General features: G+C 41.2%; 3 protein-coding genes and 2 long non-coding RNA genes across 32 annotated transcripts; 2 read left to right on the top strand and 3 right to left on the bottom strand.

The window, feature by feature from the left end:
* Positions 1-1692: 1692 nt before the first annotated feature.
* RBM22 (RNA binding motif protein 22) lies at positions 1693-11343 on the bottom strand. Of its 2 annotated transcripts, XM_077895870.1 has the most exons (11): positions 11149-11343; positions 10652-10705; positions 9680-9709; positions 8950-9082; positions 7603-7703; positions 7331-7503; positions 6290-6490; positions 4952-5116; positions 4133-4221; positions 3792-3923; positions 1693-2804 (listed from the first exon to the last, which is right to left on the bottom strand). In XM_077895870.1, exons 1-11 carry the CDS (start codon positions 11200-11202, stop codon positions 2674-2676), a joined length of 1263 nt encoding a protein of 420 aa, XP_077751996.1. In that variant the 5' UTR covers positions 11203-11343; the 3' UTR covers positions 1693-2673. The 2 variants fall into 2 exon arrangements, with proteins under 2 accessions (XP_077751996.1, XP_077751997.1); XM_077895871.1 differs by lacking the exon at positions 10652-10705 and having other exon boundaries at positions 11149-11341.
* Positions 11065-23387, top strand: LOC144312806 (uncharacterized). The gene is made up of 2 exons (XR_013378436.1): positions 11065-11491; positions 23183-23387. It is a non-coding gene; the product is annotated as an uncharacterized LOC144312806 (long non-coding RNA).
* On the bottom strand, positions 19075-48560 carry DCTN4 (dynactin subunit 4). Of its 3 annotated transcripts, none has more exons than XM_077895867.1 (14): positions 48382-48560; positions 45586-45656; positions 43091-43269; positions 37389-37432; positions 36289-36396; positions 35148-35168; positions 34676-34749; positions 34343-34455; positions 33937-34046; positions 28947-29020; positions 26558-26612; positions 25423-25530; positions 23862-23959; positions 19075-21692 (listed from the first exon to the last, which is right to left on the bottom strand). In XM_077895867.1, exons 1-14 carry the CDS (start codon positions 48514-48516, stop codon positions 21479-21481), a joined length of 1404 nt encoding a protein of 467 aa, XP_077751993.1. In that variant the 5' UTR covers positions 48517-48560; the 3' UTR covers positions 19075-21478. The 3 variants fall into 3 exon arrangements, with proteins under 3 accessions (XP_077751993.1, XP_077751995.1, XP_077751994.1); XM_077895869.1 differs by lacking the exon at positions 48382-48560 and adding an exon at positions 47832-47995; XM_077895868.1 differs by lacking the exon at positions 35148-35168 and having other exon boundaries at positions 48382-48559.
* Positions 48560-94566, top strand: SMIM3 (small integral membrane protein 3). 25 transcript variants are annotated; one of them, XR_013378422.1, is made up of 10 exons: positions 48583-49881; positions 50180-50331; positions 52101-52225; positions 53419-53560; positions 61360-61603; positions 61988-62119; positions 62954-62985; positions 69051-69092; positions 71950-75681; positions 76764-76862. XR_013378422.1 is itself a non-coding variant. In XM_077895880.1 (8 exons), the coding sequence occupies exon 8, from the start codon at positions 93249-93251 to the stop codon at positions 93429-93431; it is 183 nt and encodes a 60-aa protein (XP_077752006.1). In that variant the 5' UTR covers positions 48650-50331; positions 52101-52225; positions 53419-53560; positions 61360-61603; positions 61988-62072; positions 62954-62985; positions 69051-69092; positions 93238-93248; the 3' UTR covers positions 93432-94566. The 25 variants fall into 25 exon arrangements, 7 of the variants coding, with proteins under 7 accessions (XP_077752006.1, XP_077752007.1, XP_077752008.1 ...); XR_013378424.1 differs by having other exon boundaries at positions 48584-49114; XR_013378430.1 differs by having other exon boundaries at positions 48560-50331; positions 58561-61603.
* Positions 62761-63656, bottom strand: LOC144312805 (uncharacterized). The gene is made up of 2 exons (XR_013378435.1): positions 63360-63656; positions 62761-62983 (listed from the first exon to the last, which is right to left on the bottom strand). It is a non-coding gene; the product is annotated as an uncharacterized LOC144312805 (long non-coding RNA).
* Positions 94567-103208: the final 8642 nt, after the last annotated feature.

Genomic DNA, 103208 nt, shown 5'->3' with positions numbered 1-103208 from the left:
TATCCTTACTTCCCAATCTCACTCTCTTCCCCTACCCATCTTTCTGTCAGGAAAAGGCATCCTTCCACCATTTGACCAAACAAGAGACTGGGGGGTCATCCTAGACTCCTCTTTCACTTCCATTTATTTCAGGATACAGTCGTTCACTGACTTGGCTTCTAAAACATGTTACATCACTCTTTGTCCTATGAGCAGTCACTGTCATGAGCAGTTCAGTTGTCATGATGTTGTACTTTCTGGGCCTTCTCCATAAGAGGACCTCAAAATACTATAGGCAGTAAGAAGGGTTAGGAGGTGAGGCAATAGGACAAGTAAACAGAGGTTAAGTAATGTGCCCAAGGGCACAACACTGGGAGGTGCTGAAGGGAGGACTGAACACAGTAACCTGGCTCCAGAGTCTGTTTAAACCATGACTCGGTATAAATAAAACTGGGGTTTCTCTTTTTTGTGTGACGAGAGTCAACGACATCTCTGTTATAAGTAACACTAGCTGCTGTAACAGATAAACCCCCAGGTCTCAGTAGCTTACTCCAACAAAAATTCCTCCCATCACAGTGCTCTCTTCAGAGCAGTGAAGAGAACCCAGGCTCCTTCCATCTTCCTCCCTCCATGGGAGGGATATTAGCGAGATGGGGAAAGAACTCAGAGGATTAAGCAAGAGGTTTTTACAGACCTGGTCTGGGAATGCAAAGGTTACTTTTCACCAAGTGTGCCCCCAGCTGTGTACCCTGGAGGAAAAGGAAATGGAGTTGGTTAAGTACCAAAGAGTTTTTGTCAGAATCTAATTGCTCTTAATTTTGATTCACTCAAGAAAGATTGAGCAGTTTTTATACTTCAATTTATGCTGGCATATTATGCTTTTCAAAAAAATAAATATCCATAGCCAGGCAGTGCACAAAATTTAGAATCTCCTCCTTCTCAAAAAGGCAAGAATATACAATTGGAGTCATATTTACATATGTATATGTATACATGTACAGGTAAAATCAAACTTGGCAATTATTAAAACATTACATGTTATCCACATCTTATTCACAAATTGGCTAAAAATCTTTTACATATTCAAAAGTATGCCAAAAACAAACCCAACCCTACCCAAAATGGTGTCATAACACTTGGAAATAACCTCATTAGTTCACATTTGGTACTACAGAAATTAAATCAAAATTTCTAAGTCCTTCTAAATTAACTCTTAGATCTTAAAAAAAAAACAAACTCTCAAAAAACAAAACAAAAAGATGCTCAAGATGAAGTGCTCTAGAGGAAAAAAAAGTTCTCCAGAGAGGCTAAAAATGGTTATATGAGTTATGTCCATCCCATAAATATATAGACATTTTAGGTACATGACACGGAATTGGCTTCAGGAAAAGTTGATTTTTAGATAACTTTTGCTTGTTTCCCTTTAAAATGACTTGTATAGTATGGCAATGACTTTTTAAAGTTACCACTTATCAACCACCACATGGCAGGCTCTGCATTGAGTGCCCTCTGTGCATTATCTTATTTCAGCCTCACAACCATAAGTACTTAATAAAAAGGCCTGGGCTTTCTTCCCATTGTAGAATGGATACAGAGATAAAAATCAAAACAGCCTAAAGCCAAAAATGTACTGGTTTCTAACTTCTACTGACCTCCAGGTGAGCTACCAAAGGATACAGAAAACAAAAATCTAGAAATAAGCCTATGACAAGGTTTGGAAAATTGACCCGTTTTAATTTTTTAAGAACAAAAAACACAACACAACATCAAATTATTTTTACCAACTACAATTCAGTTATATCCAAACATTCTAAGACCAAACAGAGTCCCCTGCCCAGAAGCGGGGGCTGAAGACACATGAAGGTGAATGCTGGAGGTGACAGTCCCAGCTGCAGGTCACAAGTCTTCCAAAACGCGCCCATGCCTTTTGTCTCACAGTTTGTTCACGTGTTTTACAGGAAGCTCTTTAAAAAGAATTTCATCCCAGACACCAGATTCCTTCAATGATACACAGCTCCATGACATTTGTGTTTCCATCCAATTGACAGGAATAAAAAGCATTTTTTGTTTTTGCCTTGTTTTGGTAGCGCAGAGAGAGAAAACTATCCGCCAGATTCCTTTAGTAATAAATGAGGAAAGGAGAGGTAAGAAAAGATCTGGGCTGTGCTGGGTGCTGGCTTCTACTTGTCTCTTTTTGAGAATGTGACTTCTGAAGTGTTAAATCACACTCATGCCACTACAATGATTAGTACTAGTAATCTTTTTTCAGATGATAAAAAGGAAAAATACCCACTGGACATAAAAATGGTCAAAAAGATTTTACTGCAGGTCAGTTCCCCCCCCCCCCCCAAAAAAAAAGATACAAAATGAACATATAATTGGGATGGTAACTCAGTTAGACATTCCAATTCACCCGGTTGCTTGTTCACCAGAGAAATAAGGAGAACAGGCGATAAGTTTTATTAGTATGTTAGAGTAGTAACCAGATGTGTTAATGGCAGCTTATTTGAGGTCCATCAATCCTTGGAATACGTGTAGGAAAGCATGGCTATCCTTCTCCGACTGCCCACATCTGAACACATTCAGCTACCATGGAAACTACAAAGGAAGGAAAAATATATTTATTCCAAGATTCATGTACTGGGATTCTGAAGCGCCCTTTCTTCTGTAAAGCCCCGGAGTGGTGATAATGTGCTAGGGACTGCTGTGTTTCCCAGCATGAGCTCCCATCCTCTGAGGGTCCTGAGAAGGATAGTGGATTGGTCCTGGAGCCCTCATGAAAGGAGGGGGTGGTCCCATTGGGTGGAACATGTGTGGCCCAAAACCTGCAGATGGGAGAGGACAAATTTGTTAGGCTTGCACTTTCCTTGACAACCTTTCAAACCTCTGAATCTTTCTATGGTTAAAAGCACCTACACATGAATCAAAATGAGAAGGGACTTCAAAAAAACATCAGTTCCCAGACTTGCTTAGGAACATCTACCTGTAGTACTTCCTTGGTTTGAGAAACCTGTCCCCTCACACCAGACTACAAGTCCTCACACAGGACTCAAGCAAGGTATCCAATACTGTGTCATCTGAGCCTTTGGTGTTTATGGAACACACAATGCCTACTGGACAGGATTCAATCAGGATTTGGGAGGGGGAAGAAATCACTCTGAGGCAAGACCCTGTCACCACCAATATCAATGCTTTATACTAGAATGGAGGGTGTTCAGAAACCAGGACTTGGTTAGAGAGGATGAGGACTCTGCCACAGGAGAACTAGCTATTTGTCATTTACCTACACTCTTCACATTGTCACGGACAGCTTCTAGAGCAGCATGATACACTGTGCTGATCCCTGAACTGTTTATTACTGCCCCCTACTTGCCCCCAAAGATAAAGCCAAATGTAACTTGAGCCAAAATTTAACTTAATTACGAAACCAAGCACACTGTTTAGTTCATGTGATACATTTTTGGAACAAGATTTTCTTAGTAAATTTACATCCTGGCACAAACCCTGTATCTTATATCCTAGAGCAATGACACTTTAAGACATCATTTAGGATTCAGTTCAGAACAGGGAACAAACTGATGATATAGATCACTATAATATAGTAACTCCCATATCTGAGTATACATAACCTTGGCAGGCCAGGAAAAAAAAATCACAGATCAGGGATCCTAACAAATCAGGTTTACTTGCATACCTCTATGGGGCAAACTCAAAGGATTTAGACACGATAATGAGGTGTGAAGACAGGACTCTCACAAGGATTTTTCTGGGCTAAGTTAGACCTATTTACTGAGAAGAAAGATGCACGTTACCTGGGGGTGGGGGTGGGGCAATACCAGGGGGAGGTGGCAGTGCAATGTTCACCACAGCTGGAGGACCACTCGGGGGCAGGTTGAAGTAGTTGGCAGAGGCTTCTTCTTCTGCTGCAGGAGGAGGAGGAAGAGCTGGAGAACAGAAAACAGCCAACAGTTAGAGGGGAGACAACTGTGCAACACTGTTTCTACCTCCTGTTAGTCCTGGGCTCCTGCTGGGAGAGAAAGGCTGTTGCAGGAACCAGAGACCTAGCTGGTCTCCCTTCATACTGAGGAACATCAGGGCAGTGTGAGCATCCCATGTCAGCAGGCTACTGGGTAGGCAGAAAGTCTGCACTCACCTCCTGGCAGTCCCGGAACGGGCTCTAGCTTGATCCCAGAGTCTGTGGTCCCATCCTTCTCTTTTTCTTTTCCTCTGGCTGCTTGGGACCTAGAAGACACAGACACATACGACATCAACACTTGGTCCCACCTTCTCTCATACCTCTGCTTCTCATATTTCTTAGGGAAGCGGAGATCCTTTGCTCCTTGCCTCCTCTTTGGCAAACACTCTTTCCCCATAAATGCCACAGTGCAGAGTGGATAAAAGCAAATGTTTTGAAGCCATAAAGACCTAGATCCAAAATCTGCTGGAAATGTTGTACAGATGAGAAGCTACCTCTGTGTTGTTTGGCATAGCGCTAATTACTTGGCACACTAGAAGCATGGTCAGGGGCACTGCTGTTCTCAGTGATTTCCTTCCTGCTGGAAACATGTTCTCCCTTTGAACCTTCAGGGCATTTCAACCTGAGTCTCTTACGCAATCATCACTTTCAAACTTAAATAACCTATTCTTCTCCATTGGACAACCTCTAGAGGGCCGAATCTAGGTCTAAGGCATCACATCCACTTTTATACCCCGGTATCACACTTGGCCTACAATACCTAGTCACAAAAAACACAAACCTTCAAAGGAGTAGATTACCACATCAAAATCCTGAATAAACTTTCCAAGTAGGATCTTCCCAATGTCCACAGGACTGAAGTGTTAGAAAATGAAATACTCTTCTTAATGGTCCTACTGGCTTAAACCTGTTCACCAAAAACATACTAGTCCCCAGATAATGGAACACATTCTTAAAAACCTCAGTAAAGCTATTTTAAAATAGTCTAATTCTCACCTTCCCCATTTCACGTTGAGTCTACGGCCATTGACAATCAACTTATTAAAGGACTTCTCCGCAGCCACCTCTGCAGCCTGCCTCGTGGCAAACTGGATGAACGCACACTGCTGTCTTTGCACAACAGTGATCGTCCGGATTTCTCCAAACTGGTAGAAGTGATTTCTGAAGGGGTAAAAAGGCAGAGAAACAGGAGAGTTAGGGATACTCTCCCAGGAGGTTGCAATGGATGATTAATCACTTTTCCACTGATTTACAAGGCAGGGGGCCCCATGGTTATGTGTCTAATCATCTGCAGGTTAGTCCCTCCAATATCCTGCTGTATCGTGGGTGCTACTTACGGAGATTAAGAAAAATGAGTAAATAATGGTTTACAAACATGTCAGAGGTTTTCCTCATGGAGAAAAGGGAGCTCCAGGAGGTTCCTTTGGGACCCTAAACCCTATATAAGGATCTGGCAAACCACAGCCCCCCATGGCCCATGAGCCAAGAACATTAAAAAAAAAAAAAAAATTTAAGGTTGCAAAACGACAATGACAATGATGGCAAAAGGGAGGAGGAGGAGGAGCAGAGAAACATCTGCCAGTCTAGCTCACTTAGACCAGATTTAACGGAGAAGGCTACCAAGGACGTGTTATACACGTATAGGAGATTCTTCATTTTATCTCTTTGCAAGAGGTAATTCCTATCACTATCTGTCCAGATGTCTCATCTAGCCAAGCAAAATACAAGCCAAGGATAATACAAATAACACCAAATACAAATCTCTTTAAAAAGACAACAATTTAAAACATGTTTTATAATTGCCAAGTTCTCTCTCTCTGACATAATCATACTGAGATATATGCCTTATTTTAAAAATTCTAATTAGCTACTAGATCAAATAGAATTTCACACAAGGGATACCTGGGATGCCCACTTAAGCATCCGACTCTTGATTTAGGCTCAGGTCACGATCTCAGGGTTATGAGATTAAGCCATATGTTGGCTCCATGCTCAGCATGGAGCCTGTTTAAGATTTTCTCTCTCCCTCTCTGCCTTGCATTTGCATCTCCTTGCTCCCCGCTGTGTACTCTCTCACTTAAAAAAAAAAAAAAAAAGAAGAAGAATCTCATGTAATTATTATCATATGCAAGGACCAAGCAACCACTGTCGATGAACATTACTCTGGCATTGGAAAGGACAATTTTATAAAAATTCTAGTCAGCATGATACTAACTTCAGAGTGGCTAAAGAAAAATTTTTTTTTACACAGAATTATCATGCTTGTCTGTGTTTTTGCCAAGAAAGTATTCCCGGACAGTTAAAAGCAGAAAGAGCTCATAAAATTTTACAAACCTTAGATCGGTCTCAGTAATAGTATCACCCAGACCACCAACATATAGTGTGGTGATAGTCTTGTCCTCTGGCGGGTCCAGACGAGGCATTGTGGAAGCTCGCTTTAGAAGCTTATCTGCCACAGGGTCATTGATACCATAATATCGGTCTTTAATGTTCTGATCAGCAAGGGGGTCATCTGGATCTGTTGGTTTTTCATGTCTATGGTTCAAGAAAGAACAGCACATGAAGGTGCAACAAAGGAAGATAATTTACAGGTATCACCCAACAGTAGCTATATATACAGGCTCAGAAATGCCTTTTGAACTAGAAATCACCACCCTACCAAAACATATTATCATGACAGAGCTAATACTAAAGGATTCACTATAATCACACAAAGACTTGCCAGCCTCCTAAAAGCCATTTAAATAATGGCCATCCAGAGTAACAGTGTTTCCCTACCAGAGTATACTTTTTGCACAATCCGCTCTAAAACAAAAAGTAACCAAAAACATGGGTACCCTTCTCTAGGTCAATGGTTCTTAATGTATCTGAGGTCTTGCATTACACTGAGAGTCTTATTAAAGCTAGAAACCAGCCCCAGAAAAAAAGCCCCCCGCCCCCTGTGGGTGTGGAGTCAACCAACCCCAAGTCAAGAACTCCTAATCCAGATGCTTGGCAGTCTTGACTAAAACATGCTCATACACCCTTTAGCGGTCTGGCCTTTACTGGACTTCAACTATGCACTGAGATTCAAGCCAGTTATACTATGATAGTGATGACTTACCTCTCAGGTGGAAACTTCTAGAGTCAATATCTATATTATATGGCATAACAAACTTAGTTTCCCAAAGCCTGGTTACAATTAAAAGTCCCGTTACAAGTAAGAACAACAATTTAAACAAGGTCTTCTAAATGTAATAGCCCTAAGACATGAAATCTACCTCACTAGTTGTATAAACTTGTAGATTTTGAAGCAGAAATAGTTTAAGCTAGCTTCCATTTCTTAGATGACTAATTATCTGAAAGCTAATAATGAAAATGTAATTCAGCTCTTGCCTGTATGGACATTCCTCTCCTCTCTTACATTCTCCTTTTACCCAGAAGGAGCAAATGTGGGGTCGATTCCTCTTGTAGTAGGGTGTGGTCCGGGCCAGCTTGAGCAGCATGTCACTGGTGGATGTAGCTTTCCCCAACATGCCAACTGGTCGCGTTCCATCAGAGTTAGAAATCTATAGAGGGATGACAAGTTCAAAAGATAAATTATGTAGACTGTCAATCCACTAGGATTCTACCAAAAATAAAATTACATCAAGAAAGTGGCAGCATACTTCTCTCTCCATATTCTGTGTGTAGTACTCTTTGTTGACATCTGACTTTGGCATGTCATCCTTAAAAGACAATCCTGCATCACGAACCTGGATGGGCAGGCCTAGTCCAAAAGAAAAGAGGAAAAAACCCTCAAACAAACATTAAAACAAATCCATACTGAACCTGCACATGGAATACAACATCATTATTCCCTTCTCTAGCTTCCTAAGTATTGGAGGCTTTATTTTGCTTCAAAATTTTCATTACCATCAGATCAAAATTACCATAGAGAGTTCTATGAAACTGTCCAAATTCTTGAGCTGTCATGAAATTTGAAATCAGTGTTTTAGAACATATTTTAGATGAACAACATTTGCTTACAGTCAGACTCGACCTGTAATTAATAAAGTACCTAGGTTTTATTAGAACAGATTTAAAATAAATGTAAAAAGTGAGTTATTTTTAGGGGTCTTACAGATCCTCTGGATAGTCACAGGCATGTATGAATCACTGTATTCCAGAACCAGAACACTTCTTTTAACAAACATATAAATAATATTACACAATATGTGATCAGGACTCCAATCAGCAATCTTTCTGACCTTAACATATATATAAATTTATATTTTCCCTTTTATTGTATAGTAGAAACTCTTGTTGAAAAAGTATTTTTCTCGGGATCCCTGGGTGGCGCAGCGGTTTAGCGCCTGCCTTTGGCCCAGGGCGCGATCCTGGAGACCCAGGATCGAATCCCACGTTGGGCTCCCGGTGCATGGAGCCTGCTTCTCCCTCTGCCTATGTCTCTGCCTCTCTCTCTCTCTCTCTCTCTGTGGGACTATCATAAAAAAAAAAAAAAAAAAAAAAGTATTTTTCTCATGAACAAAATGTCACCTGTAGTTAAAAAAACAAAAAAGATCACCCTCAAAAGGAGTTACTCTTAAGTAGTAGCAGTTATAGTATATCAGTCCTAAAAACACAGTTGAGACAAAAACCTAACACAATTGGCTATGCTTCTGGTAGGGACTGTGGGAAAGAGCTTTGGATCTTGAAAGAAGCCCAAGGAAAAGAAATTACCTATTATATGAACAGTGCCTTTACCTCACTTTGGCTATAGGCATGTAAACGAGAGAGGTTTGGGCCAGTTCTGATGAATTCCCAACTTTTCCTTAAGCTCCTCCTGTTGTTCAGAAGGGCTCTAGAATGGCCTAGTATGATTCTCCTCTTCTAGGAAAAGGAGAGCAGAGTGGACACTCCAAAGTGGGGTCAGAGCAGAGATGGGGTGAGAAATAGGAAACAAAAAGACTGATCTGTCATCCACGGCACCTGCATCTGCATGCTTTCAGATCTGTGAGACAGGGCAAACATACCGTACTCAAGGTCCAAAAGGCAGGTCTGGCAGACATTCTTCAATTTACTACAGGTTTGGCACACTTCAGTTTTCTTGAAACGCATGCGGACCCCGGGGCACCAGCGAAACACTGTGAACGGCCTGGCACAGATCTGGAAAACAAAGTAAGAGCCACACAGTGTTAATGGTGCTGACCTGGACAAGAGATTTTATAACAATGAGAGGCTGAAAGAAAAGATCCTTGAATGTAGGGTTTAAAAAAGATCTTAGTGATCAAGTAGTCTAAACACCATCTGGTGTTTCAATCCCATTTATAACACCCTTCCCCAAGAGTTAAAAAAATTCACTAGTACAGAAATGAAATATTCAAAGTCCTCCCCACACTAGAGGTAACCACCACTAATACGACCATTCATCTTTTTGGGGGGCAATGAGGAGTTACCATATACTCCTTTAAGAATCTTGTGACAGATATGACCTTCTTCCTCTGCTAAAATCCTTATGTGCATTGTCAGACAACACTCAGTATATCATCTCAAGAGGGTTCAAAGTCCATCCACAGACACTAGGTTAAGAATCTTTATATTACCGAGCTCACTTCCCTATCTCTCACACTAAACAGTTAACAGTCAATGAGTATATAAATGACATATGATAGTCTGTGTAGCGCTGATTTTTATTGGAGAACCTCAAAGCCCAGCAAGTTGGAAAATGAAATTACATCATTACTCTTTAACAGACACACTTACTTTACATTCTTTCCCATACTTTTCTTTGGTCTGAAACAGAAAAAACAGAAAAGAGCAAGTTACAGAAAGATAAAAACTAGACGTCTGCTCCTTCGTCAAAGATAACCGCCAAGAAATGTGTCCGGAGATCCCTGGCATCCTAACGAGGTGGGGGGACCGCCAACTGGAGGTGGCAGAGAGGAGATATACTGTAACCAGCTACTGTGAATTATAATCTCCTAAGAATATTACAGACCTAATACCAGGTAAATGTGTATCTTTCCACTGCCACAATTATTAGGCTCATTTCTGGCTCCCAAGTTCTCTCCCGAAGAATTTAAATTCCTAACAGTTTCCACAGTCCCCAAATCACGGAGGACGTAGCTATGGCCATCCCGTTGTACAACGGTTAGTCAGAGGTAACTACTATAGACTCATCCTGTGCAGATACTCTGTATAGGGTCAATTAAGACCTCTGGGATCCATCACAACACAGCCCTATTCTAATCATTAGATGTTAATTACTGATTATTTTCCCCTCATCTATAAAGATGTGGTTACCTTACACTATAGAGACTAAAGACACCTGGTTAGGAGTCAGGACACCTACTATCTAGTCCTGGTTCTCCTCCTACCTTGCTAAGGTTCCTGGAGTCAGCATATCTGAATTTAAATCCAAGGTCTACTCCTTACTTGCCATATTGAGGAGACAGAGCTGTCTCTGCCTCTGGTTAACAGACCTAACTGCTAGGTAATGCTCAACAAATATTCGCTGTTCTAGTAGGACTCCTACATCTCAGGGCTGCTGCTGAGTTCCAGGGACAGAATAGTAAGCACGACAGTCCTTTGCAAACCGTCCTACGCTTTGGGCTAGGTCAGTACAGGAGCAACGCATTGTTCTGGCGTAGCTACGAGAAGCATTTCACTGGACAGCGAGCCAATACATAACACTGACAGAACCTGAGAACTCCCGTTTCACGCGCGATCACTCACCATTCGGATATATGGGTTTTCTCCTAGACACGTCTGGCACAGAATGGGGAAGTCCTGGTGAAAATGGGAAATGTGGTTGAGAGCCAGGCCCCGAAGACCCTGCCGTCTCAGCCACACTCGTGGGCACGGGGGGAGGGGAGGCGAGGAGCGGGGCGGGGGTCAGGGCAGGGCAGGAACCCGAGGTCCAGCGCGGGCCCCGCCGCAGGAGGGGGCGCGGCCTGCACTTCCGGCAGGCGGCGCGAGAAGAGACCAGCTCGAAATGAGTGGAGAGGGCGAGGATGGGGAGCGAGCCGGTCCCGGTCCCGGACCCGCGAAGCCCCGTCCCTCCCGGCCGGCGGAGGAGGGCCGCCCTCCAGCCGCCCGCTCCGTGCGAGCTAGGCCGCAGCGCTGGCTCCGTCCCCGCATTCCCTCGGCCGCTCGCCAGCCGCGGCCCAGCCTGCCCGAAGGAGGCCTGGCTCCGCCGCCTCTCTCTGTCCTCCTCGGGCGAGCGTACTCACCGCATCCTCCCAGTTCTGCCTGTTGTAGGTGTTGGAACCCAGAGAGGTCGCCATCTTGAGAGCGTCTGGAGGCAGCGGCGGCTTCCGAGTGGGGAGAGGGGACCGCCACAATCCCGGCAGGCCCCGAGGCTGGCTCCCGGCCCGCTGACGTCTTATTTACGCGTCTCGGGCGCCCTTGGGGGGCGGCGCTTGTGCGTCATGACGTCACCCGGAATTTCTTACCGGTTGGGAGTGCGGGTGGGTGGTACCCTGATGCTTGCTTCGAGTTGGTCGCTGCCTGGGGAGAAGAGCCGCCAGTACAATTGGTTTATTTTAAAGTTGAGCGAAAAAAATAAAGGAACAAGTAAGGAATGAGGGGCTGGGATTAAAACAGACACTTAACTCTGGGAAACGAACAAGGGGTGGTGGAAGGGGAGGTGGGCGGGGGGTGGGGGTGACTGGGGGGGGCGCACTGGGCGGGATGAGCACTGGGTGTTATGCTGTATGTTGGCAAATTGAACTCCAATAAAACATTTCAAAAATAATAGAACAGCGTTAGCTCCCACGGAGCGCTTACCATGCCCAGCCCTGGGCCCCCGGCTTGCTGTGCCATCTCTTAATTGTCACAAGAACTTCTCGGTGAGGTTGCCAGCTTCACCAAGCAGAAGCACAAACGTCCAGTTGAAGTTGAAGTTCAGATAAACAGCCAACAAATATGTTTGGGACACATTCATACTAAAAACGACTCGGGCATCTGAAAGTCCAGTCTAACTTAACTGGATGTCCTGCATTTTATCTGGCAACCGCTACCCTCTAGGCAAGTATGATTGTTCCTCTTTTATAGAAAAGGAAACCTGGAGTTTAGAGAGATTAAGTAACTAGCGCTTCTGGTGGTGTAGCTAAGGGTGGAACCACAGACCCAAAGACAACAGTACTCTTTTCTGACCTTATGAAATTAAAAAGGGCCTTCTGGATCAACACGTCCGTTGTCACACCATTTTTTGAACGACTCATTACTGCATTGCCAATATTTTTATGAATTCAAGCATTCTGTACCATGTCCATAATTTTAACACGCTGTTATCAAACTACCTAATATGTTTAAGTCATCACATTTTTTAAAAAATCAGTTTTAAGGTATAATTTATGAACAGTAAGTTTACCTTGGTATATAGTTATGAATTTTTACATACATTCACTACAAATCGTGAATGGTTCCATCACCCCCAAAAGTTCCTTTGTGACCAAGTAAATTCCTCTCTCCCCACAACGCAGTCCCGGCAACCACTGATTTGTCCTGTTCCTGTAGTTTTGCTGTTTCCAGAATATCATGAGTGGAATCCTATATAGCTTTTTGAGTCTGGCGTCTTTTCTTCCAATATTGTATTTGAGATTCGTCCATATTGTTACATGTATCAGTAACTTGTTCCTTCCTATTGCTGAGAATTTTTATTTTTAAATTTAAACTCAGTTAATTAACATATAATGTTATTAGTTTCGAGGTAGCAGTGATTCATCAGTCCTATATAACACCCAGTGCTCATTACATCACGTGCCCTCCTTAATGCCCATCACCCAGTTACCCCATTCCTCCCCCAGACCCCTGCACCCCTCACTTTGTTTCCTATGATTAAGAGTCTCTTATGGTTCATCTCCCTGATTTCGTCATGTCTGATTTTTTTTCTCCCTTTCCCTATGATCCTGTTTTCTTAACTTCCACATGATATCGTATAATTCTTTCTCCAATTCTTATTTCACTTAGCATAACATCTTCTCGTTCCATCCATATGGTTGCAAATGGCAATATTTTATTTTTTGATGGCTGAGTAGTATTCCATTGCGTATGTATACCACACCTTATCTTTTCATCTGTCAATGGACATCTGGGCTCTCTCCATAGTTTGGTTGCTGTGGACTTTGCTGCTATAAACATCGGGATGCAGGTGCCCCTTTGGATCACTACATTTGTGTCTTTGGGGTAAATACCTAGTAGTGCAATTACTGGGTTGTAGGGTAGCTCTATTTTCAACTTTTTGAGGAACTTCCAAACTGTTTTCCAGAGTGGCTGCACCAGACTGTATTCCCACCAAAAATGTACGAGTGTTCCCCTTTCTCCACATCCTCGCCAACATTGGTTTCCTGACATGTTAATTTTATATTGCTGAAAATTTTAATGTTTGGTTGTACCAGGGAGGTTAAAAAATCCATATGCCAGTTGACAAACATTTGAGTTGTTCCAGATTTCAATGATTATAAATAAAGCCATTATAAACATTCACATTCATGCTGTTGTATGGCCATACGTTTCATTTGTAAATACCAAGGAGTGGGATTACTTGATCATATGGTAAGTATATGTTTCCTGTATGAGAAAGTTCTTGGATTTATGTTGCCTTCTTGAATCTATGTTATCTTTTTTAAAACGATTTATTTTTTTCTTAGTAGGAGGACGGGTAGAGGGAGAGAGAATCTTAAGCAGGCTTCATGCCCAGTGGATCCTGATGCAGAGCGCAGTCTCACAACCCTGAGATCAAGACCTGAGCAGAAGAGTCAGATGCTTCAACTGAGCCATCTAGGCACCCCTTTTTCATTTTTTATTTTCAAGTAAACTTTATGCCCAGCCTGGAGTTTGAACCCAGGACCCCAAGATCAAGAGTTGCAGGCGCTGCTGACTGAGCCAGCCAGGTGCCCCTATGGTTTGTTATCTTTTGTTAGGTTTTGCAAATTCTTTTAAGTTTTTAAAATCTTTGAGTAATTTCTGCACCCAACCTGGGGCTCAATTCACGACTCCAAGATCAGGAGTTGCATGCTTTTCTGACTTGAGACACCCAGGAGCCCCTGTTTTGCAAACTTAGACATCATTTCTTTAAATACTCTTCTGTCTAGTTTCTTCTCCATCTGGGACTCCAATTATACATATCAGATATTGTTCCATAGATCTTGAATATGGTGTTGTTTCACTATTTTTGCAGGGTGTTCAGTTTGGATCATTTCTATTGACCTTTCTCTAAGTTTCCTGATTATTTCCTCAGCTATGACAAGCCTACTCATGAGCTCATAGAGGATAGTCTTCATCTCTGATCCTGTTTTTTTTTTTTTCAATTTGTCCCTTTTTTATAGTTTCTGCCTCTCTGCTGAAATGTTCATATATATTATCCCTATTTTCAAGTAGATTTTTCAACATGTTAATAGTTTAAGTCCCTGTCTGATAGTTCCAACATCTAGGTCATATCTGTATATGGTCTTATTGTCTATGAAAAATGAGTTTTTCTGGCTTGTCCGTAACTCAAATTTTTTATTAAATACCAGTCATTGCTTGTGTAACAGTAGACTGAAGCAGATAGTATTAATGCTTGGAAATGCAGAGATCTGTTAGGCTATTTAGGATTTGGTCAATCCAGTTAGAAATTGAGCTGGGTTTGGGTTTTATTGTTGCTAAGGTTGCCTTCAGTGCATTACAGATTTCATTTCCTCTAGCCTTATTTTGTGCTTTAGGATGGGGCTAAAAAACTTTTCTCAAGTGTTCATATTTCATCCTTAGCTTTTAGCTGCCTGGCACACCTGTACCATAGTGGTAAGTCTCTATGGCCTTGCATATCCCCCAGCTGCTGTTGTTATTAGCTCCTTGCTAGGCTGGTAGTTGGGAATAGGTTGGGGGTTCTTTGTTCTGGTTCAACTTCATTCTTTAGTAGGTCCTTTGTGGCCAGGCCTTGGGAATGGTTTTTTTCCCTCAACATTCTTGCCCTCCTGTCTGTGGTAGCCAAACCATGACTTGTGTTTGTGGCTGGCCTTGTAGGGGAGAGTTTCCAGTCCTTCCTGCAGTGGTACAACTTTAATGGTTTTGGTTGGTATAAAATCCTGGAGCTCAGGACTAAATCTTGTTCCTTTCCCCCAAGAGTAGAGGATTTTTCTTACCAGGCCCCTGTGCCCTTGGAAGACTCAACTTTCTGTTCCTCCCCTAGTAGTTTAGGCCTTTTTCCTCCTTATGAGGGAAGAGCCTAGGCAGGAGGAGGCAAGCTCCCTGCCTTTGCTTTTTTTTTTTTTTTTTTTTAGAAATTTATTTTTTAATTTTTAGAAATTTAAATTCAATTTGCCAATATATAGTGTAACACCCAGTGCTCATCCCATCAGGTGCCCTCCTCAGTGCCCGTCACCCAGTTACCCCATCTCCCCACCCTCTCCTGGCTTTCCTATAGTAGCAGCAGACCTCTCCTGCATGCCTCCAAACCAAGGACACTCTGAGGAGCTCCAGGATCCTCCCCTCCTTGTAGGTCTTTCTCATGAATACCCGCTGGAGGTTTTGAAAAGAGCTTATGAGTGCATGCAAGCTCCTAATGTCTTAGGCTCCCAGGGATTTTATGCTGTCATGTTAGCCTAAATTTGGCCTTTTTAACCATTCTTTAAGATTTTCGTTGATTTTCTCTTACCTATTCGTATCATGGTCCACACTTCTTCCCGTGCTGTGCTGCTCTGCTACAGGAGAGCGCAGTCTGTGTTTCTGTCTCTCCTTGAAATTCAGGCTACTTTGTTGCTTTGCAATATCAGCTCTCTGATCCAATAAAATTTGTGATTTTATCATCTATCCACCTTTTCTTTTTGAGCAGGGGGTGACACTCTTTCCAGATACCTACATCACAGGCAGGAGTCTTGGAACTCCTGAGTGACCTCATTTTGAAATACAGCTTAAGAGGAAAATTTTTGTCACTTCTATAAATGGGAAATTAGTATCACATGTTTAGATGTAGCCTTAAAAACAAGTACAGTGAAAATGAACAGTATTTTTTTTAGCAAGTAGCTACTTTGTCTGCCAAAAGCTCTGAACTAGAAACTTAGGTTTCAAAAAGAGTGTTAGATGTTACAAACATGGGTATTGATACTTTTTTTTTTTTTTAACAAAGGGGCCATTTTTTATTTTTTCAATAATATGGTATATTCCAGGACGCCTGGGTGGCTCAGCGGTTAAGCATCTGCCTTCGGCTCAGGGCGTGATCCCATGGTCCCTGGATCGAGTCCCACATGGGGCTCCCTGCATGGAGCCTGCTTCTCCTTCTGCCTGTGCCTCTGCCTGCCTCTCTGTGTCTCTTGTGAATGAATAAATAAAATCTTTAAAAAAAATATGGTAGATTCCATATTATTTAATGTTACTTGCATTTCATACTTAAAGTCATTATATATTTCTCTATAAATGTCCCTGATTGCCAGAAAATGAGGATAAAGTATTGCCATTGAGCATCAAGCGACTCAGCTGAGTTTTTTTTAGTTTGTGCTGGCTGCTTTCTCTTTTTTAATATTTTTTATAATTTTTAAAATATTTTATTTATTCATGAGAGACACAGAGACACAGAGAAAGAGGCAGAGGCAGAGACACAGGCAGAGGGAGAAGCAGGCTCCACACAGGGAGCCCGATGTGGGACTCCATCCCGGGACTTCAGGATCAAGCCCTGGTCCAAAGGCAGGCGCTAAACTGCTGAGCCACCCAGGGATTCCCCATGGCTGCTTTTTCAATGGAATAAAGGGGAGGCACATGATAAAGGGGCTCAAATTTATCTCTGAATGAGTCTGCAATCCAGTAACTGGGCTGCACACATACAAAACCCCATAAAGGAAAAGGGAAATGCCCTGGAGAGATAACAGTGCTGTAGATCAAGATCATTTCTAGATGAGAGTAAGGGAAAAATGGGAAGACAGCAGAGAAATAGTTCTGGAGAAGGTGCAGAGAGAAGGAAGAGTATTCTGGGTAGAAAAAAACAGTAGAACAAGAAAGCTCAAGGCAAGTGAGATATTTCGCTTATGACAAGAGGCTTATGTGTACTAAAAAAATAAAGCTAAAAGATCAAGAGACATATACATAAGGGAAAGGGTGGCATTATTCAACAAACATTAGGTGCCTACTATTTGTCAGGTATTCTATTCTCTGCAGCTATAGAAGCTAAAAAACAACAAAGACAAAATCCCTGCACTATAGAGTTTGTGTTCTAGTGTGATGTGTCAAAAAGTAAAGAATATATTATGCTGGTGTTTAGTGCTATGCAAAAAAAGAATGCAGCCAAGGGGAATAGGGAATGTGCTTAGGGAAGACAGTTTTCACACCATTAAACAAGGTGGTCAGGGAAAGCCTAAGAAGGAAATCTTTCAGCATAAGCCTGATTGTGATGAGGGAGTGAGTTATACAGGTATCTGGGAGAAGAGCTTTCTAAGCAGATGGAACATCCAGTGCAAAGGCCTTGAGAAGATGCCTGCCAAGGAGACTCAGGAACAGCAGAGACTTGTATGGCTGGAGTGGACAAAGCATGGGGAAATAACAGATGAATTCAGGGAGGCAGCGATGGTAGGGGGTGGGTTCATTTCATGTAGGACCTCATTAGCCATTAAAAGGAGTCTGTATTTGTTTTGCTCTTGGGCAAGCTAAAAAGCCTAAGAGTTTGAAGTGGAAAAATGCCTTATTCATTCTGGCTGCTGTGTTGAACACGGAGTAAAGGGTGGGGTTAGGTCAGACCAGTCTGGATGCTACTGCAATAACCTCAAGGTCTACAGAGCCTATGGTGATCTGGTCCAGGATAGTAATGGTGGAGTGTGTGAAGTGGTCATAGTTTGAAGATGGAGCTGATACGATTTGCTGACTTACTGCATGTGGCATGTAAAGAGTCAAGGTTGATGCCAAGGTTTTTGTTGTGAGCAACTGAAAGGATACAGTTCCATTTAGTTAGGGATGAATGCAGGAGAAGCAGATGTAGTAAGAGAAAATCCACTGTGGTTTTGAACTTTCAGAGACTATTCTAAAGTTGGTAGATGATAGATAGATAGATAGATAGATAGATAGATAGATAGATGATAGATAGATGAGAGAAAGAGAGCGAGCACGCTCACGGGGAATGGCAGGGGGAGAGGGAGAATCTTAAATAGGCTCTGTGCTAGGCATGACCTCACATGGGGCTTGATCTCAATGATCCTGAGATCATGACCTTAGCTGAAATCAAGAGTCAGATGCTTAACCCACTGAGCCACCCAGGTGCCCCAGTATGTAAATTTAATAGATAGTCTGAAAACAGATCACTAAGAGTGAGCAGAGAGAAAAGAGTAAGAAATACTTGGCACATTCCTTATGGAAGAAAAGCTTGCCAGTAAGGTAGAAGCAAAACCAGGAGGCTTTGTGTTCTGAAACCAAGTCAAGAAAGATTTTCAAGGTGGGTGAGAGATCAGCTGCCAGATGCTACTGAAAGATTAAGCAGATATGGATTGTGAATCAGCCATGCATTTAACAGTGTGGATTGTTGGAGAACTTGACATAAGCAATTTTGGTGATGTGCTGGGGTGGCAGCCTAAGTGGAAGCAGTTCGGGTAAGAACAGGAGGAGAGGTACTCAAGGTTTTTGAAGGAGTTTTGCTGTAAAGGGAGTAGAGAAATGGAGTAGCAGCTGAAGAGGGGTACGAGGTGAGTTTCTAAGATAAAAGAAATCCTAGCATGGTGATGGAAACAATGCAGGAGAGTGGAGGAAGAATTGCTGAAGTAACATCCTTGAACAGGTGACAGGATGAGACCGACTGCACTAAGTGGTGGGTCTGGCTTTAGACAGGGGCATGAACAGTTCATCTACGATAAGAGGGAAAGAAGAGTTACAGGAGTACAGGTGAAGGTGGAGGAGTGGCTACCTATCAGAGGTGGGCCACTATAGATACCTGAAAATATATCTTTGGGAGCAATGTCGCAGGATAAAAGCTGATAGAAACCTAACAGAACATTTATATACTAGTTCTGAGAATATAAGGAGCCCAAGTATCATCTCTGTTATATTGAACTAACTATATGAGGTTTCAGCTTAGTTCATTTAAGAAATGGAAGAGGGAGCATGCCCCACTGACATACTAATTCTCTTCACTCCAAGCCAGTCTTCTGACTCTGAGCCATGCTGTTCCAATCAGCCCTCCTGAATGCAAATGAAAGACACACTCAAGCTTTGTCTGCTTTATTTCACTACATTAAGTTAAGCTATAAGGCAAAACAGGAACCTGTAATTCATAAAGATCAAGGAAGTGCCTCTCATTCTCAAAAGGGACCAAAAAGGATGTTTCTTCACAAATATGCATGACATTTACTTGGCTCATTATACCTATAAGCACTTTGAACAAAACCTTAATGGGCTAATCAAACCACAAATACAAGTTAACTTAGCTTTATGTTTCCAAAACTGTAGTTTCTAGTGCTAATGACATCTCATTCGTCTGCAGTGGTGGGCACTGTCTATGCACTGACAATCTTGCACCTGATCTAATATAAAAAAGCAACAAATAAAATTCCGAATTCACCAGCTGCAGGTGTTGAACCATAATTTATGTATACTAATACACAGAATACTGGTTGCACTGAAAACTATCTTGAGGAAACATTAAAACAATGGCTCTGTTATACTTCAAATTAATTTGGCTTCTGAAGAAAAAAACTTCTATGATCAAAAGTATTTTTGTGTTTCTGTGTCACATGGGGGTGATGAGACTGATTACTTCAACATTATTATTTCTGGGAATGAGTACTAGCTACATGCCATAAATGCACAATATACAACTGTGTGTAGTACGCAAATGTGTAAACACAGGAAGCCATTCTATTCTCTACTTTGACGTTTGAGTCCTCCACCGGCAAATCTGGAGGAATGGCTTCCGAGTAGGCTCTAGCAGGTAGTGAAATAAAAACTGACACTCTGTGGGGTCACAAAAAGTTAAACTATTTCTATAGACTGCAAATTTGTCATTACAGTCTCCTACCCCAACTCCTAACAGGCTAAACCTTACTTATTATTGTCATAATATTAGAAATACGTGTATTTTTTTCTTATATTGCAGCATATATATTACTCTGTGGAACATTGTTTCATAAAGTTAGCTTGACCTTTTGAATACAATTTAGTGTCTTTCAAAGGCTTCCTAAATATTTTTACTTTCCAGAGGGAGCTAATGTATTCTAGATTACTATATATCTTAATTTTTTTTTAAATTAAAAGCTTGAACTTAAAAAAAAAAAAAAAACAAAAACAGGATAAACAGGAAATTTCTCTTTTCCCCAAAAATGTGTTGGCTGCTTGCTAACAATACATTTACGGAAAATGTGGTGCAGCTGGTGGTCTGCTTGGTCAAGTCTCATTTTAGAAAATATCACAGAAATTAAGGTTACAAGCCAACTGCCGGATACCAAAAGGAAACAGCATATGTGCTGTCAGGCAAGTATTCTGGGGGACTAGCGGAACTACTTTATGGTTTACAATCAAAATGGCCTTATTCAACATATCATATGATATAAGTCTTAAACTCAGTAAGGGGAAAGTTTCTTTATCTTAATATCCAATTTGGGATTCAAGACATTGTAATTGCTATTTTCCCCTTCAAATCAATGGAAAGACATTAGTTCGGATCATGCTAAAAATCTAACCTTTAAAATGTTTTTTGCATTCCAGAAGTGAACTTGTCTACCAAGTTTTCTTTGGGCTCTTTCCAGGTGTCAAGTATTTAGAACAACTTATTGAATTAAAGAGGCAGAGCAAAGGGGAGGAGGAGGGAGTAAGACACAAAAGGGCTGCCTCCGGATGTCAGCGTTAACCCCTGGATATTGTGGTAACATTTAAAATGAATGGAATTTTCCACCCCTTTGACATGACATGTGATTGCTTGAATAAGTTCCATACTCTAAAGAGAAAGAAATTTTAAGAGCACCTGATACATAAGCATCCTGTATTCTCTCAGAAGAAAGCAAATGAAAGTGCCTTAAGAATCTCACAGGTTTTTCCAAACACCACAAAATTAAGACAGTATGACAATTCTATTCTGTCAAATGGAAACCTCAGCAAGATGGGAGGCATGGCAGCGAGTGAAGGGATACATTAGGACTGTGAGATTATAACTAAATGGAATGCAGATAGCGGTTGGTACACTGGGACCAATGCTGGCTCATTAAGAGAAGGTCTACCTTTCAGTTATTATTTAACATTTTATCTGTGAGATTGTGATCCTTTTTGAGATCAGACTGGGAGACATGGTCAGAATTTTTCAGGTGGTAAATCCAATGCCACTCCAAAGAACAGCCATCTCCCTTTTTGGGGAGGGAACAATGCTGTTGTTATTTGACGTGCAGGGTTCAGTGAGGGAGACAGATTTACTGGTATTAACAGAAGTCAGAGCAAGAGGAACAGCAGTTAGCTTGTGTTCCCCATGCCTTGCCTATGTCCCCACCCTCCTAGGAATAGGATTCAGTAGTGCATGGGTACATTGTTACAAACAAGGCTTAATGAAGCAGCGGCTTCCACATTTTAACGTGGGCTCGTGGTGATAATGTCCTTTGGGATCTGCCCCACCAGTGGCACCTTTTAAGGAAGAAGCGGACCCAAGCTGAGTTCCACATGCTGGGTGAGCCAGATGACTTCTGTGCCCTGGTCACTTTCTTCAATGGGGCGGATGGGGGCTGCCAGGTTTTTAAAATCATGCTTCATCTTAAAGCACACGGTCACTTCACCCTCCTCACGTTGTGGGGTCACTTTGATGAAAATACCCACTTTGTTGGCCTTTCTGAAGGCTATAATGCTATGGAAAAAAAAACATATAGTATTAGGCAGGTCACAAGTCAGCCAAGCCACCAGGATTTACATTTTATCTGATGACAAGTTAAGGCCACCATCCCATTTTATAGCAAAGAATTCTTTCAGCAAAATGTCAATCTATCTTTTTAATATTACAAAAGTAAAATATAGTCCTAAAAAATTCAAATGGGAAAAAGTAAGTCTTCCCTTATTTTCCCCTTTAGCACATAGAGAAAAACTACAAATACTTTGGTTCTTAACCTACCAGATATTTTTCTATGAGCTTTTACACTTTTCTGCTTTTTTAACCAACTTAAAAGGGACACACTATTCTATTAACTTGTTTTTTTTCCACTCAGTTTATCACAAACACCTTTTCATACTGGTATATATAGATTGTCTCCATTCTACTTAATGGCCACATAGTACTCTATTATAGATTTACTGTAATTGGTATATACTGATGTTATTGCCAATTTTCCTGTTATAAACAATGGTGCTGTGAATATCCCTTTACGTTTATGTTTGTGTGCATGTGGTAATATTTCTAACGGATACAGACTGATATTAACTCAGAGCTTTAAAGGAATTTCTGGAACACCATAAAATTAGTGTTTTTATAAATAAGCTCTGTAAATTAGAAATTTTTAGAATAGGGATGCTTGAGTGGCTCAGTGGTTGAGCATCTGCCTTTGGCTCAGGGCGTGATCCTGGGGTCTGGGATCAAGTCCCACATTGGGCTCCTTGCAGGAAGCCTGCTTCTCTGCCTATGTCTCTGTGCTCTGCCCTCCGCCCTGCCCCCCGTGTCTCTCATGAATACATAAATAAAAAAACTTAAAAAAAAAAAAGAAATTTTTAGAATAGAATAATAATCTCTTTATTTAAGATTTCCAATCTGATTATCTCTGGCATGCACTTGAAGTTTGTGCTTTAATAACTTCAAACAAAAAGTCAAAGGGCAATGAAACATAATTTGATCTACTATTCAATGATACTCTAAGTTACTGGATTTAAACATTTACAAAGTATTATATAGTATTAATTTCCAAATATCTGAAAGTCCTAAAAGTGCAATATGAAGTATAATTCAATTTTTTATTAATCTGTCATGTAATCTGACTAGAATTTGATATCTCAGATGATCTTTCCAACAGCTGACTTTGGTTTAACAAATTTATATACTGAATTAATGTCATTTAAGGACACACATAAAGCAAAGATTACAGAGAATGCACTTTGTATTATATTAACTCAATGCATTTTGTGCTCTGGTAAATAAATAAACCCCTAATTTGTCCGATTCATTTAAAAAATAAAAAACTCAGTTAAAAAGAGTGAAAAGGAAAAAATTAGTGTCTTTCTTGCATAATTTCCTAATCACTGTATCTGGGAAGCTTTTTTAAAGAAAAAAATGCAGATTTTGGTGCCCCCCTACCTACATCTGCTAAAAACAATCTTGCTTTGTGACACAGGACTCTGCTGTTCATCTTTCAGCTTTGCAGGCTGGCTCCCTGTCAAATGGAGGGCTCTGAAGGAGACTAGAAACCTGGAGGGGAAAGAGCTTGCTCCTGCCTACAAGCTTCCTATTTGTGTGTGGTTCTCTGGCAGGCATCACTCCAGCAATGCTTCCTCACCCAGGAAGGGGCAGTACCTGCTGCAGTTTTAGACTGGATCCTGACTGATGTACTCCTCATCCCAGGAATGGTTTGGTTTTTTACTTCTCAGTTACTAAGTATGAGAGAGTAAAATCTATTCTTGAAGGGCAGGTGGGGAGGGATAAATAGACAAATCCAATGATAAAACTATAGGGAGGGAATACTGTATCCTGTTCGCAACTATTAAAAGTCATGCACTTGAAAATGTTTATTAACAGGGGAAAATATATTTAAATAGGAACAGAGATCAGAAACTGCTTACAGAATGATCCCAATGATGGAAGAAATATATGGAAGGGCAAACAACCAAAATGTTAATGTGCTTATCTCTGGTGGTGGTATTTTATTTTCTTCTTTACTATTTTAGGGGTATTCTGCAAATTTGTCATAATTATTTTTATAAACAGGAAGAAAAAAATCACCTTAAACAATCAAGATAAGAAAATTGGGATCGTTAGGTGAGCCTCCTCTATTAGCCAACTGCAGGTGTGTTGGGGAGTCACTAAGAGAGAACTCACTCAGGATCATCCTGAAAGTCCTGCGGTTCCGCCAACTCGTCATACTCCGCTGCTGCATCCTTGCCAGCTAGAATGAGCTCTTTGGGAGGCACTACCACCTGGAGCAAAAAACAGACAGGGTCACCTCAGAAAGAATCAATGTGTTTTAGGACATTCATTCAACATACAACACAGTAGGACACTGACTTAAACATAGAGAAGTAAGCTTCAAGTTTCAAAAAAAACATATGGTATTACTTCATTCATACAGAGTTTAATAACATACTGTTTAGGAACATAGACATTTCTAGTAAAAGTACAAGAATAAAGAACAGGTCAGCATTCTTCAGACTAAGCCTTATGTCGTGACTAGGCTTCAATTTTGCTACGTTAGAGGTTAGCTGATTGAACAATGTCAACCACGGTTGTAATTATGGATATACAAATGAGGCTGGGGAGGCATAAAGAGAGAGAAAGATAGGAAGTCTGTAAGCTGGGTGTATACTTCTGTCATTTATTTCTGTCTCATGGGAACAAGTTATTAGTGTTACTAAAAAGAACAAGGACAGATGAGTTTCATCTCTCTTTGAAAGTGATGCTAATAAGTGAAATAATTAAAAAGCAGAAAGAAAAAAGAAAAAGGGGATCGAGAAAATTCTCTAGTAAGTATTCTTTGAGTAACAGCTAAGTAAAACACAGGCACCATTTCTATCAATTCTTGCTGTATCATGCAGAATTATAAGTCAGTAACAGATTGCCCATTGAGTAAAGTTCTTGATCTACAATTCCAAGTATTACATGAATCACCAAGTAGCAAAATGAAGAAAGGCTACATTTTACTCATTCAACTGACATTTACTGAAAATCAAAATCACCTATTTTAATAGTTGGTGCCATGTATACTGCATGTAAGCAGAGGGCAGCTAGAAGAGGCATACCAGCTTTTAAAAGGACATGCTGAAAATTTTCTATGGGTCTTGAAAACTGAGTATGGTAAGACTGAGAGGTGTGGGCCTGTATGTCAGAGAATGGCACTCTAGGTAGAGAGAGTAGCATCTGTAATTCTCCAGCATGAAAGTGCATAACCATTGCATCTGCTCGGATAATACGCATTAATATGTTTGATTTGGAGAATGCTAGATTTGGAGATCTGGGGAAAGGGCATCCTGGAACAACAGAGGGGAGACCGTGGAGGACCTCTCTAGCTATGCCAAAGAATGTGGATTTCCTCCCTAAGTCAGAGGAATGCCAAATGACCAGCATGCCATGATCAGAGATAGATTTTACAAAGGTTGCTCTTGTGGCAAAACAGACAACAGGCTGGAAAGGAAGTAAGGGTGGATTCCAAACAGGTCATCCCGAATGTTACTGGCACAGTCCAGGTAAGAAAGAACAAGATCTGCAGAAGGCAGCGGCAGTGTGATTGCGCATACAGCAAAAAAAACCCTCAAGGGGTGAAATCCAAAGAATTTGATTAGTGCTTGGATGTGGGAACAGAAGACAGTGTGGAGTCCTTTAAGCAGGTCAAAAAGTCCCTCCAGGGAAAGTCAAGGTCCCTCAGGATAAGGCAAAATGCTCCTACCTTAGCAGTGCTATTGACATTATCGGGGTCTCCCTCCTCGCACTCCAGCAGCGTCACATGGGTGAGGTTCTCCACTGGATTTGTAAGTGTCAGGAGGACCTGGCTCTCCTGGGGAATAGGAAAAGCCTGTCTCAGACATGTTCCACTGCTGCCACCTAGGTCCACCTTCTTATTGCTACACCAAGCATTTCAGAAAACCATTACAACCCCAGCCCCCCTTACTCCTAAGCAATAACACCCACCTATACCTCTAAGTCACTACATCATTCTCAGAGGGCTGGCGGATTCCTATTTTATTATTTATATATTGGGCTATGTGTGCTCTGGAGCTACTTAAATTACATGAGGAAATAGGACAGATCCCACAGAAAGAGCCAGGTACTAGATTCAGAAATTCTGAGGAATGTACATTATCTAAGTGATTAAAGTTTATAACTCTTGCTCCAACCAGTCCTCCATGTAAGGACTCCTGAGCATAACTTAGTCTGCTTAGTCTGAAAGTTCTCATAAATAAAATATGGGAGCTGCAGGGTAGCCAGATATTGAAAAAAATCATTCATTAGGACTCTAAAAGACTTTTAACATTTCTTGACCCATAATTTGCTCGTTTTGTACTTTCTTGAGATTGCCAAAATCTTTCAGATGAACATGGATTACATAAATGTCTTCATAAGCAGCACAAAAGTAAAGAACTAAAGGGGCTGCTGGAGAATATTCTACAACCCCCGGGGGGGGGGGGGCAGGAGGGGGCACAGATAAGGAACTCAAAAGAAGAAGAGCTGTAGTAAAGAAGAAATCTGGTTGATTCCTGGTATCTGGCACACAGAAATGGGATGTGGAGAGTCTTCTGGCTGGAGAAGAGCTAAAGGTGTCTGTGGGGTAAAACATTTTCTCTCCTCACCCATCATTCCATCTTTATATAACGTGCACACTGCTCCTTCAAAATTTATGTTAAAGATGCTGCTGCCAAGAATCTCAGAATAAAGAAATTAAAAATCTCAAAACTTTTATGATTTCAAATTTTTTTATCCCTTGCTCCTGAATTTCATGCTAAATATACCGCCACCCACATACACATACACACACACATCTCTGATCAACCCTTAGTCTTCCTGTTAATAAGCAAAGTACTAACCTTCATGTAGCGAAGGTTGGGAATCGACATGATTCTCACTTCTGGGATATAATTGCTATGCGTGAATAAAAAATACATTAATGTTCATTGAAGTCTCTTAAAATTATCACTTTTTTAAAGCAATTGCAGCAAAGATTTCTTCCAGTTAACTAGAACATGTCACACAAAAAGAATCTTAAAGAATCATACCATCATAGTGAGATCTTAAGACATGAAACCAACTGGTAATGAGTTGTCCTGAAATCTTAGGGACTCTATCATTTATTTTTTTTAAAGATTTTATTTATTTATTCATGAGAGACACACAGAGAGGGGCACAGACATAGGAAGAGGGAGGAGAAGCAGGCCCATGCAGAGAGCCCAAAGCGGGACTCGATCCCGGCACTCCCAGGATCACACCCTGAGCCAAAGGCAGACGCTCAACCACTGAGCCACCCAGCCATCCCAGGGACACTTCTATTTAGAGCCTATGTATCTCTGTGCATTATAGTAAATATCTTCCTTATACATTTGCTAGATAATTTTTGAGATTTTATTAATTCATTTCTGTAAATCGAAAAGGCAACTAGTTATAGGGCCCATGACTGACTGGGTCAAAGTACTACTTACCACCTACTTACCACTGTTATATAGCACTATGTGCAAGGTAATGTTTTAAATGCTTTAAATTTAACTTATATAATCTTCACTGTGACTGCATGAGACAGGTGTTATTATTATCACTGCCATTACCGAGATGAAGAAACTAGGCTTGGGAGAAGTAACTTGCTGGTGAGTGGTCAAGTAGCTCTAGGGTCTTTCCCCTTAACCACTTCATGTTTTGCTGCCTCCCTAAGTAAGACAACACAATACCATACTCACATGTGTTTAGTCTGAACTCAAAACCACCCAGAGTCAAATCCCAGTTTAGTGTTTATATACCTATTCTTTCCTCCAAAGTCAACAGATCAGTGTTTCTCAACATTCCTGACTACTGTAAGGACTTATTTTTAATTACTGCGTAATATTCTACAACCTGAGTGTACCTCAATTTAATCAACTATTGTTAATGGCTAACCAGACACTGGAATTTCTAGATTTTTGCCTTTTTAAAATGTTACGATACACATCCTTACATATATATCTTTAGATATTGGTGGTTTTGCTTCAACAGAATAGATTCCTAAGATAGTACTGCGGTTTAGTCTATGTAGTTTTGTCTTGATATTCCAGGCCACTCTCCAAAAAGACTAGCAATCCACAAGCCTACCAACAATGTATGCAAATGTTTCCCCACATTCTCAGGAGTACTAAATGCTATTTATTATAGCATATATTTATAGCATATATTTATAAACTTTTCCTATCAAGTACCAGCATCTATCCCTGTATTCACTAACCATTTGAAATTCCTCTTCTTTTTTTTTTAAGATTTTATTTACCTATGCATGAGAGAGAGAGATTGGCAGAGACACAGGCAGAGGGAGAAGCAGGCTCCATGGGGACTCAGGGAGCCTGACATGGGACTCGATCCCAGGTCTCCAGGATCACGCCCTGGGCCTAAGGCAGGTGCTAAACTGCTGGGCCACCAGGGCTGCCCTGAAATTCCTCTTCTATAAGCTGCCAGTTCAAATCCTTTTGTCCCATTTCCACTTTTATCTTTCCAATTTGTGGGAATTGTCTAGGGACATTAAATTTTTATCTGTCATGGAGTAGGAAATATTCTTTCTTGCTCTATTGTCTGTCTCATGATTCTGTTGTCAATTTTTTTTTTTTAACAATTCACATATGTTAGGTTTTTCTGCTAAAGGCCAAGCTATTTTCTTCCTTAGTGGTTTCTGGGTTTGCTGCCTTACTTAGTTTCCTCTAAGCATTTCTTGCCCTGAAGTCAAGACAATATTTTCCTAATTTTTCAAAATATTTTTCTTGTTTGATTGATGGTTTTTGCAGCAAAATTCCCTTCTACTGACAAGTCCCAGTAAAATTAATACTAATGATCACTTTAATCTAATTTGATGACTGTTATTAGAACATAAGTAAGATGAGCATTGTTCCAGGATACTCTTTGATTTGCTATACTTGGTTATTTTTTACTTCAATATTTAGGATCATTACCAAAATTAGGTACTTTATAATTTGTAATCAATGAACAGTTACTCTCTGTCCAATAATCAACATAACAATCACTGTCTCACACCACACTATCAGTGTGTTTCTGATGGAAACACTCTTGATTCTAGGTCTATAAGTTGTTTTAAACTTCATGGTACGTAACTCAAAACCTAAACAGAAGAAATAGCAAGATTATTCTGATGCATTTTTTTTTTTTTTTAAGCCCAGAGTAAATACATTTCATGTTGAAAAAAGGCAAAGAACAGTAAACTAAAAACACCAATCCCAAAATACTCACACAGCAACCAGTTGGATTTTGAATTTGATAGATGTTGGATTAAATTCTGGCTTGCTCAAATTATGTTCACATTTCTAAAAATAAAAAAATTATAGTATGTATCAGAGGAAATCAAGAATATACTCTGCTGGATCCACAGAGCTGTTAAATTCAGAAGGATAGCATTTACTCAAGTTTGGTTTTATTTTGTTACAAGACCATGCATGTTTTGAAAGAGCATATGCTACTGATCTCCAAAATTTACAAAAGATGTTTTAGACATAAGTAACCACACTATCAAATATTATTATACTTTTGCGGTACTTAACTACTGAAATAAAAACTAACACATACTGAGTACATACTTCGTGTGTGGAACAACAATGTGTTCCTTAGTTTAAATGGATTTAAACATCATATTGACTTTATAAGTGTAGGTACCATAACAATTATTATCCCCATTTTACACATGATGAAAACAGGGCACAGAAAGGGTTAAGTAATCCGTACAACTCCACAGAGCCAGTGAGAATTGAAGCTGGGTCAGGGAGTGTGGGTAGCTCAGTCAGTTAAGCATCTGACTCTTGGTTTTGGCTCAGGTCATGATCTCGGAGTGGTGAGATTGAGCCCTCAGATGGAAGTGTTTGAGATTCTCTCCTTTGGCCCCTCCTCACACCTAACGCACTTATGCTCTAAAATAAATAAATAAATCTTAAAAAAAAAAAAAAAAGGGAAGAAAAGAATAGAATCAAAGCTGGGATTTAAATCCAAGTAATGTGATTTCAGATCCCATGTTTTAAAATACAGTAACAATTTTTTACTTTCTTGAATGGGTACTACATATACCTGGTTAAAAATTTCTTAACAGTACAAAACAGGTTCAGTGTAAAGGTACCCATTACTTGTCCTTTGTCCTTCTCCCCACAGCCCAATCAGTATCTCATGTGTTTTCTTACAAATAGCCTATATATGCACATACAAGTATATACACATATCATTTTTTTTACAATAACATAAAAGGGAGCATTTTATATACTCTACTGCCCTTTGCTTTTTTACTTATCTATCTTGGAATTCCATACCAGCACAAAGAGCTACCTCTATATCCCACTGTAATCATTTCTGAACTTATTCAACTATACCCAAATTGATGAATATCTGGGATGTTTCCATGATTTTGCAACTATAAATAATACAGCAATGAGTATTCTTATACATCAGACATTTCTCACATGTGTTAACTTTTGCTAATCTGGTAACTATCAAACAGTATCTCACTGTAGTTTTAATGAGACATTTCTCTGATTATTGTAGGAGTATCTTTCATGTTTACTGGCTATTGAGATTCCCTCTGCTGTGACTCGCATGTTACTATTTACTGGGTGCTTTTATACTGGAGTATCTTTTCCTTACTAATTTGCTAAAGTTCTTTACACGTCCTGGACATTAATCCTTTAATTATATATCTTACGAATTACTTTTCTCAGGCCATGGCCTATCTTTTCATTACTTACGGGTCTTCTTTGGAGTGCAGATATACATTTTACTTAATATGTCAAATATATAATAATATTGTCCATTTTACTTAATATGTCAAATATATAATAATATTGTCCTCTATACTTTGTGATTTGTCTTATTTATGGAATATTCCCCTACCCAGAAGTCAAAGATTTTCTTCTGTTTCTAGATGTTTTGCTCTTCATATTTGCTCATTAAAGTTTCTAATGTTCCAGGGTGCCTAAGTGGCTTCAGTTGAAGGGTCTGCCTTCAGCTCAGGTAATGATCTCAGGATCCTGGGATTGAACCGTGCACTGGCTCCCTGCTCAGTGGGAAGTCTGTTTCTCTCTGTCTGCCCTTCCCTCCTGCTCATGCGTTCTTCTCTCAATCTCTCTCAAATAAAAAAAAAAAAATTTTTAAATAATCTTAAAAAAAAAAAGTTTCTAAATTCCTGAAATTGACCTTGTGTATGGTGTGAGACAGAGACCCAATTTTATTTTCACGTAATTATTTGATCTAGCAAAATTTAATAGGCTATTCTTTTCCCAACAATCTGGAATGCTATATTTGGTAAATACCAAGTTTCCTCATACCCATGAGTCTGTTTATGTTATCTCTATGTTATTTCTAACCTAACATATATATGCATATTGAAAAAACTTTTTATATTTATACGCACAGATTTTCCCTCCCTTCCTTTCCTTACACAAAAAGTTGTGTACTTGTCACAAATCCTGCTTTTTGCACTTAAAAATATACCCCAAATTAGTACCTTCTTTTTTAGAATTATAGTACGCATTGTGTGGATGTACCATAATTCATATTTTGGTTTGTATTTGTGGAGGTCTATTCACTATTTCTTTTCTTCTACTTACTGTAGTATAGATTTAATCTGCTCTTTCCAATTTCCTAAGGTAAACACTTAAGATGACTGATTTTTAATCTTTCTTCTTTTTCTAATCTACAAATGTAATACTATAAAGTTCCCTCTAAGCACAGCTTTCACAGCATCCCACATATTTTGCTAAGTTGTTTTCCTTTTTATTCAATTTAAAATATTTTAAAATTTCTCTTGAGGTTTCTTCTTTGACACATGCTATTTAGAAACGTCCTGTTCAATCTCCACATATAATACATGTATTGAGGACTTTCTACTTTTCTCTACTTTCTAGTTTAATCCCATGGTGGTCTGAGAGTAGACATGGTATGGTTTCATTCCTTTTAAATTATAGGGGTTTTTTTTGTGTGTTTGTTTGTTGGCTCAGAACGTAGTCTGCCTTGATGAATGTTCCAGGTAAGCTTGAGAAAGATGTGTATTCTGCTGTTGTTAGATGAAGCAGTCTACAAATGCCAATTATATCTAGTGATTAATGGTGCTGTGTTCGGCTATGTCTTTACTTGTTTTATACTTGTTTTCTACTTGCTGAATCTGCCCATTTCTGAAAAAAGGGGTGATGACACTATGACAGTGGATTCATCTATTTCTCCTTGCAGCTCTCTCAGTTTTTGCCTCACATAGTCTGACACTATCATTAGGCACATATACACATTAAGAACTATTATGTCTTCCTGGAAAATCAACCTTTTTTTTTTTTTTAAAAGATTTTATTTATCCATTCATAGAGACACAGAGAGAGAGAGAGAGGCAGAGGCACAGGCAGAGGGAGAAGCAGGCTCCACACAGGGAGCCTGACGTGGGACTCGATCCAGTGTCCCCAGATCAAACCCCGGGCTGCAGGCAGCGCCAAACCGCTGTGCCACCAGGGCTACCTGAAAATCAACCTCTTTATCATTATATGATGTCTTTTATCCCTGTTAACTTCCTTTACTTTAAAATCTGCTCTCTCTGAAACTAACATAGCTACTCTTGCTTTCCAGTGACTAGTATTAGTACGGTATATCTGTCTCCATCTATTTACCTTTAATCTATGTGTCTTAAAGTGGGCTTTTCCTTCCTTTTAATTTATTTTTAAAAATTTGTTGAGTATAGTTGACACATAACACTACATTAGTTTCAGGTGTACAACATAGTGATTCAATATTCCCACATATGGTATGCTCACCAGTGTAGCTACCAGCTGTCACCCTACACTATTACAATACCATTGACTATATTCCTATGCTTAGCCTTTTATTCATGTCATTTATTCATTCCATAACTAGAAGTCTGTATCTTTTCCTTCTTTTTAAAAAATTTTTTAGAAAAGATTTTATTTATTTATTCATGAGAGACACACACGGAGGGAGGCAGAGACATAGGCAGAGGGAGAAGCAGGCTACATGCAGGAAGCCTGATGTAGGACTCAATCCTGGGACTCCAGGATCACGCCCTGAGCCTCAGGCAGACACTCAACCACTGAGCCACCAGGAGTCCCTTTTTCCTTTTTTTTTTTATAAAGCCTTTTCATTATAGAAATTTTCTAACATATGCAAAATACAGAACAGTATTACAAATTCCTAGGTACAAGTGACCCAGCTTCAACAATTAGCAACTTGTTAGCAACCATGGGCAAACTTGTTTCATCTATACTCTCACCCTTCTACCATGTCTTATTATTCTGAAACAAACATTGGATATCATGTCATTTCACCCATAAATATTTTGGTATACATCTCTAAAAGATAAAGGTATTTTTGAAAATAATAATACTATTATCCCTAAAAACATGAAAAGTTCTCTTAATAGCATAAAAAATCCAGGTAGTGTTTAAATTTCCCCAAAGGTTTCATAAATGTTTTTTCCTATCCCCCCCGCTTCCTTCATTTTCTTCTTAGGTTGTGTTTGAATTGGGATTTAAATGAAGTCTACACGCTGTGTTTGGTTGATATGCCTCTTAAGTCTCTTCTAATCTAGAGTTGTATTGTCAGTAGCCACTAGTCACACGTGATTATTTAATTAACAAAGATGAAAGATCTAGCACCTCAAACACAATGTCACATTCAAGTGCTCAACAGCGACATGTGGCTAGTGTCTACCATGTTGGACTGTACATATACAGAACATTTCCATCATCAGAGAAATTTCTGCTGAATAGCACGGATTTAAAAGTTTTCTTTTCCTTTCCCCCCCCTTTTTTTTTTTTTTTTTTTACAATTTATTTATCAAAGAAACTCAACTGTTTGTTTCATAAATCTATAGAGGCTGGATTTGCTGATGGTTCCTCTTTCTTCCTCTCTTTTAAATTATTTTATTACTCCTTTTTGTTTCCTCTTTACCAGCCTATAAGTTATATATTCTTTCACTACTCTTTTAGGAGTTAGTGCTATAAATTTATTAACCTTCAGGTACCTCAGTGTCCACATCTGTAGAACAATAACAATAATATCCACACCTCATAGTTGTAAGGATTTTTACCTTGAAAGCAAATTAAATTGGTACCTGGACACCTAGTACATTCTCTAAGTATTTTTTATATTTACTACATTCCAGAAGCTTTGATTGGCCAGGTACAAATGTTTATTTTTGCTTTTCTCTTGTACAAATGGCAATTCTAAAGAATGTAATAATTACCCGACAGCGCAGGGATCGTTTGATCAGAAGATGTTTGTGACGAGGATAGAGCTGTGAAGCACAGACTGGCTGGAAGTCAGGCTGCAAGAGGCGCTGCTGAAGGGTAGTCACTAGCATGAAAAGCAGAAACCAGACTTAGTTTACAATGACTCACTCAAAGTCAGACTTACATGAGATAATCACATGAACCAATACTTCCTTGGTGAATAATTCTTCAAAAAACTACAATAGAGAAATTTGACATTTTAAAGTTCTTCAAGTGATTATATCTATTTCATTTGTTACTTGATTTATTTTACCACTAACAACTATGATACCATTAAAAATCTCAAACTTGGGGCATATTAGCAACAAAAGCAGAATTAGATGTAAAGTAGAAACAAAGCAAAATAATGTAAAATATTACCCTCTGTTAAATTTACTGGTCTTGTATAGTAATCTTCGGGTAGAGGCTCCACTTCGTCTACAGCCTGAGCTGGCTCAATCTTTATCTCTTTTTGGTCCTCTCCTTCTTTAAGGCTAAAAGATAAAAAGCATTCATTTCTCAAAGGTCCACCTGATATCCTCAAAGCCTATGATATCAATAACTGAAGTATTCTTCTATTGTAGAATTCTTTGTTCAGGTCTTTTCTAAGCATGACAATCTTTTGTCATGTGGCAATTGTTTTATGCCACATTCCTTCAATATTCAGTTCAATACCTGCTTTTCTCCTTAAAGCCATTTAATGTCCAAACTTACGACAGTCCAGCAAGGGTACTGATGGTTGCACCAGCTCGTGGTCGCTGAAGTCTGGTTCCAAGACCATATTTGTCCTAAACAGAGTTAAGAAATTCCAATTACAAATCCCATATTTATATATCCTATTTACCAAAAGAAAGATTTTTTTGGGGGGGAGGGGGTGGGACAGCATGAGAAGCTCAGGGAAATAAGCAGGAAAAGAAAAAAAAAAAGCTACTTTGAAAGCTCCTTTTAAAGGAAGTAGCCCCAGATCATCTTATTCTTAAAAGTAAAAGCACCAAACATGGAGACTAAAGCTACATTAGTAGAGTAAAACTGAACTAAATGTGATTTTTAGAAAACTGTTAATCTAAAAATATCTAAGCTATGGCTTAGAACAGAACTATGTGGAGTGTGGAGTGATGTTCTTGGAACATCAGTGATCATCTGCTAACTTCTTCAGGGTTAGCAAGAATCATAAAAGAGAACTTACCACTACATGAATAGTGTGTTGCTGTAGGCCCCCAAATAGCAGCAGGTTGCAACAGAGACAAAAAAATGCAGCATAAGACAGAAGCAAACTCATACAGCAGGCAGGTTAAAAGGGAAGCTGGAAGAATAATGCCTTTAATTCAAATTCCTCTCCTAAATATACTAGTGCATATGCCGATCATACCACTCGGCTATTCCTAAAATTTCATTAAATTCACTAAAGCCTCTGCCAAATCTAGATGTTTTGCACATTTTAATGTTTTATTAAGTTCTAAACTAAGTATTTTTATATGGACCTCACCAATCCTTAGGGTTTCAATGGTTTAGCTAATTCTCATACGAAGCAGTATGAAGCAGTACAAGTTACATTTCCTCAACTGTCAATCTACCCCACAGGATTATTGTGGGGATTAAATATGTGAAAAGTGCTTATTAGCACAGTGCCTGACACATTACTGTCCTTCAATAAATGTTATTGTCAACCTCCTGGGCCCCAAGCAAGCATATAGAAAAGAAATTATTCTATGAGAGCAAATAAAACCCGAGGGACAATAACAAAAGCTTCAAATGCTAATCTTTGCTTCTGGATTGGTAGTATACAAAATAGCAGAGAATGTCTTCTGTGAAGAATTTCTATCAATTACACTGGCATATAATACTATTTATTTAACCACACAAAATGCACTGTTGTAAAAGTCAGTGTTCTTCACACTGGGGAAATATAGGAGGGTGCCAGAAATAATGTGAGCTGGGAACCCATTACTACAGGATGTCAAAGGTGGCCTACCTGGGTAATATAAATAAAATCTAAAACTTGCCCACCTTCTTCCGACTTTCTGTTTTAAGAGTTCTGTGGTGTCTACAAAATTAAACATTAGCCCTGGGGAATAATCAGAAGAGAGAGGGCAGTGATTCAAAAAGGAACACAAAGGTCCTTAAAACTCAAAAAACTCAAATAGAGTGAATGATACAGCAAAAACCTAACTGCTGGACTTAAATACCTATGATTGGAGAAACCTGTCTTTGCTACCCATCATTCAGGAATCTAAGGTCAGCAGCCACTTTCTGAAATAGTCATTGTTCTCAAGGCACACAGGTCTTGATCAATGAACTGCACATTCCTTTTTGTACCAAGTCCTCACCGAAAAAGCCAAAGGCATATAGTTTCTACGCCGTGCCAGTTTCTTGCGATCTCGCTCAACCTTCTCTTTCTGAGCAAGCTGCTGGTAATATTCAATCAGTTTGTTCATCTGCAAGAAATCAAAGATGTAGTATTTATTTTCATGAAAAAGCTAACAAGAAATATGCAAAATTAATCAATGAAACTACTTGGACACATAATGAACAGAGAAGTCAAATTACTATGGTGGGCAAATTTGCCCTTTTCTTCAAAGAGAACTTTTATTAGATTTCTCTAGATTATTTGCAGAATTAAAGTGGAAACTTTAAGCTTAAAATGGGAAGAAATGGGCAATGAAAAGGCTTGGAAATTTCATGCCCTCTTTTTACTACTCTTTTACTCCATTACATATTTCCCCTTACAGCTGATCCCTTTTTTTCTAGAATGGCCATAGGCTCATCTATTTCTAAGAATGTGACATCTCATACTCTGCCTTCTCCCCCACTCATACATTTTCATTTTTTAGAATATATTTTAATCCTCAAAGCAATAAATATTGATTGTGAAAAGTTCAAACAATATTAAACATGAAGAATAAAAAGCAACACTTCTCTTTTATCTCTTGTGTCCAAGTTTACCCTTCCCCTTACTAAAGGTATCTGCAATCATCAGCTTACAGATCTTTCTTACACACTTACAGACACAGGTATGTTACATTTTACACACATTAAAACAGAAACCCTGTATAGAGATATATAGCTTTTATATGTCTGAAAATAGGTATTTTTTCATACAGGAGAAAAAACATTATTTTATAACTTACATTCCATGTAGTACTTTTTCCTTTTTCTGAATCATAACCTGACTGCAGAACTGCAGCTACAGCTAGGTTTCTCTACTAATTTAAGCCAGACTAGAACACACAGCCACTGTGATTTAATGTTTTTTTTTTGTTTTTTTGATTTAATGTTTTATGAGAAGCACTGTCTATGTGTAACAGACACCAAAATACACATCACAGATTTCTAAGCATATGTTCTATCCACTGATAAAATGGAAGATCTTCAGTCTTTTTCTCCCTCTTTTCTTAGTTCATCCTCTCTCCGACGATACTTTACTTACCCGCTGCGTGTGAGGATTTTCAGGTTCCTGCCAACCACCACTAGCTGCAAAACAAAGGAACATTAAAAAAATTTCCATAATTTGATATTTTTATTTTCATAGAAACAGGTAGTTCTGGGCAGCCCTGGAGGCTCAGCAGTTTAGCGCCATCTTCAGTTCAGCGCCTGATCCCAGAGACCCAGGATCAAGTCCCATGTCAGGCTCTCTGCATGGAGCCTGCTTCTCCCTCTGCCTGTGTCTCTGCCTCTCTCTCTCTCTGTCTCTCATGAATAAATAAATTTAAAAAAATTAAAAACAAGAACAAAAAAGCAGGTAGTTCTGAGTTATATAGACGAGAACATTTAGAATGAATTTTTCATTAAAAATAATAATGGTTATAAAGATAACCACAACCACCACAACTAATACATGCATAGCTTCTGTGCCAGACATCAAAATGTATTACATTTCATTTTCTACAATAATCCTCTAATATGGGGATTCTTATTATTAGTCTCATTTTACAAATGAGAAAATTGAGGCTCAGAGAGGTTAAATAACTTGCCCAAAGTCACACAGATAGTAAGTGTAAAGCTAGGACTCAAACTCAAGCAGTTAGACTCTTAAGACACTGCTCTTATTTATAATACCATGCATTTTCTACATTCTATGACCTTGATTCAGAGAAAAATTTATTAGGTAAGTAACAAACTACACAAATCATAATGGAAAAGATTATTCTGGAAAGCTAAAAGTAAAACCAAAATGAATACAGCTGACTCTTAACACGGTTTGAACTGTGTGGGTCCACTAAATGCGTATTTTCAATAAATACAATACAGTACTGCAAGTATATTTTTTATTGCTTCTCTGGCCTACTTTACTATAAAACTACATCTATCTATATACACAATACATATAACATAAAAAATATGTGTTAGTCAACTGTTTATGTCATCAGTAAGGCTTCCAGTCAACAGTAAGCTATTAGTAGTTAAGTTTTTGGGGAGTCAAAAGTCACGCACAGATTCTTCACTGCACAGTGGGTCAACACCTCTTTCCTCTGCACTGTTCAAGGGTCAACTGTATATATCTCAATTAGGCTCGCCAAAAAGAGGGGAAAAGTAAATTATAGTGAGATACCATTTTACAACCATCAGTTTGGAAAAATTTGAAAGTTCGATAATACTAGAGCTGCCAAGGATCTGGAGCAATGGGTAGTCTACTCTTATTACCAGTGGGAGCAAAAACTGATAAGTTGTTTTGGAGAGCTAGATACAAACAACTTAAAAGAAGCAATTTTACTTTCAGTTATGCAGAGAAACCTTTATTCTTGGATGATTCTGAGAGCACTGTTAACAAAGGTAAAAAAATGAAAGCCTAAATAAATGTCCATCAAGAAGGGACTAAGTAAACTCTGGTAAGTCATGTATAAATCAATTATGTATCAGGAACATAATGCCAACACAGAAAAGTTGTAGCAGGATACATACAGTATGTTTCCACTTGAAAAACACTTGTTAGTGGCTGCATACATACATACATATGTGGAGAAGTATAAAGACATGCATGGATACTGATAAACACTGAATTCAGGAGTAGGATGATTACTTTCTCTCTAGGAGGCTAAGGAAGGGGAATATAGTGGAGATGGGCTACACAAGGGGCTTAAACTGTTTTGGTTATGTTTAATTTCTGAAGTTCACTGATAAAATACATGAATGTGTATTATCTGTATAAGTAAAAATAACCTTTTTTCAAAATAACAAGGACGCTTGTTGACGAGGATACCTCACCTTGCAAGAAACGGCAAAAATATCCTTTACCACAATATTCATATTTTAAAGACTGCCTTACTTAAGGCAATCATGAAAAATAATTATGTGAAACAAATGTTTTGGTTGTAGTAATATTTTGCAAAATCTAGATGTTTTACCTAATTGCTTCTTTAGAACTGGTAATTTACTCTGAAGAGCAATTTGGGAGACATAACAATCTCATTTCTCTGCACATTACAGACATAATGGCTTACTTATAAATAAACAAATAGTTCTAAAGTGGTTTCAGAACTTCTCAGACACAAATGACATCATGAAAGAAAAAATGATCTGTACTCTTTAAGAGCTCCTAGTATTCAATTATCATTGTCAAAATACTCTACAGGAGATAGATTTCTGGAAGTAAACACAGATTTTAAGCTTTGAAATACAAATTCTCCAGTCTTAATGGCTCATAATCTAAAAAGCATAAAACATTCTCTTAAGAGTAACACTGAGAAATCTATTTGGATTTCTGGGCTTTGTTTCTTTAACTTGATAACAAGAGACAAAATACAAACAGAAAAAATACACTTCAAAAAAATACACTTCAATTCAATGAGGCATATATACCGCCATCCATCCATCCTGGATGGATGGATGGATGAATGAATGGACAGATTTGTTTGTTTGTTTATTTATTTATTTCAGAGAGAGAGAGAGGCAAAGACACAGGCAGAGGGACAAGCAGGCTCCATGCCGGGAGCCCGACGCGGGACTCGATCCTGGGACTCCAGGATCGCACCCTGGGCCAAAGGCAGGTGTTAAACCACTGAGCCACCCAGGGATCCCCCTTTTTTTTTCATATTCAATTTAAATGCATAAGCAAATTCAAACAACTTACTTGCTACATTGACATTAAAACACAAATATTTACTGACAATCTAGAAAGGTGCTACAGAATCTTCCTAATACAAACCACATTTCAGGAAATATCAATCCAGCAACAAAGAGCTCAAGCATTCTAAACCAAACAACAGTATCAAGGATTAAATTTTTAGTAACAGAGTTGAATCTAAAGAAACCTGACCTATACTAACTTCCAAATTATGTAGAGTCCTTCATTTTAGTTATATCAAATGACATAATGAGTTCATTATGGGCGTCCTCATAGACTAGGAAGCTGAAATTTTAATGAAAATCCAAAAAAAAACTAAGTTGTTTCAGAAAATTGAATGACATTTTAGAAATAAAAAAGACAACAGGGAGTTAGCAATACTACTGTTTTATAAAAAAATAAATAGCAACTCAAGACTTTGAACTGACTGTACAGTTTCTCTTACGTTAACCACAAGTACAGGAAATGTAAAAATAAAGGGAGTTTCCTTTATTAAAGGTAAGTGCAATCTCTACTCTGAAATGCTCAAATGATGGAAAGGTAATTAGTGCCTTACGTGCACTTTAGGTCCAAACACAATTTTTCTGTTTCACTGATATTCTACATAAATACATGTATCTTTGAGCACGTGTTTAACGCCTCAGGGTATTTGGATATGAAATTGCTAAGCAGAAGGATAAAGCAAATTATTATTATTATTTTATTTATTCATTTTTTATTAGAGTTCAATTTGCCAACATATAGCATATCACCCAGTTTTCATCTCATCAAGTGCCCCCCCCCGTGCCTGTCACCCAGTCACCCCATCCCCCTCGCCCACCTCTCTTTCCACCACCCCTTGTTCGTTTCCCAGAGTTAGAGGTCTCTCATTTCTGTCACCCTCACTGATATTTTCACTCCTTTCTCCTTTATTCCCTTTCATGATTTTTTATATTCCCCAAATGAATGAGACAAACATATGTTTGTCTTTCTCCGAATGACTTATTTCACTCAGCTAATACCCTCCAGTTCCATCCACGTCGAAGCAAATGGTGGGTATTTGTCGTTTCTAATGGCTGAGTAATATTCCATTGTATACATAGACCACATCTTCTTTATCTGCAAATTATTTTTAATAAATGGTGAAGGAGTTTAAGAGTATACTATCATGATGAACACGGAGTCATGTACAGAATTGTGTAATCACTATATTGTACACTTGAAATTAATGTAACACTGTATGTTAACTCTACTGGAATTAAAATAAATAAAATGCCATTTATTTTGTTAAAATAAGAACAAATATAGAAAGGGGCACTTTGGAGCACCTGGGTGGCTCAATCAGTTAAGAGTCCAAATCTTGATCTCACTCAATTCTTAAGCTCATGGTCGTGAGTTCAAGCCGGGTGTTGGGCTCCAAGGTGGGGGTGGAGCCTATTTTGGGGAAATAAAAAAAGGAGGGGGCGGTGCCTGGGTGGTAGAGTTAGTTAAGTGTCTGACTCTTGGTTTTGGCTCAGGTTGTGATCTCACAGTTATGAGACTGAGCACCAAGTCTGGCTCTGCACCCAGCACAGAGTCTGCTTGAGATTCTTTCTCCCTCTCCCTTTACCCCTTCCACTCGTGCTCTCTCTCAAACAAATACATCTTAAAAAAAAAAAAAAAAGAAGAATAGAGGAGTGCCTGGCTGGCTCATTTGGAGGAGCATGACTCTCAATTTCGCGATTGTGAGTTCAAGCTCCATGTTGAATATAGAGATCACTCAAATAAATACACTTTAAAAATTAAAGTGTAAAAATAAAATTTAATTTTATTAATTTTATTAATAAATTTAAAAAATAAAAATTTTATAGAAGTTATCAAACTGCTCTCCCAGGTAGTAGCATATAAAATAACTATTTTCCCATATTTTTGCCAACACTTGATATTACCAGATTTAAAAAATTTGCCAAATCAAACAAGTTTTAATTTGCATTAATAGTGTAAGGCAATTTATGATACTCAAAGAAAGAGTTAAGAAATAAAAAGAAAGGGCTAAAAAATGTCAGGGGTGGGAAACACAAACTTGAGTCGTAAATTTATGAGAGGTTAAGGTCTTACTATGGAATTTGCAAGGTTTGGAAGAGTTTGGAGGCCAGATAAAGATCATTTTAACCCTATCATAGGGTCTTCCATGTACACATTTTGGTTATCGATCATTTTTATTTCCATTTTGAGAGCTGCTCTTCTTATCCTTTGCCTGGTCTTTCTCTGGGGCCTCTTTCTTGATTTACAAGGGTTCTTCATTTTCAGTTATTTATCTTTAGTCTGTTACATTGGATCCAAATATTTCTCTTAGTTTGTCATCTTTATCTTTTAGATTTGTTCATGGTGTCTTTCATCATCAGGACTGTCTATCTTTTAGAAAGAGCATCAGTATTTTGTTTTTTTTTTTTTTGTTTTTGTTTTTTTTTTTTTTTAATTTTTTTTATTTATTTATGATAGTCACAGAGAGAGAGAGAGAGAGAGAGAGGCAGAGACACAGGCAGAGGGAGAAGCAGGCCCCATGCACCAGGAGCCCGACGTGGGATTCGATCCCGGGTCTCCAGGATCATGCCCTGGGCCAAAGGCAGGCGCCAAACCGCTACGCCACCCAGGGATCCCAGCATCAGTATTTTGATTCTAAGGGGACACCTGGGTGGCTTAGGGATTGAGTCCCACATCAGGCTCCCTGGAGAGAGCCTGCTCCTCCCCTCTGCCTGTGTCTCTGCCTCTCTCTCTGTGTGTCGCTCATGAATAAATAAATAAAATCTTTAAAAAATCTGCAAAAAGTTTTTTTGATTCTAAGAAAGTGTTGGGATTTATCAATGCTATTTTATCAACTCTAAGAAAACTAAATAGTTTATCCAGTCTTAGATGAAACATCATAGTCCATAAATGTGAGAGTTTGGGAACACAGAAGAATTAGATCTGAATTTAGCTCCTGCCTTCCAATAAGTAACAGAAATAATAATCTGCTCCTGCCTTCCAACAAGTAACAGAAATAATAATCTGTGGGCAATTATAACACTGCCAATTTCACAAAATCTCATGTTGAAGTCTGCCTGACTCACCTACAGATTTGTCTGCCATGCCTACATCTCTAGATGTCCAGCGACAAAATCCACAGGCCAGGTAGTAGGCTTTCTTCATGGTGGTCTTGGCAGGGTCGTCTGGAAGCTGTGTGGAGATGCTTGTTGCCCGAGTGGAGAGAGTATGCATACAGCCAGGACAGTCAAAGCAGTTGGCACATCTATAACACAACATAACTGTTCAGTCATTTGACAAATATTGATCAAGCACCTGCCTTGTGCCACACGTTGTTCTAGGTATTAGGAATTCCAGAGGGAACTATAAGAGAGGAGTGTCTCTCAACTAAAAAGAAATTAAATAGTATTAAAATCTTGTTTTAAAATTTAAAAAATATATATGTATATCTATTTTTAGTAAAATACAATCATCACCAAAGTTCCTGAAGAATTAAAGCCTGACTCAACCCTACTCCAGAGAAAATCACTGTTAAACAGTCTGGATTTAAGTATTTCAGACTCTTTTTAGGCTTACACAGACCACGATTCCTGAGGAAGAGAGAGGTCACAGGACAGAGCAGCTATACAAGGAAAACTTGAGAGGCAATAACACAATAAGCTGTGAAATTGGGTTTGGAAAACAACTGCTTATTTGCTGTGTCAGAGAGCTGACACAGAAACCAAACAATGCTATCAAGCTGCAACAGTTCAGGAGCATTGCATTTTCAGGGCTTTCTGTTCTCTCCTTAGGCCCTACTCCTCCCCTTCAGGGGCCCCTGTGCCTTGTTGCTTACAACTTCCTCACTATCTGAAATTATCAAGATTTCACTTCCAGTCCTGGACTTGCTCTGAAGCTCTGTTCCACAACTCTATCTGTGATACTTTGCCATCTGGATAACATTCTCATATGAGGATAATAATGGTATCCACCCACTGTTCACTGATATTTTGAGGATTAAATGATAAAATTAGTGTGTGAACAACATAAAAAAAAAAGTGTCTGGCTTATCAGGAGGTAATTATCAGGTTCAGGAAAGATAAGTCATAGTGGTTCACATCCACAGAGGCTTAAGGGTATGATGGTAGAAAGGACTTCCATGCTAAGCTAAAAATCCAGTGGGTATGAGCACACCTACTACCCAAATCTTGTTTTTTATTAATACCATTTTTCAATAAAAGGAACCAGGGCTATTTGGAGAAATTGCAAGACTGAAGCAGAGTCCTGGGATGAGACTGGAGTATCTTGTAGGACAGAAAAGTAAGGAAATGCTCCAAGAATGAATAACCCCGGCCGCCCCCCATGCAATGATGGCAGTATGTCAAAGGTATACAGGAGTCTACTAAAAGAGCTCCCAATGGCCAAAGCTGGAACAATCTAAGCAAAAAAATAAAGTGGTACTGGATTATATCCTAATGCATAAAATCAATATTCATGCTTTAAATAAATAATTAAACAGGAGAGAAGAGAGAAAAACCTGCCATTCAAAAGAATTCCAAATAACTTATCAGAGAACCCTCATGGAGGGGGCGCCTAACTCCCAACTATTTAAGTGTCAGCTGTAAGTGTGATTTTTCCCTCCAAAGAGTACAGTATAAAAAAGGAGAAAAAAGAATGACCCTATATCAGAGAAACCTGACAAACAAGAGTTCAAGCCAGGTCATCAAAATTAACATAAACAGTGATAAGTTCTATTAATAGTATGTACCCTCGGTGGATGCAATGAAAGATGTACTTTACCTCTGTTGTCTTCCTCCCCAAAACATATTTCCCCAGCTGATGAGAAAAACATCAGATAAATTCCAATCAAGGGACATTCTACAAAATATCTTACCAGTACTCCTCAGAACTTTTAAGGTCCTCAAAACAAAGGAAAGCTTAAGAAAATGAAACAGCAAGAGAAGCCTAAGGAGACATGACTATTAAATATAAAGTGTGTATCCTAAATAGAATCCTGGAACAGAAAAAGGAAAACAGGGAAAAACTGAGGAAATCTGAATAAAACGAAGTGTTTATTTAATAATAAAGTATCAATGTTGTTCATTAATTGAGGCAAATATACTATACTAATGTAAGACGTTACTAGGAGAGACTGTATGAAGTGCACAGAACTCTCTGTACCATCTTCACCTTAATTCTTAAGTTTAAAGCTGTTCTAAAATAGAAAACTAATTTAAAAAATCAAAGGACACTTCATCTTTGGCAAAGGTGATGCTAAAAAGTGAAAACCAGCTAGTTAGAAAAGAGAGTTAATTCCATGTATTTTCTTACTAGCTATTAAAAAAAAAACAGTTGAGAAAACAGAAAAAAATGGATCACAGTCTTACCTATTCTTTTTTATTTATTTTTTAAAGGTGCTTTTTAAAGAATCTTTTTTATTTATTTATTCAGAGAGAGAGAGAGAGAGAAAGAGAGAAAAGCAGAGGAAGAAGCAGGCTCCATGCAGGAAGCCCGATGTGGGACTTGATCCCAGGTCTCCAGGATCACACCCAGGCTGCTGCAGGCGGCGCTAAACCGCTGCACCACCGGGGCTGCCCCTTACCTATTCTTTTTTAGTTTGGCTTCAGCTGATGGCATATTTTCTAAGCAGCTGGGACAATAATGGGAGTCCACCTAGAAAGAAACAAGAAACTAAAAATCAGAGAAAAAGGCACTCAGTCTAGCTTGTATATACATTTATGCCAAATAGTGAATTCTAAAATATACTGCAGCAGAAAGTGAGAAACCAATGATATGCCAAAGAACCTAGACTGTTTACAGCTTATTCTTCAACCATGTTTTTTCTTATCCTCTAGATTTTCTAAAACCATTCCATTTTTCCTTTCTGATCTTTCCTGTTCCCTTTCATCAGGGTTTTATGTAATACATGTGTTAAAAGGTGTCTATGGAAAAGAAGAACTCTATGATAATTTAGCGTAACAGAGTAATAAAAAATATAATAACCTACTTTGTGAAGCTGTGATCAAATATCCTTCCATCCTTTTTAGTGTTTAGCTTTAATGGACTGTAAGAACTTGACCACACTTAAATTGTTAAGAGAGACTTAAAAAAGTTATCTTTTTTTTTTTTTTTAATTTTTATTTATTTATGATAGTCACAGAGAGAGAGAGGCGCAGAGACACAGGCAGAGGGAGAAGCAGGCTCCATGCACCGGGAGCCCGACGTGGGATTCGATCCCGGGTCTCCAGGATCGCGCCCTGGGCCAAAGGCAGGCGCCAAACCGCTGCGCCACCCAGGGATCCCTTAAAAAAGTTATCTTATTACTAAAGTATTACAGGTTCACAAAAGCATAAATTAACATTTACAAAACCAGCTTTAGACAACTGATTAGAGATTTTTAAATGGCAAATTAAACTACTAAACTAGCAAGATAGCCTTATTGTGTTTAACTGAAAAACAGCAGAAAATTAAATTTACTGTATTTTTTAAGGTCTGAATAATTATTTTCTTTAATGTAGGTAGTAGATCCTATTGGACAATTCTAGAACTCTAATCACCTACAGATGTAAAGACAGATTTGAATATAAATACTATGATAAAAACAGGCTTCTTTTTTCATCATCTGCTCTACATAAGACCACCTTTGAAAGAATAGTTTCTGCTCAAATTATCTCCAGGAACATAAAATACAGTTTTGGCTAATATGTGCACTCACTCATCATAAAAGGCAAACAATAATTTGTTCCTTCTTGTGGCTCCTTTCAAATTACGGGTGTCCCTTCAAGTGCAGCTCTAATCCCAGGTTCTTGGTTAGAACTTTCTGGACTCCTCCAGCCCTCACTAGTCTCATCCTTCCCGAAACTCTAAATGGCCTCCACTTCATAGGTGGAGGTACCCATGAGTCTGTGAAAGACGCAGTAAGACAGAATGTCCTAGCTCAAGATATCCTTGGAAATCATGGAGGCTGAGCTCTCCCATGACCACCAAGTGGGAATCTAATCCAATAAACTCTGGAGGTGGAGGTGGAGGTGGAGCCTGAACAGGAAAAGCATGTAAAAGACAAAGGACCTGCTAAAGAGATACGGAGAAAGCACAAATGAAAAAAATACAAGAGATGTCATGTACACGATATGGCATTGATTTTTCTCTTGTATTATTTAACTGCTTTCTGTGACTATTCTTATTTTTTGTGACTATTCTTAATATGATGAAAAATATACCAAATAAAACTATTAATGATAATGTGTAAAATGGCAGATAGCATAGGGCACGTATTCATACGCATTTTTAACAGACTGGGGATCTTCAGTGAAGTTCTCTGAATCATGTTTCAAATCCTGATTTGAAAGGCTGAGGAGTTTCAAATCCTGGTCCTCCCTGTCACCTCCAAATTTTTGGCTGTGATCTAGGTCAAACATTGCTTCTGTTACCTTAACTATAAAGTTGTGTGTGTGTGTGTGTTTAAGGTATCCATTCTGTTGGGCTCTGGGATGATTAAAGGAGTTTACATAAACCCATGGCATATACAAAGTACTGAATAAGCAGTAACTGTTCCCAGCAGCTTTTTCTTAACTAGACTGTGAGTCACTCAACAACAGGATTTATGTCTTCACTCGTCGTTTAATCCCCAAAGCTTACTGAATGAACAAGTTGTACCAAGTGCTGCAGAAGTTTGAGGATTTCGTTATTTGGTACACACACACACACACACACATATATATAATTAAAAAAAAAAATAGGGTGGAGTGCTTTACGAGTCCTGAGCAATCCCACTTCCAACGCCCAGTTGTGCCTGAGGACAGCACCATACCCTCTGGAGAAACGCCATGAGCTTCTTACACGACACACCTTATTCTAAGCACTTTTCGCTCAACTCGCCGCAGCCCAACCTCTTCCCTGCTGCAGGCCTTGGCCTGAGCCGGAAAACAGAGCCCGGAAGGCCCTTTCTGGCCAAAGTAAGGGCAGAACTTCCAGGATGGAAGAAGCGTGAATGAGACTGCCTGCGGGCTCCACCCTACAGACAGTCGTGGAAAGACGGTACGTCGCCCCTCAGGTGGGCCCCAGTCAACACCCCCACAGCTTCCTCCCCAACCCACCCAATTACCAGACCCCCACCCCACCCCCACCCCCCAGGAGACAGCCAGGGCCCCCAAAGTCAGGTTTGTCCAATCAGAGGGCGCCCTAGAACCAAAAGATCCGCTCAGCCCCACCCAAGGCCTCTCCTTCTTTCCAAATGACAAATTAGAAGGCAAGTTAAATCGCAAGCAAATCTGAGTGACGGAAGACACAGCCAATCGGCAAGCTAGGAAAATGACTACCCGCCAGTCGCGGTGACTAGGACGAACCCTGCCCCCCTCCCCCCAACACAGACACACTCGGCACGGGACGACCGCATTACCTCGTGAGACACACATTCCAGCGACCGCAGTTCGCTACAATAGCGGCAGAAGTACAGCTGCGACAGCGGGGCCCGGACCTTCTTCTCTCCCTGGACGAGGTAGAGCACCCTCTCTGATTGCAGCAAGGACGCCATCTTGGAGGGGGAGGAGCCGACGACGCGCTCGCCGCGTCACGTGACCCGAGAGCCTGCGTTTCTCTCGCCGCCTTTCCTACGTCTTTCGTCCGACGCTTTGCGTCAAGCTTCCGACCGCGGGGGCGCGGGGCGCGGGGCGGAAGCCGGTGCGCGTGCGCGGCCCGGCATCCGCGGTTTCTCCCCAGCGCTGCGGTGAACTTTTGCTCCCTGGACGGGAAGTCCGACCTTTCTGTGGTTAAGCACGCAGTCAACTGATCGAACACAGGCCGGTGCTCTCCTTTTTCCTTATTTCTCCCCCAAAAGAAAGGCTGCTCTTTTGTTCTATTTACAGCTGCCCCTCCTGCCCTCGCCTTCCAGGCCAACCTTCGGAAGGCGGAGGGAGGGTCTCGGGGGACAGAGCCCTCTGGGACTGGAAAGTTAGGAGTCGCGCCAGCAATTTCTCTGGACTGCCTTGTCACTGACCTGTAGGAGGTCTGCACAGGCGTTATCTCGTTTCAGATTTCTTAGACTGTGAGTTCCTGCACATCGAAGCCGTGTCTCATTCATTTCCCGGTTTCGAGTACTTAAAATTAGACTAAGTCTATATTATGAGCGTTGGGTAAGTTATTGATTAACGGAGGAATTAAGTCCATGAGTGAACGATGTTGCTAGGTGTCATTTACCTTTTTTTTTTTTTTTTTCTAAAGATTTACTTATTCACGAGAGACACAGAGACAGAGAGAGAGGCAGAGGGAGAAGCAGGCTCCACGCAGGGAGCCCGACGTGGGACTCGATCCCGGGTCTCCAGGATCACGCCCTGGGCGGAAGGCGGCGCTAAACCGCTGAGCCACCAGGGCTGCCCCCTTTTATTCGAATGCATACACTTTGGGACGCCTGGGTGGCTCAGCGGTTGAGCATCTTCCTTTGGCTCAGAGCGTGATCCCGCATCTGGCTCCCCGCTCAGTGGGGAGCCTGCTTTTCCCTCTGCCTCTCCCTCTGTGTCTCTCTCTCTCAATCTCTCATGAATAAATAAAATCTTTTTTAAAAAGTTTAAATATGTAAAATGACCACTTAGGACCCACCTCTCTCGTGAATAAATAAATAAATAAATAAATAATCTTTAGAAAAGGCTTAAATGTGTAAAATGACCCCTCAGGACCCGCCTAGCAGGGGCGGGAGCCTAGCAGGTGCCTGCCACCAGTTCTGTGCTCTTCTCATCCTACTAATGTATTATTTACCTGCCTGATATTGGAGTTGGTGACTGAGAAGAAATGGAACTGAATGTTAATATTAGCTAACATCTATTGAATACTCATCGAGGGCAATAAGCTGTGACAAAACCTTATGTACACTGTCTCATTTAATTTCAACAAAAAACTCCGAAAGGTAAGTACTGTCATTTCTGTTTTGCAGCCCTGGGAAACTGAGGCTCAGAGAGTTTCAATGACTCGTCTAAGATTTCATAAACAGCGGCAGAACACTGTTCTGACTCCAGAGCTTGCTTGCATTATTCCTATGCACGCTGCCTCTAGCATGTTTCCCCCCAGCTTTATTGAGATACAATTGACAACTTAAAATTATATGTATTTAAGGTGTACACCCAGATAATTTGATATACATTGTGAAGTAATGAACTCAAGCTAATTAACATATCCATCACCTCACATGACTCTTTCTTTTTAAGATCTTATTTATCCATGAGAGACTCACAGAGGCAGAGACCTAATGAGAGGAAGAAGCAGGATCCCTGCAGGAAGCCTGATGTAGGACTGGATCCCAGGACCCCAGGATCATGCCCTGTGCTAAAGGCAGAAGCTCAACCACCGAGCCACCCAGGTGCCCCTATTTCTTTCCTTCTTTCTGATGAGAACACTTAAGATCTACCCTCTTAGTAAATTTCAAGAATATACAATATTGTTAACTGTGGTCACATTGTTAAATGTTAAATCCCCAGAAGTTATTCATTTTGCATAACTGAAATTTTGTACCCCTTGATGAACCAGTCTTCATTTCCTCTTCCCGCAGCCCTTGGCAACAACCACTCTCTCCACTTCTATGAGTTTGTCTGCTTTAAAATCCATATATAAATGAAATAATGCAATATTTTATCTTTCTGGGTCTGACTTATTTCACTTAACATAATGTCCTCCAGGTTCATCCATGTTGCTACAAATGGCAGGAGATAATATATTTACGTTTATATTATATTTATATATCAGTTATTATGTATATTTATATATCACATTTTCTTTATTCATCTGTTGACATTTACATTGTTTCCATATCTTGGCTATTGTGAATAATGCTGAAATGATCATGGGAGTGCAGCTATCTCTAAGATTCTGATTTCGTTCTTTTGGCTATATACCTGGAAATGGGACTGCTGGATCATAAGAGTTCTATTTTTAATTTTTTGAGGAACGTCCATAATGCTTTCTGTAGTGGCTATACCAGTTTACATTCCCACAGAAGTGCACAATAGTTCTCTTTTCTCCATCCTCAACAACATTTGTTATCATTTGTCTGATAATGGCCATTCTAACAAGTGTGAGGTGTGAGGTCATTATGGTTTTGATTTGCATTTCTCTGATGATTAGTGATGTTGAGAACCTTTTCATATAGCTGATGGTCATTTGTATGTTTTCTTTAGAGACATACCTATTTAGGTCCTTTGCCCAGTTTTAAGTTGGGGTATTTATATTTATTTAGCCATATATTTTGGATATTAACCACTTATCAAATATGATTTGTAAATATTTTCTTCCATTCTATAGGTTGTCTTTATATTCTGTTGATTGTTTTCTTTGCTATGCAGAAGGTTTTTTAGTTTGATGGAATCCCACTTGTCTATTTTTGTTCTTTGTTGCCTGTGCTTTTAGGGTCATATCCAAGCAATCATTGCCCAGACCAATGTCAAGAAGTTTTTTCCCTGCGTTTACTTCTGATAGTTTTGATTTCAGTTCTTCTGTTTAAGTCTACATTTTGAGTTAACTTTCTATATGATATGAAATAAGGGTCCAGTTCCATTCTGTTGTATGTGGATATCCAATTTTCCAACACCATTTACTTCAGAGACTATCTTTTCTTGTCAAAGATCAGTTGACTGTTGATGTATGGATTTATTTTGTGACTCTATTCTGTTCCATTGGTCTATATGTCTCTTTTTATTCCTGTTTTGATTACTATAGCTTGTAACATATTTTAAAATCAGGATGTATGATGCCTCTAGCTTTGTTCTTTTTGCTTAAGATTGACTTGGTTACTCAGAAGTCTTTTGTGGTTCCATATAAATTTTAGAGTTGTTTTTTCTATTTCTGTAAAGAATGCATTTGTGATTTTGATGGGGATGGCACTGAATCAGTAGATCATAGATCACTTTGGATAGTGTGGACATTTTAGCAATATTAATTCTTCTAATTCATGAACACTTTCCATTTATTATCTTCTTTAATTTCATTCATCAGTGCTTTATAACTTTTAGTGTACAAATCTTTCACCTCTCTGGTTAAGTTTATTCTTAAGTATTTTATTTAATGAATTTATTTTCTATCATAAATGAGATTGTCTTCCTAATTTCCTTCTTAATTTTCCTTTTATGTTTTCAGATAGCTTGTTGTTAGTGTATAGAAACACTACTGGCAAAGGAAACAAGAGCAAAAATGAACTATTGGGGCTTCATCAAGATAATAAGATTTTACACAGCAAAAGAAACAGTCAGCAAAACTAAAAGGCAACCTATACAATGGGAGAAGATATTTGCAAATGGCATATCAGATAAAGGGCTAGTATCCAAGATCTATAAAGAACTTATCAAACTCACCACCCAAAAGTCAGATAATCCAGTCAAGAAATGAGCAGAAGATAGGAACTTGTATAAAGAAGACATACAGACAGCCAACAGACATGAAAAAATGTTCAACATTACTTGGCATCAGGGAAATACAAGTCAAAGCCACAATAAGATACCACCTCACACCAGTTAGAATGGCTAAGATAAATGTCAGGAAATGACAAATGTTGGCAAGGATGCAGAGAAAGGAGAACCCTCTTACACTGTTGGTGGGAATGCAAGATGGTGCAGCCACTCTGGAAAACAGTATGGAGGTTCCTCAAAAAGTTAAAAATAGAGCTATCCTATGACCCAGGAATTTCACTACTAAGTATTTTGCCCAAGGATACAAATGTAGTGATCCAAAGGGGCCTCCACACCCCAATGTTAATAGCAGTAATCCACAATAACCAAGCTATGGAAAGAGCCAAGATGTCTATTGATGGATGAATGGATAAAGAAGATATGGTATATATATAAAATGGAATATTACTCAGCCATCAGAAAGGTTGAAATCTTATCATTTACATCAACATGGTTGGAACTGGAAGGTATTATGCTAAGCAAAATAAGTTAATCAGAGAAATAATTATCATATGGTTTCACTCATAAGAGAAATATAAGAAACAGTACAGAGGATCATAGGGGAAGGGAGGGAAAAACGGAATGGGAGGAAATCAAAGAGGGAGACAAACCATGAGAGACTTTTAACTATGGGAAAGAAACTGAGGGTTGCTGAAGGGGAGATGGGGTAACTGGGTGATGGGCATTAAGGAGGGCATGTAATGTGAGGGCATGTGATGGGTGTTACATGCAACTCATGAATTACCTAACTCTACATCTGAAAATAATGATGTTCTATATGTTGGCTAATTGAATTTAAATTTAAAAAATTAAAAAAAAATTACGGATTTTTACATGCTGATTTTGTACGTAGCAACTTGGCTGATTATTAGTTTCAACAGTTTTTTTGTTGAGTCTTCAGAGTTTTCTATATATATAATAACATCATCTATGAACATAGATAATGTTACTTTTTCCCTTCTGATTTGGATACCTTTTATTTATTTTTCTTGTCTACTTACTCTGGCTAGGACTTCAAGTACTATGTGGAATAGAAGTTATGAAATTGTGCATCCTTGCCTTGCACCAGATCTGAGAAGAAAAGCTTTTTAGTTTTTCCCAACTGATTATATTAGTTGTGCGCTTTTCATGTATGGCCTTTATCATGTTGAGGTAAGTTCCTTCTATGCTCATTTTGGTGAGATTTTAATCAAGAATGAATTTGAATTTTGTCAAATACCTTTTCTGTGTCTGCTGAGATGATCATGTGGTTTCTTTCATTTTTAAAATATATTATGTCACATTGATTGATTTGTATATTTTGAATCATCCCTTGCATCCCAGGGATAAATCCCAATTGGTCATGATATATGATCCTTTTTAATGTGCTATTGAATTTTGTTTGTTTGAAGATTTTTATATCTATATTAATTAGGGATATTGGCCTGTAGTTTTCTTTTTTTGTGGTTTTTGTCTGGTTTTGGAATCCGGGTGAAGCTGGCCTCCTAAAACGAATTTGGAAGTGGTTCCTCTTCTTCTGTTTTTAAAAGAACGTATAAAGGATTGGTATTAATTTTTTCTGAATGTTTGGTAGAATTCACCAGTGAAGCCATCTGGTCCTGGGCTTTTCTTACTGGAAAGTTGATTACCGATAGTTGCCTCATTTGTTATGGGTCTGTTCAGGCTTTCTATTTCTTCTTGATTCAAATTTTAGTAGGTTGTATATTTCTAGGAATTTGTCCATTTATCTGGGGTATGTGGTTTGTTGGCATAAAATTGTTCACAATAACCTTATATGATCCTTTTGTTTCTCAGGCATCCATTGTAATGTGTTCTCTTTCATTTGTGATTTCACATGAGTCTTTTCAATGATTTTCTTAGTCTATCTAGGGATTTGTCAGTTCTATCTATCTATTTATTTATTAGATTTTTATTTATTTATTTTTAAAGATTTTATTTATTTATTTGATAGAGCACGCACAAGCAGGGGGAGAGGCAGGCAGAAGGGGAGGGAGAAGCAGACTCCCCACTGAGCAGGGAGCCTGATGCTGGGCTGATCCCAGGACCTTGGGATCATGAACAGAACCAAAGGCAGATGCTTAACCAACTGAGCCACCCAGGCGCCCACTATTTGTCTTTTTAAAAAGCCAACTCTTAACTTGTGTTGATTTTTTTCTATTATTATATTCTCCATTTTTTTTTTTTTTTAGTTCAATTCTAATCTTTATTATTTCCTTCATTTTGCTAACTTTGGGCTTAGTTTGTACTTCCTTTTTTTAGTTCTTTGAAGTATAAAGTTAGGTTTCTAAATTTGAGATCTTTTTTAATATAGGCATTTATTGTTATAAACCTAACTTTTGGTACTGCTTTTTCTACGTCCCATAACTTTTGGTACACAGTGTTTTCATTTTCATTTGTCTTGAGATATTTTAAAAATTCCCCTTTTTAAAAAGATTTATTTATTTATTTGAGAGAGAAAGAGTGGTGGGGGGGAGAAACTCAGGCAGACTCCCTGCAGCTCGATCCCACCCCCCATGAGATCATGACCTGAGCCAAAATCACAAAATCAGGTACTTAACCAACTGAGCTACCCAGGCGTCCCTCAGATTCTCTTTCGATTTCCTCTCTGACCCAATGGTTGTTCAAGTATGTTGTTTAGTTTCCGTGTATTTCTGAATTTTGCCATTTTCTTGCTGTTACTGATTTCTAGTTTCATTCCATTGTGTTCAGAGAAGATATTTAGAATGATTTTGATCTTCTTAATTTTGAAGTCTGATTTTGTGGCCTAACATGTGATCTATTCTGGAGGAAGATCCGTGTGTGGTTGAGAAGGTGTTTTCTGCTGCTGTTAGGTGGGATATTCTGCTAATGTCTATTAGTCTGTGTGATCTACGGTGTTGTTCAAGTCAACTGTTCCTTTATCGTTTTCTGTCTGGATATTCTATTCATTAATGCAGGTGGCGTACTGAAGTCCCCTTGTTCTACTGTCTTCGGTCTTCAGATCTGTTAATATTTGCTTTATATATCTACATGTTCTGTTGTTGGCATAAAATTTTTGTTATGATGATGTTAGTAATATCTTACATATAATATAGCACTTTTTGATTTATAAGTGCTTTCATATATATTATCTCACAGTTTGTGTCACATTCTAACAATTTAAGCCTAAAAATCAGTAAATTCCATTTACTCTGATCTCTTATTCACCAAGCAATAGTTTCATAGTTGGACTCTGCTCTTAGAAGAAAATGTATTAACAGCCAACTGCTTTGCAGTTGTACCTTATGTTAATGAATTCTTTGGCCTCATGGCTTATAACCTGGTCTCTGCTAAGTGTTAATCACTTTTTACTGGACTGATCTCCTCTGGTAAAATCAAGTCCCAGAGCCTGCAGGTAAAGAGAGAGTACAGACTGGAGCTGACTCCACATGAAATATAGTTTTTGGAACACTGGATTTGAACAGTTTGATTCAATGGACAATTATCTGGTTTCTTTTTTTCTTTTTCTTTTTCTTTTTTTTTTTTAGATTTTATTTATTTATTCATGACAGAGAGAGACAGAGACAGAGACACAGGCAGAGGGAGAAGCAGGCTACATGCAGGAAGCCTGACGTGGGACTTGATCCAGGGTCTCCAGGATCACACTCCAGGCCAAAGGCGGCGCTACACTGCTGGGCCACCGGGGCTGCCCCAATTATCTGGTTTCTATGTGGCAGGAGGAGGGAGGGAACCAGGGATAAATGAGGTAGTTCCTGCCCTCAAAGGTCTCAGAGTCTAGGCCCTAGAGCAGTGTTTCTCAAAAGTGGCCCTGGATCAAGAATTACCATTATAAATGTAGTTTCCAGGCCCTTATCAAGACCCAAATTAGAATTTGGGGGGTTCCCAGAAATCTAAATCTCTATTAAGCTTGCAGGTGAATCTCATGTCCACAATATTGGAGAACCACTGTTTTTTGGTAATCATTGGTTTAATTTTCTGCCTTTGGCCCCAGGACTGAGCATGGCTGGCCTTGTCTCTGCTACTTTCTGATCATTGGTAGCACTGCCTTGCAGGATGTCAAATGTTCTCTGTGCACTATGCTATGGAATATGGATAGTCTCCAGTGGCAGAAAATGAAAGCATCCTGCCTATCTCTTGCCAGGCCTCTCTCCCCACTTCAGGGGCTGGCTTCTATTCTCCTTGATTCTGGTTCCACAGAGCCCTACCTGTCAAACTCTGAAAATTAGACCTCACTTTGGAGATCTGTGTTCCAGTGCCAACTTCAGCCCCCAGGCCCAGGTCCCCCCCAAACCTTTTTACTTTTATTTTATTTTTACTTTTATTTTTTTAAAGATTTATTTACTTATGATAGACATAGAGAGAGAGAGAGAGAGGCAGAGACACAGGAGGAGGGAGAAGCAGGCTCCATGCCGGGAGGCTGACGTGGGACTCGATCCCCGGACTCCAGGATCGCGCCCTGGGCCAAAGGCAGGCGCTAAACCGCTGAGCCATCCAGGGATCCCCCTTTTTACTTTTTTTTTTTAATAAGATCTTTTTTTTAAAGATTTATTTAGTTTTTATTCATGATAGACATAGAGAGGCAGGCAGAGACACAGGCAGAGGGAGAAGCAGGCTCCATGCCCCGGGAGCCCGACGCAGGACTCGATCCCAGGACTCCAGGATTGCGCCCTGGGCCAAAGGCAGGCACTAAACCGCTGAGCCACCCAGGGATCCCCCGCCTTTTTACTTTTAACTCTATGATTACTACATGAATACTTTCTTGGGATCCCTCTGGGAATCCATGTGGCAAACGTGGAGGTGTAAAAGAGTGAACATTCTATGGGACAATCATTGACGAATGTAGGGTGGGAACCTGTGAATAAATGCCCCCCTCTTCTTTCTCCTAGATGTCCTCTGCGTGTTTTTAGAGGGTACCAGCAGGATTGAGCCCTAGTTGCATTCAGTGGTGACGAGCTTGATAATGTGCCCCTGTACTGACCTTCCTTCCAACTGGTTGACTTTGCTCTCTGCCTGCAAGTTCCTTTCTCTTGTTTAAGGGGGGGGGGGTGGTTTGAGGCTAAGATAGAGACCCAAAAGTGGAGCTGCCAAATAACTGGTAACCACAGTTAATACTTAATGGAAATGAGCTATTGTGAAAAGACCGGACCAGTTTATACTCTCACCATAAGTATCTGAGACTTCCATTTCCACTTGTTTTGCCAACATGGAATGTTATCAAATATGAGTGAATAATTTTACACTTTCTAGCTGTGTGGTCTTGAAAAAGCTGTTTTCACCTCTGAGTCTTGTTTCATAACCCATAGAATGGAAAGAATAATCCCTGTTTTGGTGTAAATAGAAAATCACCATGTCTGTGAAAGCACTCTGTAAGCTATGTAGTAGTAGGCACTTGTAACAAAGGGTCCCTAATTATACCAAGTATGAAAAACCCAAAGGGTTTTCCTTTCCCTAAGGAACTCTTCAGAGTAAATTCACAATAACGACTAAAAAAAACTGGACTCAGTCACACTGTGGCCAAATGAGATCTTGAGAAGGCCTGAAATTGAGCCCCCATATCAAAGTCTCTGGGTCTTCTGTAGCTTAAGAACCCTAGAGGCTTGGTCTAACCTGTGCTGGCCATCTACCTGCGCCACCCTTCTCATTTTGGTTTCCTGCTAGAAAACTGCATTAATCACAGGTTTCCTGGCATTGAATTTGCACACTCATCTAAAAGTCATGGTAAGTGAACAGAGGGGAAAGAAAAAAAGCCCCCATTTCTTCAAACCCCTCCTGTAGCTTATTTCCCAAGGGTAAATATGGCAGAGGGCTACAACCATGCCTTCATTCTGGGAGAGTGTCCACAGACTCAACTTGGAATTGATTTTTCTAGAGCTTCTTACCTTGCCCCATATCCCTGCTTCTCCTGTTATAGCTATACCCTTACTCTCACCTAGCTGCCCCAGCCAAAAACCTAGAGACTTCCTAGGTGGCTCTTACCTTTTGATCCTACCTCCTGAATAGCTCATCCACCTGCCTCTCTTCATTCTCATAGCTATTGCCTTAATTCAGTTTTACTGTTTTTTCTCTTGGGTCTGTTGCAGCATCCTGGCTGCTACTTGGTTTGCTCTCCACTTTGAGCTAGAGCAATGTTTCTGAAAGCCGTATTTTGATCTTGATCCTTTTTTGTTGTTCAGCTTTCTCCAGTGGCTCTCCAATACCTACAGGAGACATCCCCAAACTCTTGGGATAGCATATAAGGTTTCTCCAGGCCCTGGGGCCTTCCTACCTCTTCAGCCTCATCTTTCAAACGCCTCCTACTTGCACTCAAGGCTGATGTCTCTTGCTGAGCCAACAAGAAGAATGGGCTGTGTCCTTGTATGCCTTCATGCCTCTGTACATGCAGTTCCCTCCTCCAGCTCAAGGTTAATTTCCTCAGTGAAACCTTGTCTGAATCTACAAAAAGGGATTGGACATGCTTGCCTTTGTCCCACAGCTGTGTCCTGTTAGAGCAACTGACATACTTCTTTGTCTTTGTTTTTTTTTTTTTTTTTTTAGCAAATCTATCTTCCCTTCCAGATCATGGCCTGGCAAAGGGCCTGGCCCAGAATAGGGACTCAATAAATTCGGTTTGATGACATACATCTGGGATTATTTATTATGTGCACAAATTGCTAAGTCTGCTCACATTGCCTAATAGGTATTGTTCACAAGTCACCTAACATACATACAACAAGCCTATACGACAGGTGCTATCACTATGAACTCAGTCTTACAGATGAAGAAACAGGTTCAGGGAAACTTAAGGACCTTGCCCAAGGTCACACTAATAGAAAGTGGATGAACCCAGGTTACCTAACTCCACATTCTACCATCTTACAGACTACATAGACCACGGTTTGGCAAACTTGTTCTGTAAAGGGCCAGATCTGTAAAGGGCCAGATTGCAAATATTTTGGGCTTTGAAGGCCAAGGGACAAAATCAAGGATATTATGTAGCTATATAACAAGAGAGAAAACTTCTGTTCCATCTTTCTGGATTGCCATTGCAGGCACATTGCCCCAAGTTGGAGACCTTCCCCCAGCAGAGAGAGAGAGAAAAGGCCAGTGGTAGGGGATGGGGTAAGGGGGACAAGAGAGAGGCTGCCACCATGCTCAGTTTAACTTTCTTCCCCAGTGACCTATATCTGGGTGCTCTTCTCTCCTCCCAAGGGAGTCTGGCCATCTCAACTGGGACAGATTGAGATTCCACTGCTCAGTGACCGGCAGTCACCAGTAGCAGAATCCCCAGTGTAGGCAGCTACCAGCATGGGCCCTAGGCAGCAGCAAAACACAAGTACTGGGGCTGGGAGGCAGGCCCTGGGAGCAGTGAGAGAAAGAGGGACATAGGAGGATGCCTGGCTCGGTTTCCAAGACTTACAGTGCCAGTCTGCTTCGGCAGCCTGCAACTGCAGGCTTCAGAGAAACAGGCAGTAGCCATGGGCTGGAGTTTGCTATCTCTTGCCTATGATAGCATCCTGGTATAGTAGACTGGATGACTTAGAAACATCACAGACTAGAAAGATCCTGCTTTAATCCTTCATCTTTCAATGAAAATGAGGTTGAGAAAGTTAAAGAAATATGCTGCATTTTCTGATTTCTGGTACAGTATTCCATTTTCTCATTTCATAAATGAACTTTCCTGCTTCATGGTACATCAGTTAATTCGTATCCATGACTGAGTAAGAAACCAGTTGCTCCTCTAACAACACTTAAAAAAAAAAAAAAAAAAAAGAAGGGGAGCCTGGGTGGCTCAGTCAGTTAGGCATCTGCCTTCAGCTTGGGTCATGATCTCAGGGTCCTGGGATCCAGCCCTGCATCAGGATCCCTGCCCAGTGGGAAGTCTGCTTCTTTCTTTTTCTTTCTTTCTTTCTTTCTTTCTCTTTCTTTCTTTCTTTCTTTCTTTCTTTCTTTCTTTCTTTCTTTCTCTTTCTTTCTTTCTTTCTCTCTCCCTCTCTCTCTCTCTCTCTCTCTCTCTCAAATAAATAGCATCTTTTTTAAAAAATAAGGAAGGAAGAAAGCAAATATAAGAGGAAGTGGGGATCCCTGGGTGACGCAGCGGTTTGGCGCCTGCCTTTGGCCCAGGGCGCGATCCTGGAGACCCGGGATCGAATCCCACGTCGGGCTCCCGGTGCATGGAGCCTGCTTCTCTCTCTGCCTCTCTCTCTCTCTCTCTCTCTCTCTCTCTCTCTCTGTGACCATCATAAATAAATAAAAATTAAAAAAAGAGGAAGTGGTATGCTAATGGATAGTTTGTTCAATTTTACCTTGGAAGTTTGCTGGGATGGCATCCTTCCCATTTGAGGCATGTGAGTTTTACATCTCTAGAATGCTGTCCCCTTGGCTTCCACGGGACTTTTCCAAGCACACGTCAAGCCAAAGCAAAGCCTGTCCCCTACCCTCTCCCTTCTCTGGGTTTAGTAGACCAATGGAAAGCTGATTTCAGTTCTGTGGCCCATAGAACACTTCCTTTGTGCTCTCCTGAGAATGCAGAGACACGAGCTGGGTGTCATCTTTCAGCTGGAGAGTGCACAGGGTGACCTCGGGCTAACCACTGCAGCAGTACAGCTGTTACCCAACTGTTGCTAGTGCTTGAGGCAGACCTCCGGCCCCCGAAGTGCTGGCTCACAAGGGCCAGACAGCTCATGACCATGCACACCACTCATTTCCTCCTCCCACTTGTTTGCCAACTCACCCCTGGAAACTCACAATTAGTTCTAGAGACTAGCTCTCATGCAATGAGGGTAAAAGCATGGAAGAGTAGAGCTAGAAGTGACCTTAAAGATGAATTAGTCCACACTCCTTACTGTAAAGATGAGCAAAAGCCAGCCCAGCAAAGGGAAGGGACTTGGTAAGATGCCAGAGGAAGTTGGAGGTGAAGCTAGAGTTTGAACACATGTCTTCATGCCAAGTTCATTGCTTTCTTGACACTCGGTTGGACCTCCATCTCTACACAGTTCACCGCCTAACTCCAAACCTGACTTCTAGAAGACCACCAGTGTATTGATGGTTGATCTGACTGAAATAGAATCAAAGATTGAATTCCTGCCTCAGTGCCTGACACACAGCAGGCAATCAATAAGCATTTGTTGAATGGATGGATACTACCTTCAGCTATCTGGAACTTGCTGGCAAATGGAAGTCAGTGAATTAAAAAATATATTTTCCTTTTGATCTTTGAGCAATTCCTTCTTTTAGAAGGTAAGAAAGAAATGGGGGGAGGGAGGCAAATTGCAATTTTAGATGGTCAGGGTAGCCCTTTGAGAAAATTGGATTTGAGCAGATATTTGAAGGAAATGGGAAGTAGGCTGATGGTTATTTGGGGAAAGGGCCTTCCTTGCAGAGGATAGCAAAGTCTCTAAGGCCTAGCTAAGGAGCATCAAGGAAGTAGAGGGGCTGTTATGGAGTGAGCAAGGGGGAAATAGTTTAGGAAATGAAATCCCAGAAGTAAGGGGGAGGGGGTACAGCTCATGTAGGGTCTTGGAGGGCATTTTAAAGATATTGTATTTTTGCTCTGAAGGCAGTAGGGAGCTATTGCAGGATTTCAAGCAGAGCAGTGACATAATCTAACTTACATTTTACAAGGGTCACTCTGGATGCTATTTTGAGAATGGACTATAGAAAGACAAAGAAGCAAAGAGTCATTTTGGAGATTACTGCAGTAATCCAGGTGGGATATAACAGTGCCATGGACCAGAAATTCTGACTATTTTGAAGGTAGAGTCTACTTGATTGCCTGATGCCCAGCTTGAGCACATCATGCACGCAGCACAGACTGCCATATGAAGGGTGGTTCGGAGTCATGCATCATAGAGGCTCATGTTGGGTTGGGGAATAATCCATTTCATGGTTTGGCTAAACTCAGCCACTGGGAGTTTATATCCTTATCAAGATTATTTGCTTCTTTCTCAGGTCAAAATAAAAACATCATAGAAAGGATCAGATGCTTTTATGTTTAAAAGAAGGGGATGAAACTAACTTGTCCAGTCTCTAATTTACTTTGTTCCAAATCACAAAGCATGATGATTACCACACAGGAAAGCGTATTTCACAAGAGACCCAGAGAAAGAGCCAGTCCATTGCTAAACAGATCTTCAGAGCTCCAGTGCGGGCTGGGAAGGGGATGCTGGTGTGGGAGAGCCCAGCCCATTTGGAATGGTGTCAAGGGCTCTTCCAAATAAGTTTTAACCTTTGCTGTGAAGGTAAAACAAGTGAATAAAAGTTAAAGTGAGTAGAGCATAGAACATATTAAGTTGGTAGTATATGTTATTAGGCTACCAAGTTTAGTCTAATTCCTTCATTTACAAGTGGGAAAACAGGTTCAGACAGAAGAAGTGGTTTGGAGTGAAACTGATCTCTAACTTGCCAGATTGATTTATTTTATTATGTTTAGATGATTTCCAGTCTTGCCCACACTCCCGTCTGTGCATTTTGATTGCCTCTTACAATTCATTTCCGGGGAGCCCTTTTAGATTTTGAGATGTCCATGTTTTATTTGAGAATCTTTCTGCTCTCACAGGGAAGCTCTTTTGTTTTCATTTTTGTTTTTAGGTTCCACCTGTAGGACATCCCAGGACATATCTGTAAGTAAAGAGATCATATGGTAATTGTCTTCCTCTGTCTGACTTATTTCACTTCACAAATGCCCTTGAGGTCCACCCATGTTGTCACAAATGACAAGATTTCATTCATTTTGTGGCTGAATAATATCCATTGTTTACATACCACAATTTACCCATTCATCCATCGATGGACCTTTGGGTTGTTTCCATATTTGGCTATTGTATATAATGCTGTAATGAACATGGTGGTGCATGTATCTTTTTGAGTGTTTTGCTTAAAAGTGTGAGTGGAGTAGAGCATAATCACAAGGAATACTGTAGCACCCCAAGGCTAGTAAAAGCAGGGTGCTGTGTATGACCTGAGGTCTGAAGGGGTAGGGGTGGGGAATACTTACCAGAGCTTGGAGTCAGAGAGGGCAGTGTGAAGAGGGCCCCCTGTCAGGAGCCAGGCATTGGCATCCCCAGGGTGGAAGGTAGAATGCAAAATGCCTCAGCTCCTGCTGCCTCTTCCTCTTTAGCTGAACCCAACAGGAAGTCAGATGTCAAAGAAACCTCTCGTAGTTTGGCTTCCCTCCAAAGCTCACTATGAGATGAGAGTTTAAGTGAAATCATCTTAGGTTCAGGGAACACCAGTGGAGGAGTGAGGAACTGATACAAGGAAGAGAAGGTGCCCAGTAAGACTGGGCTGTTAAACCAGCAGTCTGGGTGGGTGCCTGGAGCTTAGTCCCCCAGAGAAACTCTGGGGAACAACATAAACACACCACTCAAAACATCACTGCAGGGTGAAGGAGTCAGGTGTTTATGCCTCTACTAACATCTTTGGCCAAGGGCTGCTCCTGGGGATGTGTGTGAATTCCTGGGTATTTTGAGACTGCCAGGCTGGCAGATGGGGCTTGTGTGGGCAAAGCCCTCATCCACAAAGGAGCAGGTGCTGGCAGCTGAGAGCCTGAGGAGAACTGAAGTGGAGAGGTCCAAGAGATTCAGCCAGGGGATTGACAGTGTCCCACTGAGAGGGGCTACAGCCTGTACAGATGCACCTCCCATGCACATCGCAGGATGGAGGAGGTTGTGGAGGGTGAATCCAGAGCTACAAATAAAACATACACGCATATTTAAAGTAAACGAGTAAGGGCACCTGGCTGGCTCAGTCCAAAGAGCATATGACTCTTGATCTTAGGGGCATGAGTTTAAGCCCCATGTAGGATGTAGAGATTGCTTAAATGAAAAAATAAATAAAAACTTAAAAAAGAATTAAGGAATAAAGACCAAAAAATAAAGTAAATGAGTAGTATTTACTAATACTCTCTAAAATTTAATAGCACTATTTAGGTTTCAAAATCAGGAGGGTTTCCTTCTGATTCTCCCAATTACTGTCCTCCACCCTCTGTCATAGTATGCATCTGATGGTCTGACTGTGCTTGTACATCGCGCATGGCTCATTAGCTAGGGCAGGACTGACTCCTCACGGAGCAGAGAGCAGAGGCACGGCACAGGGAGGGCTGAACTCAGTAGGAGTCAGTTAGCTGAAAGACAAGTAGAGACAGTCCTGCCACTTCCTGTCTGAGGAATCTTAGGCAAGTCAGCATGTCCGCTTTGGGGCTCTGTTTTCCCACATGTAAGATGGAGGTTAATAACATTTGCACCGCAGAATTGCTGCAAGGACTAAGCGGTATGATGCATCTAAAACCCTTGCCACGTGGCAAATGTTCTAAAGAAGTGTGCTTGAAATAATCTTTCTTGGAAAGAAAATAAAGGCAAAGCCTTCTATTTTACATATTTTTTTTTCTTAGGATTTTATTTATTTGAGAAAGAGACAGAGTGAGTGCACAGAAGTAGGTGGGGAGAGGGAGAAGCAGGAGCCCCACTGAGCTGGGAGCCTGACGTGTGACTCGACCCCAGGACTCCAGGATCACTACCTGAGCTGAAGGCAGACTCTTAACCAGCTGAGCCACCCAGGCATCCCGATTTTTTTTTTTCTTATGACCACAAAAATTATACTGGCTGGAAGCACCTGGGTGGCACAGTCAGTTAAGTATCCGACTCTTGGTTTCAGCTCAGGTCGTGATCTTAGGGTGGTGAGATGGAGCCCCACATGGAGCTCTGTGCTCAGCAGGGAGTCTCCTTGAGAGTCTCTCTCCCTCTCCCTCTGCCCCTTCTGCTCATTCTCTCTCTCCCTCTCTAAAATAAATAAATAAATCTTTAAAAATTATATTGGCTGGACTGTGATATCTGCCAGTAATAGGCATTCTCTTCTCTCTCATCTCATCTCATCTCAGTCTATCACATGACTGTGATAATTGAACACTTTGGAATTAAGCCATGAAAGTGAATGCAGATAATTACAACCATGAGACCATGGGACCATTGCTCCACCTGAAAGCTATAATGTGGAAGCTTTCCATCTCCATTTCTTCCTGTCTGCTCAGCAACTTGTTTTCAGCTCAAATGCCATTGGTTTGAAAAATTCCATAATTTTACTTTCTTGCCTAATCATTAGTTCAATGAAGTCTTTCAGCTACAATAAAAAAAAGTTGTAATTAAAAGATCCTGCATCTAGTTTTTAGGTTGAGGGCGCATTTTTTGAAAGTTAGCAAACCAGTGGGGCTTCCCCAAAGAGTAAGATGGGATTTTGCCCAAGGATCTGTACAGTGGAAATGTTCTTGGGAATTGTTCCAAGGAGAGAGGGGAAGGGAGAGAACAAGTCATCTCAGGAGTCCTGCTTCCCAGTGCCTGACTTTTTGGGAAGAACTGAGCTGTTGAGGGACCTGCAAGCAGGGAGCTGGTGTCTGAGCTGGACATTTCCATAAATGGAACAAGATGGATCATCCTGCATAGATATGCTAGTAACTCAAAACTGTAGCCATCTTAAGAGGCTGAGTCTACCTTGAAAAGATATTGGAAGTGCAAGAGACTTCAAAGAATATCTAATTCAACTCCCTTCTTTTTACTTTTGGGGTCAAAAGACCTCAAGAGGGATAGGGACTCATCGAAGGTCACATGACAAACTAGTGATAGAGCCAGCACCAGGAGCCACGGTTTAGAGCTGTTTGGTGCCAGTTTAGTGCCCTTTCCATCATGCCCATGGTACACTCACTCCCCCCATCTCACCAGCGATCCACCATTCCAGTGGAGTCCTCTGCAATATCTCTCTGCTTGCATATCTCCACCATTAGGGAGCTCATCTCTCTCTCTCTCTCTCTCTCTCTCACACACACACACACACACACACACACACACACACATAAATGCACCACCCAATTGGTTCTGTTTCTTTGGAGAACCATGACTAACACAATAAGTTTTCAAGCATCCAACTGCCTTTAGGCACAACCTCAGAACTAGAAAGAGAAGTCTTTGTTGACCTCTCTTCTCTGCATCCTGTCATTTATTCACCCCACAGAAAGCAATATTCTGCGTCAGATGCTGGTATTAGGAAAATATCACAACCAATATTGCGATCTGATCTAAGGGCCTTGATAAAATCAGACCCTACTCCAAATCATTAATGCAATGACATAGAATTTCGGCTTTATAGTCAGACAGTCCTGGGCTCATAATCTGGCTTTGACAATGACCAGCTGGTGACCTTGGGAAGCTGTTCAATCTTCCTGAGGCTCAGTTGAGTTTCCCCATATGTAAAAGAGGGGTTTGCTTAAACAATCTTTAATTTTGGATGTGCAGTGTTTTAATTTATTGAAAATGCAGGAAGGGAAGAATTGTAAATACCATCAGTCAACCAATAAGATGGTAAAGAATGCTTAAACAAGACTGATGAAAAAGATGCAAAACTAGTTAATGCTCAATAGGGCAATAAAACATCTACCTCTAGGCCCAGAGAAAACCATAGATTGAATACATGCTCCACACCTATCATGTATACAGATAGGTAATGCTTACCAGTGACAGGCTTTTCCACATTCATGATTTTACTTAAATCCTACTTCATCCTCACTAAAATCCCTTGAGGAAGGCATTGCCATTAACATCTTGTACAAGGGAAAAGTGAGGCTCCATAGACATTAAATACTTGGCCCAAGGTCACACAGTCACTGCCAGAATGAGGATTCAAACTCAATTTTTAAAATTTTAGTTGATTAAGCATCTGCCTTCGGCTCAGGTCATGATCTTGGGGTCCTGGGATCAATCCCCACATCAGGCTCCCTGCTCATTTGAAAATGCTTAAAATAGGGCAGCCCCAATGGCTCAGTGGTTTGGTGTCACCTTCGGCCTAGGGCGTGATCCTGAAGACCTGGGATCGAGTCCCACGTCGGACTCCCTGCATGGTGCCTGTTTCTCCCTCTGCCTGTGTCTCTGCCTCTCTCTCTCTCTCTCTCTCTCTCTCTCTGTGTGTGTGTGTCTCTCATGAATAAATAAATAAAATCTTTTAAAAAATAAAATGCTTAAAATATAATTTTTATACATACACATAGTGAGCATGCATCAAACTTTTACTTAGGTGGTTAGTGAAGGAAACAGCAGGATGAGAAAGAATGCTGGGATAAGATTGATGAGTTAGATGCAAAATTGGTTAATGTCCTAGAGGGCAATAAAAACACAACTTTGAGGACTATCTTTGCTAATAAATAGAAATCACTTCCACCCCTACTGGGCAAACCAAGCCAAACAAATAAATTTGTACCTTATCAAAACTTTCTGCAGGTTAGCATCTAACTTTACAAAGTTGTTACAATGTCTGGACTGTTCATTAACAATAAACAGTAAGTGAAACAAAGGTACACATGCCTAGAGAGTCAGATGACCTTTATGCAGGCTTGTGAAGCTATGCTCTGGTTTGATGTTAACAAGACATCAGTCATCCTTTTGGTTTGTTTCCACATTGTGGATAATTTTTCTTGTCACTCCACCTCTATGATAATAAACTTCAAAAATTATCTATGATCAAAAAAAATTATCTATGATCATAAAAACGGCTGATTTCATTATATTTGGGTGGTTATTTGATCTGTCTTGCTTGCATAGAAGCCTCATTGTCATGTGGTCAACACATGGTGCTAAACAACTACTATAGCAAGAGAATTAACTTCTGTTTGGAGACTTCACAAAGAACTAGGACTGCATTTTCAATACCCACTATCCTTCCAAAGATAAATTCTCACCTCGATTGAGATATAAATCACACAGCATACAATTCATTTAAGTATACCATCACTGGCTTTTAGTATGTTCACAGAGTTGTGCAGTGATCATCACAATCAATTTCAGAAGGTTTTCACTACCCCAGAGGGAAATCCCACACTTTTTAAATATTGCCCTCCATCCCTCCTCACAAGCCCAGCCCTAAGATACCACTAATCTTTCCATCTCTACTGATTTGCTTGTTTTTGATATTTCATATAAATGGAATATCTAATAGATAGGTCCTTTGTGCCTTGCTTCCCCTACTTAACACACTGTTTTCTTTCCTTTTTTTTTTTTTCAATTTTATTTTTTTAGAGGAGGGGAGTGAGAGGGGGGAAGGGTAAAAGAAGAGGAAGAGAGAATCCTAAGCAAGCTCCATGCCCAGCCCAGAGCTAGACATGGAGCTCGATCTTACAACCCTGAGAAAATGACCTGAACCAAAACTGAACTTAACCAACTGAGCCACCCATGTACTCCTAGCATACTGTTTTCAAGGATCATGTTGAAGTGTGCATCAATACTTTTTTTTAAATTGCTGAGTAATATTCCACTGTTTAGTCATAAAGATATAGTCCAAACAGGAGAAAACATCTCCTAAGAGTTTTATAATTTTAACTTTCATTTTTTTGTCTTTGATTCATTTTGAATTTATTTTTGTATATGGTGTAATGTATTCTTCATTCTGTGGCAATTGAATATCCAGTTGTCCCAGCATCATTTGTTGGAGAGACTGTCCTTTCCCCACTTAATTGTTCTGGAAATAACACTGAAAATCAATTGGCCATAAATGTGAGGGTTTGTTTCTGGACTCTCAATTATTTTCCCATTGATCTATGTACCTATCATTATTCCAGTACTACACTGTTGATTATTGTAGCTCTGTAAGTTTTGAAATTGGAAAATAAGAATTCTCCAACTTTGTTTTTTTTGTTGTTGTTGTTGTTTAGGATTTGGGGGCAACTTGTGATCCTGATTAAAGAACATATTTGGTAAGATTTCAGTTGACTTATACTTATTGAAACTTATATTATGGCCTGAAACCTGGTCTAATATTCTTTGTACATGAAGGAGAATGCATATTCTTCTGTCATTAGGTAGATCTGCCTTTTAGATCTAGCATGTGTATAATACTGTTTGATTCTTCTATCTTCTCGTTAATCTGTCCAGTTGTTCTATCCAATATTGATAGTGAGGTATGAAAGTCCCTGAAAATTATTATCACATTGTCTATTTCTCCCCTCAATTCTATCAAGCTTTATGGTGTGTGTGTGTTGCTAGGTGCATATATGTTTATAATTGCCTCATGGATTGACTCTTTTATCATTATAATATGTGCTTCCTTGTTTCTAGTAACATTTTGTTTAAAAGTCTATTTTTTTCCTGTTATTAATTAATACATCCACTCCAGCCTCCTTATGGTGGCTGTTTGCTTTGAATCATATAACTTTTCTGTCCTTTTACTTTCAATCTATTCATGTGTTTATTTTTTTTTAATTTTTTTATTTCTTTATGATAGCCACGGGGGGGGGGGCAGAGACACACACAGAGAGAGAGAGAGAGAGAGAGAGAGGCAGAGGGAGAAGCAGGCTCCATGCACCGGGAGCCCGACATGGGATTCGATCCCGGGTCTCCAGGATCGCGCCTTGGGCCAAAGGCAGGCGCCAAACCGCTGCGCCACCCAGGGATCCCTCTATTCATGTCTTTAAATCTGAAGTGTGCCTCTTATACATAGGATATAGTTGGATTTTGTTTTTAGATTAGGAAAGATTAGCAAAGATTGATGTCTTTGCTCATCTATTCCAATATCAGAAAACCAAAGCTAAAAAATTAATCTCTAACAAGCTCTGCTTGCAGTCCCTAAGAGTAAGAGACTTCATCTTTTTTCAAGGTCCCCAGCATTTACTAAAGTTGGTGACCTACCAGCAGGTGAACTTCATTACTATCTTGCCAGCATAATGTTGAGACTCTGTGAGCCATGGAATAGGTTTGCCAGACCAGTCTCCTGGGAGGCCACTGTACACACAGGAAGTATAACTCTTGGTCCTTAATGGTTACATGATCGTAGCCAATTAAATGGATTTTTTTCTCAAATATAAAACCCTTTGATGGCTTTGTTTGGTGATAGATTTGTCCAGTTACATCCTTGTAAAGAGGAGGGCAGTTTCTTTCAATCTTTCAATCTTCTTACTTTGCTAGAGACTCAGTAAAAGTGCTCACTCTTGAATTCTGACTGGTCAGTGGAACAAGATATCATTTAAAAAATTTCCTTTTAGTTTGCATTAGCAGAGTTTGCTGAATTGAGCCTTATAGAGAAGAAAGTAGAAAAGAAAAAAAAAAGGGAAAAAGGGCTTCCTTATAAGCACATCAAATACAAAGCATTGAAAACAATCCAACAATATTCTAAAAACATGTAGCCACAATTATATTTCTCTCATGAACGTATTTGACTCATGTAATTAATTCTTGGCTTGTAAACTTTGGACCAACAGTATACTTCCATGAAGTTGGTTGTTTCTGGACTAAGAGTCCTAGCAATCCTGAGTTGATCTTATGGTTCAGTCTATAGACATCTACCTGCGGTCACAATGGTAGCTTATGGTAAGAAGCCTGGCCCTATAAATCTATTCCAGTTAAGAATACCTGGTACAATATTTCTCAACAATTTGTTGGGACTGTCCTTTGTTGAAGATGCTTTAGCATGCAGGAGAAGACTTCAGGTAAACATGTAAGGAAAGCAAAAAGCACTTGTTTGATTAGACTGAAGCCTCTGTTAACTTATTAGACTAAACAACCGTATCAGAAGAGGGGGGAATAAATCCTATTGGGTTATGGTTCTTGTCAGTGTTTCGTCAAGTGTAAGAATGTACTGTGGATATGGGTACACAGACAAATCTACTTTTATTTTTTTTATTATTTATTTTTTAAAGGGAGGGGAGGGGCAGAGAGAGAAGGAAAGAGAATCCTAAGCAGGCTCTGTGCCTAGCGCAGAGCCCGACATGGGGCTCAATCTTACAACCCTGAGATCACAACCTGAGCTGAAATCAAGGGTTGAGTGTTCAGTCAACTGAGCCCCCCAGGCACCCCCAGAAAAATCTAAAAATCTAAAAATAAACATGGGAATGTTACAATGTACTTTTTTGATTGGATAGCTTATCCCATTTTGTGGGCTTAGTATATAATGCAAATCCTATAGCAGTTAGTGAGACAGTTAAGGCATATGGAGCATTTCAAACATACCTAACTAATTCTACCCACTATCCCTCCTAATTGTGAATGACATATAAGGTGAGAGGCCAGGCCTTTGGTATTTTAGCTATCTAGAAAGCACCAAAGATGGTTTGATATGTAAAAACGCATTATATTTTTATGAACTATCAAACTGATCTTGGGAAGGTAACGTGAAAAAGAATTTTCAAAGAAGAATCATCCCTAACTTAAGACAGAAGCATAGATGCTTGGGAACAGTGAATGGTTGTAGCTTGGCTGCCTATTAATCAGAGTGACAATATGCTAGTACTAAATAAACATAACCATAGGTACAATTATAAGGAACTTTAGCTATTTAATAAATGAGGAACTTCTCCTGTTTTGTTTTTAAGTAATGAAGGGCATGACAATGCACAGAACACAGAAAGTAACTCTGATCAGATACGTAATACTCCCTATTTGGGCAGATTATAAAGAAATTAAAAATAACTTTCCATATCTCTTAAGAAGAAACTGGGAATATAAGTGTAATCTGGCTGCACAATGTCACCCCATTGATCACCGGGGTTAATTTGGCTGATTGGGCTGGCTATGCAGGTGTCCCCTTCCTCCCACATCTCTTCTTGTGCATCCCTCCAGAAGCTAAACACAGTGGAGGAGGATGGATAACCTTCTCCCATAGAGAAGGACCATTCAAGGGTATATGAGAAACTGCACATCTCTGCTAGAACCTCCAAGCAAGTTCTCAAGGTCCATTTCTGGGGGAACATAGGATAATCATGCTTCCAAAACTCCAGGCACATCCAAAGGAGGTGTTACAGCTACGTGTGGCAGTTTGCCTTTCTTAAAAAACAAACAAACAAACAAAAAAACCAAACTGAATATTCCAAGATTAGTTTCTCACTTTAACATAGAGAATAACAAAACTAAATTCTACTCTTGCATTAATGTAACAATTGCTAGAAAGACCTTTTTAAAAAGTCTAATGAGTAAGCCCATTAAAACAGAGCCAATTTTGTTAAAATTTTAACATATTTCATTGCTTCCTTATAGACTTATTATTTGCAAGTATTATAAACTAAGGAAACAAAGTTTTCTTTTCATCAAACTTCTACAACTTACCCATTCAAAATGTGTCTTTTGCCAATCTTTCACATTCTAGCATAGTTTTCTTACTTCAAGACGAAATTGCTCATTTTCCCCTTGATAACAAAATTGCACTCATAATCTTATTCTATATTTATATTTCTATACTACTTCAATTCTTAAGATAGTCTCAATGGCCCTTTATATGAATCACATTTTTTAAGTTTTACATTTACCTCAGGAGAATTGGCATTGTTACAGACTAGATGTTTTCTTCTTGAAAAATGATATGTTCATACATTTGTTCATATCTTATTTTGTGTATTTTAAAAAGATTTTTTGTCTTTTATCAGATTGAATAAAATGGGATCCTACTCATTTCTCTTTTTTCCAGCTTTATTGAGATATAATTGACACTTAGCATTGTGTGAGTCTAAGGTGGACAACATGTTGATATGATACATTTATAAATCACAATATGATTACCACCATAGTATTAGCTACCACTGCCATCCCATTGCATAGTTTATCTTTTCTTTTTTGTGGTGAGAACTATTAAGATCTATTCTCTTAGCACATAAATTACATCTTTTAAGCAATGTAACTACCTTCTATTTCCTCAAGTATATAACTGTGGGCAAGTAACTAAGTATGGCTTGAAATATACAAACATTTAGCAGACCAGCAAAGCAAACCTTATAAAACCTCTCCTGGCCTCACACATCCTATTTGCATTTCTTAAAGTGGCAAAATTGAACCTACACATTAATATACCAAAGGTTTAGCCACTCTCAAACATAAAAATAAGAGGCAAAGGAGTGTGTGTATGTGTGTGTGTGTGTGTGTGATTATATGCATGCTTGGTGATGAATGTTTTTGTGTTCTATCTTCCTTACAAATTATCCAAGCAAAAAAATTTTCCTTACAAAAAAATCCTTACAGGTTTTACTGGCCTCTCACTATAAATTTAAAACAGTTTAAATTATTAAAGTATAGTGAAAGACCCTGGAACTTACATTTAAGTTGATATATTATAAAGTAACATAATCCTTGATAATACAAACAATTCAGGAAATCCAGATTAACTACAATCTTCATGATAAAACATAAAATGTACTCCATCACTCTATTACATCATCTTGTTTTTTATTCACGTTTTCACGACTTGATATCATTTTGCTTATTTACTTATTTACAGTGAACATTTTCTCACTAGGTGTCAAACAATAAAGAGAGAATTTATCTTCCTTGGTACCTAGAACATGTATGAGACTTTCAATTAATAGTTTTGAATAAATACATGAATGAAATCTTTATATACAATAATTGCATCAGATGGAAAGAATAGGTCTCATTTTACTATTTTACAAGTGAGAAAACTGAGGCATTAATGATCTTTCAGCTACTCAGTCAGAATTTTGGTTTCCTGATTTCCAATTCAATATACCACATTATTTCCCAAAACTGACTAAATAAATGTACTTGTGCAAGTGAAAAATATATGAATAAGAAAATTCTTGCATAGGTGTTGTTCACAGAAAGGGTTTCTTTTTTTTTTTTTTTTAAGGTTTTATTTATTTATTCATGAGAGACAGAGAGGCAGAGACATAGGCAGAGGGAGAAGCAGGCTCCCTGTGGGGAGCCTGATGTGGGACTCCATCCCAGGACCCTGGGATCAGAACCTGAGCCAAAGGCGGACACTCAACCACTGAGCCACTCAGGTACCCTTTACAGAAAGGGTTTCTGAGATGAATTGTATCCAGTAGGGGCCTCCTTTGGGCAGTATTTTGGTAGAATGTTGTTAGGTTACAACTTCTTTTATTCAAAATCCCCCCCCACTATCAGGGGGATCTCCCCATAAGTATTACTTTTTTTTTTTTTTTTTTTTAATTCTTGATGGCTTTTCCTTTGGAGTACTTGTAATTGAGGACCAAGGAAGTGAAATATAAGTTGTTCCCTGGGTTTCACTGTAACAAAGCTTGGTACTGAAACTGTGTTTTTTCCCCCTCCTCCTACTTCAACACAGCATCCATTATTCTTCTCTTCCAAAGCTCTCTTGGCAGCTGAGACAGAGCTAATGGGGTACATTTCCCATAGGGTATTCAATTTTCTCTTTTGGCTCACTTTTTTGGGGCCAGGGCAAATCATTATTAAAGAGATACTGAACAGTACAAACTGGGAAAGGCAGACAGTCTTGCTGGTGCTGGCTCCAGCCCTGGGGTTCTGCATTCTCCCAGATGGGAGTCAGCCTTCACATCCAGCACATGGAGTTATCAGGTGTCCACCCAGAGTAATCCCCCTTCCACTAACCAGGAAACATGTTGTATTAAATTGAGATTGTCCTTCTTTAGCTTTTTGGGGTCCCCCCCACTGAGAGTTTTGTATTAAACTGTTAAGAATTATGTGGTACTTGGTTTGTTTGCTTTTCTAAGATTCCACATGTCTCTTTTGATTAAAACATGTTGTTGTGTGATAATTCCTAGAATTTTTGTCACATCATTTCTCCTGTCAATTCCCTCCATCCTCCTCATTGTTTCCCCTCTTTAAAAACTGGCATCTGGTAGTGATGATTTAGATGTCATTTCTGCTGACCTCATCCCCGACTCAGAAAAGCTCGGAGGGGGTAAGTTCAGCCCCCAAACCATATCTGATTTAGGCCTGGGGAGACAGCCTAGTTCTCACTAAATCTACGGGGCACAGGAAGAAACTGACACACGAACTGGGTTTCAAGAGTCCTCAAGGTCACGCTGACGGTCAAGGCCTGAGCTCCTGCTTTTTTAGAGCAGGACTGAAGAGCGCTGGCTGGACTGCTGGATTAAAAACCGAGGGGACTGAGACAGGACCGGAATCGCTGTCCCTGGTGCATCACAGAAACGGCAGGAGATCGCACAGCTGCACCGCCCTGGGTGGCAGCTGGGCGGGGAACGCGGGGCGTAGGATCAAGCTCTCCCCGGCCCATCGGCATCTCGGCATCTCGGGTCGGGCCGGGTCACTGTTGTCACAGAAGTGAACAGGATGCTCCGAGGCGTGTCACAGCAGACGACCAACCGGCTCCACGCTGGCGTCTAAGTCCGTCCTCGCGGCAGGGCTGGGACGCAGGTTTTACCGGCCCCACTGTGCGAAGCCGCGGGTCAAGCATCCTGCGCTCGGTACGCCGCAGAGCCGGAGCCGGGGTCCGCGCCCCTCCGCGCCCCTCCGCGCCCACCCATCGGCCAGCCCTCGCCCGCGGAGGATTTCGGAGCACGGAGGACGCGCTTTCCGCCAGCCCGAGCCTTTCGGCCCGCGGTAAGGAGAGCGGGGCCCCGACGGCCGGAGCGCTGGCGCGGGCCTCCCGGCGGACGCGGGGCCGGGCGGGGCCGGAGGGGGAGGGGGAGGGGGAGCGGGGCCCCGGGGTTCCCCCCCCGGGCCGCGGGGGCGGGGCGGCGGCGGCGGCCGGGGGCGCGGGCTTTCCGGGGGCGGTCCCTGGCGGCCGGGCATTCCGGAGCCGCCGAGCGCCGCGGCCCCGAGCCGAGCCGCGCCGAGACCCCGGGAGCGGGGTGCCCCGAGCCCCCCGCGGGCCGCTGCGGTGGCGGCCGCGGGCTCTTGCCGAGCAGCTCTGCGGATCCCGGGGTGAGTGGGGCCATCGGGCGTCGCGCGTGGGGCTCGGTGCTCGTGGGGTCCCCACCCCGCGCCCTCCCGACTGCCCTCTGCTTCCACCTCTTCTCCCCCATTCCTCCCCCGTCACCACTTCTGCGCCCCCCTTTCCCGCGTCTGTCCGCCGCGAAGTTGCGGCCACCTTCTCCGCGGACCTGGGGCCCCCTGGGGGCCGCAGCCCGGGTGGGGGAGCCCGGCCCCGGAGGCGCGGGGACCCTGGGGGGTGGGGGGTTCCCTTGGTCCGTCACCGGCAGTGTCACCGTCCTGTCTCCCAGCCCTGTTTCTCCATCTGCGAACTGGAGAAATTATCCCTGGCGTCCAGAAATCAATGGGAGAGGGGGTGTGCAGAGTATCGTGGGGAGAAGTCTGCCTTTCAAACTCCCTCCTCCTCCTCCCTCCTAACTCCGGACTTGATGGTTCCAGGCGCGGGTTGTCTTGCCCCCTGCTCCCCCCACCCCTCCACGAATTCCTTGAGGGTAGAGACTGCCTCTCCATGCCTCATCTCCGAGGCCTCCTCGGCACTTGGCCCAAGGCCTGGCACATAGGCGCTCAGCACTGTTTACTGAGTGCAGGAACTGAGAGGTGTAAACCATAAAAACCTGCGCAGCTGTGGGAGGTTGTTATTTTGAGAGGCCAGGCAGTCCTCCTATTCCCGCAGCTTCACCCTTTTCTTCCTGACTGGCACGGGTGGGGGGCGGCGGGGGCCCCCTCGGGAGTCTCCCATTTCTCTATAGATTCCTCAAAGCTCTAGACTATCGTAGTGAAAGCTGCTCAGACATTCAAGAATTAAAGATTTCTGAAACATCTGGACGACCTTGGCACCACTGCAGTGGGTAAAGAGGAAGGCTTGCGAATGCCTGAAAGGGGTTTGGGGGTGTGGGGGTAGCGGGGAGGACTGCTCTCTAGAAGTCAGGAGACCCTCTGAGTTACCTTGATGAAGCATTTTCCCCATCTTGACCTCACCTTCCGTGTCTGTAAAACGAAGTGGGGACGGAACAGATGGGCCTCTACCGTTGAGCATGATACAGCTCTTCGGGTTATGTAGGCGGGCGGACCAGCCATCCGGTGAGCACATGCAAGACAGCCCAGCTGAGCTTCAAGACATCATGTACTTGACCCAGTAATGACCCAAAAAGCCAAAGAGAAGCACTTCTCTAACGCAGCAGGGACCTCCTGTTCCCAGCTGTCCTGGGGTTATGAGTCATGCCATGGAGGTTACAAGTCATGCTCCATCAGTGTTCCGAATAGTGACTTCTCAGGGTGTCAGAACCTTTCACTGCACGAAAGGTCTGGGGGTTCCTTGTCTCTGGCATGGCCACCTAAGAATCACTGAGCAGTGGTGAGGTGTTTGAGACATAAAACAAATTAGAGACTTTGGAGGCCTGATGTGGTTAGGTCACATACTGGGCCCAGAAGTGACAGGCCAAGGAGGTAAAGAGACAGACTTGGTCTCAGGTGTTCTGATCCTTCTTTTAAAAAATATGCTTCTGTTTCTTCTTGGGGGTTTTAAATCTACAAATAAAGGAAATGTCTCCAAGGAAAGAGAACCTTTTTTTTTTTTTTTTTAAAGATTTATTTATTCATGAGAGAGAGAGAGAGAGAGAGAGGGGCAGACACAGGCAGAGGGAGAAGCAGGCTCCATGGAGGGAGCCTGATGTGGGACTCCATCCTGAGACTTCAGGATCACATCCTGGGCTGAAGGCGGCGCTAAACCCCTGAGCCACCCAGGCTGCCAGGAAAGAGAATCTTTATCTTGATTGGTCTTACACTGCCACTGTTGGCAGTGGAATCAAAGATAGACACGTGTATTCACACTCACAGTATTAGGAATAGGTGTGACATGCCCTGCAGACACCTGCCCCCATGGGCTGGGCAAGCCAAATGATGTAATAATGATTGGACTTGAGGGGCATCTGGGTAGCTCACTTCGCTAAGCATCAGACTCTTGGTCTCAGTTCAGGTCTTGATCTCAGGGTCTTGAGTTTAAGCCCCACGTTGAGCCTGCTTAAAAAAAAAATCATATTTGACATTTACTGAGCGCTATGAGCCAGGCGTTATTCTAAGCATTTTGCATGCATTAATTCATTTAGTCTTTACCACAATCCTATGAGGTAGGGACCACCATTATATCCATTTTATAGTTGAGGAGACTGAGATCCAAAGAGAGTAGGGAACTTCCCCATGATCACGGGAAGTAGGTGGCACTGCTGCAGTTTGCACCCAGGCAGTATGGTTCCAGGGCCCACACTCTGAACCTCACTGGAACTACAGGGATCTGGGTTCAGATCTTGCTTCTGTCACTTACTTGTAGGGTGACCTGGGGGACAGTAAGAATTTGACAGCCACTGGGCTAGTGAATCACTAGAGACCCTGGTATCCTGGTATCCTAACTCACCAAGGAAACAGAATGGTGTCCATCCAGTAGAAAAGCTCAGAGGTAGCCAGGCAAGGGGACAGGCCAGAACTACACCTGGCTAGCATAGTGGACAAGAGCAAACCAGCTTTGACAACCACACTGTGTACTTTACATTGCTTAGTGGTGCATAGCTCTAGTTTCCTTATTTTTTTTTTTTTTAAGATTTTATTTATTTATTCATGAGAGACACAGAGAGAGGCAGAGACATAGGCAGAGGGAGAAGCAGGCTCCCTGTGTGGAGCCCAATGAGGGTTCAATCCTAGGACTCCTGGAACATGACTTGAGCCAAAGGCAGATGCTCAACCACTAAGCCATCCAAGTGCCCCAATTTTTCTTATTTTGTTGGTTTGGACTCGGACCAGCTGATTGGGCTTGTGTGAATTGCTGGTAACTGAGTACAGGGGATCAGAGAGAATGAAGTGGAGGAATGAGAAGGAAAGACAGAGGAAAGTAAACTCCAATCAGTTTCAAGTAATGGCAACATGTGTCCCTGGCATACCTGTCACCACTCCTAATCCCTGCCCCAGGCTATAGTTAGTTGATCATCAGGACTTTGCACCTAATCTCTGCAAAGCTAGGGAATCCTTAACTCAGTGCTCTGGACTGCTTCTACCGATTAATCAATCAGGAAGATTTTTTTTTTTTTTGCTCTCCCAGATTTTCCACTTCATTCCTCCGGGGGATGGTTAAGGAAGTAACAAATGGCAAAATGGGAGGCTTTTTTTGACCATCTCAAGTGGCATTTTAGGAAATACCTTGGGGCTTTTCACGAATCATCTTTTCCACCCTTTCCTCCCTCCTATTTTTTCTTTAATGGCCTTTGACCCAAGACCACCCTGGACCTGGCGCAGGGCTCTCAGGGAGGTAGGATGTCAGGGGAGCAGAGTGAGACTTTGAGAGCTGGCTGGATTCTTGGAGATCACCTTGACCACTCTTTCCAATTGACTGACAGGTAAAGGAGGCCCAGTTCAAAGGAGGGACTACTCAGGATCACACTGTGTGGTCCGATTCTAATGCTGGACCAAAGTACCACAAATTTAGTGGCTTAATAAAAATCAGATTTATTGTCAATTCTACAGTCAGAAGTCTGTTATGGGTCTTTCTAGAAGAAAATCAAGGGGTCAGTAGGCTGAGTCTCTTTCTGGAGTCTTCAGGGGAGGATTGGTTCTCTGCTAATTTGAGTTGTTGGCAGAATTCAGTTTCTGTGACTGTAGGACCAAGGTCACCGTTTCCTTGCTGGCTGTCAGCTCGGGCCATTCCCTGCTTCTCCAGGCCACTCCTTGGCTCACAGCTGGCTTCCTCAGCCTTCAGAGTAAGCAACGGTGAGTCAGGGGCTTCTCCTGCCGCATTTCTCTGACCCTTCTGCCTTCTTCACTTTTAAGGACCCATGTGATTAGACTGGGCCCATTTGGTGGTCCAAGATAATCTCCTCATCTCAGAGTCTTTAAATCACATCTGTAAAGTCCCTTTGCCTCTGTTTTCATGACTCTGTCCTCTGAGTCATGCTTCCTTTTTCATATTCATGGTTCCAGAGACCAGGACATGGACATTTTGAGGGGCCCCTTTCCTGCCTGCCGTACACCATGAGGCCTGTCTTAGGAGACTGACTCGTTCCCAGTCACATAGCCTGGCAGGGACTCACAGCCTTCTGGTGCCCTTGCAGCTCTATCACTACCCCCACCCCCCGGCAGCCCACCAGCCCACCACCATGGACAGCCTCCTTTGTCGGCCCAGCACACAACAGGCACTTAGTCATGGGCAGATAACCATGATGGATGGTGGAGGCTTAAGCAGGATGCTGTGGATTTGGCCTGGGCTTCTCTGCTGGCTCCCTGTTGGTTTCTAAGACTCTGTGATTGGCTGGGTCAGATGGGTACGTGCAGTCTTGGATAGCTCTGGCTGTTTTCATGTCTCTTTGAAATATCCTGGTGTTTTTCCATTTTTCCAGCCACAGAAGAGCCGATAGAAACTCAGGCAGGGAACAAGTCTTTAGACTGTTAAGATTTTTGAAAGAAACCGGAGCCAAGTGGGGTAAGATGAGAACAGAGCACTCCTCGGGGACCTTGGGTGATTGGAGAAAGCCCTCTGATTTGATTCTTTTCACATTTTTGATAGTTGTGTGTCCTGCCTGTTCCGTCCTCTGGCCCCTGTCTTTGGAACAGAGGTCCCTAGTGAGATAGTTTGGCTTGGTAAATGCTGGAGGCTATTACAGAAGGGGAGGAGGGTGAGGATGGCCTCACCCTCAAGTAGGCCTGAGAAATCCCCTCCCCTCTCACCAGCGCTCCATCCTCTTCTGAGATCATCACAGAGTTCTTTCCTCTTCTGAATCAGAGCAGGAAAGGCTCATACTGTGTCCAGCAGCTCCACCACCCCTGCACTCACCTCTGTGCGCGGCTCTAGAGCACAGGGGATCCAAACTTGAATTTGAGCTCCCCAGCCCAAGAAAGCAAGAGGGATTCTTAGAGAATATCGGTCCTCCTCTCTCCTCTGCCTGGTGTGTACAGGCTGGTCTGGGGAAAGGAGGAGGCCCTCATACTCCTTCCTGAATGTACAGAGAACCCAGAAAATGATCAAATTCGAGGATGCATTTTATTTTAGAGATCGGATTCTGATTTTTAAGATCATGGGGGTGAGAATCCTTTCTGGAAAACTAATTTCCAACTAAGCTAACTAACTTTCAAATCAAAAGTTCTCCAGTCTGTCCACATTCATGCCTTCACTGATCTTCGATTTATTGGGCACTTACTGTGTACCGCAGGGCCTGTGAGCAGTGCTGGGGGTACAGCAGTGAATAGGAGATGGGGCTTCTGCTGCCCCCGTGCATGCATTTGAGTGGGCAAGGATGGCCAATAAAAACACATACACAAAGAAACAAACAAGCTAATTTCAGGTTGTGAAAAGTGTCTGAAGACCATAAAACACAAGATCTGGTTGCTGGACAAAGGTAGTGATTTAGCAAGGTAGATCTGGAAAGGCTTTTCCAAGGCGACATTTAAGAGGAGATCCTGGACATTGAGACACTGGTTGTTGAAAAGGAAGATCTGCAGGGAAGAGCATCCTAAGAAGACAGAACTGCGAGCACAAAAGTCTTGAAGTGGGATAAAGTCATTAGTGACCCCAGGCTAGTAAGTGGCCAGTGGGGCCTCTTGGCACTTGACTTGCTTTCTCTGCCTGGCCTAGATGCTCCATTCTTCTCAGCTGGTTGTATCAGCTCCTTCTGAGGGTAGAGCCTTAGAAACAGGTCCTATAAGCCGAGTGATGCTGGTAAGCCCCCTGAGTCTACTCCCTGGTGGGGAGGGTCAGCCTCATTCTTCACATTTGGCAGGACCCCTGAAGAGATGGGCCCGGCATCAGTGACTCAGAGCTGGTGCTCTCACCTCCTCTCTGGCCTCTGTGCCCAGAGCTGCTTCTCAGAGCTCTGGCAGTGCTGGCTTAAGGCCACACCTGCAGGAAGCCACCTGCCTCTGTCTGCTTTTTCTCCCACTTTGGGATAATTAAGCTCTCCTGCCAGCAGGAAGTCATTTCTTTTATTGCCTTCTTCCTCAGTGAGCTGCTTGGTGGTGAAACCGGTTGGATAACCACTGGCAATCCCTCAAAAGTTAACTGCTAGCTGCAGCTCAGATGTGACAGGTGTGCTTTTCCTGTGGAGGATCAGAGCTGGGACAGACTATCAAAGGCCCTTTGCGAATGATCGCCGTGGTTTCCTTGATCAGCCTCAGAGCAGTCACGGTGTCCAAACTAATGGTGGGGCCTCCGAATGCTTTGGATTTAGGAGCTACGCTGTGCCCCCCAGCTCAGTTGAACACGCATGAAGCCCTTACTATGCACCAGGCATTGTCCGAAGTAAGTGCTTTGCGTGCATTATCTCATTCCAATCCCGCAGCATCCCAGTGACCCCAGCTACTACCGCTAGTTATTACTATTTCCATTTTACGAATGAAACAGCAGCTTTGGGGTTTTGTTGATGTATGTACTCTACTCATCCTGCCTTTCTCTTTATTTCTTCCCTTGGAACACATACTTCTCTTCAAAGCCCGTATCAAAGTCCCCTTTCTTTGTAAGGTGTTCTGATTTACTTAGACCAAAACAAAGGAATGAAGATGAACATTTTTTGAGCATATATTATGTTTCAATATGTATACATATTGTCTCGCTTTATCCTCACAAAAGAAGGGGGCAACATAATGCTCTTAGCATTTTAAAGATGAGGAGATCGAGGTTTAAAGATGTTAAGTGACTTCCCCTGAGTCCCATCTCTAATAAAATGCCAAGCAGGATGCAGATCAAGATAGTCTCAACTACAGTCTGTTTCTCTTTCAATGTCCTTCCTCTTCTCCAAGAGCAGGTGGTTTACACCTTCAAGGTAGGAGCGGTCTGCCTTATATTGCAATTAGCAATTATGAGTGATGCCTTTTTCCTGCAGAAGAGAGTGAGCTTCTTATGAGCAAATATCTCCATCTCCACCCCCGCTCCTCGATGCTCGGTGTGATTCACAGCACAATCCATATTTAATGAATTGATAAGCCACCCGTTTCATGCTTGGACTGAAGAAATGTGTCGCGTTAATCAACCATGGTTGATTTTTTTAAAATTGGTTTTTTAGTGGAACCATGGTTTGTTGGTTGATTAAAAAAGTTCACTCATATGGACTAAGCCTCTGTCATCTTTGTTGATAAAGTGAAGACATGCACCAAGTCAGGGATGCTAGCAAATTCTAACTGAAAGGGGCAAGGGGAGGCTGTTTGCTTAGGTGAGTCCCTTCAGCCAGGAATCATTAATCGTGGGAATGAACATCTGTCGAGTGTCAGACTACTGCCAGGTGCTGTGTGTGATTCTCTCCTGGAATCCTACGAACACTTCAAGGGAGATACTATTATTTGCCCATTTTTGTTTTTGTTTTCAGCTGAGTAAATGGAAGCATTAGGAAGATTAATAACTTAACCTAAGATAGGTCAGCTAGAGAGTGGTGAAGCCACATTGAAACCCAAGCCAGCTGGCCTCGGAGCCTGGGCTCTTAACACTGTCACATGAGCATAGAGGAGCAAATTCCCTGCGGTTTCCTGGTATTCCCCCCATGGAAGCACTCCCATTGCCCCACCAGCATCCTAGAGCTTGGGCATCTGTTGATTTAAGAAACATGTATTCAGTACCCCTGCCACTGAGTAGAGGGGGGAGGCGTTCTGGAAGGAGAATGAGCTGTGCTGGGTAAAATCAGTGCTGCAGCAGAGCTGGAACCCAGGCAAGTTGTCCAGTCCTTCATCCTGGGTGCACGGGCCTTTTTCCCCCTCGGTGGAATCTTCCATGGCTAGTGAGATTCCAGTATCTCTTCCTCTTTCCTGACAGTCTCATAGCGAGGAATAAAGTTACAGGCTTAGCCATTACCTTTTTCACCAAATTCATCTGCATTCCAACCTTGAATCAAAGGGATGGAATGCAAAGGGTAGAACTACATTCACCAGCAATTCTGACAGGACTTGTTTTTGATTGAGGGATGTGTGTGTGTGTGTGTGTGTGTGGCCTTGGGAAACCATCTCACCTGTCCCACCTACCATGATGTGCCCTAGGGCTCTGGGCCTCAAGGCTCTGGATGGCTTTTACAAGGTAAAAAGATAGAACCAAGAAGTCTGCCTGGCTGTCATTCTTCCTATCGGTTTGCTCCCTACCACTGCTTTCTCCAGCCTGACTCCTTACTTTCTCCCATCTTCCATCTCAGACAGGATAGAGACAGCTTGAGAAGAGCATGCAGAGCAGGAAGCCTGAGTTCTCCCCTCAGTCCTGCCCTGAACTTGCTATGTGACCTTGGGTAAGTCACTTCCTTCACTTTTAACATGGAAGGTAGGCTATGTGGTTTTAGTTAGATAGTGTCTAAATTCCTTATAGATTTCTAGAATGCCATGTCTTTGTAGAGATTTCTTCTCCCTGGAACAAACTCAATACAACAGAGTATTGCTGGATTAGTTTTCTATTGCTGCCATAACAAGTTAGCACAGATTTGGTGGCTTAAGAATACAATCACAATCTTAGTTTCCATGGGTCAGGAGCCCAAACACAGCCTTGCTGGGTCCTTACAAACTTCAATCAAGGTATCAGCTACGTTGTATTCATGTCTGGAGGATCAATTAGGAAAGACTGCCTGCAACCTCATCCAGGTTGTTGGCAGATTTATTTCTTGCAACTCAAGGCCAGCAGAGGAGTCTCTGACTTCAGGGAAGGCTTCAGCCCTCTATTAAAGGTCTTTCATCTGATTAAGTGAGGCCCACCCAGGATGCCTTTTTTTTTTTTTTTTTTTTTACTTTAAAGTCAGGGGATCTGTAACCTTAACTACATCAGCAAAATCCCTTCATCCTTGTTAGGTGACTGAACCTAATCCCAGGGGTAGCACCAGGGAACAGAAGTTATGGGGGCAATATTAGAATTCTACTTACCACAATTGCTTCATAGAAATATCCTCTTTACAGTTTTGACTGGAGCATATTAGAGCCAGCTTTCTGTTTTGTGAATTAGGTCAAATGATTTAACATATGAAATCAGTTCTAAAAATGACTTGTTCTTACATTAAAACTATTCTGCTCTGGGGACATCTGAGTGGCTCAGTGATTGAGCGCCTGCCTTCAGTCCAGGGCGTGATCCTGGAGACCCGAGATCGAGACCCACATCAGGCTTCCTGCATGGAGTCTGCTTCTCCCTCTGCCTATGTCTCTGCCTCTCTCTGCGTCTCTCATGAATAAATAAATAAAGTCTTTAAAAAAAAACTATTCTGCTTTGAACTTGTTTTTTACATGTGGTATATTATGATTCCCTTTATTCTCACATAATTATCCTCAAAGTTATTTTCTCCCAATATCATTAAATGAATATATATATTACTACATAATTGGGAATTTTATATATATATGAAATATATTATATTATATAATTATATAATATATTGAATATTAAATTTAATATATTAAATACGTTAATATATAAAAATTATTCCCAGAGGAAATAATTTAAATGTTAACTTTTTATATTTAATTAGTTTTGATACTTTCTATTTGAAATCATATATAATAGAAACCTATTAATTTAAGAAGTCTTCTGTATCCTTAGCTGGTTTTAAAAAACTTTTTGGGGCAGCCCGGTTGGCTCAGCGGTTTAGCGCCGCCTTCAGGCCAGGGCCTGATCCTGGAGACCCAGGATTGAGTCCCACGTCAGGCTCCCTGCATGGAGCCTGCTTCTCCCTCTGCCTGTGTCTCTGCCTCTCTCTCTCTCTCTGTGTCTCTCATGAGCAAATAAATAAAATCTTTAAAAATAATAATAATAAAAACCTTTTTGTTCTATCAGTATTCAAGAGAATTGCATTTAACTCCCACACTGTAACTGTGACTTCATCTATTTCTCCTTATAATTCTGAAGTTAAGTACAGAAAAAGTAAAAATCTACTACCTTTCTATGTGCTATTTGTCCCACACATTCTATTTTTCCCTTTTATCTGGAAGTTATGTACTCTTTTATTTATTTTTAGAGATTTTATTTATGTATTCATGAGAGACAGAGAGAGAGAGAGAAAGGCAGAGACATAGGCAGAGGGAGAAGCAGGCTCCACACTGAGCAGAGAGCCTGATGTGGGACTTGATCCCAGACCTTGGGATCATCCCTTGAGCCTAAGGCAGACACTCAACTGCTGAGCCACCCAGGCGTCCCTCTTTTACTACTTTTAAATGGCTACCCTAGAGATTACAATATATATCCTTGATTTAAGAAAGTCTAATATTATTTGGTTCCTCTGCCCTTTCCCAGACAATGCAAAAAAAACCAGAATACTTTAATTCTATTTATTCTACTATTTATTTACTATTGTTATTGCACATTTTAATTCAGTTTTTGTCTGAAAATGTCATATTTCATCTTTATTCTTGGCAATTATTTTTGTTCAGAGCTTGAAGGATATCATTCTGCTGTTTTCCAGACTCTACTGTTTCTACTGAGAAGTTAGATGTTAGTCTAATTGTTTTTCATTTGAAAATAATCTGCCTTTTTTCCTCCTTATGGTTTTCAGCAGATTTACTATAATGTGTTTTTCTTTCCCTCAGCTTCATTCTAAGTGTTTTTTTTCTTTTTGATCTATCTTCTAGTTCACTAATTCTTCTTTCTTCTATGTCTCACCTGCTGTTAAGCCCATTTATTCAAATTTTATTTCTAGTATTTATTTTTCAGTTCTAGAATTTCTGTTCGGTTTTTTAAAAAAAACAAATCTGCCATGTTCTTTTTTATAGTTTTCAGTTATCTGTCAAAATTCTCAATCTCCTTGAACATAGTAAGCAAGGTTATTTAAAAGGTGTGTCTAAGGGACAACTACAGTATCTGGAACCCCTGTAGATCTTTTCCTATTGTCTGTTGTTTCTGATGGTTCTGTTCTTGTCATCTTACATTTTTTTCAGCTCTGCTTATTTTTGGTTCTGCATTAGACATTATATGTCAAAAAAAAAAATCTGAAGCCTCTTGTGATTGTTATCTCCTCCAGAGAGGATATAGGTTTGCTTCTGCCAGGCACCTGGAGGTACTAGCAATGTGAAACAACCTTAATTCAATTTCAGGGACTGTGATGATTCAAACCTGGGTTGCAGTGTTTGGGATTGATGTATTTCTTGTTCACTCTTAGCACTAAGAGTGCTCTTTTGGGGGTGCCTGGGTGGCTCAATTGGTTAAGTGTCTGCCTTTGGCTCAAGTCATGATTCCAGGGTCCTGGGCTTGAGCCCCATGTCAGGCTCCCTGCTCGGTGGGGAGTCAGCTTCTCTGTCTCCCTTCCTCATTCTCTCTCTCTCAAATAAACAAAATGTTTAAAAAAAAACAACTGTGCTCTTTGAAGTCCAACCCCAGAATGCAGAGGTTTTATTCTCCTTGTCTTGGGAGATCCCTGAGTCTGTCAGAAACTCTGCTTGGTCTCCATTATCCACTAAGGGAAATGCTGCTTCAAATGCCAGGATCACCTCCCTGGATTTCCTCCGTTCCCAGATCTTACCCTAGTAATTCCTCATTATTTTGTTACTTCTTAGTGCCTTCGGGCAGTTTTATTTTTTTGGCCTGGGGGACAATTTTTCTAGTTGTCATCAGTAGGAGAATTGATCAAAATGATCTAGTTTGCCATCACCAGAAGTGAAAGTCCTGATCTTTGTAGATTGCATATCTTTTCTTAACTCTCTAAATCTAGAATGCCTTTGGCCAAAAGCAGTGAGTCTGACCTGGACTTAGGAAAGAGCTATGGATCCGGCATATTCCATCTTCCTTACCCCTGGTTCTGTGTGGAGGCTTTGGAGATGAACATAGGGTCAGAAGACCTGAGTTTGAATGTCTGTTACTTAGCTTTATGACCACTAGCCAGTTAACCTTTCTTGGCTTTCATATCCACATCTGTAAAATAATATATCCAGCACAAGATTATTATGAAGGTTAAGTAAGTTAATGTGTGGGATGAGGCCTAGCACACTACTTAGCACTTGGTATTTGTTAAATGTTGGCTTGTGTATTGCTGTATTTGAGGAAATAAGAGGAGGGACACTTCTCTTTGCTTCTTGGAAATGAGCTATATCTTCAGAATAAATAACAGTAATTCCTAAGAGAGTATCTTGTATATAGCAAGTACTTGATGAATGAATGAATGAATGAATGAATGAACGAATGAACATCCTGGACAGAGTTACTTATTCTAGTGGTGCTCAACCAAAACCAGTATTACTTTGTCAGAGGGTGAGAGCTGCTTGCTAGGGAGTAAGTCTCATGATTGAAAGGTGGATAGATAGAACAGATTAGTCACCTTGAGTCCAGTTATTCTAAAACAATTGACTTGCAGGAAATTTTAATTCCTGAAATTTATATTTTTTTGTTGGAACTAGAAAATTCACCATATGATAGAATTAGCTGGAATAATTATTCTTTTTTTCCCCTAAAAGATTTTCAGTGGCTTATGAAAACTGGCCTCTCGGGCAGCCCAGGTAGCTCAGCGGTTTAGCGCCGCCTTCAGCCCGGGGCATGATCCTGGGGACCCTGGATCAAGTCCCGCATCGGGCTCCCTGCGTGGAGCCTGCTTCTCCCTCTGCCTGTGTCTCTGCCTCTCTCTCTCTCTCTATGTATTCTCATGAATGACTAAATAAAATCTTTAAAAAAAAAAAAGAAAGAAAACTGGGCTCTCACAGAGCTGGTGGTGTAGGGGCCCACGTGGCATCAGTGGCTGGTGATACCAGTGGCTTCTTTGCTTGTCAGCTCAGAGTGGTGTTAACACAGTGCTTAGACAAACTTATATTGAACATATGTCAAAGTTTATTTATTCATTTAATGAGGTAATTAGGAGATAAAGTATGCCGGTTTAAACTGACAGGAGTTTAGGCCTGACTGCTGTTGTACCTCCCATGATCATAAAAACCACAGTTTTATCTGGGATAAAGTTGAGTTTGTGATATGAATGTTCTGGGCCCTAGTCTGACATAACCCATTAATCAGAAATAACAAATAATGTATCTGCAAAGCAAATGATAAGCAGCTTGATCTATGGTTATTAATTAGATGTGCCAAGAAACAGGGTTTTATGCACTCACAAGGAACCATGCACCCGGATGCCAGATAGGGGTCAAACAGAAGTCAGCTAGCAGAAGCTTTGAGTCCTGTTTTTTCTCAAGGAAAACTGTCCAGCGTGCCATTAAAGATGCTGAACATATGGTTTATGTAGTTCTTATTTTGGGGACAAAATTTATCTTTCACAGTGGGGAGAGGTGTTCCATGGGAAGGAACAGCCTATCAGAGGACACATGTTTGAAGACTGGGAAGGTTGAAACAAGGAGAGCTCCCTGTGCACTTGGATGTCTGGCCATGTTCATGGCCATCCTTAGAGCCCTGGAACAGTGGTAACTCTGAAACAGCCCTTGGAGAACATCACAACCTGTGGTTTTCTGACTGTGTTTTGAGGAACCCAAGGGGCCAAGGGAAAGCTGAACAGCTGTGCTGTACCAAGCAAATGGGTTGTGCTAAGCAAGGACACTAGAATAATACCTGGGAAAGCTACTTTAGTTTTCTATGTTATAGTTTAGTATTGTGTTTAGTTTGAATTATATGTGTGAAGGGGGTGGACACCCAAATCTCTAGTGCTTAGGGCCTCTAAGGATATTTATCCAGCCTCACTGGCTGGGACCCCAAAGTTCCTCCTTTGGTTCCTCCCTGGCATGCTAGAGCAGCTCTGCTTTTATGTTCCAGGTTTTAAATAATGCCGTGTGCGAAAGAGTACAATCTAGAGTATGGGTTACAGAAAAAGTTTCATTTATTCCTCTACTTGTTCTGTTTTGTGTTGCTTGGGCAAGTGGCTTGATCGGATTTATGTCTTTGAATGATTATTCTGGAAGAAGGTGGGGTTGAAGGTGGGGAAAGACCTCAGTGTCTCAGTTTTGCCATCTGTGAAATAAGGCTGGCTGTGGCTTCTGTGATTCGTGATTATGAATGAGCCTCGGAGCCCGAGTTCCTGTAAATGACAGGTTTTCCATATGAAAGTCGGCCAGGGAAATTATTTCTGGCATTTGGAGTCACGGAAACTGTTTGATGTTAATGGGTTTACCAGAAAGGGCTTTCGTGGGGTTCTTTTGGCGCAGGGCAGGCTAGCTGTTGATGTAATCAGGAGACCACAAAGAATGATTTCTGCTGCCTCTGTCCCTTCCCTAACAGTGTACGTCTCCTGTGACTCATGCTTCTGTGTCTTGGAGTTGGAAGTAAGTGACCACATTTTTAAGGCTGAGGCAGGGCCAGCCTGTGCTTCCCCCTCCTCGGCAGGCCCCAGCCTGATAATCCCGGGTCTCCTAGAGAGCCTAGCCAGAGGCTTCTCCTTCATCCTGGACCTTGCCCGGGTCTGACCAGACTGGCTACAGAGCACGTAGGAGTCAGTTCCTAAATCACAGTGCTGGAGAGAGTCATAGCAGTCTTAGAGATCCATCGGTCCAGGGGCCTCCAAGCCTGGCTGCATATTGGGTCCGTATTGGCCTCCTCCTGTCCCCTATTGAGTCTAATTCAATAAGTCTGTAATAGGACCCAGAAATTAATGGTTTTTTAATATTGTCCTAAGGTGGCCCTCCCCCTTGGCACAGTATAGAACATTTGGTGACCACTGATCTAGGGTCATACTTGAATTTTATTCAACTGTTTCCCCCTCAATCCAGTTGACTTAAGAAAATTAAATGTAGAAACACCTGGGTGTCTCAGTGGTTGAGCGTCTGCCTTCTACTCAGGTGGTGATCCCAGAATCCTGGAATTGAGTTCTGCATCAGGCTCCCTGCAGGGAGACTGCTTCTCCTTCTGCCTGTGTCTCTGCCTCTCTCTGTGTGTCTCTCATGAATAAATAAAATCTTAAAATAAAAAAGGAAAATTAAATGTAAGACATGCTCATGTTTAGAAAATTCAAGCAGCATAAAGACATGAAGAATGAAAACCAAAAGCTTCTCCCAGTCTGGCCCCCAGGTAATCACTCTTTGACACTTTCTTTGAAAAGATTCTGCTCATAAATGATTTTACATTTATGTATCGCCACCTATCTGTCTACTTAATTCTACAAAATCTGAGCCAGAGGAATAATCCTATACACATTATTCTGTACTGTACTTTTTTTTTCCCACTTAAGATATTCAGAACACCACCATAGATCATTATTCTTTTTAATACTTACTATTAAAGAAGTTAATATTTGTAACACGCTTGCAACAATGCATGGTGAGTAGCACGCACTGTATGTTTGTTAAATGAGCAAATGCAGGCTGCTGCATGTTACACCAATATACAGATATACTCTATCTTACTATTATGGACATTTGTTGTGTTGGTTGCTATAACAAATGATGCAGAAATGAATATCTCTGTGTGTACATCCCAAAGGGGACTTTGCCTTGGAAATGGCAATCAGCACCTTCCTTAGCAGGGCAACAGTGGGCACGGAGTCAAAGGCATTGGGAAGAAAAAGTTACTAATTAGGAAAAAGTAAGAAATTGAATTGGGATTGGAAATTTTGTCTGGGACCTAGATCTAGAAATCTAGATCTCAGATCTAGAAGGAACCACAGGAGAGTGTTTGTCCTAGTCTTGTGACCTCTGGGGAGGGAATATATTGTCTATGGGTCCCAAGTTGTACACTGAGCCCTGGGGAGCCTCAGTGAACTCTTTGGGAAAGTGTGTGAATGGGGGCTGCAGGATCTTTAAAATGTTTGACAGGGATGATATTTGACATCCCCCAGACACTGTGCAAACTCCGAGCTCAAGAAAGTTGACAGTTTAATGTTCGCCTTACTACATTCCCTTTGGCGATGTTCTGTTTCACGAAGCCCAGTTTTTGGTGGTTGCCATGATACAGCAAGCAGTGAGCACAAACGGGAGCGTGGGACGGGCGGTGGGTGGTGGTATTGTTGACTCTGACTCCAGAGTCTGAGAAGTCGTACAGTGCCGAACCATTGCCCACACCCCATTGGTAAGTGACTGGTGAGGAGTGAAGGAAAGTGTTTTCTTCTTTCAATTTGTGTGTATGATGTCTCCCCCACCCCCCCCCAACAGCTACTAGTCTGTTAGGACATAAATGCTAATTGAGTTGTTTGAAGCTAACTATGTAATCATTGAAACTGCTAGATATTTCTTTGGGCCCGCAGAGCTGTGAAAAAATTACTGAGACACGAAGGGTGCCGTGAATTGAAAAAGTTAGGGAATAACTGATTTCCATCTTATTCATCAGAACTCTTTTAGCTGTTGAGTGAGAGAAGCCAAACTGACTCAGGCTTAAAAGCAGGAAATTATTCACTTCTGTGTCTGGGGTGGCTGGGATTGCAGATGGCGTCAGACTGCATGGGGTTCGGGTCCTGAAAGCTCCATTTCTCTTTTCATCTCTAAGATGGGCTATCTAAGCGTGGGTGAGACAGCTCCCCTGCCTATCCTTTCCAGACTCACATCCTCTTGGTTTAGCAGAGCCCAGCAGAAGGAATCCTCTTTCCCAATAGCTTGTGCATAAGAGCCCTGGGAGGACTTTGGCTGACCTGGCCTAGGTCACTTGCCCAGCCCTGAATGGAGGCTATGGAGATTTGTGATGGCCAAGCCTAGGTGCCATATCTACCTCTGTGCTCAGGTGAGCACCCTCACTAAACCACATGGTAGGTTCTCCACAGAAAAAGCAGGTTTTGTTACCAGGAGAATGGGAGAAGGGACACAGGACCAAAACCAGTTGATTTTCCATTTTAACAGATGAGGGGCCAGACTGGTAATGTGATAATTTACAAATTAAACATGGTGGCTCTGGAGTCCCACCCACCTGGCTTCACTTCCTTGGGCACATTTACTACATCTACATCTGTGAAGGCTTTAGAGTCTCCATCTATAAAATGGAAATAATTGAAGATAAAATCCAATATATAAAAGAAGGCTGGGGCACCTGAGTGGGTCAGTCAGTACAGCGTCTGCCTTCAGCTCAGGTCATGATCCTGTGGTCCTGGGATCGAGTCCCTCCTAGGCTCTCTGCTCAGCAGAGTCTGCTTCTGCTTCTCCTTCTCCCTCTGCCCTTCCCCCCTGCTTGTGGTCTCTCTCAAATAAATAAATAAAATCTTAAAAAAAAAAGTAATAAAAAAGCTGACAGTCATAGTCTCCACCTCATGGAGCTGGTGGTGGGGCTTAGCACACTACCCCCCTGGGTAAGTGAGCCCATTATTGGTCAGGTAACCTTAAGAGCACCCAGCTGGTAAATGACCCAAGCCTCTGAGTCTGGGAGAGGGTACAGAATAGTGACTTCCTCTCTCCTGTCTGTCACAGAGTGAAGCAGCATGGATGCCGTCAGCCAGGTCCCCATGGAAGCCGCACTCCCCAAGCACATCCTGGATATCTGGGTCATTGTCCTCATCATCCTGGCCACCATTGTCATCATGACCTCCTTGTTGCTGTGCCCAGCCACCGCGGTCATTATCTATCGCATGCGGACTCATCCTGTCCTCAACGGGGCTGTCTGAAATCAGTGTCCCAAGAGGGGCCGGGGAGAAACATGGATAGTATCTCCTCCCCCAGCCTCTTCCTTCTCAGAAAAGCAGCAGGAGGGGCTTTGGAGTGTGGACTCTGGAGCTTGATGTGTGAGAGGAGACCGGAGTTCTTGTTTGGATTTTGCCACCGGCCAGCTGTGTGAGCTGGGTCAAGGGACCTAACTCTGTGGGTTCCAGGTTCCTTATCTTCTAAATGGGGATCATGGTCCTGCCCTTCCTACCTCAGAGGGTTGTAAGAACCAATGCCTTGGGTGGAGGTTAAAGCTGTTTGTGGCTATGAATGGTAAAGCCACCACAGGGTTATAATTGCTGACAATGGCCTTCAGGGTGGTGATGAAGACACTGGGGGCAGAGCAGCCTTTGCCAGTGCCCCTCAGGTCGAACCAAGCAAAGACACCCTGTCTGCATTCCAAGGGGCCAGTAGTGCTTTGGCTCAAAGTCATTTTCTTTGTGGTGCCACTCCCTCAAGTTACCTAATTTGGAGGGAACTGAGTGTGGCAGGAGGAGGGAGATGGGTGGAACTTCCTAGGACCTTCCTGTGCCAGAATGTCTACCCCTGTAACAGTCTAGAGGACGGCACTGCCATTTCTTGGCAAGGCCGAAGGACCTGGGGTGATGGGCTTCTTTCTGCATTGGAGTCTCCTCACTTTGACACTCAAGCTATGTGTCACAACACAGGGTGGCTGAGTTCCCCGGATGGCTTTCAGGATCTCCAGCCCCCACCAACTTGTGTGTCTCACACTCAAGAAGCTGTGTCCCCTCACCCCAGCACCTGCTCTAACCAGCTACGTGGTGTCAAGTGTACGCCCTTCATCCCCTCCCACCAGCACTGCAGCCAGTCTAAGCTACAGATTTTAAGAGATGTTCCCAGGACTTTTGGAACTCACTCAAGACAGCGATGGTTATTTTAGATGCTATGATCTATATTTATAGAGAGATTCCTGGACCACTCAAGCTCTTTGACCAAAATCAGGAACATCTTGGGATTTATTAAATTATGTAAGAAGATATAGCACAGATATCAGAATATTGTGTGGAAGTGATGCTGTTACTTTGGTCTGATTTCATTGATGTATGCGACCAGTTTCCAATAAAGTGCTAGAATGACCATGTCTGAGGTTTTTCTTTAGCGAGCACTTATAATAAGCTCAGGAACTTGGGTAAAAGGATTCCACTGAATTTATGGGCCTTAGAGACAGTTTGAATGTAAGAACTGAAAGGGAAAGAGAGGAATCCAGTTGACTTCCAAGGTTCCAGCTTTGGCAAGTGGGTATTTGTGGTTTACTTAGACATAGGATGCAAGGAGAAAAACAAATTTGGTGGGTAAGTGATGAATTTGGTGGCAGACACATCGTGTTTGAGGTGCTCATGATCTTCAGGCGGACACTTTCACGATGCAACTGGAAACCTAGGTCTGTTCTTTGGGATAGATTTTATGGCTGGAGTTACGCTTTGGGGGATTATCTGCATATGGTAGCTACGCCACGCAAGGGGACAGGACCACCCAGGCAGAGTACACGGACCGGGGGCAGAGCTAAATGCAGAACTTGGCAGACACTACATAGGAGCGGAAGGGGGGCGGGGGAAAGATAAAGCAAGGAGATTGAAAAGATCATGTGCTTAGAGGTGCTATGAGGGGGATGACATCTTATCGTGTGGGTTGAGGAATGAGTCAGAGGTAAGGAGGTGGAGACAGAATGGACAACTCTCCAGGAATAGGGCTGTACAGAGGTAAGGGAGGAGGGTTTGGGAAGAATGGTCAAGGGGAATAACTTTATGTGATAAGATTTGGATTGGTTTGCTCAGCATCTATCCCAATCTTTGCTTTGCTTTTCCCTTTTCCCTATGCCTTCCTAGGTGACAGAGGCTAGCAAGTGAAAACCTACATTAAACATGAACACTACATTTCCCTAACTAAACTGTAGCCAGAGATTCAGACGTGATTTAGGTTTGTTAACCAGATGCACACATGTGAGGCTTCTGTTTGGGACCTAGTTAGATTAGGACAGACACTGCAGGGTGTGAAGCATCCACGGTCTAGTGGTCGGTCCATAGCTATGGGCATAAGACAGAGCCAAGATTTCTGCATTTTTAAAGCAATGCCCTGTCCTTTGAGAAGTGTAGTACTGAAGTATCTGGGAACTTTGTTTCACTGGGACAGCTGTCTAGAACTTAAACCTCCTGATTACTTGCTGGAGGAAAACTTGAGATATTTGTAATTGATAAGCATGACATCAGTCTTGTGCAATTCGAGCCTATGAAAAGCAGTACCCTGAGAATTGCTGGATGTGGGGCGTAGGCTCTGTGTGTGCCACCTAGCCTTTCTGAATCTGATTCCAGGTCTGTAAAGCGGAAGGTATCAGAATTGAGAAAGAGAATGAGAAAATCATTCTAGGATTTTAGGGTGGAGTGTAAAGACTTTTAGGCAGTCCACCAGATGGCGATACAGCTCTTTTTTTTTTTCTTTCTCAAGTGAAGTAGCTCACAGTTCCCATCCAATCCTATCATTCCTAGCACTCAACATTTTATTTTTCCAGTTCTGGTTTCAGCAACTCTGAAGGTAACTTAGGACCATCCAATCCAAGTTCCCCTATAATAAAGGAATCCCCCTCTCTAATGGTAGGGTTGCCATGTGTTGCCTCCTCAGTATTTCCCAGTGTTCTTGACAACCTGCAACAGATTCACCCAGGAGCATTTATTTACAAATGCAGCTCCCAGAGTCCTGGTTCACATTTATGAGAATCCCGTGGAAAAGGTCTTGCATATCTGTTTTGTAAAAAAAAGCTACCTGGGTGATCAGTGAACAAGTTAAACGTGGAGAACCACATGGTTGGTGGAAAGGAATTCACTTCTTGCTGAAACCACTCCTTGACAGCCCTTGTATTAAAATTCTTCCTTGAGAAGGGAGAAGAAATGGGTAGGAAATATCAGAAAGGGAGACAGAACATAAAGACTCCTAACTCTGGGAAACCAACTAGGGGTGGTGGAAGGGGAGGAGGGTGGGAGGTGGGGGTGAATGGGTAATGGGCACTGAGGGGGGCACTTGACGGGATGAGCACTGGGTGTTAATCTGTATGTTGGCAAATTGAACACCAATAAAAAATGAATTTATTATTAAAAAAATAAAAAATAATAATAAAATAAAATTCTTCATTGAGTAAGAGAGAAATCAGGCCTTAAGATGCCCCCTTGGGGGCTACCCTGAAGAGATCAACTTCCTTTTCCTTGGGACTTCTGAGCATTTTTTAAAAAAAGATACATTATTTTAGAGACAGTGGGGCAGGGAAGGGCAGAGGGAGAGAGAGAGAATCTCAAGCAGACTCCTGCTGTGCGTGCAGAGCCTGCCATGGGGCTCAGTCTTACAACTCTGAGATCATGACCTGAGCCAAAATCAAGAGTCAGTCGACCTAGCCACCCAGGCACCCCACTTCTGAGCGTGAAGATCACTATCATGAGTTACCTCATCCCACCATCTTGCCCGAGTGGGAAATTCACACTTTGCATTACATGGTGGCTGTCATCCTCATTCCTTCCTTTGGCAGCAGAGCAAGGGCCCGAACAATCTTGGCTTCACTGTATGTTGGCTTTCTGATTGTGGGCAAGGTAACAAACTCTTTGAGTCTTAATTTCCTCATCTGTAAAATAGACACAAGAGTAACTAGCTACCTCACAGGATTGTTACGAGTATTATATGTGGTCACAGCGGCAAGGTAGGTGGTAAAATACAGCAAATGCTCAATACCTATGATCTATTGCTAGTGAGTCCTAGTTTCTTCATCTGTAAAATGGTGATGACAGTTACTTCTGAGTGTGGAGGGGATTAAATGAGATAGAAAAGAATTTGCCCAGTGCTTGGCACATGGAAGTCTCTCAGTAATGGTTAACTATAAGATGGCCAATAATACAAAAATACCAAAGGCCTAATGGGGTTGGATTCTTAAATCATCAAAGTATTGAGATTGGCAGAAGACTTCCCCATTGACATCCAGTAAGATTGGCACTAAATTCACAGAGGGCCTTAAACAAGTGTGAAAATCATACCTCTTCTATATTAATCTCCCTTCAGGAATTATTTAATAATTTATTCACCATTATTTAATAAAACACCAAGTTTTCCACTTCTAAGTTTTAATCCTTCACAGAAGTTGCTTTCTAAATGTCAAAAAAAATTTTAAGCCTTTTGGTAAGATAAAACTATCATCAGGTCTTTATATGATTCTTGCTAAAGAGAGAATGGAAAGAAGATTGTGATGTGAAGTGGTGATAATAATAAAATGTTAATTAAAAATAGATCTGCCTATGACCCAGCAATTGCACTGCTGGGGATTTACTCCAAAGATACAGATGCAGTGAAACGCCGGGACACCTGCCCTCCCATGTCTATAGTAGCAATGTCCACAATAGCCAAACTGTGGAAGGAGCCTCGGTGTCCATCGAAAGATGAATGGATAAAGCAGATGTGGTCTATGTATACAATGGAATATTGCTCAGCCATTAGAAACGACAAATACCCACCATTTGCTTCGACATGGATGGAACTAGAGGGTATTATGCTGAGTGAAATAAGTCAATCGGAGAAGGACAAACATTATGTGGTCTCATTCATTTGGGGAATATAAATAATAGTGAAAGGAAATAGAGGGGAAGGGAGAAGAAATGGGTAGGAAATATCAGAAAGGGTGACCAGACATGAGAGACTCCTAACTCTGGGAATCGAACTAGGGGTGGTGGAAGGGGAGGAGGGCGGGGGGTGGGGGTGAATGGGTGACGGGCACTGAGGGGGCACTTGAGGGGATGAGCACTGGGTGTGATTCTGTATGTTGGCAAATTGAACACCAATAAAAAATAAATTTATTATTAAAAAAGGAAAGATAAAAAAATAAATAAAATTTTGGAATCCTTAATTGTCAAAGTTGAAGCAACTTCTAAATTGTTCAAATCACACAAAGAATTTAACTGAAGTGTATGAAAGGCTCTTCAATTCCCATGGAGATTTACATGCTAGGAAAAGGTTTCTCGGGCACCTGGGTGGCTCAGTTAAGCGGCTGCCTTTGGCTCAGGTCATGTTCCCAGGGTCCTGGGATACAGCCCTGTGTGTCAGGCTCCCTGCTCAGTGGGGAGTCTGTTTCTCCCTCTCCCTCTTCCTACCCCCTACTCATGCTTTCTCTCTTGCTCACTCTATCTGAAATAAAATCTTTGAAAAAGAAAAGTTTCTGTGTTAGGTTTCTAATAACATTATTTGTCCAAATCCAAAAAGTTATTATATATATTTAAATTTTGACAGCTAGCATTATACAGTGAACTGTTTATATGTACAAATTTCCGGTCAGGCAGACTGAATTCCATCTGGCTCCACCAGCATGTTCTGTTGAAAACAGCTATCTGAGTCTTGCTGCCCTCATTTGTAAAAGTGGAGATCATGCTTATCTCTGCGGTGCCGCTGAGATTAAGGAAGACACCATATCTAAAATATTTACAGAGACCCTGGTTTGCAGTAAGTACTCAGTGTTTATATGTTACCTAAAAATGGAGGAGGATCATTAGCTCTGTCTTTTTTTTTTAATTATTTTTTTTAAATTTATTTATGATAGTCACACAGAGAGAGAGAGAGGCAGAGACATAGGCAGAGGGAGAAGCAGGCTCCATGCACCAGGAGCCCGACGTGGGATTCGATCCCGGGTCTCCAGGATTGCGCCCTGGGCCAAAGGCAGGCGCTAAACCACTGCACCACCCAGGGATCCCTAGCTCTGTCTTAATACAGATACGGGTAGGCAAGTCTGCTGGATCTGTCTTGCTGGATTGGTTTCACCCAAATACCTGAGGAAACATTCCCAGGGCCCCTGCAGGAAAGCAGTGAGAGTGAAAGACACCAGCAGGGGGTTTGCGAATTCAGTTCTGACACTATCCACCCAGAGAAAGAGCATCAGATCCCACAGGTAAAGGGTTCAGTTCCATAGCACTGCTCTCCACGTCTCAGGCCTGTCCCAAGCCCAGGTTGTTACCTGTGCTTCTGACCTATAGCTACATATTGGAGGCTCCAAAAACCCCTCTCCACCTCAGGGCACAAAGGTCAAGTCCAGGTTGTTGCCTGTGCTTCTGACTGGTCATAAATCAGAGGTTCCCACAACCTCCTCCTTGGCTTCCATTATTTTGCTAGAGCAGCTCACGGAACTCAGAAAAACCTGTTTACCCACTAGATTACTAAATCACTGATTTATTACAAAGGATATTGAAGGATACGAATCAACAGTCAGACAAAGAGACACATAGGGTGAGGTCCTGAACAAAGGAGCTCCTACTCTTGTGAAGTTTGGGGCCTGGCACTGTGGCACATGGAAATTCTCTAAACCCCCTCCTTTTAGGTTTTTACGAAGGCTTCATTACAGAGACATGATTGATTAAGTCCTTGGCCACTGGTGATTGATTCAACCTCCCTGGAAATCAGGGGCGGGGACTGAATGTTCCACCCCTATAGTCACGGTTGGTTTCCCTGGCAACGAGCTCCATTCTTACATGCCTTCCACCAAGTCACTTCACTAACATAAATCCAGTTGTGGTGGAAAGGGGCTGATTATGAATAACAAGACCCTCATTTCACCTTTATGGCTCTGAAGTAATTTCAGGAACTGAAGCCAAGAGACTAATAGGATGACAAAAGGAGCTCCCATTGCTCTTATCACTCAGGAAATTCTGAGGAACTGTGGGCCAGGAACTGTGGGCAAGGGACAAATATACATGAGAAATACACTTTAGTTGTCTGAATGACTAAATATATATATTTCTTATAAATCACAATATCACAACAGCTAAACAGTCTAAGGAGAAATTAAGAAATAACATAAAAAGCTAAGTCAAATAACTATTATCCTCATTTTCTATTTATATATTTTCCTTAAAATTATTTTACTTTAATGATCAAGTTTTTTCCCTCAGATTTGTATCTTAGTGACATTAACAAAAAACCCCAGGGGATCCCTGGGTGGCGCAGCGGTTTAGCGCCTGCCTTTGGCCCAGGGCGCGATCCTGGAGACCCGGGATCGAATCCCACGTCGGGCTCTCGGTGCGTGGAGCCTGCTTCTCTCCCTGCCTCTCTCTCGCTCTCTCTCTCTCTCTCGCTCTCTCTCTGTGACTACCATAAATAATTAAAAAAAAAAACAAACCCCAAATTAATATGACTGTACAATAAAAGTTTAGCAGTGGTTGGAACTCAGTGTTAATGAAATGAAGACACACACACAAAAAAAAAAAAAAAAGAAAAAAAGAAATGAAGACACAGACAAATACAGATAGGAAAGAAAAAAAACAGTTTTCACCAAAAAATAGTTTTCATAATTTTTCATTTTGACAATAAATTTCATAACAGTATGAAGAATATACTTTTTTTTTTTGAAGAATATAGTCTTTATGAACTTCAGAATTGCTATTAGTGACTAGAATTTCCCCTACTGGAACCCTCTTGCACTGTTGGTGGGAATGTGAACTGGCACAGCCACTCTGGAAAACTGTGTGAAGGTTCCTTAAAGAGTTAAAAATAAATCTGCCCTACTACCCAGCAATTGCACTGCTGGGGACTTACCCCAAAGATATAGATGCAAGGAAAGACTGAGACACCTGCACCCCAATGTTTACAGCAGCAGTGTCCACAATAGCCAAACTATGGAAGTAGCCTCGGTGTTCATCGAAAGATAAATGGCTAAAGATGTGGTCTATGTATACAATGGCATATTACTCAGCCATTAGAAACGACAAATCTCCACCATTTGCTTCAACGTGGATGGAACTGGAGGGTATTATGCTGTGAAGTAAGTCAATCGGAGAAGGACAAACATTATATGGTTTCATTCATTCGGGGAATATAAAAAATAGTCAAAGGGATTTTAAGGGAAAGGAGGGAAAATGAGTGGGAAATATCAGAGAGGGGGACAGAACATGAGAGACTCCTGACTCTGGGAAACGAACAAGGGGTGGTGGAAGGGGAGGAGGGCGGGGGATGGGGTGACTGGCACTGAGTGGGGCACTTGCCAGGAAGAGCACCGGATGTTATACTATATGTTGGCAAATCGAACTCCAATAAAAAAATATACCAAAAAATAAATAAATAAAAGACTTTTCCCTACTGGAGTTCTATATACTTTGCCTTTACTCAAGATTTGGACCTCAAAAAAATGTCTTTAAAATTTTTTGTTGTTGTTAGAAAAAAATCCAATATGAATGTTTCTGTTTCATGATACATAGCAAATGTTTATATTGTGTGTAATAAAGAATTGATATTTACTCTAAAAATGAAGATATTTTGTGTTTTAGGAATTGAATGGCAATTGGCTGAAGAATGATTTGTGGACGTTCTGGACACCAGGATGGTAGATCACTTTTTTTTTTTTCTTTTTTTACACTTAGTGCTAAATTATTTTAAATTTATGGGAAGCTAAGCTAAGTGAACCATAACTTCTCATTTTGTTGCAAGGGGCCTGACACTTAAATCAGTGTAATGATTTGAATGCCCCACCCCCCAAAGAAATGCCAAAGATATGCCCACTTCCTAATTCCCAGAACCTGTGAATGTGCATTTATTTGAGGAAAAGGCCTTTAGTAATATCATTAAACTAGGGATTTTGAGATGAGAAAAGATCATCTTGGATTATCTGGATGGACTTTAAATCCAGTGATAAGTGTCTTTTTAAGAGACACACAGGAAGAAAAAGAAGAGGCAGTTTACCCATGGAGGCAGAGACTGAAGTGGCCTCAAGCAAAGAATGCTCAAAGCCACCAGAAGATGAATCTTACAATGGATTGTCCTCCAGAGCCTTTTAGGGAACAGGGCCCTGCTGACACCTGAATTTGAGACTTCTGACATCCAAACTGTGAAGGAATAAATTTTTCTTGGTTTAAACCACTGAATTTGTGGTAATTTGTTCTAGCAGCCCCAGGAAACCAAAACACTTGGTAAGCTGATGTGTGGTGACAAAATTTTTCAACAACTGCATGAATAGACTAAGAATTCTAAAGAGTAAACATTATTAAATGAGGGGAGATAGCCTGAGCCACATTAGAAAAGGAAAGAAAAAGGAGGACAAAGAGAAAGTGGAGTCTGGTAAGCAGAATGTGAGCTAAGCAGGGAGACCTAGGCTTTGTCAGGCAGCCAAGAAGAGTATGAACTAGAAAGAAAAATAATCCATGTACTTTTTTTTCCCAATTTGAGGGAGTTACTTTCTTCTCATATTCTACTTGTGTATCTTTGTACTTGTGTAATTAAATAAATATTTTATCTCAGAAACATTTTCTCAGAGAAAGTTCTTGGGTAAGGTACAGTCTTTTGATCATATTCCCATCAGAAATAGTAAGTAAGAAGGATGTGAAGGGGAGCAGAATACATGACCCCAAAATATGTCACTTTGGCATGTGGATTATTTTGAGCCGAAGGCAATCAAAAGCCAGCAGACTGAAGAGAAACTTTTACTTCTCCCTTAACCACCTAAAGGAATTTAGATAGGGAGCTTGGCCCAGAAAGAGAGGTATTACCAGGGACAATGTTTATCTGACCTTTCTCTGTGGCTGGGCAAACATCTAGTTACCAAATATCTATTCTTATTGCCCTGTGAATTACCCTTCCTCCCTTTGAAGGAAAGCCCTAGGCCCCTATCCCAATCCTTAGGTCAAGATGGCATAAAAACCTCAACTGTCTGACTTCCTCTTGGATCCATATTTTTATGGGGCTCTGTAAATATGAAATTAAATTTTTCTCCTGTTAAT

This window comes from Canis aureus, chromosome 4, assembly GCF_053574225.1.
Source record: "Canis aureus isolate CA01 chromosome 4, VMU_Caureus_v.1.0, whole genome shotgun sequence".
Lineage (NCBI taxonomy): Eukaryota > Metazoa > Chordata > Mammalia > Carnivora > Canidae > Canis > Canis aureus.
Note: the sequence above shows the minus strand (reverse complement) of the source record. Positions and strands in the feature narration are given on the sequence as shown.

Coding starts and splice junctions, on each gene's coding strand:
- RBM22 (XM_077895870.1), bottom strand. CDS start 11,202: ATGGCGACCTCTCTGGGTTCCAACACCTACAACAGGCAGAACTGGGAG. Junction 9,083..9,679: donor AGTATGGGAAAGAATGTAAA/GTAAGTGTGTCT, acceptor TTTGTTTTCCAG/ATCTGTGCCAGGCCGTTCAC. Junction 6,491..7,330: donor GGAGAGGAATGTCCATACAG/GCAAGAGCTGAA, acceptor CTTGAACCATAG/ACATGAAAAACCAACAGATC.
- DCTN4 (XM_077895867.1), bottom strand. CDS start 48,516: ATGGCGTCCTTGCTGCAATCAGAGAGGGTGCTCTACCTCGTCCAGGGA. Junction 37,433..43,090: donor CATGGCAGACAAATCTGTAG/GTGAGTCAGGCA, acceptor TTTGTTTTGCAG/CTAGTGGTGGTTGGCAGGAA. Junction 34,047..34,342: donor ACCAGTAAATTTAACAGAGG/GTAATATTTTAC, acceptor TTTTCATGCTAG/TGACTACCCTTCAGCAGCGC.
- SMIM3 (XM_077895883.1), top strand. CDS start 93,249: ATGGATGCCGTCAGCCAGGTCCCCATGGAAGCCGCACTCCCCAAGCAC.